The 116,471-nt window shown below is 43.2% G+C and overlaps 2 protein-coding genes across 2 annotated transcripts; one reads left to right on the top strand and one right to left on the bottom strand.

The window, feature by feature from the left end:
- The first annotated feature begins 7,319 nt into the window (after positions 1-7,319).
- Positions 7,320-35,652, top strand: FRRS1 (ferric chelate reductase 1). Its single transcript, XM_033151589.1, has 16 exons — positions 7,320-7,573; positions 16,939-17,137; positions 18,485-18,621; positions 20,316-20,410; positions 22,093-22,240; positions 23,777-23,959; positions 24,656-24,757; positions 26,242-26,389; positions 27,529-27,645; positions 28,187-28,302; positions 28,576-28,662; positions 30,480-30,577; positions 30,865-30,923; positions 31,740-31,883; positions 32,909-32,970; positions 33,999-35,652. Exons 2-16 carry the CDS (start codon positions 16,939-16,941, stop codon positions 34,089-34,091), a joined length of 1,788 nt encoding a protein of 595 aa, XP_033007480.1. The 5' UTR covers positions 7,320-7,573; the 3' UTR covers positions 34,092-35,652.
- A 1,731-nt stretch (positions 35,653-37,383) lies between these two features.
- Positions 37,384-62,306, bottom strand: PALMD (palmdelphin). Its single transcript, XM_033151588.1, has 8 exons — positions 61,979-62,306; positions 57,772-57,852; positions 49,429-49,559; positions 46,129-46,243; positions 44,830-44,863; positions 44,623-44,736; positions 41,155-42,258; positions 37,384-37,693 (listed from the first exon to the last, which is right to left on the bottom strand). The coding sequence occupies exons 1-8, from the start codon at positions 62,021-62,023 to the stop codon at positions 37,650-37,652; spliced, it is 1,668 nt and encodes a 555-aa protein (XP_033007479.1). The 5' UTR covers positions 62,024-62,306; the 3' UTR covers positions 37,384-37,649.
- Between the last annotated feature and the right edge of the window lie 54,165 nt (positions 62,307-116,471).

Genomic DNA, 116,471 nt, shown 5'->3' with positions numbered 1-116,471 from the left:
GGTCTATTGGAAGACTGCCTGGACAGTGATTAAGTAGCACTGTGGCTACCCAAACAAGTTGAACAAGCTGGAGCAGGCAGTTGTCTGAATTGGGTATGATGGAGATATGTCGTTGCTACATGCTCAGCCTAGGTGAGATGAGAAAAACCCCAAACTCCGAAAACAGCAAAATGGCAGAAAAAGAAGAAGAAGAAGAAGAAAAAAACACAGCTGTGGTCCAGTGCCCATGGAAACACTGCCAAACAGGCACTGTTGTGGCAACGATGCTCACATGGAGGGAGTCAATGGAAGCTCGCCAACAGGAACAGAACCCCAGGACATCTTCAATAACAAAGGGCACCCACACTCCACGAAATCCTATCGCATAGGCAACAATGACCCTCTTGTCCTACTATAAGCCCCTAGGCATCCTTCCAGTTCTCTAATGCTAGGGGTGAGAAACCGAAGGGCCACATTCCTCACCTGGGCAACTTTTCAGGGGCCTCATGCCAGAGGTGAGGAGGGCCAGTGGCAAAAGCAAGTGGAGCACTGAATGCAAATATTACCTCTGCGTGGTAGGCTGGTTTCTACATGCACTCGCACACCCCTCTCTATTCTCCATCCAGGCAAGAAAGTGGCACTCTCAAGATAAGTTCAAGGGCAAATTCCAGCCAGGCAAAAACCATCAAGGAGGAGAGGCAAAAGAGAGCTGGTGAGGATGTGGCCTGGGAAAAGGGTGTGTGGCCGAGGAGGGCGAGTAGCCTGGGAAAAGGGATAGGTAGAGGCTTGAAGGGTTGCAGGACCCCTGACTTCTGACCTACCTTGCTCGGTAGCACTGTTTTGGAGCACGGAGAGGCTACTAGTTCTGCTACTAGGTCTCCTGTGGCAGCCACCTCAAGCAGCTGATGCTGGGGTTATATGTTTCACAGGGGCCTGCCCTTTATCCCCAAAGCTACCCTGCTGTCTTCAAGGGCGACAGAGGTCTCTGTCCCAATGCCAACATTAAAATAAGATTCCAGCTGCAAGTCCAGTCAGTTTCTATGTACATGGAATGGGGGATGGAGCAACCTCTTGTCCTTTGACTCGGGCAGTTGAATGCCTTATTAGTTTGGCCAAGGAGAGGCCACACAATATATCATCCGCAGAGTTCCCGGGGCATCCATTTAGTCAGCATGCAGTTCAGTTCCCGTCGCCTCTAATTAAAACAGGTCATTCGCGAGTTTCAAAACTGTGCTGTGACAGAATTTATTAAACTCGGAAAAACAGTGGCACTTTGTGCTGTAATGAGTGGAGATGCGCTCCAAAATTTCTTTCTCACTGAGTGCTTGCTGCACAGAAACCCCACCCCCGGCATTATTCTGAAACTATGCGCACAGAAGGATTTGCACAAGAGCGCTATATATTTACTGCAAAGAAGTAGGTGGTTTGCATTTCATGAAAACAGGTTTATTTTTTGCTCAGGCAACATTTCAACTTAGAGGGCTTTGACACTAAGGATGAAAGTTCAGCTGTAAGCCTATGTGAAAGGGGGAGGGGGAAATGCCAGCTGGAGAATTCAGGTACAGTATAGTGCTTATATTAATTTGTACATTATACCAGTCAAGCATGTGGAAATAGTAAAATGGATGATACTACCTTAATTATTATTATTATTATTATTATTATTATTATTATTATTATTATTATTTAAAAAAGGACAAAAAGTTATGCTGGGTCCTTTTTCAGTCCTTTAGCTTTGTGACACTCATACTGTGCAAGGCACCTCCACTGCCTTGCGGGCAACTCCTTCCAGCAACTCCTGCAGCCAAGCTGTTGCCAAACGTATTGCTCTGCTTCTTTTGGACCACATCAGCGAGGCTCAGGGGCCCCGTCTTGTCATCTGTGTAGCCCAGGACCTCCATTCACATTGCCCAGGCTTGCACCCTGGAGAGGTCACTTCAGTGCTGATAATACAGCGGTTTGACTTCACCCCTAGAGGTGCACGCCATTGTCTCTCGAGGCAGACAGCAACAACAGCAATGACAACAGCTTTCTCTTTTTTTAAAAAAAGGCTGCATTATGCTTATTTACAACATCTACACCCCACTTTCCCTCCTTTCCCCCTCTGTTTTATTGTCACAACAACCATGTGAGGTAGGTTAGGCTAAGTCTGCATCTACACAGCTATAAAAAAGCGCTCTGAAAATGCTCTGGGGGAAAACCGTTGTAAAGCTCACAATGGAAAATTTCATAGCGTTCAGCTCTACAGCGCCATCTGGTGTCACAGTGTTATAACGCTTTTATTTTATTTTTTTAACTAATGTAGCTTAGTCCTAAGAGTCAAGGTCACCCAGTGAGCTTCATGGCCAAGTGGGGATTTGGCCTCCAGTGTCCTAGATTGATACTTGAGTAACCACTACTAGACCCCATTGGCTCTAGTTCTCGTTCTATCAGAGGCATACCTAGGGTCCCTTGCATGCTTGGCAAAGAGCTGTATCGGTGCCCCCCATCGCTTCGCCTGCGTTCGATCTTGCTGCAATAGTAGTGTTTAATGGAGCAATCTGCTTAGCGCTATGCTGAATTCCTCCTTAGGTTATTGTAAGTGCAACTAACTGCTCATGTGACTGGCTCCCCTCACATGAACAGTACAGCAGGAAGATCACAGCTCTTTTCCAGGATCAGAAAAACAACAGCAGCAATTGCTTTTGTATGCAACAGCGATGCCATGGCTTTGAACAGGATATTTGCAAACCATGCTTTCCCCCAATAAGGACATTAGAAAAGCCTTCTGTAACAGGCCGAAAGTTTATTCTAGTTCCAAATGTGCTTGATTTCCTATGTTATCCTCATCTTGCATCTATTCGCTTCTTCCTTTTTTATTTCTGTTGACTGACTTCATTGAAACACAAAGACTTGTTTTTTATTGCATTTTGGTACATGTTATATGCATGCAGCTGCTAGGGTCTTAAAGGTTCATAAATAAAATGAGCTTGAGCAGATTTAACAATCTGAAATTGTTTGGGATTTGTGGTATACATATTTTCCAGTACCTACATAATGAGGTAGGTCATTGCAGAGCATAATTACAGTTCTGGGTACTGCTAAAATTCTAGGCTTCTACGAGATATAATTAAAAAGAAGACTGGATAGAAATTACACAGTATCTGATTTGCATTCTCAATATCTATACCCCATTCATTGTAAAAGGTAAAGGTAAATGACCTCTGGACAGTTAAGTCCAGTCAAAGGCGGCTATGGGGTGCGGCACTATTCTCGATTTTCAGGCCGAGGGAACTGGCGTTTGTCTGCAGACAGCTTTCTGGGTCATGTGACCAGCATGACTAAACCGCTTCTGGCGCAGCAGAACACCATTAGTTAAAATGGACAAGGTTCTTCGCAAGTTGTTAAGCGCAACAACGTGCTTTGCAAATATGCCAGGTGATTTGCTTAACTTAAATGTTTTGAGTGTCCCTGTGTTATAGCTCTCAGGAAAGTAACAAAATCAGAATGGAATCATTTTTTCTAATGATGCCTTTGTGCCCCACAAAATATTACATTACCTAGTCTGCCTCCTCCACCATCTATAACCCTGAAATGTAAGCTTTGAGTTTTACCTACATGCTGGGATGAACGTAATCTAGCTCACAACTTCAGCGCTTGCTGAAGTTTTATGGAGATCAATAGGCCTCTGCTGCACAGGGACGTAATTCCTATTGATCACTTTGCCAGGTGCAAAGGATGGAAGTTACAAGCAGCTGGAGAAATATTAACGGACTGGAGCGCACATTATAGATGCCACAACGATGCTCTCCATTCTGTGTGACGCCTGCCATGGCTAGGAACAATAAAATGAGTTCCTGAATGGATAGCTTACCAACATTGTGAGTTTCTACAAGAAACAATGCAAAGATGTGGATTCTCGGAGCAAATTAACAGGTACTCCTTTTCCTTTGAATTTACAGGAAGGGCCCCGGACCGTAGTCCAGCTTCAACTCCTTCATTTGGTTCAGGGATTTTATTTTTCATGTAAACTGACTCCATTTCTGCACCTACACCCAAATCCCCACACACCACTTTTAATACTTCTCTGGGATATGGAGGGGAGGAAAAAGGAAAACCGGGACAAAATCAGAAACTGGGATGGCTTCTGTAATTCTGGGACTGTGTCAGGAAAATCGGGACACTTGGAGGGCAATGAAGTGGGAATTAAAGAGATTGAGCCAAATGTGTGGTTTGGTTTGAATTGGGCAATCAAAGCCCAGTATCCTTACAAAGGATGCCTCCAGGTGGAGCTGAAAACTGATAAAACTGGTTTTGTTGGCTGTATTTTGAAATGTTTTAATTACCACCAGGAATCCCTTCCCTGTCTGCTGATTATACTTTTACTGTAAATGTCACTACAAGTGCTCCAGCTAATGCAGAAGAGGACATTAACTTATTTGGCTACTCAAAGCTGGCTCAATAAACTCGGCTGAAACTAGATTTGGATGCAGACCTCGAGGTATCCTTCTATCTGACCTCACAGCCATTTACTTCACCACCATCCCTGTGCTCCAGTAAGACTGAAAGTAGTACTTGGCACACCACACATGCTGGTGCACACACAGTGTTGAAGGAAACCCAAAGGGACAGGAAAATTCTTTACATCCCTGAAACAGGACTTCCAGGAGACAATGAAAGAAATCAGAAGGTACTGGTGAAACTGGCATGGATTTCCTCATTTTCGCCAGAGAGGAGAGATTTTTTTGGGGGGTGGGGGAATTGTGATCAGCCTAAGTGACAAGAAGAAGGCAGCTTTTTCATTGCGATTTTTTGTTCCTGATGATATCAATATATTTATAAGCAATTCTGCTTTCAGTACTGCTTGCATCTGCAATGGTTTTGGTGCAGACATACTGCTCCATTTCTTATTGGTACATAGTTATCATGCTCACCATCATTACACTATTATTATTATTATTATTATTATTATTATTATTATTATTATTATCACCACCACCACCATCATTATTAATTAAATCTGTTTAATGCCCTTCATCTGAAGATCACAGAGCAGTTCACAATAGAAAAACACAAAAATTATACCACAATAACTAACGAAAACAACAGCACCTCCCCCTTTAAAAGGCCATATATTGTTTTAATATATAAATATTACTTTGGCCCCCTCATGAGAAGAGAAGACTCCCTAGAAAAGACCCTGATGTTGGGAAAGATGGAGGGCACAAGGAGAAGGGGACGACAGAGGATGAGATGGTTGGACAGTGTTCTCAAAGCTACTAACATGAGTTTGGCCAAACTGTGAGAGGCAGTGAAGGATAGGCGTGCCTGGCGTGCTCTGGTCCATGGGGTCATGAAGAGTCGGACACGACTGAACGACTGAACAACAACAATATTGTTTAATTAGCCAAAGTCCTGGGAGAATAAGAAAGACTTTGCCTGGCGCCTAAAGATATGTAATGAAGGCGCCAGGAGAGACTCCCTTGGGAGAGCATACTGGTACCACAAACGGGGAGCCTCTGCAAAAAAGGCCTGTTCTTGTGTTGCCACGCTCTGGACCTCTCATGGGGAAAGCACACAAAAAGGAGCCTCAGATGATGATCACAGGGTCTAGGTTGGTGATTTGCTTTAAGCCGCTCTCTGTCCTTTCTGTTCAGGGGGAGGTTGAAGCAATAACTGCCACCAGCCATAACAAGATGAGCAGATAAGCAGCACATTGAGAATTACCAAGATTTTCCAAGCACTCTCTTCTCCCAAGCAGTCTGTTCTCCCGTCATCTCAGCTGACAGCTACTCATTATGAGGTAAAACTAATAACATTAATGCGGGTGAGAGGATTTGAAGGGCAGGAGGGGTCTTAGCTTTTCCCTTGCCCACTATGTCCCCTCCATATCCCGTTCTCTGACCCCTTCTGCTCGGTTCATCCAATGAGAGTTAACAATAGTCTTAAAGGGATACTAGCAGGCAGGACAAAGATAAACCACCATCCTTTGATTTTTTTCCCCTAGCAAATGCCCACCTTCCTCCACCCAGTAGTGCTAACATTAACTCTGATAAAAACATGCAGTCTGCCAAGGCATAATTTCAGAGAGATGCTTTCTCACTCTCCTGTTTGAGACCCATAGAAATGCAGTTTTTGCAACAGAGAAACGCAGCTGATTCGCGGGAAGTCTTATAACCTCCATCGCCACAAAATCAGAACAAATGCTCAATAAATAGGGCTCATTAACCTCTGGGGAAACTTTGTGCAAGCAAATAGCTAAAGGAACAGGTCAGCCAATGGAGGAAAGAGGCAATATCAGGACTTTGCTCCCTGATCCTGAGCAGAGGTAAATAGAACTTGGAAACAGAAATATTTGCAGCTGTTCTGAGGACTCCAAATGAGTGTTTGAGGGGTTAAAGGGAAGAATGCTAGCGAAATGGGTTGTCTCTGCTGCCCTTGCTCTGTAAATACTTAATAAACATGTCGTGTGTACAGCTCCACACACATATTTTTTTTGCTGTTAAAAAAAGATTCTGAACTTTATGAATGTATTGAACATTGACCAATTTATGAAATTGCTCTGTTTTTTCTCTCTCTTGGGAGGGTTTTAAGGTATTGTGAGGTGGAGAGGAGGGAGTTGAAGTGGCGGCAAGGCAAGGAACTGATCCTAAGTCAAATGTGCTTAAGGATGTCTAGTTGATTTCAAATGACTTTTAGCAGTAAGTGAGTGCAGGATCAGGGCCTCTTCATTATTTGGTTAAAAGGCAGGTGTAAAACTGGGTGATTATTCTTAGCAGGATTCATACTTTCCAACATTTCTCTGATAAAATAGGAATGCCCTATTAAATAAATAAATAAATAAAATATCCTACCCATCTGTTTGGGTTGCCCCAGCCACTCTGGGTAGCTTCCAATGTATATACAAACATAATAAAACATTAAACATTACAAAACTTCCCTATACAGGGCTGCCTTCAGATGTCTTCTAAAGGTTGTATAGTTACTTATCTCCTTGGCTGCGGGGGTCACATAACTCCACACCCTCCAACGTTTCTCTGATGAAAATGGGGGTGTCCTAAGGAAAAGTGAGACATTCTGAGATCAAATCAGAAACTGGAAGGGTTTCTGTAAAACCCTGGAAAATAGGGACGCTTGGAGGATCTTCAGGAGGGACTAAAGTTCAGTTACTTCTTGGAAGTGGACCCCACAAGCTTCGATGGGTTTTGCTCCTGATAGGACTGCAGCTCAGTCCTACAGATGGTTTTTGTGTCCCTTGGGGGTCCACTCCCAGATGCATCTATGAAAGGAGCCTATGCATTCTTGCTTGATCTGAAAAAGTAAGTCCCCCAGAGCTGCTTCAAGGACGAGTTTGCTTTCTCCTTAACTTTGCTTGGCTCCACCCACGTCTGAGAGATGCGATACAGCTTGTCAGAAAGCAGGAAGAGCCTCCGTGCAAGATAAGAGCGGGTTTCTTCACTGCAGCCTCCATGCTCACAGCAGTGAGTCGGAACGACTTGCTTGCCAGAGAAATGCCCACCCTTTAAAAAGAAAAAGAGAAAAAAAAATCCTGTTTGGGTAAAAGGGGAAAGTCTAGCAGCTGCGTTCATGCCACACGAGCAGCGTGTTCCTTAAGGTAAGAAACAGGTGTCTTATGAATTCCTTTCTTAAGAGGGTGTGTGTGTGCATCTTGGGTGTCTATGCTGTGTTTAAGGCACTGTGTTCAGTGTGACGCTTATAAGAGGGGACTTTGTGGCTGGCTGTGTGTTGGATGGCTTTGCCAAACCTGTGCCTTCTCTCACCTCCTCCTTCTCCTTAAAAAATAAAATAAAAATCCCAATATATATTGCAGAGATAGGTTATGTTAATTAAGGAAAAGTTGATGGAGCTCTTAAATATAAAAGTTCTTACTTGATCGGATTCTGTGTCTATAAACGTGGTTGCCTTTGTTTCAGTGCCGTGTGCTAATGTAACCAAATATTCAAAGTTGTGGGTGGGTATATTTGATGTTGTGAGTTTGTGGGAGGGGGCAGACTCTCCACAGTCTCTACTAGTGTTCCTATTTTCTAGGGACAATCCCAGATTTACAGAAGCCATCCCAGTTTCTGATTTGATCCCAGAATGTCCTGCTTTTCCGTAGGGCATCCCTATTTTCAGTGGAGAAATGTTGGAGGGTATGGAGTTATGCGACCCCTGGACCTTTAGAAGACATCTGAAGGCAGCCCTATACAAGGAAGTTTTTAAAAAATGTTTTGTTATGCTTTTATATATGTTGGAAGCCACCTGGAATGACTGGGGCAACCCAGTCAGATGGGTGGCGTATAAATAATAACATTATTATCGTTATCGTTATTGAATAGGACGTCCCTATTTTCATGGGAGCAATGTTGGAGGGCTTGTCTCCATAATCAGTAAAGAGCTAGAATTTGAGCCAACTCGCAAATTCATGAAGCGCACAAAGTTTAGTTAATTAAAACTAAGCCAGGCACTGTTGCGTTCAGTTAGGATCACAAGTCCAGGCATCTGCATATAGCTAGCAATGGATAAGCCAAGTCTATAATGTGACAGTTAAAGCTATGGTTTTCCCAGTAGTAATGTATGGAAGTGAGAGCTGGACCATCAAGAAGGCTGATCGCCGAAGAATTGATGCTTTTGAATTATGGTGCTGGAGGAGACTCTTGAGAGTCCCATGGACTGCAAGAAGATCAAACCTATCCATTCTCAAAGAAATCAGCCCTGAGTGCTCACTAGAAGGACAGATCCTGAAGTTGAGGCTCCAGTACTTTGGCCACCTCATGAGAAGAGAAGACTCCCTAGAAAAGACCCTGATGTTGGGAAAGATGGAGGGCACAAGGAGAAGGGGACGACAGAGGATGAGATGGTTGGACAGTGTTCTCGAAGCTACTAACATGAGTTTGGCCAAACTGCGGGAGGCAGTGAAGGATAGGCGTGCCTGGCGTGCTCTGGTCCATGGGGTCACGAAGAGTCGGACACGACTGAACGACTGAACAACAACATAATGTGACAAAAGGTGTTGATGGCCCATGTTGAGGAGGAATCTTTGGGCCTTGGCAGAGGTTGCCAAGGTGGTGGGGTGTGGATGCTAGGTGACAGGAAAAGAGTGGGCTTGGGTCTTAGCAAGGTGTGCCGGGAACAAGAAGGGAGAACAAAGACAGTTTCTGACTGTAGAGGCTGCAACACAGAGACTGGGGAGCCTGGCTGGCTGCTCTGGACTTAAGCTTGCTGAAGCTATGAGAAGAACAAGGAGTGACACACTGGAGATGCAATACAATGCTGTGAACTCTATTCGTACCCATGTAGATCCAGGTGTAAAATGAACCAGATATCTTAAAAAGCTACAGCCTCTCAACGGAGTATTTGGAACTTCCTAGAATCTTGCTGCTGCTCAGCAGAGACTGGAGTGGTGTGTAACAATATAGGGCTTGCCAATCGGAAGGTCGGCAGTTTGAATCCCCACGATGGGGTGAGCTCCTGTTGTTTGGTCCCAGCTCCTGTCCACCTAGCAGTTCGAAAGCATATCAAGTGCAAGTAGATAAATAGGTACACCTCCGGCGGGAAGGTAAACGGCGTTTCTGTGTGCTGCTCTGGTTCGCCAGAAGCAGCTTAGTCATGCTGGCCACATGACCTAGAAACTGTCTGCAGACAAATGCCGGCTCTCTCAGCCTACAGAGTGAGATGAGCGCGCAACCCCAGAGTCGTCTGCGACTGGTCAGGGGTACTTTTACCTTTATGAGAGGGCACTTGACAGTGGGAAGAAAACGTGTGTTCACTAGAGCCATGGTTTTCAAACTCTGCACCTTCAGGGAGTCCTTTCTGCACCAGCAGGTAAATCAAGGAACTCCAGAGCTCCAAGGAGGATTCTAGATCCTGTGTGTTGTTGGGTTTGCGCTTGGGTTAGGCAAGACATTGGTTGGCCTGTCAGGCTGCTCCATTTGTGTAAAATGAGGGTGAACCTTGGAGCACACCCCAACATTTCCCTGCAGTTGTTTGTCACAAGGCAAGATTAGGAGTGGGGAACAAACCTTGTGGGGACGTTTGTTTTCCATTTACAGATCATCTTATTATTATCTGAGGGTTTCCTGGAATGTAGTGTGACAACGACAGGGTCAGGGAAATATGAACTTGCATCCTCTTTCAATAGAAATCAACATGTTAACAAGATATCATGGCTTCTGGGAAGTTATGTATCAATATGGAAAATGGCTAAAATTCCATTTATTGTGAAACAAGAAAGAGTAATGGTGTATGGATCAAGGCAACATGGATTAAATTGTTTGCTATTGTGTTCATTATTAAGATAGTATATGATACATAGTAATATGCTGGATACTTTTGGCGATTTTCTTGTGACTTATTGTAACAAAACCAGTGGTTACAATTATTAACATTCTTACACACATATATATTTAAACACATGTAAAGTATTTGCATGAAACACACCATGAAATTTTGCGCGGTCAGGCGGAGTCCCCCAAAGTTGATGGGTGCACTTGAGCATTGAGAAGCATTAAATAGAGGTACAACTGAACTGGGGAGATTATCTTGGCCAGATACGTAGAAGTCAAACAGTGTGGTGGCAATTTCAAACCTTTCTAAAAACAGCCACCAAAATGTAGGAAGTTTCTTAAGCAGAAGTTCCTGGAGAAGGCCATAGGAAAGATGAATCATGATGGAAGTGGTTACTGAAAGAATCTGCTTCTCAAACTGGCAAATCAAAGCTGTCTATATTTCACAACATGGTGAGATTCTCCCCAATTCTTCACTGTAGTTGGATGGGTGGGGACAGGGGTTTTTTCCAGCCAGAACTCAGTTCTGGGACCTCTTAGGTGGGCACCATTGTCATTATAAGAGAATGAGGGAGCCATTCATGGTGAGTTGTGGCACTGGGTGAGGAGAAAACATGTGCACCATATGTAGGACCTGTCAAAATGTCCTACTGTGAGGACCTCAAGGGACTGTTCACAGACACAGGCAGATAAAGCCCATTGATGGCAAGGGACCAAAGATCAAACAGGTGACCTGGTGAAAGTCTGGAATGAAAACACAAATAAAAGAAATCACATCTCTGTGCTTCACCAAACATCTTTCCAAAACCTTTGTAGAATGTGCTACTCCTTTAGTCATTCAATTCAGTTCATTCACAGTGTGACTCTGTGCATATTTACTCAGAAGGAAGTTCCACTGAGTTCAGTGGGATTTACTCTGAGGCAAGTGTGCTTAGTACTGCAGCTGTATAGCTGGAAAATCTCATGGTGAGCACTTTCTGGGTTGCAAATGCTTTCTAAATCTTTCCTGTCCTAGGTGTCACATGTGGATAGACTAGGTAACTGCTAATACTTAGCTTTCCCCCAGCTATTTATTTATTGAGCTGATCTTATTAATGGCTTTTAATCTAGCTTGTTGGACAATATTCCACTGGAAACTCTGGGTTTTTGATGCATTTTTCAAACCACAGACATCTTTTATAAAGTGGTTTTGTTGCACTCAGGCACTGGAACACAAAAGCTGTGCAAACCTGTGGTTCTGGTATGCAATTATATCTATCCTGCAAAATACTGACAATCTGGAGGCACCCATACACAGCACTCAGGTAGACATATGAATGCGGTGGATGGATAAATGAAACACGAGACATCTACTAACAGCCTTGCATTTCATAGTCACTGTGATTTAATGGCCATGAATGTTTGGGTCTCAGTAAATCATAACTTGGAAGGCTGAATCTGAACACAAACTGATGCACTTCTTGTGGGGGTGTGTGTGTGTACCTCTGTACAATAATTTTCTGGTCAACTTTCAGCTAGTTCCAAGTTTCTAAAAGGCTCAACTAGTACTGTCTCCTGTTAGTTTCTACACAGGCTTATCAGGTGTCAAACTTCGCTGTGGCTTAGCCTTGAGTATGGAGCTTAGTTTGCAAAGTCTAAACCGGTCATCTTGGTGTTGCAATAACTGAATAATCTGGATTTGTTGGTAGCAAACAAATGACAGCATTATTTAACATTCTTAATGTGTTACCATTCATTCATAGCACACTTTTGCTTAGTCTTCCTTACAATTTTGCCAGTATTTTTTCTTCTTCTGTAGTAGAACTAATAGGTTTATTCTAAAGGCAGTTCTCCTTTAATTAAGCATTTAATGCTGGCACATTCAGGGCATTCAAGCAAAAATCTAGCATAGATGGGAGAACCAAGATAGGTATGGGATTTCCTCTTGCAAATGTCATCAATGAACTCAAGAGACTATACATTTTTTTTTTGTCAAAGCAGGTCCCTAGGATTCTGCCAAGATTTAAATTACTACTTAGATGATGGGAAAGGACCTTGTTGTTGAAACCCATGCCAAGGTCCTTGCTGCAGTTCTGTAGAGATATGTGAATATGTGCAGTTATTAGACTATCACACGGTAATTTTTAAAGTGATAGTTAAACTTCTGTTCTTGTTCATTCCTTCTAAGGATGTGGTCAGTTTACTTAAGAGTTCCCTAGCTGTCCACATCGACATGACTTTCTGGCAGTGTACACACACACCAGAAGGTGTTGACATGATGGGGATATCTTTACCCTATGCAAAGAGGTTCACACCCCAGCTATAGGTGAATTAGGAAAAGCTTTAGCTAGAGTTTCCCAACCTTAGGTCTCCAGTTGTTTTTTGGACTACAGCTCCCATCATCCCTAGCTAGCATGACCAGTGATCAGGGATGATGGGAATTGTAGTCCAAAAGCAGCTGGCGACCTATGTTTGGGAAACCCTGGCTTAAGGACTCCAAAAAGTGCAAAGCTGTTTTGAGAAACAATGCACGAAACTGTAGCACCTTATAACAAAGTACAGGATGCATATGCATGTTAGATTGTGTCATGTGAAAATGGATTAAAAACTCAGCATGTGAGTGTGCTGTTGATGGGAATGTGGACACAGCCTTGGATATCATGCATTGTCTTTCTACCTCCAAGTTGATATTCTTATCTAAGACAGTGTGGGGTTGCATTCAACTAACTTTTACTCAGGGTAGACCCATTGAAATTAATGTCCATGACTAAGTTGGGTCCATTCATTTCAATGGATCTACCTTGAGTAAAGCTTAGTTCAGGCATTCCCAAACTTGGCCCTCCAGATGTTTTGGGACTACGGTTCCCATCATTCCTGACCACTGGTCCTGTTAGCTAGGGATGATGGGAGTTGTAGTCCCAAAACATCTGGAGGGCTGAGTTTGGGGATGCCTGGGTTAGTTGAATGCAACCCATAGCTTCTCTTGATTGCTTCTTCAGGACTAGTTGTAAGTGGTTTGCTTCCTTGCTGACTCTCTTCCCCGCATGGGGAATTCCCAAGCATTGTCTCCCGAGTGACTTTGTTTTTCCACCCTGATGATTTATGTGACACATAGTTTTTCCACATTAATGGCTGTCTTTTGCCACGAAAAAATGTGAGTCCATTCATCTTTTCACAAATCCTTTGGAAAGATTAAATGTGAAACTAAGCTTGACTGTTTGTATCTGTATTTTGAACAAGAGTGTCTCTGTGTAAGGGAGAAAAAATAATTAGCTGATGGCTATCAACCAGTGATGCAGCTCGGTAACTTTAGACCACGGACTTAACGGTTTGTGTGTATTTTAGATGGCCATGTCTGTTTGTGTGTATTTTAGACAGCACATTAACACTCCCCTTTTACCCACTGTCCATGCTTTTGCAACTGGTTCTACATCCCTGAGATACCAGAGGAAAACAAAAGTTTGCTAGTCCTGATAAAAAAAGAAAAGAAAAAAGGAATATCCCTGAGCGTGTGCAGTTTTGGATTTTAAACTTGTGTGAATTATATCACTACTACGGGGGTGGGGGGATGAGTTTGCTCCTGCTGTTCAGATCCGAAATATACTTACTTGGGAATAAGTACCATTCTGTCGTATAATTTTTTTAAAAAAGCAAAATAACAATAATTATAAAACAAGCATTCCTAATGCACCTGACCTATACTTTAAAGCACTATTATGCTATGTTAAACACTTTTGGCTTCCCTCAAAGAATCCTGGGACTGTTGTTTAGGGTTCTGCTACCCACAAAGATACGATTTACAGAGTTCCCACGAAGAGGGATTGATTGTTAAATGCCCCTGTGAATTATAGTTCTGTGAATAGGGGGAGTCTCCTAACAACTCTCAGCACCCTTAACAAACTACAGCTCCCAGGATTCTTTTTTTTGGGGGGGGGGGGAAGCCAAGGCTGTTTAAATAATGCTTCAAATGTCCAGTGCAGCTGAGGCCTAACTGGCTGTTTCCTGACTGTAAAGTTGTCCTTAAAAATGCGAGGGAAGGATGTGAGGGCAATCTGGCTGCGACATCTGTCACCCCATTGATCGCCAGGGTTGATTCGGCTGATCTGGCTGGCTAGGCGGGTGTCCCCTTCCTCCCTCACGGCTCCATGTGCGTCCCTCCCGAAGCTGCGCGCTCGGTGGAAGAGGACGACCATCCCAGATAGAAGGAGTGTACCGTTCTTCGGTCAAGGGTATACGATAGCTGCACTCCCCTGCTAGAACCTCCAAACAAAAATGCGAGGGAAGAGTGGCTGCTGTGGTGACCAGGGATGATCGTGGTGGGTCATGTGGCCATTCTGGCCCAGGTGCTTATACTGAGGCTTTTCACTGATTCCTCCCACCATCAGCTGCTGTCTGGGGTCATTTCCCCCCCCCCCCTCCCCACAGGGCTCAAGGATCCTGTCCTTGGCTTTGAGGTCCAGCCTTAGCTGCATCACAGCCAATGATAACCAAGGTCAAGTGCAGTTTATGAAGCCTGCACATCAAATTCAGCCCATCTATGTTTCATTAATTTGTGACAATTTCAGCTATAGGACCGAATGGAAATCCCATGTTGGTGTCTGTGGTAGTCACAGACCATGTCACCTTTCCCTTCCTAGCGTATGTTAAGAGATGAATTGCTCAACAAGGAGTGTGAAACAATTGCTAACATTAGAAGGCTGGATGCTTACAAAGCTTCCAATTCCTGGTGTATCACTGATGCTGCAAGACACTGTGAGATTAGCTTTCATTTTGGTTCTCGCAAGGTAAGTTTGGATACGGTTTGCCTGTCAGCCAGTTGTTTGCTGTTATCATGAATGCCATATGCCTGCTTGGGAGGAGCAATCGCTAGGGCAGGACTCAGGAGTCTGATCTTCAAAGCTAAGAAGCATTGACTCTGGTGGACCCAGCTCCTCTCCATATTACATTTATGTCTCGACTCCATCGGACTAAGTATCCTGACTGATGATGTCTTTGTTTCCTCAGGTATGAGTTTTGTACTTCTAAATTGTTCTGAAATTGTTCTCCGCAGTCCTTGAGCTTAGGGCTGCGGACCAGCCAATTGGAACTTGAACGAAGGCAAAGACACTGTCGCATTTACTTTTCTAAGTGGAATAACCTTTTTGCTCTATTCCAGAGTGAAATATACTCGGAGTCAAGTGTGGATTTCATGCTCTTTATTCAGCTCATTGTAGCGAGGAATGCAGTTCCCCCAAAACATGATTGGCTAATTCCGGGATACTCCTGTATGCCAATCGGGTTGCGGATTCACTTCCACCTGGAGCTGGATTGGGTGACTCCTGCGGACTAATCAGACTGCTGCATTCTGGATCCTATTGTTCTAGGACCTATCAGACTGCTGCATTCTGGATCCTATTGTTCTAGGACCAATCAGACTGCTGCATTCTGAATCCTATTCAACTCGGTACATAGCACAGAAGTTCGGAGTGCGCAAATTACTGCACTAATTACTGGTGCAGTAATAGAATTGTGAGTGCACAACAGCAGTTTGGAAGCCCCTCTGTTTCTCAGCCCACCGCCCAGGGCATCTTAGCTCCTTGTTTTTAGTTTCCTCTGATATTTTCCTCACCCTGCTCTGTTTACCTGTTTAGTATCCTTTCCTGCCAAAATATTATTATAATTATTATATATTTATTTATACTCTGCCTTTCCCCACTGACAGGGACTCAAGGCAGCTTACAGATAAAATAAGAACAGTTAAAAAAAACCCGCTTCCCATTCCTGCGTTATGTGTAAGCCTTTTTCTGTCCAAAAGTTCATGTCCCTGATACTCTTGCTCAGCAGTTGAAATGTGTGTGAACATTCCATGCCATTGCATTACCTCTGAAAGGGCTTGGAGATAAGGATTTATAGGAGACACTTTTAGTCTGTTCAGTCTATGTGCTGTATAACATAATTATCAGTAGTGGGAGTGGAGAAAAAATAGTGCTTAATGGTTGCATCCGGATTGTCTCTATTTTGTGGATGAGATTCCGTCACATACCAGCATTTTCAAGTTGTACAAATTCAGGATTTGTTGCTCTTGTGCAACAAACCTGCTTCCAACTCCCCCCCCCCCAGTAAACAATAGTTGGTTAAAAAATTATCCATGTTCTGAAATATAAATTTCAGTAATTGTGGCATCACTCACTGGAATAGATTCACATGAAATTTGGGTTCCGATGCGCTGGCTTAGTTTCTGAATATTTGGAAGAATAATGGATTGTCTTTCAAAATTAAATTAAAATGGAAATGAGACCAGATCTTCCTTTGGAGTATAGCTAATAGACAGAGGAGATAATGCAATTCAAAATTATTAAAGAAAACAGCCACTTTAGGTCTCTAAATCTTGAAAGTTTTGGAGGGTGGTGGGCAAAGGAATTGAAGAGCCAGTGTAGTGTAGTTTCTAGAGTAACTCTGGAGACCTGGGTTCAAATCCCAGCTCTGCCATGAAGCTCTCCATCTTTGGCCCAACCTACCTCGCAGAGTTTTTGTGAAGATATATAAAGATGCAGAAACAGTCTATAGAAAAAGATCTGGTAATGTAGCTGGGCGGAGCTCCTTCCTTTAAAGAGGTATGGGGGGGGTGCAGCAATGGCCTGTTTCTCCCAGTCATGGCTTTAAAAAATAAATCTGCTGCTTTCGGAAATGTTTATGGGGGACTAAAACTTTGATATGCATTCTTCCTTTCCTGTAGATGGAGTCTCCTGGAGTAGCTTTGATGCTGTGGGTCTTCGCCTGCCTTTCTGGCCCATCAGCCGGCTTCCCAAATGGCAAAGTAACAGAGGCTTGCGAGACTATGATGCCCCTACATGGACACTCTTTGCCTCAGCACTTCCCAAAGCACACCATTGAAGTAAACGTGACGGAGTTCAAGCCAGGGGACCGTGTGAAAGGTACTGTGATCTTCTTGTTTCGCTACCATCTGCGGCAAGAAGGACGTAACACTCGCTGCTTCCACCTTCTTCAGATACTTGGGTGCGGTGCTCCAAGTTTTGGGGGCTCTTTGGTGAAGTGCCCACCCTTGACAGTGTCATTCTTACCCATTTGATTTCCTTCTTTGTCAGGGCCTACTCCACACCACTCCTTAGGCGGAGAGAGCAAAATGTATAGGACGTGGGTGGCGCTGTGGTCTAAACCACCGAGCCTTTTGGGCTTGTCAATCGGAAGGTTGGCGGTTCGAATCCATGTGACGGGGTGAGCTCCTGTTGCTCTGTCCCAGCTCCTGCCAACATAGCAGTTTGAAAACACGCCAGTGCAAGTAGATAAATAGGTACCGCTGCAGCGGGAAGGTAAATGACGTTTCCGTGCGCTCTGGTTTCTGTCACAGTGTTCCATTGCACCAGAAGTGGTTTAGTCATACTGACCACATGACCCGGAAAGCTGTCTGTGGACAAACACCGTCTCCATCGGCCTGAAAGTGAGATGAGCACCACAACCCCATAGTTGCCTTTGACTGGACGTAACTGTCCAGGGGTCCTTTACCTTTTTACTTGTTTTAGAGGCTGCAGCTGCTTGTTCCCCTTGCATTTTGCCCTGCTCATAGTGGGGAGAGGAGACAGAGGAGACATTAGGAGACAGAGCCACTCAGGAGGAACAGAGGCAGGGACAGAGGACCGGTATTGATGTGGGCCTCAGGAGGCACCCAGCCCTACTCACCTGTTGACACCAACCCTTCATGAGTGTGGCCTGGCTGTCGTTTTCCATAATTATTATATTTCTCACCAGAAGGTGTCACTAGTGGCCCCAAGAATATCTCACGAGCCGTCCTTGCCCTGGAAACTGCCTTCAGCGGCAGAACTACCAGCACGGCTCCCTCAGTTGATCCCTGCACTGGTACTATAGAGAAGGAGGCAAGCTTTCATATATTTGGAGGCCAAGTCATTTAGGGCTTTGAATGCTAATGCGAACAGCTTGATTTGGGCTCTGAAGGCACTAGGCAAGCTGTGCAGCTGCTTCTGAATGGGCATTGTATGGCCCCGCCAACAAACCTGGCTTCTGCATCAGTTGCAGTTCCAAGGGAAGCCCCATGTAGAGTGCATTGCAGTAGTCTAGTCCGGAGGTTACAAGAACATGAGGTACTGAAACGCTGACAAGGAATCTTAGACCAGCAGCTTACAGGTAGGGAAAAAGGTACGCCCAGCTGCTCAGTTTCCTGGGAACGTAGTTAGAGGCAGGTAGGTGCTGGTGACATAACTAGAGCTTATTAATAGCCATCTCTTCCCTCGTTCTCCTGGTTTCAGTTAGTTTGTCCGGACCCGTGTTTGAAGGATTTTTTCTACAAGCCCGCAATGCTGAGAACCTGGAGGGGCCTGCCATTGGCTCCTTTGCCTTAGCTGACAGGAGAAGATCTCAGGTCCTCACATGTGGGCGTGTCAAGGTAAGAGTCCCTGCATCTTCCAGGTGGCTTTGGCAAGCAGGTTCAAGTTCTAGTACTAGTTCAAGTACTAGTTCCAAGTGGATTAGACCCCCCCCCCCCAGCAGCAGAATATGCTGTTGCTACATTTTCCTGCCTGCATCTGCTTGGCATGTAACCATGGCATAGGAGAAATAAATTGTATGAGTATGAAAACACCCCTTTCTTTTAAGATTTGTAAATTAAACTGGCGGAAGTTTGGGATGAATGTTCTCCTTTACTGGCAACAATTAAATGTTAGGGCTCCCCCTACTGGGGTATCCACGTGAGAGCGTCTTAATTGTTGCTGCTAGACTGCAATTTCTAAACTTAGCTTTTAGTTTGTCTTTCCCATAGCATATGTAACTAGAGTACCTTAGTGGAGCTCAGACCAAAGTCACTTCTCCTTTGTAGTATACATAGCACAGCAGTTCATCTTGTTACAAATGTATTAAAAAACCAAAACAACAAATTTCTAGGCCTCCTTTTTCAGAAGCTTTTCCAGAAACTGCTTCCAAAATTGTTTCCAAACACTTTTTTCTAACTTGGAGCTTCGTTGGGTAACTGGCACATGCCTTGACCACTAAGTAATAATTATAATAATCATTATTTTCACATGGGAGGATAGCCATGACTGTACACAAAAACAAAAATCTCAAAGTCTACAAATGAAATAATAATAATAATAATAATAATAATAATAATAATAATAATGATTACTTATACCTCACCCATCTATCTATAATCTATAACCACAAACCATTATGGAGGTGATCCAAATGATATAGTATATATCTCATATATATCTTATCTAAATCCTACATTATGATTCAAAGTGTACCCTAATCAGTTGTCCATAGTCAATGACGACTTGACCAGAGCCACACTCTTCTTAGCACCTCTGGTAATGCCTCGTATTCTCCAATGTCCACTGTACACTAAATTGTACACTAAAATCCCATGGCTGTGCTTTTTCTTGTATCAAACATGTGGAGAAAGTAATTCTCTCCCCCCCCTAATATTGCTATACCATATGTCTCCATACTAAGTCTTCAAAGACACGTTGCGCAGGTTTCCCCCCCACGTTGTACTATTGTTTTTCTAGCTGCCACCAATAAATGCACTATGAAATCCTTAGAACTTATCTTCTTGTTAGATCCTGTAAATATTGATACATTATACTCCAGAGTTGTTTATTCTATCTGTGCTTTTGTGATTTTTTTTTCTTCTCGATTCAACATGAACCTATTTTTTTTTGTTTAAAGTGCTTCTCAAGATTTTGTGTCACCTTGGTGAAACACGTCTGCAGATCAACCCCAAGCCTGAACTGAACTGAGCTTATGTGATGTACTATGAATTAAAATTCACGTGACTCTACTCTGATGTCATGGCTAGATGTGGGGAAACTTTGTTCAAATCTTGCTTGGATTATAAAGATCCCCAGGTGGTCACATCTATATTTTTCTCCTGCCATTGGTAGCAGTTAGTGTTGGCAGAGAAATATTTTTCTTCTAATGCATACTGAGCTTCAGTATGTGATGTCAATAAGCCTATGATACAAGCCAGTTATTAAAATGCAACTTGTGGTAGACTGCTTTAACCATTTAGATGATTCATGAACGGAGTAGTTTGCATAATCACACTGCCTAATGCTTAAATGGGGCATTTGTATCTTACAGAATTCAGCTGTCAGCCATACAAGTAAATCTAAGAAAAGCCATCTAGATGCTTATTGGATTGCTCCTAGAGATGCACCAAAGAGAATACAATTTCTGTAAGTACGCATAATAAAGACAAATTCAGCTATAGCTGGAATCTCCTGACCGAGTGTTCTTGGGTTAGTCTCCTTTCAAAACTTATATAATAAAACAGCAATACTGCTATGAAGAAGATGTGGCTCAGTGGGAGAGCATCTCCTTTGTACGTAGCAGGTCCTTGGTTCAATTCTTCTTCTTCTTCTTCTTCCGCTTCTTCTTCCTCTTCTAATTTCTGGAGCACCCTTCGTCTGAAGAGCACAGGGTGCTTTACAATATAAAAAATCCCCAGGTAGGGCTAAGAGAGAAACCTGTCTGAAATCTTAAGCGAGCTGTTGTCAGCCAACATAGACAACAATGAGCTGACTCTGTATATAGAAACGGGTGGCGCTATGGTCTAAACCACGGAGCCTCTTGGGCTTGCCAATCAGAAGGTTGGCAGTTCGAATCCTCACAACAGGGTGAGCTCCCGTTGCTCTATCCCAGCTCCTGCCAACCTAGCAGTTTGAAAGCACGCCAGTGCAAGTAGATAAACAGGTACCACTGTGGCGGGAAGGTAAATGGCATTTCTGTGCACTCTGGTTTCCGACACGGTGTCCCGGTGCACCAGAAGCGGTTTAGTCATGCTGGCCACATGACCCAGAAAGCTGTCTGTGGACAAACACCGGCTCCCTTGGCCTATAGAGCGAGATAAGCGCTGTAACCCCAGAGTTGTCCGTGACTGGACCTATTGGTCAGGGGTCCCTTTACCTTTACCTTTTATATTCCTATAAGTCTTGAACGTATTTCTGTTCTGAGTACAGGGCTTCCCTCTTTTAAAAGCCTGCTTCTGATAGTCTATAAAAGAAAACCAATATAAATATGACTTTAAAAAATAACATCACTGTTGTATCACCAAAACCACTGTTGCATCTATATTCCTGTGGCTTTCAAAATATTTATTTTAGACTTCTCTTTTCTGAAAGCTGTCATATTTCAGATGGTAAGTGATGACTCACCTCTGTTTTTTATTTGCTTTTGCAGAGGACTAAGCCCATTGGCGATGGGCTTCTCTGCCTGTGTGGCAAGGCTAGTTAAAACCTCCGCATGACAAGCTTGTGGCCTTGTTTTGATTTTCTGCAGCAGCCTTCACCAACCTGGTGTTGTCTAGATGCTTTGAACTATAGTTCCCTAAAGCCCAGGCAGCAGGACTACAATGGTTGGGTCTGATGGGAGCTGTAGTCTAAAGTATTTGGATGGTGAAGGCTGTTTGACACACAGAGCTTGCCACTATTTGCAGGGAAATGTACCAACCAAGTCTTCAGTGTGCACATCTTTCTCCATTGTCCAACTAAACACCTGCTATCATCTCCACCAATTTGAAACTCCAAGTGACAGGCCCACGCCACCATGACTGGTGGCAACCATGACTCTCTTGCAATGGTATAAGGTCAGAGATTATTTCCTGGTAACTTAACACCTGAATAAATATGTAGCAGTCTTCCCTAACTTGGGGGGCACTGCAGACAACTGCTACCATCCCTGACCATTGGCCATGCTGTCTGGGACTGATGGAAATGGACCCCCTAACAACACCTTGTGGGCATCAGGTTAAAGAAAGCTGGTCCAAAACATCTGTTTTGGGTTTCAGGAAGGACTTGTTCTATGTGGAAGAGAACAGTACACAATTTTGGTTCAAATCTCGCTTTTGTCTTGTTTTCAGAGTCACTGTTGTAGAAAAATTTAGAGTATTTTGGGTAAAAATTCCAGGTCCTACAATCTCCCAGCCCAACACACCAACCTTGGCAACAGCTGTGGTGACTGAGGTGACTGTTGGAACTTCTCTGCCTGTTTCTCATCTAACCCAACCAGTAAGTAGCGCTGAGCTCATGAACAGAGCTGTTTGGATTTTAGTAAAATGTGACTTCATCAAGGAAGATTGCAGCCTGGGGAAAAAAAGAGTTGAGGCATCCAGTCACACACTCCCCTCTCACTGAGCATAAGTGCCTAGGGTTGCCATATTTCCAAAAGTAAAAACCAGAATACCCCAAAAGCTTTTTTGGGGGGGGGAACCCAAAAGTTGTCGGAAATGCAAAACCCCTGCGATTTCTCGGTTTACTTGCCAAAGATCCAGGACAAGCCACTGCCTTCTGGAAATTCCCCCCGGACGTCACTTCCGCCTTGGAAATCCCAGTAATGTCCAGGAAATCCCAGATGTATGGCAGCCCTATAAGTGCCCCTTTGACCCATGCTGAAGGACAGCCCTAACTGCACTTTGCATCAGCCTTCATGGTTGACTGTTTGGTGTGTGCTAAGGAATGCATGGATTGGCTCCAAACCATCATAGCCAGATGACTTTTATACTTCCAGATACCTACCTGCATCTTGGTGCATAGTGCCAGAATGCACCATAACTCCTCACTAGATGTGCTTCCAGGGCTATAATTTTGTTCAAACTGCATGCCCCTCCGGGTGGGGGACATGTGCCACTGGAAGGAGTGTGCAATATGACTGGGCCTTATCACATCTTGGTCACACAAATTATATATTGGCTGATAAGATTTCTTGTGTTAAGAATCTTCATGACAAATGGGGCTCAAGGTGATCTGAAGTCTTTTGCTCAAGGCTCAGCGTTTTTCCCTGTTCAATGCCTAATCCTTGGCTCAAACACAAGTGCAGAAATAGATGCCAGCCTTCACACAGATTTCCAAACAATGAAACCACACTTTTAATCCTCTTCATGAATCAATTGCATCAGTCATCTGGTTTACATTGAATCTTGTTCACCTTTTTGGGTAGCAGCTATAGATTAGATTTCCTTTCGGTCTTCTTGTCTCTTGTCAAGTACTGTATTAAATATCATTCCTGCCATTTCGGAAACTTAGATGAATCTTGTTGCCTCCAATACTGAACTTTAGGGTAAGCTTTTTAAATGATTATTGGCTGTAGCATGGTTGGTTGTTTTTGTTTTTGTTTTGCATTTGGCCTCCTGCAAAATGAACAGACAGTATTTCATTCTTTCTCCTCATTAAAATCCATAGGGACCTCCTTTTTAATCTTTACAGAGCTTGTGTAATTATCTGGAGCAGTTTGGTATGTTTCAGAAAGCCTTTAATTATACTCCTGCTAATGCAAAGTTTCGAACAATTAACAGAGCTGCCTGACTAAGACAAGAGTGGGATTGTAGTGTGCACCCAAAATTACAGAGTTTGAACGATGTCGATTTGAGGCTTGCAGCTTAATAATGGCCAGAGAAACTAACTGTAATTGCTGGGTAGAAATCTGAGGTTGTGGGAAACGGTTCCCCTTAAAATCCTGCAACGGTGCGAGTGCATTTTCCAGGACGTCAGCCATTTCTCAAGTAGGGATATATTAGGTAATGTAATATGGCTTCTTGTCTCCCTTAGTTCAGTGCATCGGACTGTGGCAGCAACAAATTCTGTGTGAGAAACCCTTCTGACTGCGATCCTGGAGCCCGCGACTGCTTCTTTCTGTCTTTCAGACGAGACCATGTTGATTTGATTGTGGTGGAAATGAGCGGTCCTAGTGATGGCTATGTTGCATTTGCACTGTCACATGACCAGTGGATGGTTCGTAAACGTTATTTTCCAGTCGGATCCTACTGCCAATCTGGGGAATTTGCATAGTCTTCTGGGCTTAATCCTAAAACTAGAAATAAGAATGAACAAATAAAATAAAATAAAATAAAAAATAAAGCCAGAATATACTTGAGCATGGGAGCTGCAATTAGCTAGAAGTTCCCTTCCATGAGTATTGAGGGCCAACACGCATTTCCAACTGCAAGACTGCTTGCACCAGTATTGAATAAGTATGAGATGTACAAGGCACATTTCATTGATAACATACTTTATCAAATCGATTTTGTTTTGTATAGCACCCAGGGATTTGCTTGAATGAAGGGTGTTTTACAAGAGTGGCAAATAAGGTCTTCCGACGTGCTATTCTTTGTATTGGTGGTAGTACAGATCCTGAGAGCTCATTTTTGTATGTGCTCCCAAACTCCTAGGACCTAGGGGGGCTTGCATCATGTTGCTACCAGAGTTTGCAGCCTCTTACTACCTGTGCAAGTTAAAGCTGAATTGACTCTAGTCCTGGGGTTGTTAAAATAGGAACTTCAGTGAATGTGTCCTTAAATGGTGAGCCAATGCTCTATTGGCTTTCGCAAACCTCCGTTTGTCTTGGCTGTGTAGCCAGGGCCCACGCAGACATGGAAAGCTGCCTGCCCTGGAAATGCCATTTAAGAATCTCTTTGACATTATTTGCAGGGTGGTGGTGACGATGCCTATCTCTGCATTAGTGACAGCCACCACGTTGACATCAAGACAGCTTCTTTAACTGGACGTGCTTATCCAGAGTTTGATTCAGAGGTATTTGTGTTTTTAGATAGATATATATATATTTATTAAATTTTCTGTTTTGCAATTTAAAAATACTCATTTTACATCCTTAAGATATCAGTGACTTCCCTTCTTCTCTTTCCATGGTTCATTTTACATATCATAAATCCCTGCACATTTTACAAAAATTATACCACTCATTATTCCATTATTGCATCCATCAAAACTTGTTTACACTGTTGTTTACACATATGTTCTTCTTCTCTTATTCTATATGTTAAGTCTGTGAGTTGTGAGGTAATATTTCTGGGTTAGCGCAGTCTGTAACCTGAAGCGTCTGTAACCCGAGGTACCACTGTATAGTAACTTCATCTTAGGAGGCTGAGGTAAAAATGGCAAAGAGACAAACCGGAGAGAGATCAATGCAAGGCTGCTGGTTGCTTCTGGCTATGTATATCAGCCAACATACACACATGCACAAACTCATTTCTCCCTCTGGTGAGAAAGTGTGTGTGGGGGGAATGAGTCATGCCAGAATCCTGCAGCCTCAAGCTGTTTCAGAAGGCCCATCACAGCTGGCATCCTAACCCTGAACAGAAATCAGACCCAGGGGAAGAGCAACTCAAGAGACAGACCTAAGCACAGTTAATGCAATTAACACCAATATTTAAAGCTTCTTTGGGTTAAGTCATGTGCTTTCAATATATGTTATATACACAGCCTGAGGCACCTTTGCGGATGGTGTGGTAGTCATGTGAAACTGGCACATGGATCCAGCTTTTATTCGTGTCTGATCTCCATTGCTTGGCAAAGAGTTCCTCTCTTTTTTTTGGAATAATTTTTCATTAGATTTTATAAAGAGAGATACAAAGATTATTATGAAATATCTTTTCTGTCCAAGCTGAAACGTTAATCTAAGTAAAATAAAAACATTGATGCAGAGTAGAAGGAAGGAAGGAAGGGAAAGAAAGAAAGAAAGAAAGAAAGAAAGGTTAAGAAACGAAGGAACTTCCGATTCTTCATCTGAATAAACATTTTTCAACTCATCCACTACAATATAACGGCACAGACGCATGGGTATGGTGGACTCAGAGCTTTCAAAAATGACTCTGTTCCCCATGGCTCTTGATAGGGTGATGTTGAGAAATCACTGTGTAGGTACACCAAATTTAGAACTGGTTGTCTCAAACACACTGTGGTTGCTTCCTAAAAGCCAGCCAATTTGGATCAGGAACATGGGCCATAGCCAAGGAGGAGGCAGGGAGGGGCAGCTGCTCCCCCAATCAATAAAAATACATAGCAAACTGAGGTTCTGCCCCTCCCCCGTGACAAAAATCCTGGCTATGCCCATGATCAGGAATGTTTTTTTCTGATAAACTTTGGGTCGCCTATAAGCTTTTGATGGCAGCACTAGGCATGTAAAAAAAAAAAAAAAAAAGCAAGCTATATTTGTGGTCATTCAGCTTTGGAGGCAGAAATGCTAAATTGGCATTTATTTATTTATTTATTTCCAGCCTGTTCTGGATGAAATGTCATGGAGGCTGGCTGACGGCCTTATTCAGTGTTCTTTCAGAAGGAGAATTCACCTTCCTGCTGCTCAAGGGAGGTTTAATCTTGATGGAAACTACTATATATTTATGTCAGATGGGGAAGTCAGTGAAGGTAAGTTTGGAACTGAAAGAAAAGTGACAAAAATTCTTAAGGTTCCTTTACTGGTTATGGACTGTGGTTAGGTAATGGAGCCCTCCTGGAGTGATCTGGATTCAAATCCGTGTGTGTGTGAAATTTTTATTAAGTTTTCTATTTTACAATTTAAAATACTCATTTAACAACCTTAAAATATCAATGACTTCCCTTCTTCTATTTCCATTGTTCAGTCTGCATATCATAAATCCCTGCATATTTTACATAAACTAAACCATTCAGTATTCCATTCATACATCCAGCAAGACTTGTTTACACTGCTGAAATTATCTTAATGCTGCCAATGTTTTCAAGTGTACACAGTTTCCACCATATATGCAGCAAATATTTTCCAATCTTCTTTAAACGTATGTTCTTCTTGTTCTCTTATTCTGTATGTTAGACCCACAAGCTGTGTATATTCCATCAGTTTGAGTTGCCATTCTTCTTTAGATGGGAGCTCTCTCGTTTTCCATTTTGGGGCTAACAAAACACAGGACGCAGTAGTGGCGTATATAAATAGCCTTTCTTGACACCTGGGAATTTCCATCTGAATTATCCCCAACAAAAAGGACTCTGTTTTTTTTTTTTTTTTAGAAAAGTACTTTCAAACATTTTTTTCAGTACCTTATAAATTACAGTATTTCCCAATGCTCTTTTTACCCTTTTACAGGTCCACCAACTTGGATTCAAATCCTTACTTTGCTGCAGAGCTCATTGGGTGATCTTGAGCCAATCACTAACCTCTTAGAGAGCCAGTGTGGTGTAGTGGTTAAGAGCAGTGGACTCGTAATCTGGTGAACTGTGTTCACGTCCCCGTTCCTCCACATGCAGCTGCTGGGTGACCTTGGGCTAGTCACACTTCTCTGAAGTCTCTCAGCCCCACTCACCTCACAGAGTGTTTGTTGTGGTGGAGGAAGGGAAAGGAGAATGTTAGCCGCTTTGAGACTCCTTCGGGTAGTGATAAAGCGGGATATCAAATCCAAACTCCTCCTCCTCCTCCTCCTCTTCTCTTAGCCAAACCTACCTCACAGTCCCTGTTCCTTGCAGGATGCAGATAATTCTCCCCACCCTTCCTTTGCCATTAACATGTCATCTATTCTTCATCTCTTGCGCAGGAGGTATGATCCATAAACACTACAGGCAGCCTCTGATCTCAGATGGAAAGTTTAACGTTACAGGACCGGGAAAGGACATTGGAGGATCCCGCTCCCCGCTTCTCATCAAGATTCATGGCAAGCTAATGTTCCGTTTCATGTGCATGGATGGGATAGGTCTCCTGTGGTCCAATGACTTATAGCTGGGGTGGCGGGGTCTTCTTGCAGCATCTGTAACAGGTGAACTTTCAAAGTCTTGCTGTTCTGTATGGGAAGCTAAGGGGAGACGACGGAATGCACTGGATGGGACCTCTTACAGACAACACCCTTTGTTTTCTACACAAAAGCTTCTCAGAGGAAGAAGGTGTGCAAACTTTCATACCATCTTTGTAGGAATCAGTGCAAGAACAGCTTCTGATATTTCAGGCTGGGGATGAAAGAAACCATAATGGCTCGAGAAGCGCTCTTTGAATGTCTGAAGCCATACCAAGAGCAAACTCAGTTGGTCTCTAAGGTGCTACTGGAAAGAATTTTTGATTTTGTTTTGACTATGGCAGACCAACACGGCTACCCACCTGTAACTGAAGCCATAAAAGCGAACATTGATTTTATTTTAAAATCGTGGCTACTTTGCAACTTACAGCTCTTTGCAAGAACCTTTTGTGTCTTCCTTTTTCAGGCGCATTAATGTTCGTTGCATGGATGACCACCGTTAGCATTGGTGTGATCATTGCCCGATTCTTCAAGCCTGTCTGGCCTAATTCTTTGCTGTTTGGAGAAGAGATCTGGTTTCAGGTGCGAGGAAAAGCCAGAAGATGGCAATTGTCTCTATTCAAGTGATGTGCTAGGAATCATAATAGTTGGAAGGTCCTGCAATTCAACCCTCTGTGAGATTTCCCTCAAATCCTTTTGTGTATTCCTTAAGAGCACAGGCTCCAGTTTCATTCTAAATGGATTGCTTTTCTGCCACCATGTTGCTTGTTACTAGAATTTTGCATAAGAACGAGTCTCTGGCTTCTATGGAACTAAAGCTGCTTTCTTTAAAATACCTGACCTTTTCATCGATAGGTCCACCGTGCCCTAATGGTGATGACAGTGCTGCTTACAAGTGCATCTTTCATTCTTCCATTTTTATACCGGGGAGGCTGGAGCGATGTAAGTGACATTACATAAGCTTGTTGCTTTTATTCAACAATGTAACTCCCCATGTGTGGCTATGTTAAATTTTTTGTGTTCTGACCCTTTTCTTTCCCGTTACCTATAAAAGAGCCACAAAGTTCAGAACCGAGAGCTAAGTTTGTTATATAAGACACCTGATGAGGATGACCCAAGTGAAAAATGTACCTGTATTTGCTGTCTGGTCTTGACAGACTTGTGACAAAGTTGCGAGATTTGCAGTCGCTGCCCCAAAGTCGAGGAGAATGTTCAATGAGGATAACATGGTGGGAAGTAAAGATTGAATTGGGAATGAAACATAAATTGTGTTTTAATGTTGTATCTATGTATATATAGTGGTACCTTGGGTTATGAACTTAATTCGTTCCAGAAGTACGTTCTTAACCCGAAGTGTTCTTAACCCGAGGCGTGCATTCCCTGCATAGGCCTCCTGTGGCCCTGGAAGCGGATTGCGTTCATATCCCGGGGCAAAGTTCGCAACCCGGGGACACCTACTTCCAGGTTTGTGGAGTTCCTAAGCAGGACTGTTCATAACCCGAGGTACCACTGTATTTTATAGGATGTATGTTCCCTTTTTTTGGTGGTTGATATGGCTGTGATGGTTGAAACAAACAAACAAACAAACAAACAGTTCAGTGCCAGAAGTCTTGGGGCGGCTGGGATGCTTGGATATATATATGTCTGGGAGTCATTATCTTGTTTGCTAATATTCATGGCTACCTTGAGAGAGGAGAAAGCTAATGATTGATGGTACATGGACACTTACAGCTCAATATGTGACAATTTTGGGAAACAATTAACAATTCAAAAATCTGGGGACTTGTCCGTTATTGTGTCTAATATGCTTTAAGTCCGATGCCCTGGGAATTGGTGGAGCAGGATGGAGAAGCGAAGCCACAACCATAATAGCAGCCCCATTGCTGGGGTGGAAGGTGTGTGTGTGTGTTTAGGAGGTAAATTGCTGCACCAGCCTTCATCCACCCCTCCCCAAAACCTGGTCCAAAGAAGGTTAGGAATGCACCCTAATACAATAGCATAATTATCTTCTGAATTTGTTCCACAATGAGAGAATTATTATGCCATCTCCTAGTAGCTTTGGGGCCTTTTCTTTGTTCCGGAGTCTTTGTGCATATGTGTGCTTCTATTTGATACTTGGTAAATTAAGGTAATTCTTTTTAAAAAATAAAATAAAAGTGTTCTCCCCAAGTCTGGCTTTCTAAGCACGGGAAACGGTCCCTTAAGTACAGTGGCACCTTGGTTCTCAAACTTAATCTGTTCTGAAAGTCCGTTCCAAAACCAAGGTGCGCTTTCCCATAGAAAGTAATGCAAAATGGATCAATCTGTTTTACTATCTAACGAGGCCATAGCTCCATAAAATGAAAGTAATAAACAATGTACTGCAGTAACACAATCAGTAGCTGAACTGGGTTCCACACAGTCACAAAAACAAAAAGAAAGAGCGGCAAAAAATAATAATATGCAAAATAAATAGCAAAAACAGATAGACCTCAGCATAACACTCAAAACGGAAATGTGGCACTCACTTTAAAACATTCAAAACTGAGCACTTTTGGCTTCCGAAAAAGTTCTCAAACCGGAACACTTACTTCTGGGTTTGCAGTATTTGGGTTCTAAGCTATTTGAGTACCAAGGCATTTGAGAACCAGCGTACCACTGTATTCAAGAACTTGGATAGCATATCCATGCAATGACTATATCCTGCTGTGAAGTGTGGTCTTTGCAAAAAAAAAGCATTGTTGGAGGGTTGTGCATAACCAAAACCATCTTTTATACAGCAAGCAGGCTTCCATCCATATCTTGGCTGTACGCTGATGGCACTGGCAATCTTTCAGCCCCTTATGGCAGGCTTCAGACCTCCACCTCAAGCACCAAGGTATTATTGCATGCTGAAGTTACGTAAATTTATTCCAATGAGAGTGCGAGGAAATTACCAGTCGGGTCAATAATTTTAAAGAGCAATGATCCTGTGGTCAGTGGGTAGGGAAACCCCAGACCTGCTGCCCCCTCTTCCAGAAATTTGCAATCCCCCAAGTTTGCAAACTTCAGTTACCCTAATGAGTGTGTGCTGATGTAATCACCCTCTTTCTCTTTTCACACCCCGGGCACTGATGGTGTTTGGAATCATGCACTGACTTTCCTTTCCTTTTTCTTTGGGAACAGAAGAGAAATCTTCAACTGGTTACACTGGAGCACGGGCACAACTGCTAGAATATTAGCAGGTGAGTGAATAATTCATTGTAGCCTTATCTAAAATGTTGACTTTGTAAGATGGCTAGGAACAATGGGTATCAATTATGCTTTTCTTAAGTTAATTTGTGTGGCTTTCTACAAGTGGTAGTCCAATGCTTGCAGATCTTGCATTTTGCCGAAAGTGGGAATGTCACTCTTGTATCCTGCTGACTACTTGAAATTGCTTTCGGATTCACATGCAATATCAAATAAATGCATGTTGTTCCGTGACCACAATCTGACCATCACTGGGAGTGCATAGACTAAAACTGCTAAACATTGTGTCTGAAGGCTTAAAGCTCCTCTAGGTAGCCTGTTTGTTGGGCATTCATCCCGATTTGCTTGTCCAAAGTTTACCTATGTCTGGTCTTTATTGGACACTTGTTCTGATTTTCTTACATCTTCCCATTAGTCATTTGTTCATCCGACATTTGTCAGTGCATTTCCTTGTCATTTCCAAACTGCAAAGAGTCAATTAAAAAAAAAAGATGTGTTGGTATAAATCCACAATGCTTTAAATGCACAAATATAAAATTCAGTAGTCCCTTGAATGACTCCTACAAAATGCTGATGTTCTGGAGGAAGCCTTAGTGCCTGTGCATTGGAAACCACAGAGAGTATGGAATCTCTTGCTTTATACAAGTGAGCAGGTAGCCTGTAATTATGTGGGACTCTGGGCTGTACTTTTATCATGTATTTTGTTGCTAACCACACTGCAGCAACAAGCTGCCGTAGAGTACTGCTGGTTGAAATTACTTGAACTAATTTTGCTTACTCTGTTTTGTAAACCTGGCCCTGTCCTTTAGTGGTGGTAATATTCCTTGGAATGGACTTACCAGCTCTCAACCTTCCAGATCCATGGGATACATATACGATGATGGGATTTGTAGCTTGGCATGTTGGCACTGATGTTCTCCTGGAGATACATGGCTACTGCCTCATTCACAAAGGTACTATGACCAATCTCTACTTTAGCTTGCATTGAACACAATGCTGTTGCAACAAGAGGCAGATCTGCTGGTTCATGAAAGAGATTGCTTTTCACTGTCTAAAGACCTGTTTGCATTATCCATATCTGCTGCTCCCCCCCAGTTCTCACAGTTGCTGTGAAAGCCCCAGGTACATATTTGAGTGGAGAAATGTAACATGATATACCCAATAAAGTAATTTTTATTCAGGAGCAATAATGTGGCAGAAGTGGCTGGAGGGATGCGTATCGAAACTAGCCCATCACACACCGCCTTTGCTTATCAGTTTGAAGAGACATGGGTTTGAAGGGCAAAGAACTGCTGATTGATTTACTTTATGGATCAGGTTCTGAGGCTGAGATGGTAAATGCTTCTGACACCAGGGGAGCCTATGGATAAGTAGGCATTTGAGCTCTGTTCTCCTGGGACCAAATGGAAATCTCTGTCCACACTTCTCTCCCCTGCCCTCTTGGGTCTTTCATTGAACAGCCTTTCCCAGCTTGTGGCCTTCCAGCTATTGTTGGACTCCCAACTCCCATCAATTTCAGCCAGCATGGCCAATGGAGTGTCAAAGCTTCCACACACCTGCTGTAGAGTGCCTTGTACTAGAATAAGTAAAGTGTGTTCCAGAATGGAAGTATGTCAAGGACAGCATCCCCACTTCTCCATCAGAATATGCTCATCTCAAACAGTGTCTTCCTCTCAAATGAACAAGTGGTGCCCCCTTTATTGGGAACTGGTGGATGAAGCTCAAGAGGCACAATCTAAAACAGGGGTGCTTAAGGATCTAGCATTGTGTCCACTGGATTGTGTCTGGTGTCTTTTAAGATAGCCTGGTAAATGACCAGAAACATAAAGGGTAGAGTGTAGCTCTAATCTAGATCTGTAGGCATGGTTTTAATTTCAGAATTTGCATTTGGGGGGGGGGATTGTATATTTTTATCTTCCACACTGCTTTGATGGCTTCAGGCTAAATAAAAATTAACCGTGAAACTTCTATTTTGCAGTTCAAGTGCTGGAAGATGACAGGATACAGATTCTGCAGTCCATTACAACAGCAGAGGCACAGGTAAGCATAGAATGCACGTGAGAGGATAAATATATGCATATATATATTTTTCTGAGCATGGAGCTGCCTACTAAGAACTATACTACTTTCAGGGTGTAAGGCTAGCTCATTTGAATGCTCCCATATGCTTTTAAGCGAAAAGCAAACTAATGCAAAAGGAGACTAGCCTTGTGCACAAGCTTCCTTCTTCCATTCCCAGCTCCTTGATGTATCATGTGGAGGAATTTCCTCTTTCAATGGGGAAGCGTTTGGAATGTTGTCTTTCCCCCATTTGTATCCTATGGTGGTACATTCCAGAGCAGCCTTTCCCAACCTGTGGCCTTTCAGATGTTGCCAGACCACAATTCCCATTATTCCTGAGTTAGGAATGAAGGGGAAATTAAATTCAGTTCACATTTAAAGCCGAATCTGTCCAGTTCACACTTTCCAAAGCAGTGTGCGAACCAAAATGCAGTTTTCCTTTGAAATTCACATTTATCCAAATTTTGTGATGTAGTTCCCCAACCAAACAATGTTTTACAGAAATACATAGACTGGGGGAAAGTGTGTATAAAAATGGATATGTTAGTGAAATAACAAAGAAAAAGATACAATATTAAGGGAAATTGCTTGCAAAAATGTGTAAGTTAGTCAAACCTTCATATTAAAATGTGTTTATTAGGAGAAATTCATACTAAGATTTTGATAAATTTTCATGAGGGGTTTTTCTTAAAATCAAAATCAAAATCAAATTGCTGCCAAATGGGGACAATTTTAGAGTGGAAAAATGAGAAACCGAGACAACTGGAAATGTTGTCTACCCCTACTCCTGACCATTGGCTTTGCTGGCTAGGGCTGATGGAAGTTGGCTTCTGATGGGCCAGAGTGTTCACATACCTGCTGTATATCCTCTCCAATCCTTATTTTTGCTAGGGCACCATGCTGGGGAAGGCTACTCTAGACTGGTAGACCCATGCCTTTTTTTCTGAACTGACTCAGCATTTTCACAAACAGTTGCATTTCCAGTGTTTCCCTTTCTCTCTTTACAGGGGCATACATTTAAAAAGACAGTGCTGTTCATCTACATTGGTGGCAATGTGGCATTTCTCATCACCTTCCTGACTGCAATTGTAAAAGTATGATAAGGAAGAAGCCTTTAACACTCTGAAGAGCTTGCAATAGGACTGTTGGAGACGTGTCTTGCTGAAGTTCATAGCAGAAGGACGATCTGTAACGAAAACACTGCCAATTCAGGATTTAAGAAACCTCATATAAACCTGGTCCTCGTTATACAGCCGTTGCAGGGCAGAATTAGACCTTTCTCGGCAAATATGTTGTCCCAACCTGGTCAGAACTGCCTTGGTCTCCAGCATAACTAAACGCTTCCCTTCAACATTTGTCTGTCTGGATTCTGTAGATTCATCGGTCACTTCAAGGCTCAAGGGAGAGCTTCCATTTGAGAAGTTGGCCTTTCTTGTTCCAGGCTTGCCATTGATTTGAACTGGACTGCCTGCCATTGCACTTGATCAGCTGTCTGTCTGTCCAACTAATAGGTCAACATGTTCATGTCACTCCTAGCTAGTCTCTACCTGCAACCACCACCATAATGACATAGGAGCTCCTTATGCTCATGGCCTATAGTCTAGAAGATGGTTAAAGGTCTACACATCCCTCTCCCCAGCCTGCCTCTAACCTGAGCATGGATGCAGATAGTCATTGTCTCAATGTGATGAAGAATAATGGCTACCACAAAAGGCCTTTGTGGCTGGATTTCAGACTGTAAGGCACTAGTTTTTAAGGATGCCTCGTCCATAGGGATTTCAGCAGTTATATTTGGAAACAAATTTGTGAGTCGAGAGGGAATGAGAATGGAAGCCAGTTAGGGGCCAGATATCATTTGGAACAACTTATTTCAGGCATTGGAGATCCCAAGGATTGTATTTGACACAAACGTCTTGGATTTGTAGCTCTGTTGGAAGACTATATGGTGTTAAGGTTGGGGGGGAAACAGCTCTGGTGGAGATCTAACTGCCCATTCTGCTTTGAAGCAACCAGTGTTCTTGTAGATTACATCTCTCTCCTCACTCTGAGTTTCTTTAACAGGTAACTAGCAGCTGTACCAGAAAGCTCTCTAGAACTAGTGCCAACATTTGTTTAAAGAATGATTGGCATGTGTGTGTGTGTGTGTGTGTGTGTGTGTGTGTAAGAAACTGTCAACCTGCAGTCTCTGGGTGAAATCCAATTATCCATTGGATGTCACTGCAAACAGCAGAGGCAGGTGGGTGATTTTTGACAATGCATCCCTTTCCTGCTCTAGATGGTGTGGGTCCCTCAAGAATAGCATGGAAGATGCTGCCGTTGGGAGGTGGAAGTGCAGAATGAGCAAAAATAATCTGTCCTCATCCATTTGCAAAGGCTGCTGCTAGATGAAAAACTCTTCCCACGGGCAAAAGGATGCAATTGGATTCCACCCTTTGTGGTTCTTGTTGTCTTCCACACTGGATTGAAATAACTGGATTTCATACTCCCTGTCCCCTTGACCCTTTCCTTGCTTTCCCTACTTGCTACACCCTGCACAAATCAAGTGTGAGACCATCTGCACTGATTTTATAGTTGTGCATTACATTCCAGTGCTTCATTTTTTTTTATCCCATTATGAGAGTGTGAATTGCATAAATTAAAAGAGCTGCTTTGTGTACTCTACGTACTTTTTTCTCGATACTTATATGAAGAAGCTATCTCAGTTTGTCCAGAAGCAAGTGCCATCCACACATGGACTTGTATTTTCAGGTGTCCCTGAATCACTGTCTGAAAGTTAATGAAATGGGCAATTAAAGAGAACCCCTGGCCTTTCGCCGTAACTATATGTATTACTTATGCATTCCAGCAGACTAATCTGCTTGCCAAATCTCTCTCTCTCTCTGTCTCTGTGTCTCTCTCGTTGTCTTTGACCCGTTTGTAGGGAAGATGCAGTCTTGCTGCACTTGGCATTTTCATATAAAACTCTTGGATGCACAGCTGAGCCACTGGGACTGTCACTTCTACTGCTGAGACACTGTGGGGTGCTCTTGCTCAGAGTTTAATCATGGTTATGTTTAAACGATTGGCAACTCAAGGAAATGAAACAGCCCACAAGCACAAATCTAAATGTTTATCAGAATAGAAATCTGCTTTGAAAGCACAATGCCCAAACAAAATTTCAACTATTTTTAATAGTTTTTTTGTACACATACTTCATGTTTATGATGCAGCCTGTTGTCTCCAGAAATTCTCTAAATCAGCAAGTCTTGCCCATTCTGTTCTCTGTCCTGTTTGTGGCCCAGGCTGAGTTCTTGTGCAGCAGGTAGCTATGACCTGAAGCAGAGAACTTTCCTTCTAGAAAATCCTTATGCTGGAGCACAATTTGTTGTGATTTTTATTTTTCTTAACTTCTTGAGAACTTTGGCCATGTAGACCTCTACCCGTCTGAAAATGTGTTTAGCAGAGGTGCTGGAGAAAAAATGACCACCGTGGGGCAGAGAAGCGCTGTCTAATCTGAAGTGGCTAACGGCACAATCCTAACCATGACTACGCAGCAGTAAATCCTATTGAATTCAATGGGGCTTATTCCTAGGTCAGTGGGAGTCTGTAACTATGGAGTGGGAAAGTGACAGATGGACATAAGCATAAGATGGTGGAAAGAAACGCCTAAACCCTGCTTGTCGGTCTCTTTCCCACCCACCCCATAACAGACTTTTGACACACACACCCCGCGCCCCAATTCTGAATGGGGAAATGCAATGGGGTTTACACAATGAAGGATGCATTGTGTATGAGTGCATTAGCAAAGAGTGGCAGTGCTTTCCATCTCTAGTAGGTGTTTTACATATGGATGATGCCTTCACTTTTGAAGCTGCAAACACACTTGGGCAAGTACTTTCTTTCTGAAGTCTCTGCTCTTTCCATTTCCGTGGTCCACAGCTGGCAGGCTGGTGACAGTGGGGCCAGGTGGGATTGTACATAGCTCAAGGCTATTAGTAGTTCAGAGAACTGGCCTTGCTGCTGTCAGAAGAAAAATCTATCTTCCGGCACCCCTAGTCGCCCTGTGGGAGATGAATGAGGGCTGACAAAAGCGGTTGATTAGAGTATGAACCCCACCAGGAGTTTCCTTAACAAGAACCAAAAGAACACATGGAGATAACCTCTAGGGAAGATAGTGGGTTTGGGTAGTAGTAAACATCCTGAAGTGTCATAGTCCCACTTCAGATCCCGTGATTTATGGGAATGTACAAATCATGACCTGTGGCACTCCATCCACAATTGGTAAGAATAGCAAGATATATTCTTGCTTGTGTGGTTGCGCTTAGAGAATGATCCGAATAGGAAACAGCCATCCCTCACTCAATAAATGGGACTCTTATGGGTGCAGCCTTGTTAAAGATACTGGCTCTTAGCTTCCAATTACATAGTCATAGCATTTATTAGAAATGTCCCATTTGTTATCAGAAATTTTTTGAAGGCACTTGAAGTTAAATTCATATGGATTGGGTTGAATAGCTGGAAGCACAACTTGCTGTCCATTCACTTTCCTGCAGGGTGTCATTATTCTTATGTATGCTTCTTTCAAATAGGCGAAAGACCGTCAAAGTCCGAAATGTAGAAAGCTCTTCTTCTGCTTCACATCACACCAGCAGATACTTAGTATTATACCACTGCAGCTCCTAAATGACTTTTTTGCCCAGTTTTGCCATTCTCATTCTCAGAGCTGCAACATAAATAAAAAAGTCAAAAATTCCATGCGATATCCCACTTCTAAATCTAACTTTTAAAGAGAATTGCACTTACTTCAAATGGTTAGGTCCAAGAGAGCATTGTTTTAGTAGAGTTAAAAACCAGAAGTTATTAATGTGCAGAGTGACAACAGCATAGGTGGCAGGTGAAGGAAGGTAAAGGTAAAGGGACTGCTGACCATTAAGTCCAGTCACGGATGACTCTGGGGTTGTGGCGCTCATCTCACTTTACTGGCCAAGGGAGCCTGTGTACAGCTTCTGGGTCATGTGGCCAGCATGACTAAGCTGCTTCTGGCGAACCATAGCAGTGAATGGAAACGCCATTTACCTTCCTGCCGGAGCGGTACCTATTTATCTACTTGCACTTGATGTGCTTTTGAACTGCTAGGTGGGCAGGAGCTGGGTCTGAACAATGGGAGCTCACCCCATTGCGGGGATTCAAACCGCCGACCTTCTGATCGGCAAGCCCTAGGCTCTGTGGTTTAACCCACAGCGCCACCCGCGTCTCATAGGTGAAGGAAAAATGGGCACTAAAACATCTTGCACGGCTGTCAAAGTGGTCATTGATCTGCCCTCTAACCTGCTGGACACTTGACAGTAAACAATATGCCTTTTAATTTCTCAGTTGAGAATTCTGTTCACTCTGAATGCAGTGTGCTCCCACCACTGGTTTGGGAAGTGATGCATGCACAATGCTGGATTCATATGTATCTTGCCATTTTTTTATGCAATACTGCATTTTAAGGCATTTGCCCACCAAGCCATCTTCATTCCAAGTCAAGAGAAATAGTGACCTTGCTGTGTTTTTTAAGCCAGGAAGTGTTTCAAACTGCCTTTCTTCACTAACTACAGGTTGGGCCTTGTAGGATCTACTTTAATAAAAAAAATAATCAAAACTCCACAGTCTAGGACCAAAATCAGGTGCAAGGAGTTGGGAGGGGGGGTTGAAAATGTTTGAAGGCTAGAAACGTCATGGACTGAACTGCAGGAGGTGTCACCATTCTGGCCTGTTGACACTTGTGCCTCTTTTCTTTCCTTGGTAGGAAACTCTTATTCCCCCCCCCCCATACACACACATGGTTACAAAGGCTGCCCTTTTGTTGCTTAGATTTTTAAGTGCTCTCCTCCTCCAATGCGAAAGGCATCCAGGAATGTTTCTCTAGACTACTGGACCTTCCCCTGACATGGCACGGTGGCACTGACTTCAGGGCTTCTCATAAAATGGGTTTTGACAAGGAACAAGTAAATAAACTAGATCTGAGAACGCCTCTATTCCCTCTCACAAGCAGCTCTTTGTTGGTTTGCTACCTTGCCCTACAGCTGGTCTTCCTGGCTTTGTTTTCTTTGGGGGGCAAGCAGGATAATTAGGAGACTGTTTGGGAAAATTACTCATTTCCTAGCATTCTCCGCTTACTCCGTATGTGGCGAGGCACAGTAACAATGCATGGGAAGCAGCAAGAAGAACTACTTGGCTTCAACTGGGGGGGGGGGGACAGGTTTTGCAGTCAGGGAACAGTGTGCTCCAGGCTAGCTTAGATTAATGTGAATTCCATTATTCTACTATGGAACTCATATTTGGAGAGGTACTATTGGCAGGTGGTAGCCGCCTGAGCTGAATGTGCTGCAATGCGTTCCAAAATTTTAACACAAAGAGATATATCACGAAAAGCTGGCTCCGTAAATGCCATTGAAGCTGGAAGACATAAAACAGGCAGGACTCATGACCCCACAACACAACACAATGTCATGTCTGGTGGCTCATCTGTGGCTTGATTAATGTTCTGGTTTTGTCAACTGCCTTGAAAACAAAGATGGAGCGAAGAGGAGAGAGTTTGTAAAACAGACCGGCAGGCTTCAATACATGTGCAGGCCTGCCTATGCTCAAAGCCCATTGAAATAAATCTGTTTGGTGCTATATCCAATTACAGTGGTACCTTGGGTTACAGACACTTCAGGTTACAGATGCTTCAGGTTACAGACTCCGCTAACCCAGAAATAGTACCTCAGGTTCAGAACTTTACCTCAGGATGAGAACAGAAATCGCGTGGTGGCAGCGGGAGGCCCCATTAGCTAAAGTGGTACCTCAGGTTAAGAACAGTTTCAGGTTAAGAACAGACCTCCAGAACGAATTAAGTTCTTAACCCAAGGTACCACTGTATACTGAAGTATTCTTTGCTGATTTTTGTTAGTGGGATCTCCTCCTGTGCAAGTACATGCATATTCACAGTATTAGTCCTAAATTAAGTCAATACAGTGGTACCTCGGGTTAAGAACTTAATTCGTTCTGGAGGTCCATTCTTAACCTGAAACTGTTCTTAACCTGAAGCACCACTTTAGCTAATGGGGCCTCCCACTGCCCCTCGCCGCCAGAGCACAATTTCTGTTCTTATCCTGAAGCAAAGTTCTTAACCTGAAGTGTTATTTCTGGGTTAGCGGAGTCTGTAACCTGAAGCGTATGTAACTTGAGGTACCACTGTAGCTGTAAACTGTTACAAATCCAAATAATTCAGCTTCACTTTTTTGGGAGATCAGGACTATATGTTGTAGTTCACATTGGGTGAACCCAGTGCTTTATTCCCCCAACAGAACTATTACCAGAAGTTTGAAGTACTTGGATTAGAGGCTGTTGTGTTCTAAGAAGCATACAGAATACCTGTACAAAAAGTTTCTAGGAAGAAGAAGAGTGAAAGCAGAGTGAAAGTAATCATGCAAACAGGTTAGAAAATGCAACACCTTTTTATTTTAAGGAACAGACAGACCGACAGACAGACAGAGGTTAGACAAAAGAGTTGGATTTTAGTCATACTTACTATTTAAAAAAAACACAACAACAAACCCACAGACACCCAAATCAAGTAGGATGAGGAAAGATATCAAAAACTTGCATAAAGACATTTCAAGTGAAGTGGCCAATGTTAAGTCAAGGTTAAAGTAAATAAAACCTGTTCAACCAGCCTTTCTGTGTTAAGGTGCAAGGTACATTATACAGTACAAAGTCAGGAGAACAGAGAGAGGCATGACTGAGCTCCAGAAACGGAGACGCAGAATAGGAAGAAAGCCTATTATTTACTACCAAAACGCAACCATTTTTCTCACATGCCGTAGGACCAAGGAGATAACATTTTAATCAGTGTTTCCAAGTTGCACTTGAAGTACAAAATCTGTATCTGATTTATACCAGCCCTAACTGGAGCTTTTAATTCCCCTCCGCCCCCCGGCATTGTACACTTAGGTCCTTCAGTATAGCACGGTTAACATTGTTAACATTTGAATGAAAGTGTTAGAACATGGGAGAAATGGGTTAGATAGTTCTGTATTAGTCAGCTCTGAGGTGTAGAGATGCCAAGAGGAAGCAAGGAAGGAACGAGGGAGAAAGAGAAGTAGCCGGTCTGTTACATGAGAGCGCAACAGTGTCGTGACTTTCCCTTTTTTTTACCTGTTAAGGAGGGATCCTCTGTTCCATCACCTGATAACCGGCCATCGATCTGACCGTTGTAGGTAGAACAGCTTAGACTTTCTTCTTGCTCCTTGAGCGATATGGAATTTTTATAAGGCGACACATTTACACCATCACTGGCGGTTTTGCTGGGGTTTGTCTGTGGAATTGCACTTGTTTGGCTGGGGGTCTGGTAGACCTGGCTAAAAGGACCAACTGGATGATACAAAGGCTTTCCAGCTCGACTCTCCTCCTTGCTGTCCTCTTCTTCACCGTCATCGTCAATGACGACGAGTTCTGCATGGATAATTCCATCATACCCACAGACAGTTTTATTCAGTTCTTCATCGTCCACATGCTGGTAACCCATGAAAATCATTGTAACGGGTTCGGTATCATCCACGTAACACGGCACAGCTTGGACCACACTGTAACTAGAACCTTCATCGCTTTCCAGCGTTCCTGAAGGAGGCCTTTCATGGGTACTTACAGAGTTTCTGGATTTCATACCTTGTTGGTTCTCTCCCATTTTCTGATAAGGTTCAACAGCCTCTTGTAGAACTTCTCTTTGATCGTTAGTGGCCATCTTGTTTTGGGGGCTAATCTGTGGTGGGCTTCGTGTTCGCTGAAGGACCGGAGAGTGAGAATTGTGCCGATAGCTCTTGGAAGAATCTAGACCATTTTCTTTAAATGGTTGCTCTTTTTTATAGACAGGTTCCTTATAAAAGCAGTCCAGGCTGTTTGTCTTGTTTTGAAGAGCTCCTTTTTGGCTATTTGGTCCCTGGACTAACTTATCATTCTGGGGAGTTGTGGACCTGCAAAACTGGTTTGCATATACTGGTTCATGATATTCAGTTGGAGACTTGGATTGTTTCTCCGTTGCCTGCCTCAAGAGGTCCTCCACTTCAACAGGCGCAAGGTCATCTACTTCCTTGTTTGTGACATTTCCATTGGAACACACTGCATGGACCGACTTTCTGCCGTCATCGTACACTTTCACTCCTGCGCCCTTAAATTCATCTGACGGTAGTGGTATTGTCGACAAAACTGTGCTTTCTCCAGTCTTCAGGTCTTTTTCAACTTTAATTTCCATAGCAAACAATGCTGCATTGGAAGAAATAAGAGTCCTTTATAAAGCAAAACAACGCAAGTGCTAAAGATATATACAAATGTCAATAATACAATAAATCAGGGCTCTTTGAAGACAACCTAATGGTCAAATACCTGACCCCATAAACACAGCAACCTCCCTAATCAGAGAACTCAACACATTTGCAATGGTGTTGGGCCTACAGGTAAACTTTGCAAAGTCTGAGGCTATGTGCTTCAACACTCCCCACCCAAAAAGAATTCGCCAACATCACCAAGATAAAACTTTGCCGCACCAAGTTCAGATACCTAGGGGTACAAATAAGCAGAAACCTCAACAAATTAAACCTCCACAATGACAACCCCTTGTGGCGACAAATCAACAAAGACCTGAAGAGATGGAATAACACCAACTTCACTCTCTCAGACAAATGTTACTACTACTACTACTACTACTACTACTACTACTACTACTACTATGCTAGGTCACAAGAACTTGCACATGAAAGCAGCAGGCAGTTGTGTTAGAAAATGGGGGCACCAGCATCGAATAATTTCAAGCAATGCATATATGGTGTGATAGATTCTTCCCCAGCTGCTACTTTCCTTACTTGTAACGCTCTCCCTGCAACTGTTTTTCTCTTGATGGAGCTCAAAGACTGGAGGCAAGCCCCGCTGCTCTTAAAAGCACCTGGGAAGTGTGTTTTTGAGTAGGGAAAGTGCAGGCAGGAAGATTGAGCACATCTTTTCTATCCCTTATATTGTTTCTTGTCTGGTTTCAATCACCCTGAGCCTACCTTATGTAAGTCCGGCACAACCCACGCTCCAGGAAATGGCTTTTGCCACTGTCACATGTAGTTAGCCTCTATGATAACTGGGGTCACAGATGGTTGGAGAAAGACATCAGATATCTTACGATCTACTGGCAGAATGCACTGCTACTCGGGAGGAGATTTTGAGCCCAACGGAGGAAAGGATTGGAGGCACTCAGGAGGAGTTCATGAGGAATACGGAGAGCTTTCCCTCTCCCTTTTCCAGCCCCCTCCCTATCTTTTCCTTGCTGGTTTGAGCTATATGTCACCTGTCCTTTAAAGACTAGAGGGGCAGCCCTTGGTCTTAACTGTTCGGCTACCTGCAACCTTTTAAAGCCAGGATAGGGGTGTGGGACAGAGGTCCACACAAATAGCTGCTGTAATACCGTGCTATCATTTCCCTCTCTGCGAAAAGCCAGAACAGGTTGGTGGGTTATCAGTGTTCTGGTGGCCATAGGGCTGAGCTTGTAAGTCAGCGTTACAAATAAATTCAAGACAGGAAGTCATTCTACCAGCCAATCTGAGCACACGTGCACCTCTAAGGCATTGGTGGTGCATCAACTGCCTGAAAAACAGAAAGCACCAATTCCACAGGTAGGACCAAAGCTCAAGGGGGTAGAGGCTGTGCTTTGTATCCCCTAGATCCTTGGTTCAATCCCTGGCATCTCCAGGTTAGGGCAGGAAAAGACCAAAATGCTATTGGCAGTAGTGGAGATAATGCTGAACTAGATGGATCAATAGTCTGACTTGGTTTAAGGCAGCTGGGCTAGATGGGCCTCTGGCTTGATTCAGCAAGACTCTTATTTTTTTAAGCAGTGCTGCTGAGGAACAAGAGCCTTCCACACCCATGGCAACGGGTAAGCAGAGCTGAGACAACAATTTCCATTCCTGCTACTGGGATAATGCGCAAGTTTGATACAGCACAATAAAGTTAAGGTAGACAATGACACTCATTGGACCTCATGTTCTTCTGCCAACTTGCAAGGTTTGAGGAAACAAAAGAAGCGATTAAGGGAACATCTTCCAGCTTGTCATTTTGGCTCTCGCTAAAGATCAGCCATGGGGTCGAGCTTGAATTTCTGTGTCGGTATCTGGAAGTCACTGGTTTGCGTTCAGTCTTTGCCAATGCTCCAGTGCAAGCTCTGGGTGTTTCAAAATGTTTGCTAATTAAAAACCTGCCCACTCTCTCCTTTCAGCATTTGAGATATTTGGGAACATGGAACAGATATAGCTAGCAGTATTCTCGAAACAAGGTGTCTTTGACAAGGAAGGATAGTGTGCTCACCATCGCACTCTTTACTTGGCAAACGAAGCACATGCAAAACTCATGCAAAACAAAATAGAACAAACAAAACAAAATTGTGTGTAGCTAGTGCCACACACCCTCAAATATATATATCTTGTGAGAAAAGTCTGTTTAGAAGTTTAGCCAAATGCATAAAACCCTGGAGAGAACTACAGGTCAAAGTAGACAATACTGAGCTATAAATTCCTAAATCTGGAATCATTTTAGATGTACCGCATTATAAGTCTACACCCTTTCTTCAACTGCATTGCTGAATTTTACCTCTTCGCTTTTCTTCATCGTCCTCTGTTTCTAGATGCCTTGTCCTTTTAAGTGCGGAAGGCCTGAAAGATTTTGGAAGGTCTGGTATGTTGGCATAAATGTAGTTGGGTGTCTCTGTGAAAAGAGAGAATGGTTAATACACAACTATTTTTACCTCTAACGTTAGGCACAAATAATGTAAAATTCTAGGCTTCTGAGTGAACATACCTTCTTTAGTCTCTACTTTCTCCACCTTCACAGACTAAGAAAAAGAAGAAGAAGCAAGTATTGTGAATAACCACCAGTAGGGTTGAAAGTGTCGCTGCTTGTCAACCACACAGCTACAGAACATGTAGCGGCAGTGGAATATATGTCTGTGTATATGTCTATTTCTGTAAATCGCTACACCATATCCTCCATATATATATATAAAACATTTCCTCAGGGACCACCTCTCTCCGTATGAACCTACATGGACCCTGATATCATCTTCTGAAGCCCTTCTTCATGTGCCTCCTCCACAAAAGGTCCAGAGTGTGGCAACACAAAACTTGGCCTTTTCTGCAGTGGCCCCCCGACTGTGGAAGTCTCTCCCCTGGGAGGCTTGCCTGGCCCCTTTGTCACATATCTTTAGGTCCCAGGCAAAAACGTTCTTCTTTAACCAGGCCTTTGGCTAACTGACAACTAATGCCCTTTTATAATGTGTTGGGGAGGGGGGGATAATTGGGTTGTTTTTGCCTTTATTTTTATTATTTATTTTTGTGATTTTATCTTGTGAACCACCCTGAGACCTGTGGTGATAGGACTGTATACAAATTTAATAAACGTCAAAAATAAAAATAATTTTGTTGGGTTATTAAATAGATGTTTTACCTTCCTATGAGGCATATGCAATTGGTCAACATATTTGTCATTCCTGGGTTTGATGACAACTGTTCTTGCAAGATAACTTTTCGTCTGTGACTTTCTCTGTCTTGCTACATCTTCAATTAGACCACTCTGGGGCAATGGATGGCAGTAGCTTCTCTCTACAAAAGCGATTGCATAATACCCCTTTGGGCCTATTTGACTTTCAGGACCCATTGGCAAGCTTGCGTGTTTGTTCAGTCTTTGACTGAAGGGTGAATAAACACAGAGAGCATTTTTCTCTCTCTGAGTTTAGGCTCCCCCCCTCCCTCCATATGTTCTTGATACTCTGCCAACATATAGTTAACAGTTAACCCTGGGCTATCTTTAATGCTAAAATAATGCTGTAGTTCAGAGCACAAAGTGCAAATATTCCAATACTAGGATTAGGGTATAAATGTGATGCAACATTCCTGTGGCAATCTCGGCATAACGTATCTCGACAAATCTGCATGTTTTAGACCACTGTAAGTTTTAGTCGCCCCTATTCCCCCCTGCTGAACTTCACATTGGAGTTCTGTGACATTTCCTTGCTTTCATTCCTGCATCCCCCTCAATTGATTATTTTTGCAAAGCGACAGAGATTACATCAGTAGCAGGACTTTAAAATTAGACTCTGACCTTTATAATATCTTCTGTGGTTCTTTCTACCGATTTAAGCTTCTTCAGTATGGCCTTTTCTTTGGCTGAGACGGCCAGTTCTTCTTTCTCAAGGTCCTCAATTTCTTTTTCAAGTCTGCATTATGTACAAATATTTGGAGAAGCAATGGTTAATGGTGCCAACTGCAATAAAGAGAAAACACACTACGTACCACCTAAAATCCGACAGTGCAACAGTGGTTTTATTTAGAGCCCATCATTTCCCCTATTTCTGATGTTCAGGCACAAGAGCGAGGTCTCAGAAGGTCTGAGGGAATCCAAGGTTTTGTAAAGTTACGCGAAAAATCTCCAAAAATATCCCCACGAGGACTGAGCATGCTCAGTGACCATGGAATACTACAGAAAACTATGTGGGAGGAGGAATGAAATGAAGTATCCTGGAGAATGGCACTAAATAAGGAACATGACGCTGCTACATTTTGTTGCGGGTCGCATCAGCTTGGTTAGATTAGTGACCCTCTAAGTGATGGATGCCAGAAAATTCTGAGGAAAATAGAAAAGGAAGCAGAAATTGCTGCAATTCACATGATTAGTCTGTGGAAACCAGGAACAGAAACCAGTCAAATGAATATGATCAGCATTCAAGCATGTTGTTGTTTAATCCCGCAAACAATACCGGTATATAATAAATGGCTTTTTGAACATTGTTTTGTTGCTTCCTTTACATTGAAATGAATGAAAGTTTCATTAGTTACCTAAATAGTTACACAACTTATGTAAAATAGCGGGACAGTGAGACAGATAACATAGTATTTGACAGAAACCAAACTGCAGTGGAAGGGAAACAGTGCTGTATGTTACGAACACAGTTTAGAAAGGAATTTGCTGCCTTCTTTCATCCCTACTCAAAATGTGAGGTGGGATGACTTCCGGCGAGGACGCCATGCTGGGCTGTCGTGGGTCGTTTCGGTAGCGAGACGACCCAGGCCAGCTCAGGGGTAGGAGCCCCGCTACTGCACAGCGGGGCTCCGCCGAACCACGGGTCGAGCATCCCGCGGCACGGGCTCTCCAGCGAGCCCACTATGGCACCGAACCCTTCTCCCGTTCCCCTTGTAAAAGGGGCGTGGGGGTGAAGGGACCACGGAGCCGGGCTGTGGAGGTAATGCCCCAACCGAGCAGGCGATGCGGCGGCTGCCGCCTGCATGAGCGTGTCGTTCTTCTGTAATTTGAAGGAAAGAAAAAGAACCGTAAGTATGCCGTAAGTACGGAGCAATTGGACCTAAAATGACAATTGGCACCCGGGAGGAATGTAAAAAGGAAGCCCGTTCCTCCCTTTGCTGAAAGGAGAAGATAACATTGTTTTCAGCTGCGGCTGCATTTGCGGATACAATGTTGCTTAGAAGCCTTTTGACAGGCGAGACTGACTGAATCCCTGTGAGGGGAATTAAGATATTGGAAATATCTCTTCTTAGAAGCTATTGGATTGTAATCTTTTCACCCTGATTCGGGGGAAAATGGCGCTGGAAAACTTGCGGCTAAAGATGGAAAAGTACTGAAACTTGATACCCTTTGTCTGCTTCTACCATGTTTGCTTTCGCTTTTAAACTGGTCTTAGATCCGGGCATGACCCATGATCAAAGGATAACTCTTTTAAAACTCGAACTATTAAATCGGAAATTAGAATTATTGAAGCAGAATGTGGAAGAAAAGTTTTATGCAACAGGAAAGACTTTTGTAAATATGTACACGTAAGAAAGGCAACACATGCTCACAACAGGTACACATCTTCTCTTGTTCGTATCATCTACCGGCCACAAATTCCTGCCATGTACACACACAGGACTGAAAATGCATTGTGGGGAGCAATTCCAAATCCCACCAGCGCCGGCCAGTGTTGTTTTCAGCTCTGCCTACTGTTAATGTACTGAGCCTTGGATAGGATTTGAGGTTTCTAAGGTGTTGGCTTCTAAAGAATTCCTTTCTAAAGAATTTGCAGAGAAAGTTCTAATAAGACCACAGAGGATCTGAACAGGTGCTGCTGCTGTGCGCTCCTTGGTAACATTACAGGGGTTTCTTTTGATGCTAATCCCACGCTCCAAAATCCTTCCTACTCACAGCATGGTTTCCATGGTTGCTGAGAGACCTGCGTTGATTGTGAGGTGATTAGGGCACCTCAGGAAGAGAGGCACATTTCAGGCACATAGACCAGGTAGTGCACTCAGGGCCGTAGGAAGGGGGGGAGTGCGGGGATGCGGATCACCCCGGGTGTCATCCTTGAGGTTATTTTTTTTTGACAAAATGGCACAATGTGGGGGGCGGCACTTACCGCGGGGGCTGGCCTGCAGCGCCCCCGAGCCACATGTCTCTCCTGGGAGTGATGCAGTGGCTCGGGGCCCAGCACTGCTTGAAACGGCAACACGGGGCTTGCGTCCACTAGGTGGACTCCGTGGCCAGCTTGCCGCGCCGCCCCCTGGGCGGATCGCTGCGCTGCCCCCCTTGGCAGATTGCTGTGGTGCCCCCGTGTGGCACCCCCATGCGCGAATCGCTGTAGCGCCCCCGTGGGCAGTTCACCCCGCCCCTGCCGCTTCGGGTGCCGGAGCAGCTAGCTATGCCCCTGAGTGCACTTTAAAGTTGACTGAATGGAATATGGGAAATAACAACTTTTGCTGAATTTGAAATTAACCACATTCTGTAGAAGAATTTTTTTTTTAAAAAAACCCATTTCAAATTCTTAACTTTCAGCTCTACTCCACCAATTTGAATGTCAACACTTCCCAGTACCAGCATTCAGTAGGGTGTTGCAACAGAGGGAATGCAAATATGCCAAAGCAGTTTTGGAAACTTTGATTCCTTGTTTTATTATTGTTTGTTGAACATTAGAATTTTTAAAATTCTGTCCTATTCAAAATGTCACAGGAACATGGGAAGCTGCCTTATATTGAGTCAGAGATTGGCCTATGCAACCCAGCATTCTCTACAATGACTAGGCATGGTTCTACAGGATTTTAAGGAGTTGTTCTCAGTCCTACCTGAAGATACCAGGGACTGAAGTGTCATTTTAAATGTTAAAATGCTCAGTTGCTGCCAATTTTAAGTAATGATTTTAAAAAAAACATGGTGAAATCTCACCCATTTGCAGCATATCCAGAACCTGATATTTTAAAACAAGGTGTTTTTTGGGGGGAATTTTGGCTGTATTATTGAAACAGCAGAAGGCAAATAGCTGGCCCCAGAGACATCAATCCCCATTAAGAATAGAAAAGTGATCTGATCACATAGCTTTTAATAACTGAGCAATAAAAAGAAGAATTTGTGCTGTACCTGAGGATATTTTGTTCCAGCTCATTCATCCGTTGTTGATCCTCCCGATTCTGGTTTTGCATTTCTTCTTGTTCTTTTGGAGTAAGAGTATTTAATCCATCCCAGAGCCATTTCTCACGCAGAGCTTTTTTCTACAGATATTAACATATTTTAAAAGAATCTCATTACCAGTTTCCTTCAACTGCCACACATCTGGCACAAATTCCCATATCAAGCATGCATTGGCTCCACCTCAATGAACAGCCACATTGTTTTACCAAAGGCCAGATATGCATCTGCAAGGCTAAAGAAGCAGTGGTCACTCAGTGGTGACATCCAGAATTTTCATGTCTCGGCTTAACAAGCCTTTTGGCTATGCATACAACCCATTGGAGCAAGCGAAAAAGCCAGGAAGCCTTCCATTAACTAATAGATTCCTGTTTCATTCATTTCCACTGGGGAACTGTGGTCAACAGTATGGAACAAGCAAGGATATTAACCCATGGTTTGAAGGTGGCTCAATATCCTATTCTGAAGCCATAGTTTCCTGGTTTGGATGAAATGGGAAACTATGGTTAGAGACTTCCTGGTTTGATTGCCACCTCAAGTGAAGGAAGGTTTGAAAGGGCTATGTACATGGCCAAAAGGCTCATACCTTGGCTTCTTAAGCAGATCATATGAATGATTATATTTAATATTAATTCTTGCTCCATGACAAACAATCTGATTTCTGCCATCCTCCTCTTTCCTCCTCCCATTTCCAACGTGAGGCTACTTGTACAGATATAGTCTTAACCATGAGCTGCTTATGTAGGAATTTCTTCCTGTCCCTTGGGTGGCCCTCAAACCAGGAATCTAGGAGAACTTGTTATAAAAAGGAGGTTCAAAAAGAGAGGATGTCTCTCATATGGAGTGGCTTCTTAAGGTGCTGCAACTGCTTGCAGTATATTATGCCAAACAGAGGCTACTAACACAGTGTGATGGGCCATTCTCAGAATGGCCTCAATGATGGCATGCTACATTTGTCTAGCGTGGTTCGCATTCCACCATATTATTGGCACCGAGGCATTAGATAGCATGAACCTCTGCCATCAGGCTCCAGGCATGCCTGGAAGCAAAGACTTCCCACAATACAGTACTTACACAGAAGCAGAGTCATAGTTGGAAAGGACCCTGAGGATCATCTAGTCCAAACCCTTGCAGTGCAGGAATATGCACTTGTCCCATACAGGGATTGAACCTGCAACCTTGGCATTATCGGCACCACGCTCTAACCAACTGAGCTATCAGGAGCCAACCGTTTCATGATGCGAAGTAAATGTTTTTTTTTTTTATAAGATTTTTATTATTTTCCAGTAAAACAAGAGAAAAACATAACATAACATAAACACCAACATTAACACAATAAAAAACACATTACATAGACACAATCAACGAAAAGAACAATTAAAACAAAACCAAAACCAATACATACCTAAACTGGAACACCAATCTATCTCTTACTACTTAACAAAATCTAGTTTCTGATCTTCTAAAGGGACCTCCCCCGCTTTCCCTCCTCTGCCTTCAATACTAATATACTTTGGTAACATCCATTTTTAACATTACAATTCATTATCCAACCTTTTGTACTATCATAAAAACTTAACATCTTATAGTATCATAAAATAATTCTTAAATCAATCTTATACTTCTTTTCACTTAAACTGCTGCTATTAGTCAGTTACATATCTCTTCACTAATTCAAAATTCCCAAAATCGTAACATCAAAGTCTTAAAACTTAACATCAAAATCCTAAAGTCTTAACACGCTATCTTCAGGGTACCATAAATCCGTCCTAATTCAATTTTTATCATTTTCACCCTATTCCCCTTCTTACCATTTTTCTGCTCTCTCCCATGCCCCCCCACCATTCATCTTTACATTCCCCTCTGTTGTCCTTGTTCAGTGTCATCTTATAGTTTATAAATCTCCTCCTTGGGAGCCTCAAGAGGCACCAACTCTCCTCTCCCAGCAACTCCATTTCGCAATTTTGATTTTCTTCCACTTGTGTCTTCAGAAATCTTCTCACCTTCATCTCTGGACTCCCACTCCAGAGACAGGATCTTGTAGCTCCAGTCAAAACAACAGCCCTGTGTCTCTCACTACGCCAGGGCCGTCCATTTACCTGGGGTTGCTGAATCAATTCGTCCCATTTCTCCAGCACCTCCCCCAGCTCCCTGGAGAAGTCTGCTTCCAAGTTATCAAAATTCTCCCAAATCTGGCTGGTTTCTCTTGCTCCATAACAAATTTCTTTGAAATTACGCCCTATCCAAGCCATTTTCCGATTCACAAGCTCCAATTGCAGAAGGATTGTTCTTTGTTCCTGGGTAATACCCGGATCTAGAATCAGTTTAAAAGCGAAAGCAAGCATGGTTGGAGAAGACAAAGGGTGTCAAATGTCAGTAATTTTCCATCTTGCGTACTAGTTTTCCAGCGCCATTTTCCCTGAGACAGGGTGCCAAAAACAATTCCAAAAGCCACAGAAGAGATATTTCCAAAATCTTCAATCCCCTCACAGGGATTTAATCCATCTTCTCTGTCAAAGTGCTTCGTAACAACATTGTATCTAGTGATGCAGCTGCAGCCACTTGAAACTTAATTACCTCCTCTGCACAACAAAGGAGAGGGACGGGCTTCCTTTTAACATCCCTCCCGGTTGCCAATTATTCAAATGTAAATCCAATTAGTCCCGTACTTACAGCAGCCGGGGTTCTTCTTTTTTCTTTGAAGTTAGCAGGAAATGCTTGGTGCTCAGGTCTGGCAGAATCGCTGCTTTGATCTCCTGGGGGGGTGCATCCGCCTCTTCAGTCCCGTGTCGGAGCTCCGCTCGCTTGATTTCCCCCCCTTACGAGGGTCAATCAAGAGCAGAGACGGCACATCTGGGACCCACGAGGCCGCGGTCCACGGGACGCTCTTCCCGTGGCTTTAAGGGGCCCTTGGCGCAGACAAGGAGACCCCTAAAACCCCCCGGGAGCCGGAGCTCTTCAGCTCCGCTCCGCCATTATCCGGCACCAAACCGGAAGCCCATGATGCGAAGTAAATGTTGATTGAGGTTTCACATATCTCCACAGTGCTTTAAGAGGTAAAGATCTAAAAGGTTCCTTTTTAAGGCTCTAGACAGATTTTTCTGCCCCAGCACCAATTTCTTAAAAGGGTCAAATGCATTCCTTTTATGAGCTGGAACTCAATGAGAACACTTTACCCATTAGTTAGGATAAAGGACACAACAAATGAAGAGGACTTGTAAAATATACTGCAAGACCCTCCTGTTTGTCATTAAAATGGATATAGCATTCCTAAGGCCTGTTTCCCCCCACCTCCTTCCAGGGTTATGCCACCTGGGCTTTGCCTGCCATGATAATCACAGATAATCACTTCTGTTTTTTGTTTGTTTGTTTTTGTTTTCCCTTGCAGCATTGTTCTCTTTTACTAGTGATGCCAACCTGTTCCTGCCAGAGTTTCAGTCCTGGCACAGTTCTCATTTATTTTTAGCAAGCACATATAGGCATAGCTGTCAAGCTTCGGTTTTGAAAATAAGGGATCAGCAGTCTCACCTATCCCGGGGACAGTCACATGTCAGTGGTGGGCGGAGCCAGAAGCAAAAGTGGGTGGAGCAGCAATGTAAACTCCAAGCAGGCTCGGGCTCGGAACGGAGCAAAGAGGAGGGCAGCCATGTGCTCCGTGCAATGGAGCCCCATCGTCTTCTTGTCTGATCCCATCAAAACAGGACAGGAAGCAGCAGCTGCTCAAAGGTAGCCAGGCTCCGCCCACCAGCTAACCCTATTGGCCGGCTGAGGGGCTCGGCGGCAATGGATAGGGGCTGATGCAGGGGGAGGAATACACCCCCCCGGAAGCACAGGAAACGGCTCCCACTTGCTTTGAGGGCTGAGGCTTTTCTCTCCAAGTAGTCGAGGTCTTCCCACCCAGTCCCTGGCCAGCAGGGGAGGAGCTGCTTCCATTAAAAACGGAAATTTAAGGGAAATAAAAAATAAGGGAGAGCAGCAGGAAACTGCTTGAAATAAGGGAGAATCCCGGGGAAAACGGGATATTTGACAGCACTGCATATAGGGTTTGCTGGGCAACCAAAGGACATGGTCTCTAAGCATCTCTGAGCTGCCCTGAAGGAGTTAAGGAATGCATTCCAATAGTTGCATAGCAACTGCAATTCCAGCTCTCTCCACTCCCAAACTGGGGAAAGATAGCCATGGGGTCTTAATGTAACATTTAGCTGCCTAAGAGAGCCATGGCGGTCAACCAACAACTGGTCTGGTAATAATGTTCATCGTTGCCTTCTCATATCCCTAAAATTCATAGATAAACAGCTTTGATTGATTGATTGTTCAGTTATATTTCTTTTGTGATTCCAAAGTGGGTAACTACATTAAAAAGAAACCGCAGCATAACACAACTAAAACAACCTACAATAAAACACAATGTGAAGCAGCAGCTGACAGAAGAAGAAGAGTTTGGATTTGATATCCCGCTTTATCACTACTCGAAGGAGTCTCAAAGCGGCTAACATTCTCCTTTCCCTTCCTCCCCCACAACAAACACTCTGTGAGGTGAGTGGGGCTGAGAGACTTCAAAGAAGTGTGGCTAGCCCAAGGTCACCCAGCAGCTGCATGTGGAGGAGCGGGAAAGTGAACCCGGTTCACCAGATTATGAGTCTACTGCTCTTCACCACTACACCACACTGGCTCTCAGCAATTATCAAAGCCCATTCCCATCAAAATATTGCAGCGAATGTCAAAGCCTTCCCTGACATCGTAACAGCACAGTCCCATCAGTTCCCACTAGAAGTCTGAGAGAATAAAAAAACCTTTTAAATTGTCATGGAAATATGGCCAAAGATGATGCCAATTCCATTTCAACTGCCCTCATTTACACATTTACACACTGGGTAACCCTCCTTTACAAACTATATACAGTTGAAGAAACTTGGTTGAACTAACGCCTTGCAACTCAAACGTTTTTGGCTCCCGAATGCTGCAGACCCGGAAGCGAGTGTTCCGGTTTGCGAATGTTCTTTGGAACCTGAACGTCCGATGCAGGAACTTCCTGCAGCCAATCGAAAGCCGCACCTTGGCTTCTGAACATTTTGGAAGTCAAACGGACTTCTGGAATGGATTCCGTTCAACTTCCGAGGTACCATTGTATATGCGAAAAGACTCCAAGAGCAAAAGGCAAGCAATGCCCTCTCCATTGTCCTTCTCCTGCCATCTTTTTGTTCCTTTCACAGAGGTTGTGTTGGGACTATGAGCACTAGCAATCGATTATGAACTCCTCCTCTCCTCTTGCTCAGCAACTGACCGTTCCCAACAGCTAACCATATTCTATACCCACTGCAGAGTTTTTCTAGTTCCAGCGATGACACTCCCCTGTGGCTGCAAAGCATCCAAGGAACGTAATTTGCCATTAAAGGAAGCTGAGATGTATCTCACACCCATTTAAATGAGTGCTGCAGTCATTAAGGGTGTTATGTGAATTATTCCACAAAAGCGAGCATGTTTTCGTGTGCTTGGAGACTTCACATGGGAACCTAGCCATGAGATGTGCACTAATGTCGGTGGGAGATTCCTTGTTTCCAGCTTTGCAACCTGTAGGCAAGTAGTTGTGCCCTTTCTTTAGTACAGAGAGTAGCGTGCTCACGAAAACCCTTGTTCCTACAGCGATTTATTACTTTCTAATTACGCCTCTCTCAAGCTTATTTAATTATATTTTCTCAAAATACTGTAATGCAATCTAAATCCCTGTATAATAATTTGCTCAATCATACTTATTAGCAATAACACTATTAAAATTCTCTGTTGGATGGGGGTAAAACAGGAAAGCACGGGAGTGACAGCAATGAGAACCTCATTTAAGAGTGAGAATATATTAAAATTATGTAATTCTGTCTACTACAAAACACAGTCTGGGCCATTAACAGTGGAAGTAAAAAATGATGAAGCAAGCTTATACGATGGGTATGTTAATTAAACAAGAAGCCGTCCAAAAAGAAGTAGTGTACCAATTTGATGGGATGTGCTTCCTCGTTTTTAGAGCTCCAGTGCTCCATGCACCCCTTCTCACTGGTTAAAGACAATGCAGATTCTCAATGGCTTAAGAAAAAGATTCATCATTGCTCATTTGCACATGCAACTTAAGGGCTCCCAAACAATCATTCTGCAGCTGGTGTGCCACAGCTATATTAAACCATATCCTGGACCTCTGAGTAGAGGAAGAACAGCTGATCCTTTTGTCCTTGGCAGGACACAACTTCTCTGCTATAAGCACCCATGAATAAAGGGAGGGTAGTGGGTGCTGGATGGTTGTCATAACTGAAAACACAAAGAAGTCCTTTTCAGGTGTTATGCTGTCATTCTTCTACTCTAGGGATGGGCAACTTCTGGCCCTCAACAGGTCCAGAGCCAGTGTGGTGTAGTGGTTAAGAGTGGTAGACTCGTTATCTGGGGAACCGGGTTCGTGTCTCCACTCCTCCACATGCAGCTGCTTGGTGACCTTGGGCTAGTCACACTTCTCTGAAGTCTCTCAGCCCCACTCACCTCACAGAGTGTTTCTTGTGGGGGAGGAAGGGAAAGGAGAATGTTAGCCGCTTTGAGACTCCTTCGGGTAGTGAAAAAGCGGGATCAAATCCAAACTCTTCTTCCTCTTCTTCTTCTTCTTCTTCTTCTTCTTCTTCTTCTTCTTCTTCTTCTTCTTCTTCTTCTTCCACCAAGCATTGTCAAAAGTCAGGGGTAATGGGAACTGTAGTTAAGCAATGTCTGGAGGACACATGTTACCCACTCCTATCCCTTCTAATCCGTGCACTGAAATTCCCTGTGCGGTGAACATGTGTGGATAGGGAGCAGCAGGTTCCATCTTTTTCAATCCACCCATGTTTACTGAATATCTGGATAGGCTCCTTGCATGTACACCTGAATGAGCAGAGCGCTCTGTCTTTGCAGTTGAGATCCCTCCACAGCCAGGGTTCTAGATTGTCTGCAGAGATGCTTCTGGGCATACAGTTGTATGCGGGACCCTTGCTCAGGCATTCAATGTATATGTGTGATGCTGCATACACTCAATGCGCCCAGCCATGACAGCCACAGCGGCATCAACCTTTTCACTGCTAACTGATGGAGAACCTGAAGATCACTTTTGTGACTTCTGCAGTTCTTGCACTTTCTAACTGACCTCGACAACCAAGTCCTACTACTGAGCCTCTAGTCAATTTGTGCCAAGGTTTTTTATGACACAGTTTTGACTAATGTCAACAAATGAGCACTGTGAGTTTTTATTTTTTATTTTTTCGTTCTTAATATGACAAGCAATGTCAAGCTGTCCTCGAAAAGCTCAGCTTTTCATATGAGGCTGGACGTTTGATCCACCAGTAATTGGGATTTTGTACCAAGGAACTTGGCAAGTTTGACATCTGTAGGTGCTTCTGTAGTGCGTGGGAAGCAGGGTCAGACCATTAAGTTAATTGACTAAACATTTGGCAGATACACTAAGTTACTGCCTGAGGATTTTAGCAGAATCTTTTATTTAATGCTTTGGTGAATCCCATTGTTATGGAGTCTATAGTCAATACTAAATTGAAAATGCTTTGTCTGAAAAAAGTGCGGCTGTACTTTTATTAAATAGTTATTTCTGGCCATCCCTAAACCATCACTAAACAACTCAAGTCTATTAAGAAATGCCCAGTGTTGCTATTTATTTATTAAAATTATATATTGCCTTTCCTCTTAAAGGAGCCTAGGTTGACAATTATTAACTAATGCACTCTATGGTTTTCTAGCTAGTAAAACTCAAAATTCACCCAAGTAAATATGAAATTCAAACTGCAAAAATTAAAGAAATGTTTAGATTTGTGAAGGAAATAATGTATGTAACTGGACCTGTATTGATTAGATAGGACACTTGTGTCAGACTGGTTCACACATACATATTTGTCAAGTGATTACTTACATGTATGAATGGGCCAATATAGATGTAACATCACAGATCAACATACTCCAACCTGGTGTCCTCCAGATATTTTGAACTACAAATCTCATCATCCCTGACCATTGGCCATATTGTCTGGGGCTGATGGGAATTGTAGTCATGTGTGTAGGTGTGGGGGTGTGTTTGTACACCTGCTTGGGGGAAGGCTGCTTTTCAATCAACTCAGGTCAAATATTGAGCTAACAGACACCCAGCATAGAGAAACCAAGGGATGTACACACCTGTATAAGCCAATTGTTGATACTCTTATAATGGTTTCTTACATTTTTATACAGTGGATTTCCAAAAAAGAAAAGAAGAAAATTATTAGAGTCTCCTCACGGGCAGGTTACCTTCAAGTGCTGATGTTTTAGTTTTTCTTCCTCGACTTTAAGGCGTTTCTGAGTGATTTCTTCTTGAAGTTTCCTCTTGTCCTGCGAATTACAACAATGGTAGAAAACAAAAGAGAATAAAATGTACAGTATATCTTGGAATATGAAAACTTTGTGCAGTAAGAAATGAGGTCTTAGATTTTAGAAGCCATTTGAAGTGCTTGAGATGAGGATGTGGGAGTTGTCTGCCTTTTTCTGCTTTCATTTGACAAGAAAAAGGAAAGGAAGTCACTATCCATACTACAAACACACAGTGTTTTTAGCCCACTTCAATGGTTGTGGATTCCCTCAAGAGCCCTGGGCATGGCGGTTTAGTGAGAATTTAGAAAATGCCACCTCACAGAACTGCAACTTCCTGGTTTCCCTAGGAAGAGGAAAGGATTGCTAAAATAGCTTTTAAATCCATCTCTCTCTTCTGAGAACAAATCTCAGGGTTCTTCTTCAACATATCATTTTCTTTTTAGTACACACCAGCTGTGTCTAGCATTAAAGGTTTAGGCATGCAAAACTATTAAACGATTGTTTCCCTTCATTTATCAATCACTAGGGAAACAAATTCAAATTTCAGGAGGCCATTCTTTCAAGTCCCCAAATATGCCTCTGTTTACATATTTACAAGCGAGAGACAGCAAGGGTGGTGTTAACTGAGGTTAGGGCACTAGAAGGTAATTTCAGTTACAGAAAATTTAGCAACCAGGTTGGGCTCTGTTCCCATTATTGTCTAGAGACTTGGAATAATCTTCATTGCAGATAGGAGTTATTTCTGGCACACATCCCATAATGCAACTATAAACAGCATTTGGGATGTAAATAGTTTGCTAGCCTGTATTTACATGTATCCTTATAACGTTTATACTTTTAGCAGGGCCTCCTGCCTCTACTTCCGTATCTTGCTGAGAGAAAACAGCTGAACATATCTGAGAGAAGAATGATAGCTGGGGTTGTCGTTCCATTTTTAAACTTTGTTTACTAAGGTACGCCCCCAGTAGCAGTTTTGAACGGTTCAGTTAATCCAGATTTCAAGAACATCCTGCTGCCAGTCTCTGAACTTCACGCCTTCCTTTCTTCTGAATGCCACTATATTAAGGGCCTTGAAATAATTTGGCCATGAATGGTGCAGCAGGTCAACAAAATGACTTTGTAGATTAAAAGCAAACTCCCAAAGAGAGTTCTTTTTCCTAACTCAGAGCATACATCCAGATATACCTACGCAGTATGCTGCCAAAGGATCTCAGATCCACCCCCCCCCCCACTTCGCTCGAGAAATGAACGGCACATTCTTGGCTCCAAATCCAGGGACAATTTAATTTTTCTCTTTGCTCATTCTCCTGACTCCAGGAAGGCTGGACTTCCCTTCAATGGAAATTTGGGGTACAGTGGTACCTAGGGTTAAGAACTTAATCCGTTCTTAACCTGAAACTGTTCTTAACCCGAGGTACCACTTTAGCTAATGGGGCCTCCTGCTGCCGCTGCGCCACCGCTGCACGATTTATGTTCTCATCCCGAAGCAAAGTTCTTAACCCAAGCGGAGTCTGTAACCTGAAGAGTCTGTAACCTGAAGCGTCTGTAACCTGAGGTACCACTGTATTTGGTGAGGGGGTGTGGGGGAAGATCACTATGAGGCCCATTTGGGGTACCACTGCTGGGAATGGTATGAATGTGTGCATTGGAGCGAAACAGGAAAATTATATGTAAAAGGTCTTTGACAGTGCAGTGAGAGGAAAGGAAATGAGCTTCTTCCAGCAACGAAAGAATTATTGTTCAGCTATAAGTTCCACTAATGCATCAGCCTTAATTCCATCCCCTTTCAATATACCGTATGTCAGATGATACATTTTTAAAGCTTAAAAGCTGTTGCATTTCTTAGCAGATTTTTTAAAAATAAAAAAATTCATTCATTTCCAGCAAGAAACCTATGTTTTTAATTGAACCACTTTCTATATTAGTGATAATAAATGCAAGTTAATATAGAAAGTGGTTTGAAAGATTTGTGCTTATATATTTTCCTTCTGCAGCTGCCATATAAGCACAAATCTTTCAAAAGCGGCAAGCTAAATAAGGGCACCAGCACATAGCCAATGTTGAGACTAATAGCTTAGAAAATGTAACAATTTAAGGACCAGCCAGAATCAACTTCTCATCTCCAGTGGATTGTGGATGAAGATGAAGATGCCTGGTCATGCTTCTTGTAGTGAGGTTCCTTAGTTACTTCTAGGGTGCCTGAAAAAGCTCCCTCTCTTTACCCCACCAGCTTACCTCCCCTAAAAAAAACCCATACCATCTGGAGGCCCCCTCTCTTTCTTCAAACCCCTTCTTAACATATCTAGCTTTCCCATGAAGCCTTTGGCACAACGTCAAGCGCCCGCATCCTATTGTAACCAAGTCTAAATACATGTTATGGAAACAAACATGCATTTTCCCTCAGTATACCCCTGCCTCCCTTTCCTATACTTGTCCCCTATTGTCTCCTCCATATTGAATTTTGGACTGCAAGCTTTCTAAGGCAGGGACCTGTCCTCCTGTATCGTGTCAAGCAGCCATGCGTATTGATGGCACTGAATCAACAGCGATTGACCAACTCAGTTGTCTAGTGTTGCCCTACTGCTATAGGCTCAAAGCAGGAAGCAACATTTCTCCTTTACATTCCTATGGATGTGGGAGGAAATCCTCCATGTTTCTTGTGAACAACCTTGCAAACAAGCCCATAAAAGTTACTAGCCTGCAAATACTTGCGCATTGTGAATTAAGTCACTTGTGGTCTGAAAAGGGGAATGGAGAAGGTTTGATTCTCTTCCATCTTAAAAAAAAGAGGAAAAAAATATTTCCGCAACAGATCTCTTTATTCATGGGCTACAAAGTGAGTAGCCCGCATCCAGTGCCTTTTCACAGCTGGGTTGGGAAGCAGTGGATGCATGACATTAGCCACCATCCTTTATCTATCCTGTCATTCCCTATGAAATACTGTGTTTTGATGCATTTTCGCCCCAAACCAGCTTTGATTTGAATTGAGAAAAAAGAACGACCAAGTTGTGTTGTAAGCTGGTAATGGGTTTGCTGCCAGCAGCTGCATTTACAAGCCTGACTATAGAGTGGTTTGATAGTGATGCCAGTTCACCAGTGAGAAGTCTCACTATTTGTGGAGAAACAAAATAAGAGTTTGAACCAAGGGTTGTGAAATAAACAGCTCCTGGAAGTGAAAGAACAGCTGAATCTACTTATTCCATTCTTTAACCATCAGCTCTTTAGTTGTGTAAGCAAGGGAAGCCCTGGGAGCAACGGGAACATGCATGAAACAAAAATGTCAGAAAGAACTTTCTCATTTTCCAAAAGCATGTTGCGTCTAGCTTTAGTAGAGCTCCGAAGGAACATGATCATTATTGTGCTATGATGCCACCCACAGCCAATCATAGATCTGTCTTTAAAGAATAGCCAGTGAACCAATCTACCGGCCCAAACCTGTCATGAGATGAGAGCCACGAGGGTTAGATCAGATCAATAGGGAGCTAGACATCAATGCTATTAGTTGTCATTCTTCCTCTTAAGAAAAGCACAGTTCTGAGACAACTTTCTGCAAGTACTGGGTTCTTTATGAATAAAATATCTCCACCATAGTGTGAACTGAACTGAATTTCCCATATCATACTCCTTTAAAACACACACACACACACAGAATGTTGGTGTTCCTATGAACTACCAACAAATACTCATTTAATTAAGCAGAAGATTAATTGCCCAGCGTACTTCTTTAAGCTATGGAATTTCCTAGTTTCTGTTCATTCTTAGCTTTCTGACCTGGTGTCCTTCAAATTAATGCACAGATGCACACTCACTGAGCCACTTGGTCTTAATGACAGCATCACGTATGCCTGATATAAAACACTGCCTGACTCCTACACCTCTGGCATTCAGCGCCTGGGAGCTAATGGTCAAATTTATGTGCCTGCCGTAAATGCAAGTCATACGCAGAATTCTGCTGACTGCCCAAAGTTTGTAGTCTACAAGACGGAACGAAATAAGGACAGAAACGAAGGATTTCATACAGGACAGGGAGATGTTCCAACCACCTAGTAACCTCTAAGCAGCTTTGATAGTGATTTTCTAAAACATATATTACAACACAGACACACAAACACAGACGCACAGATTTATATATAGAAGAATCACTTACGGTTATGGCCTGAAATCTTTCCTTCAGCAGTTCAGCTTCTTCCATTCTAGAAATCAAACAAACACACAGGTTTTGAAATCTACAAAGAAACACTACATAGGCACAGAGGTTTCCCGTAAGGAAGAGGAGGAGGAGGGCGACGACGAGGCAAATGCCTCTGAAGGGTTATGATCTAATTCCCACAGAGGAGGGAGAATTCCCGACTTATGTGGTGTGTCTCTGAACAGATGAGCAAGTCGGCTCAGACAGACACATGTAATGAGGGTGTGCTAGGGAGGCAGACATCCAGAATACTGGCATGAGTTGACTGACAAGTTAGAACGGCAGAACACAAGCCCTTTTCCTTCTGCAGCTGCCAATTCTTTGTCGTAATCATATGCACACTTGGCATGCCATAGATTAACCGTTAACTGCCCACCCCCCCAAAAGCAAATCATATTTGCTGGCGTTCTTTAATGCGCAATGGTAGCAGTTATTTTTAAAGAGGTGAATTGTAAATCCCTGACATCTATAAGCCATACCCCTCATTAATGTTCATTGAGATGCTGTCATAAGAATAATTAGCGGTTTTGTAGCATTTGAAGCTTTTCCTTTGTAACCCGTACAGCTGCCCCTGTAAAGGGGAAGAGTTTATAACTTGTACCCATAATACAGATGAGGGCTCGAGGCTGGGAAGAATAAGCTGGCCTGAGGTCACTATCCTAGATCACAACCTAAATCATAACAGAGCTCTCTCTTGCTGGGTTCAAACCTTTCTTCAACATCCTTATCTGCTAGATTATATTAGATGTTAGCTTAATTAACCACAAACCCTGAAATTTCGGATACTCAGTTGGGGGGCATGCATTGCAAAACGTGTTTTCTTTGTTATGAAACCCTGCAAAAAAATTGTCAGCGGTTTGGAGGGGGATCCCAAATTTTGGGCTCTGTAGTAAATGAAGCTCCAAATGCTGGCATCCCACAATGTTGTCTCTGTGTGGTAATTTAAAGGTAAAGGAAAAGGGACCCCTGACCCCATTAGGTCCAGTCGCGGACGACTCTGGGGTTGCGGCGCTCATCTCACTTTACTGGCTGAGGGAGCCGGCGTACAGCTTCCGGGTCATGTGGCCAGCATGACTAAGCTGCTTCTGGTGAACCTGAGCACTGCACGGAAATGCTGTTTACCTTCCTGCTGGAGTGTTACCTATTTATCTACTTGCACTTTGACATGCTTTCAAACTGCTAGGTTGGCAGCAGCAGGGACTGAGCAATGGGAGCTCATCCTGTCGCGGGGATTTGAACCACTGACCTTCTGATCAACAAGCCCTGGGCTCTGTGGTTTAACCCACAGCGCCACCCGTGGTGGAAATCCCTATGTGGTAATTTAGGATCGCGGAATTAAGTTGGAAAGGATGCTGAGGAACATCTCGTCCAACCCCCCTGCAATGCTGGAATATGCAGCTGTCCCGTATGGGGATTGAACCTGCAACCTTGCCGTTATCAGCACTATGCTCTAACCAACTGATCTATCCAGTGTGTCGCGGAAAATGGTTCTCTAGGTCACCAATATGGCAATGCTTGGAGCTGACAATTTGAAATCTGGTGTAAGAATCACTGGTACTCACCTGACATTAGCCACATATATGGACCCTAAAGTTTCGAAGTCCCCCAGTGGTGCAACAATTAAAAAGAAAAACTGCCAGCACATTTGCAAAGCTAAGTAGGGTCTGCTATGGTTTCAAATTGAATGGGGGAACCATGTGTAGAGAATCCTGCATTGCAGGGGGTTGGGCTATAGATGACCCTCAGAAGTTCCTTCCAACTCTATGGTTTCAATAAGTTGCATTTTGTATATGGGACCATAACCTACTCATAGTGTCCAGGTTGTCTTTTCTAAGGCGACCTGGGAGTTTTTAGCATACACTGAAGGGCAGGATATAAATTAAAATGTTCAGAAGAGAAGAGAAGAAAGTGTTAATTCAGAATTATTAAGGACCTGATCTTTTATATACATAGAAAATTAATGTTCCCCCCTTTCATTATAGGGGAGTTTCCATACTCTGAAAGTAAAGCTGAGCTTTTTTTCAACAACTGAGAAGCTGAATGTGATTTTATACGGCTGAGAACATTGAGCAAGTTCTTTATCTTCCAAGTTAAAAGGGCAAGCATTCTAAAAATACACACAAAACTTGCAAAACAGGTAGAATGATGAAAAATAATATCTGCTCGTTGCAAAAAGACTGACAAATCTCTTCAAAGTGTAATCTGAGTTGGTTTGAAATTGTTCCGTGCCTTTGGTATCATGTAACTGTAACTTCACAATCTCTTCAAATATAGATGAACATGGGAATCAGTATATGCCTTTTCTTTTCGTTTTTGAAAAATATGCAATGAAGCTGTGCCAGACCCTCCAAGTGCCCCTATTTTGCAGGGCCAGTCCCGAATTTACAGAAGCTGTCCTGGTTTCTGATTTGATCCCTGAATGTCCCACTATCCCTTAAAGGTATATGGACCCCTGACCATTAGGTCCAGTCGTGTCTGACTCTGGGGTTGCGGTGCTCATCTCGCTTTACTGGCCGAGGGAGCCGGCGTACAGCTTCTGGGTCATGTGGCCAGCATGACTAAGCCGCTTCTGGCGAACCAGAGCAGCGCACGGAAACGCCGTTTACCTTCCCGCTGGAGCAGCACCTATTTATCTACTTGCACTTTGACATGCTTTCGAACTGCTAGGTGGGCAGGAGCTGGGACCGAGTAACTGGAGCTCACCCTGTCGGGGGGATTCGAACCGCCAGCCTTCTGATCAGCAAGCCCTAGGCTCTGTGGTTTAACCCACAGCGCCACCCGCATCCCATCACTATTCCTTAGGATGTCCCTATTTTCATTGGAGAAATGTTGGAGGGGATGGAGTTTTGTGACCCCCAAGCCAAGGAGATAAGTAACTATGCAACCTTTAGAAGACATCTGAATACAGCCCTGTATAGAGAAGATCTTTAAGGTTTCATGTTTTATTACTGTATGTTTTTATATATGTTCAGACCCTCCAAGTGTCCCTATTTTCCAGGGAGAGTTCCAGATTTACAGAAGCCATCTCAGTTTCTGATTTGATCCTGGAATGTTCCTCTTTTCCTTAGGATGTCCCTATTTTCATTGGAGAAATGTTGAAGGGAATGCAGTGCCACTTGTCCATAGCACATAGATTCTGTGCCTTTATTATCTGAATTACAAGGAGGAATGAACAGGTGAAACTTTCCATATCACTGTATCTCAGCTTTCCTCAACCTGGTGCCATAGATTTGCAGCACTGTTATACCACTTTAACAGTCATGTCTCCCCCTCGCAAAGGACCATGGGAACTGTAGTTTGTTAAGAGTGCTGACGGCTGTTAGGAGACCTCCATTCACCTCCTGCAGAACTACAATTCCCAGAGTGGTTTAACAGTAACTCCTTCTTCACAGGAAACTCTGGGAATTGTAGCTTGGGAAGTGGGAGGGGTGGAATTAGGGCCACCTCACAACCCTTAGCAGATCACAGTTCCCAGGATTCTCTGGGGCAAACTGTGAAATTAGCACAACAGGGCTTGAAATGTACCGTGTGAACGTGGCCTCTGTTTACAAAAAAGTGACATTCTACATTATTCATCTCAAAGCACTGTGCTGTACACCTGATATCTTTTCCACAAAGCTGAAATTATTCAGATTGATTACCAGAAAGGAAAGATAAGGCAATTTACTACATTATTATTGTTGTGTTTTATTTTTATGTGTTTAATATTAAAGAGCTGATCAGAAGATGAAATCAAGTTCTAATATTCTAATGTTTTGTCAGTGGCTGAACAATTATTTCTAAAGAAGGCAGAGGGCCTTCTCGGTAGTGGCGCCTGCCCTGTGGAATGCCCTCCCATTCAGATGTCAAGGAGGAAACAAACAACTATCTGACTTTTAGAAGACATCTGAAGGCAGTCCTGTTTAGGGAAGTTTTCAATGTTTGAGGTTTATTCTGTTTTTAGTCCTCTGTTGGGAGCCACCCAGAGTGGCTGGGGAAACCTAACCAGATGGGCAGGGTATAAATAAAATAAAATAAAATAAAATAAAAATAGATAATAGATAATACCTTACTTGGAAAGGAAGCCTAAAGAGACTTAAAAGGTGGTATCTAGCACAGAGCAGACCCACTGAAGTCAATAAGCAATGCGTCTACCATGAATTTATGAATTGATTTATTATGGACACAGACCAGAAATAAAGACATATGCAATAATAAAAGCATATAAATAAGTTAAAATTAAACTCTATAAGCTCTAGAACACAGTAAATCATACAGATATGAGTATGACTTAGTCTGCCATGAGTATGACTTAGTCGGATACTCAAAATAAATAAAATGAAGTAGAAACGATTGTTTTCCAGCAATCAGTTTTACTTTTTTACCTAGGTCACACACAAAGAATTTCCAAATAATTGGCCACACTTGTCCTCCCTGTAACCTGATGCCCAGGCTTTTGGCCTATCCATCCTTGGTCATACTGAACAGCTGGTTTTTTATCTTATAAAAGAACTTTTTAAGTATTTGAAGACTCCTGCTTTATCCTCCCTCTAGGGTCTCTGGCTCTGCCAAAGTTAAGTAGCAGAATAGTTTCAGACCTAGCCAGTGTTTTTCTTTTTAAAAAAAACACAACAACAACAACAACACCCAGCTGTTAAAAGACACAATAACCAGAGGAATTAATATGGTTTGGTATTGCCCTTGTAAAAGGAGTATGTGAATTGCTCACTTTTATAAGGTGTTCCAGTTGCTACATGTTGCTTGCAAAATTTCTGTTTTGACTCCATAGTTGATTATATAGCAAATGAATTGCATAGTGGTGCTAAATCACAGACTATCTGCTTGGCCCTCCTTTTGGATAATTCTAAATCTTCAGTGAACAAGTCAGCATCTTTTCTTTCCACATTTTTTGCATTCTTTCCCCTATTTGCATTTCTTTTAAACCAAGTGTGGCTGTAAGTGTTAGCAAAGTCTTTTAAATAATTCAGACAGGCTCCAGAGAGAAAATAAATCTGATAACACTTGACTGCAGAAACAAAGAAAGAAAAACGCCTGGTGTATAATTTGTGGAGAAAGAAGCAAAGCCTTTCTTATGTTAGGCCTCGCACATAGCAGTGAGGCACTGAACCAAACATGCAGAAGAAAGAACTCACTTAGAACTACCTAGCCAATCGGGGCACGTTCTACCTCTCCAAACACCATACCACTCTGCCAGGTGCTATAGAAGGGATATTTCAGTCCTCACCCATACTTAGGAGGGAGGAGGATCTGTTTTACTGTCAGGTATACATGAGCAAGGGATGTGGTTGGCACTGTGGTCTAAACCACTGAGCCTTGGGCTTGCCAATCAAAAGGTTGGCGGTTCAAACCCCTGCGACGGGGTGAGCTCCCATTGCTTGGTCCCTGTTCCTGCCAACCTAGCAGTTAGAAAGCACGCCAAAAAGTGCAAGTAGATAAATAGGTACCGCTCCGGTGGGAAGGTAAACGGCGTTTCTGTGCGCTGCTCTGGTTTTTGTGTTCCGTTGCACCACATGACCCGGAAAAACAAAACTGTCTGCGGAGCAGACAAATGCTGGCTCCCTCGGCCTCTAAAGCGAGATGAGCACCGCAACCCCAGAGTCGTTCGCGACTGGACTTAACTGTCAGGGGTCCCTTTACCCTTTACCTTATACACGAGGAAATATAGACTGAGCACAAAGTTTGCTTTATAGTTTCAGTAGGTCTTATGCTCAGATTAGTTTGCATAGATATCATTGCAGACTAAGAATAATGTCACTGTTTTTCAAGTGAGTCCTGCTGCAAGAGTTCCTTCAATATTTTCCTCACTTGTTGCTCGGTGGACTCCCCCCCCCTTTTCAATCAATACCTTATTTTCCCACCATTTACTTTAATCCAATTCTGAATTGGATTTGCATGGCAAAAGGGAGAAATGGGCCAGCTGTCGTTTTTGTCTGGCCTTAAGCCCACTTTGTCTATGATGGTGCCATAACCAAGATATCGCACACGGATAGCTCATAAACTTTAACAGGCACGGTCTTTGTAAGATTCCTGGAAGAGAGTTTGTGAGATTTGTGACAATTAAAATAGTTTCCTTTACAGCTATTTTTACCAAGCCTGTTGTCCAAATTGGGAAGCACGATCTACTGAAAACTGTTTCCAACCTTCGTTTCTCTGTAGCAGATACTGAGCAAATGTTTCTTTTGACCTAACGGGTGTTGACTTATGAATGCAACATTTGTAGTCAATTTGATCTGGCATGCTGATTGCATTCTTTTGGGGGGTCCACCCCTCACTGCATGCTTTATGTATTCAGTTCTATTTCATAATGGATTATTTTTACCACAGGGGTCTGCTTTCATGAAATCTCGAAACAACTGTATTAGGAAGTGGGTGGGGATCTTGAAGACTAGATAATATTTATTATTGTTGTTATTTTTTTTTTTTAAAAAAAAACCCATAGGGGATTTTCATGGCAACACCAGCGGCTGGACATGAATATGGATATTTTTATCCTAAAGGCAATTTTAAATAACTGCACAGACTGGTACCACTACATCAGAATTGCACCTGATATCCCTCCACCCACAGCTTTTAACATCTTCTAAAACTGCTTCCCACAATTATGCAAGCCTGATATAAAACATTATTATTGTTGTATTTTATTTTTACGTTTTAATTTTCAAGAACTGATCAGGAGATGAAATCACTTTCTTTTTTGAATGGAAATTGGAGGCATGGTTTTTTTTTAATTTGTTGCAAGAATTCATATCCTGCCTTTCGGGATATAAATCCTTCCAAGGCGGCGTACAAGAAACACTGAGCTGCATTTAAAATACATAAACACACGCGAACATACACCAGGGCTCAGCCTCCGTGTTTCTTCATGAATCACTGTTCTGAGAAAGCCTCCTGGCTTGAGTGGGAGAAAAGAAGCCCAAAGCATGTAGACTCGTGTAGAAATAGCAGAGTGAGCCACCTCTGAGGGCAGATCCTTCTGCTGCATCTCCACACCCTCTCCAAGCAGAATGCAAGGCCAGGGCAATGAGTCAAGGAGAGATGGAGTGATACACGGTCTCTTCTGAGGGGTGTGTGTACTTTGATTATTTCTAGTGGCATATAGTCATCAGTTGTCTTGTGGCCCAACCCCCTTGAATTCAGCAGGGCTTACCTCTGAGTAGACATATTTAGGACTACATTATCAGCCAGGGAGCTCACTAGTGGCCCATTCACTTTCTCCCAGTCTAACATCCCAGGACTCTTGAGATGATGGAACTGTGAGGTTCCTTGTGAGATCCTTGGAGGAAAATCAGGGTATAAATGTAATAAACAATAAACTGAGGTCCACACGATTGGAAACGGGACTGCATTTAATGTGCTGGAGAAGGCAAAGGTGAGCAGTTGTAGAAATACGTATGTCTTAAGCAGGGATATGAGGACCATCCTAGCTGACGATTGACCATGCTGGAGCCTTTTCGTTGAAAGGAGGTCTCAGGCCTCAGGAAACAGGAAGCCTGTTGCCTGAGCTCCAAGACCTTCTTATGATGGTACTGAACCAGAGGGAGGAGAGGAGTCTTTGCAACGTACCCTCCAGCACGTCGAGGCAAAAAACTGCACCACGTATCTTCCAGAGAGGCGTTCCCACACAAGTCATGTGACCTGCATGAGATCCTGGTCCTGAAAGACACGCTTTTTGGGAGGCGAGATTGTGGCACCCAAAATGGGCACCATGCTCTCACATGAAAATAAAAATGGGACATTCCAGTTTTACTGTGATATTTGAGGAGTATGTAAACAGAGGCAGAGACACTTGATTTTGGGAGGGCTGGTGGGCCAGGGACGGACTTGGGTAATCTTTGGTAACATGACGCCCTGTGCAAGGCCAAAATTTGGTGTCCCCAAATGGATCTTCTCAATTTTGCACCAACACTGTTCTAAATCTGGCGCTGGTTGGGCCCTCCATAGCAGGAATGCTACAGCACAACAAGAAGGGTGAACTACAGCAATACACTTGATTCATGTATTTAATGAGAAAACACCTTAACTTTCATTGTGCCGTGTCTGATTAAAAATGGGTGTATTGGGAGAAAAGCACACTAACATGTTGACACGTCTTTTGACGACTCTTTTTTTTTAATGGCAAGTTTTAACACACTTAAAACTGAAAAAATGAGGAGTGAAATTCACAGATTCTTCCAGCCGTAGTTGTTTTGATGTCTTGGCCAGAGAAATGATTTTAAAACCTTGCACTAGGTGATTATAGCTCCCTCTGCCTAGTGGGAACATCTCTCTTGACGTTGTCCTGGGACATTTGGTGAGATAACCCTACACCGTAGCAAGTGGCACATGTTGTTTGTCTTTCTCCCTCGCACAAGAAGTTCCACGCCCTGAACCTCTGCAAGAAAGCTTTCCGTGACTCTGTTCCTCTCTAGGTGGAACACCCTTCCTATTTCTATTCATAACCACCCTGTTAAACCTTTTAAGTTGAAGAAAAAGGCCTCTTTAGCAGCGTTCTGGTCTGTAAACTGTCCTGGTCTCTGTAAATGGTGACTGGCATGTACCAGTCCCATGATGGTCACATGTTTGTTTTGTGGCAGACTTGTTCCCCTCCTGTCTTTTAAATATAGGATCTTTAATATGTAGCCTTCTTTCTTTCTTTCTTTCTTTCTTTCTTTCTTTCTTTCTTTCTTTCTTTCTTTCTTTCTTTGTAAACTCATTCTCATACAGAAATAAAACAGCAATCTTGAAAATATGATATTTTATCAGGCTTTCTGAGGTTGATCTCTAGGGAGGACAACATGTGAAGGATGCAGCAGTCATGTGCCATTTGATTCCAGCCCCTCAGGGGAGAGGCCGCGTTTGAAGGGTGCATGGCGTCCTTCTCATGCCACCCTCCCTGAGCCGTTTTGCGAAGCTGGGATCAGATCCCAGCCTGGCAAAGGGGCTCAGGGCTGGCTCGGGGAGGAAAAAGCTCCTGGGGCAATTGCTCCAGCAATCAAATAGTATTTCATCAGCAAAAAGGCACCACTTAGATAAACCCTTGCATGTTAAACACGTACATTTATTGAATTAGTAATCTATTTCCTTGAATCTAATTACCCTTAGAATTTTACAAGGAAAATATTTGACGGCATCTGTGTTCAGCTGGTTTACAATTTGGCATGTCCAGCAAAGCATAACTTAAATGTTTTGTATTATGATTCTGATACCTGACAACCCAAAATCTAACTGGAAGCTTTTTTTTGCAGTTCCCCCAGATATGTATTGGAAATATTCTACTCACGGATGGGGTGACACTTTCTTGGAAATTATCATTGCAGGGAAATGACCAGCGTAATGAATGGGCACAGGTCCCAAGAATCACTTTGTATCTGTATATACACATTTCCCCCCCCGAAAAACAATCTGATCTGTTTTTGAGTCACACTCTATTCTTTCTGCTTCAGTTTGTGCTCTTGATTCCAAGCCTACCCTATACAAAATGGGTGCCCCGTTCCCTGCAATGGGAATTCTAAAAATGCATTGTTCCCCACTTTTGGCCAAAATGAAAGAAATTTTTACAGGCACAGAAGCCCCTCCAGAGTGGATTAAGCCTGCCAAATTGTGGGCAAATAAATCCAGGGCTTTTCATTTAGGGCACCTTTCAACTCTGATTAAAAAAACAACAACCAAGGACAAGCCTATAACACTTTGATTTTTTATTTTCTTTGCCAGAATGGCATACAATTTGCAGGCATTGTGAGCTCTTCTGAGGGGATGAAGCATGCCAAATTTCAGAATGGTGGCTGTAATGGTTCTCTCATAAAGGCAAACATTTTGCTGTGTGTATGTGTGTGGGGGGTTGTTGGGTTTCCAATAAGAGCCATAGGGGTCAGGGCTTTGGAAGAAAAAGCCTAAATGCCTAGAAGATACTGGAGTAGGGGGAAGCTAGTATACAAGCTCGGCCCCCACTGGCTGAAGTTCTCCAGCCTTTCAATTCTGCAAAAAGTTCACAAGTGGCTTTACAATATTGAAATAATGGAATAAAAGTTACAAAACCATCAAAAATGTGAACTATCAATATAAAAGAAGAAACATAAACAAGAAACAAAAGCAGCATTAACGTCACCATGCAGGCAAATAATAATGTTATCTAAAAACATTCTCTTTGGCCTTGCATCTTTTATTGACTTTCTTTTGTTAAGGCCGATAGGAAATGCCGGGTGCTGGTGAATATTAAATGACAAAAACAAAATGGTTGTGTCTACAACTTTCATTTTAATCTGTCTCCCAGTGCTGATATGACCTTAATCTTAGCCTTCTGGACGATGCCCTACATTTCTGCATGGAAGGACAAAAATCTCAGCATATTGCAATGATTTCCAGCGCCATTGGCATCCCTTAATTGCCGTGGTCACCAAAAGTAGGCCATTCTGACAGAGCGTATATCATTTGCTCATGTAAACAACACTTCTCAGCACTCTGACCCTTGAATGCCACCCTGTCATTTCACAACTGCTTGTAACATATTTCTGCATTTTTGCTCACGTGCTCCTTTGAAAGGATTCTTGCAGCTTTCTTGGTGTTCCCTGGAGTCTTAAATGTCAATTTCTCTGCTTAATGAGACATCCCTCCTCTCCCCTCCCTTGCAGCCTTAGATGGAGGAAACAGCTGTCTAGGGGCTGACATCCACACACAGTGTTTTTGTGATAAAGAACTGGCAGCTTCTGAAACCAGATTTAATTAAGACTAGCCTTTCTCCTGCAGTCTCATCGGAATAGCACACTCCCCCTTGGAATGTCATTACCTTTCCTAACTACCTCAGGAAATAGTATTAGAAGATTATTAATTAAGGGGGAAATGTACAGAGCTCATTATAGATGGCTACCAGGAAAAGTCAAATACTGTGATTATCTGGGGCCTTTGTGATATGTTTCTGTTGAGACTGTGATCATGAAAAAACCCCGAAACACTTCTGCTGTATTTTACCCTCCCATCCACACAGAAGACGCCCTTATGGGGGAGGCTTAACACTGAAACCTCTTCCACTTATAACTTAATAGCAGCTTCTGCCAGGAAAATGAAACCAGCAATCAGGTTTTGGGTTTCTCATGTCAGTTTCCTGTTCTGCCTTAGCCAAAGCCCTGGCTGTTACTTCTGGTGTGGGTGGAGGGGATGTTTGTTCCAGTTCTGGCACATCAGCTGGACATTGGCTGCTCCATATCCGTCATGAAATTCTTGATGTTGTTTCGAAGTGTTTAAGCTCTCCCTCGCAGTGTCCAAATGTAAACAGTGCTGTGGTGTTCTGCACTTAGCCTACGGTTCCATGACGCCCACCATTCTCTACTTGTCGTAGAGATCCCCTTACATATTTGAAACAGAAACACACCCCTGGCTCTCTCAGGCTTCTGCCTCACTGTTCCTCTCTGCTCTGTTTAAATTATGCACACCAGCATGGTGTAGTGGTTAAGAGTGATAGACCTATAATCTGGTGAACCGGGTTCGTGTCTCCGCTCCTCCACATGCAGCTGCTGGGTGACCTTGGGCTAGTCACACTTCTTTGAAGTCTCTCAGCCTCACTCACCTCACAGAGTGTTTGTTGTGGGGGAGGAAGGGAAAGGTGATTGTTAGCTGCTTTGAGACTCCTTAAGGGGAGTGAAAGGTGGGATATCAAGTCTAAACTCCTCCTCCTCCTCTTCCTCCTCCTCTGCAGAATAATACACCAAAGTACTGTGCAAAGACCAGCCAGTGTCAAACTATGCTTAGAGTGCTGGACTAGGACCAGAGAGGCCAGAGTTAAAAACCACACTAAGCCATGATGCTTCCTGTGTTACTTTGGACCTATCACTGTGTCCCAGCCATAGGAGCCAAAACTGTGTGCAACCCCCAGCTTCATAAACTAACATCTTTCCCTCCCTCCCTCTGTGAGACCATGCATGTACCCAGTGCTTTCCCCCATAGACAAATAGGTGCTGGTACTCACCATGAAGTTGTTACAGTAAGTGCCACACTTTTTAACAACAAAAAAGAGGTGCTGGTACCATGTATCCTTGAGTAAGGTAAAGGTAAAGGGACCCCTGACCGTTAGGTCCAGTCGCAGACGACTCTGAGGTTGTGGCTTTCATCACGCTTTATTCGCCGAGAGAGCTGGCATACAGCTTCCGGGTCATGTGGCCAGCATGACTAAGCCGCTTCTGGTGAACCAGAGCAGCGCACGGAAATGTTGTTTACCTTCCCGCCGGAGAGGTACCTATTTATCTACTTGCACTTTGACATGCTTTCAAACTGCTAGGTGGGCAGGAGCAGGGACCGAGCAATGGGAGCTTACCCCGTTGTGGGGATTTGAACAGCCAACCTTCTGATCAGCTCTGCTGTTCCCTTGAGTGCCCCCTGAAAAAAAGCACTGCATGTACCTATGGATTTCTGGTTAGTATCTTGCTCCATGTTTTACTGATTTTTCCCAAGACCAACAGCAGTTTTTTCCTGTGGTGAATGGTTCCCATTATTCTGAGTTTTGAGGTGTCAATTTATAGTGAATGCTGTAGGTGAGAAGTCATCTAGAATTACTAGGTTATATAAGAATGGGACCTGCAACAACATGTGGCAGTGTAGATTGCTCCTGATCCAGAGTTCCAGGATCCTCAGTTCCATCCCCCTTCTCCAGTTTATGCCTCTTGAAAGCTTTGGGTTCCCTGAAGCATGTTGATGCCTCTTTCTTGTGCATGGATGGCACTGTTTTGGCTACATAAGGATTGGCACTGAAGTATATGAGACAGAACTCCTGGGCTTGCTGAAGGTTCAAATGGAGTTATGTAAAGTTATAAATACTTTTTTTATCCACTTGCAGAGTACTGTGCAAATGAAGTAAAATTCAGGAATCCAGCTTAGTTAAATTTTAGATGTGTACTTCTTGAACAGAGGTTTCCTAGAGATGGGGTGTCACGTCTCGGTAGGATGAGATGATTTGGCCAATACGTACCTCACATCACATTCTGATGATGCCATAGAATCCTGCCCAGCAAAGCAACCCCATTGTGTTCTTTATTCCACTAAGGCCTTCTGCGTTAAATTTGAGATAGTTTAGATGAAGGTGAAGGAAGGCCTTTGATGTACAACATGTGTTCCAGACCTTATTGCCCGGAACAAACTAAACATGGACCTGAGGCTTTGTATTAGGAGAAGCCTTTCGCAGACAACACAATCGTCTTCTGATGTATTTGGAAAACATTCTTTTGCATTCAGCAAAAGACCAAAACAAGCTAGTTGGACACAATTAAACACCAAAGCCCCTGTTGTCTTCTTATTAAGTGGGTGATGTGTTTTCATACCATCTTCTGTCTTCTAATGCATGCTTAACATGAAATAACGGGACATTGCTCAGTGCCACTGCTTGATGGAGACATGCCCTTAGAAGGGCAAGTTAGTAACATACGTACCTATTTAATAAACCAGTTCTAAGTATTCTGTCACGTTGTAGTGTGACCATGACAAACAAGGCTTTGGATTTGTATCCAACACGAGTGGTGCTCCTCTCATGTAATGGGACTTCCTCTCCTCTACGTACACATCCCTGGATGGTTTCAGGTAAAAAGATTCAAGAACTGTGGGGTGGGGATAAATTTGTCAGTAGCAAGCACCCATGATGACAGCTGAATGGACCCATTGTGTTTGGATGCAGTGTTCCTCTGAGCATCTGATTCCAAGTGGAATAGAAAGGGAGGGCCTGTTACCATCACACCTTGCTTGTAAATTTCCCAGGATTTTCTGGGTGGCTGCCATTTCTATAGGATTCTGAACTAGATGGACATTTCCCCCTAATCCAAGCAGGGTTCTTCATCGGAAACAAAAGGAAGGGGGGACTGCTATCTCTTTTGAATGGCACTCCTGTCAAGTTCAGCCATAGCAAGTTCATAACCTCAGCCCAGATATAGTTGCTGCAGAACTTAAAACGAAGAAAGTTGTGATCCTGAAACCATAGCCCAGAGAAACCAACACATAGTCCTAATCATAATTTACTTGAATAGAGGTCCACATTGCTTTTAGTGACCATACCAAGGTAAAAAAGTAATACAGTAAGCCAACAGAATGGTAAATGTATTTGGGAGTCTGGATCTGTCTGGATCTCTGGTACTATCTATTGAAAATGAGTCAAAAGGCAACATTAGCAGTGACAGATGTGACCTTGGAAATAAGTCCAACTAAGAAACGATGCTGAAGAGAGGTGTGTGTGTGTGTGGGGGGGGAGAGCCCCAGTTAATAAGAGACTGGCTAAGAGTTGTAAAAGAGGAACCTCCTGGGGAAGAACAAGGTACCGTACATAGCCATGCATTTCTTCATTCTTTACCCACAAATCACTGTATTGGCTCCCCTGGCAGCCTGCATAGATGAGCTTCGTCCTCTGACAAATAAAGTGAATTGCTGGGCAGGCAATAAATTGGAGAAACTGAGATATGAAAGCTAGGAGCTAAATGACACCTTAAACCGAGGTTATGGGTGCAACAATGGAATGTCTAGGTGCACTTTTTTATAACAAGAATATACAAAACTGCAGCTAAAATATTATGTTCATTTTTCACATGGTCTAGTCCTCCCCCTGCCCAAACCCCTAATATTCTTAAGAGGGTCTCTTCTCCAGTCTTCAGAGAGTAGCTGGAAGTAGAGAGGCAGAAAAAGGTCCTCCTTTCCTTCCACTCTGCAGTTTAAATCTGAAATCTTAGGCTCAGTACAGCGGCCAGGGCTTAGAAACTGCTCACACAAATGACATTCCCTGTCGCAAAATGCACCAAGAACAATGGGCGTTTTGAACACTGCTGTCCTCCAAATCTTGTTGCCATAGCCATTGCATCTTCCACTTATATCTCATCCCTCTGAATTGACAGCAGTGGATTCAGCTAGTTCATCTTAGGGAAACAGATTTGGGACAAGGGCTTCCAATTATCTATCCTTGGGTAAATCACCACAGTATGTGTATACAGGCATGCAGAAAAGTACATGCATGTTGCCCACACTTCCCTATCAAATGACCTACATGTTGACCCTACCCCCCATGAAAAAGCATCTCACTTCATAACATGTGAAGTAGCCCTGTTCAGTTCTGTGTCACTATCTTGTAGAAATAAGAGACTAATGCCTGAGCACAAATTACTCCATGTAGGTAGGTATGTAAACATTAAAACCATAGTCTGGCCAGATAATTAAAAATGATTTTTTAAGATCCTCTTGCAAATTAGATTTTTAGAGGCTTGTCTTATTTATTTAGAACATTTGGCAGCTGCCTTCTCTTCCCAAAGGTATTCGGTACAACATAATGGCATCTAGGTGTTTGCCCCAAACCAAAACTCAACAGCAAGTTGCCAGTCAAACAGCAGCCCACATCATTTTGACAGTGGAAAAAGCATTCCAGCATAGAAATGTTTTTTTTTTTTTCAGCTAAGAAAAACAAACCAGGGAGGAGGAGTTCTGGTGGATTTACCTTGGAAGTTGGTTTCAGAAAGTGGGTTTGACAAGGGATGGGAACAGCCCTACTGTTAGGCAGAAGGGAGGCAGCTCCTGAGGGACAGAGGGGAGAGCAAGATTTTGGATAATAGAGCTGTGTGTGACTTGTGATCTGCCCTGTGCCCCCTAAGCCAACCTGCTGCCCTCAGGTGCAGTGGAAGACACTGCCCCATGACAGTTGACCCAAGATTGAATTAGTGGTCTGGTCAGCTTTTGTACATGCAATGCGAGAGGAGCCATCTTTGCCTCAGGCAGCAAAATGTCTTGGACTGGTTCCTAACGAGAGGAAAGGAGATTCTATATTAGAGATTCTATTGGAGCATTGGCTAACAGGCTAAAGTAAAAATAAAACATAATCTCATGAGTAAAAATGCTGAGAATCACAAGAGACTTTCAATGATTTCTGATATTGAGGGCTTTAAAAAAAAACATACGTTGGTCTGTTATTTAGCATGAGTCATACTAAGGTCTGTACGTTTGATGAATGTGTTTATGTGACATTCTGTCCCTTTCTCTGTAATGCAGAACAATATAAATCAGGGGCAGCCAAGTCAGTGGTTTGTTTAAACAATGACTATACTATTTCATTATTATTTTTTTAAAAAAGAGAAAGGCCATTTTGGATATATGTGATGTTATCAGCAATTTATTATTGTATTCACAGAAGTGTCAGATGTCATGCCAACCTTTACTTGTTACTGCAATTGCAAGGCATCTTGCTTTTATTTTTGGGAAGGAACTGAACGTATAAATTCCAGGCACAAAGTGCAGTCTCCATTGCCGTAAACTCCCCTAAGATTTCATTGACATCACTGGTTTCAGTATTTTGCCATGCAGCCTATTGAGCTAAGGAAGACTTGTTGTCAGTGCACTGGAAGATTGACTCAATATCCAAAGGTCATTGGCTGCATCTAAAGCACAGTCAGACTTTACGATAGAGGTTTATTGGGCAAAGGAAGCAGCTATCTTCCTAACATGCATGCACGCAGGACCTGATTTTCAGTATCAGCTTTTAAGACTTTGTACTGACACATAGGCCTGGAAGCCCTATTATAAAACTGTATTCTATAATTTTCCTTCGGAAGTAGTTTTTTTTTTTTTTGCTTGTTTGTCTGTCTGTTTTTAAAACTAATTTTTATTGCTTCCAATAAACACTATAATAAAACACTACCAAGCAATGTACATCCAACTTGTGATTGCACACAACATATATAGCACTGTTATGTCTGTGAGGTAATGCAGGTACTGTAGGACACTGCCCCTGCTCCCAACTAAGATGTTTGCTGGCCGAAGACAAAAGATTGAAAATGTCCATGAGAAGTGGGTGGTGGCCTGATCTATGGTCCTGTAGATGTTGTTCTCAGTGGTTCCTGTTACAGGTAGGTAGCCGTGTTGGTCTGCCATAGTCAAAAAAAAATAAAAAATAAAAAAAATCCTTCCAGTAGCACCTTAGAGACCAACTAAGTTAGTTCTTCGTATGAGCTTTCATGTGCCATCAAGACCGATGGTCCAAGATGATGGGACTTGTAGTTTATCAACATTTGGAGAGCTATAAGTTGGAACTCTCCTCCTCAGAGCAAGAGAACGTGTGTTCTTTTAGTCGACTGGCGTTGTACGTATCATGCAGGTTTGTTTTTCAGATAATGCTCTTTCCCCTTTCTTCATCTTTATAAATACTCAGGCTAAGAATGTGCACGTATCATTATTAAACACAAAATACTTTTTCTCATCTCCTTTTTCCCCTCTGTTGGAACTGGGCTTTCTCAGATTTGAGCAAGGAAAGCCCTTGTCTCTCTCTTCCCATTTTGGTTCAGAATTTGGTGTTATTCATAGAATAGATGTCGACATATTTCGCCGAGTATAAGAAAATTAAAATGCAATAATAATAATAATAATAATAATAATAATAATAATAATAATAATAATTTATTATTTCTACCCCACCCATCTGGCTGGATTTTCCCAGCCACTCTGGGTGGCTTTCAACAAAATATTAAAATACAATAGTCTATTAAACATTAAAAGCTTTCCTAAACAGGGCTGCCTTAAGATGTATTCTAAAAGTCTGGTAGTTGTTTTTCTCTTTGACATCTGGTGGGAGGGCATTCTACAGGGCGGGTGCCACTACCGAGAAGGCCCTCTGCCTGGTTCCCTGTAACTTGGCTTCTCACAGTGAGGGAACTGCCAGAAGGCCCTCGGCGCTGGACCTCAGTGTCTGGGCAGAACAATGGTGGTGGAGACGCTCCTTCAGCAATGAATTTTAAATGGGAATCCCAAGTGTTCTGGAAATTATGAGGAGAATAGCAATGGATAACTCAGAGATGTAGCTGGCAATAAGCCAAAAGGAAATGTTTTAGAATAAATCTACAGCAAACACAATAGGCTCTTTTGAACGGTGAAAGGGAAATTAAGTCTTTTCATATTAGACTTCTCAGTCCAGCTGGCTGAGGAGGAGGAGGAGGAGGAGAAGAAGAAGAAGAAGAAGGAGAAGAAGAAGGAGAAGGAGAAATGAGTCTTGTAATCTTGTGTGGATCCTTCTTCAGAAGGCATTCCACATTCTGAGTTGAGTCAATAAGCATCTTAAACTTCTGCTAGAAGTCCACTTTTCTTTACAGCCAGATCAGTATATTTCACTGGCAAGTCACAAGATTGCTAGACAACAAGTTGAACTCCCTCCCCATGCCTGTCCTAGCTTCCCCCCCCTTTGCCATTCAGCATGCCCAGACATGTGCGCCTGCTGCTAAGAAGAAAGTGAGAGCACTTTATTCTTTTTCTGTATATTGTGGGCCAATGCCTCTTTTGGTCCTACATCAAATCATTACACACCTTTAATTCATTTGTATAGAGACCTGCTTTGTAGAAACATGGTTAGTCAGCAGATGCATTAGTCTCACCAGTTCCTTTCCTCCTACAGGTTGTGATAAACCTGCGTACTGCTTTAATCTCAGTGATCTGATGGGATCTTCCCCTTTGGCTGAGCAGAATGTACTCGATAAAGAAAACTAATTCATGTGCACATAGATCAGTCCCGATTCATACAGGACTCTGGTTTTGTAGAAAACCCTTAATCAGCCAAGAAGGTGTGCCTTTCTATGTTTAAATGCACTTTCTACATGCGCTGTCCCATCTGCGTATAACATTAGTTTGCCAGCAGTTCATCTTCCAAAATACAACCTCTATGAGTAGGTTATGGTCCCATATACACCATGGAAGTTCATAGAACCATAGAATAATAGAATTGTAGAGTTGGAAGGGATCCTGAGTCCAACCCCCTGCAATGCACGTATCTCAACATGCAGTCCCTCATCCAGCTTGAAACCATACCAGGCCCTGCTTAGCTTTGCAAATGTGCCAACAGTTTTATTGCTGTACCACCAGGAGGGGCCGAACATGCATTTGGGCCATAATAGGTACATTGCACGGAATATAACAGGCTGTGCATGGATCCTTTCATCTGTTTCCTGTATAAATTGGACTTCCCTGGAGCTGTATAAGTCCCAGATGTCCTTCAGTCTTTCCTCATGCCTGCTTGAGGTCTGCTTTGAAGAAGGATGGGTGGCTGGCCATTTTTACATCTGTGGGTCCTTAAGTGAAATTCCAGCATGATCTCATTAGCTGTGCATGCTTCTTTAGTCCAACTTGAGCTCAGGCAGCTTATAGGCCAGGCGAGTTGCACATGCAAGCCAAATGCATGGCATTCCATTGATGTGGTGTGCAAATATTTATCGGCAAACACAGAACGAGCTACCAAGCAGCCCTCACACCTGATATCCAGTTGATGTGCAAACCCCCCCATCCTCCGAGATTGACAGGAACACACTCAGTGACTCTTTCCACGACTCTCTGCCTTACGTAACAATTGCTGCTATATATTCTGACTCACTGTTTCCTTGGCCCTGACGGCTGACTTTATCTGTTCACGCCCTAATGGAAAGCTTTCTGCTGAATGGAGGCTCTTGTGCTGCCAGTCTGCTCTATGGAAAACACACATAATTACATTCTTCATAGAAAATGAACACAAAGGCTCACCATGAATACAGCCAGCTCTCAAAATTAGGACAGCGTCGATTCCCTACAATTGCTGGGAGCTCACAGAACATCCAGGGCATTTGCATGTGAATGAGCAACACACACATATTTCTGGGAGGGAATTATCTCTGGCTTTGCTTCTGTGAGCTCCTCACCACCCAGTAGGCATGAGGCCCTCAGGGGATTTTCCCATGTCCCTGCTGGATGCTAGCACCAACCAGCTGGCTTTAGCTAAAACATGCCAGGAAAGCAGGAGGTGAGCATTCTGCCCATGAGAGCCTTACTACCATTTATCACTAGTTAAGGCTTAACTACAGTCCCTTTTGGTGGTCTCTAAGAAGTCACCGGAACTGTGCTATTTTTAATCTGTCAAAAGACAGGGATTTAAACATTGGTACGTGTTTTCACCTAAATTCCAAGTCCTAAAAGAATAAATAGTTAAAAAGAGTGTGCCAGATATGTGAGCTGGATGGGATTGACTGTGTTAATATATGACACAACAGCTGATTAGATCTTGGTGGGATTGTTGGGAACAGCACAGTGTAGGAATAGCCAACATGAACTCCCATCAGCACCAACAGGCATGGCAAATAGTCAGGGATGATGGGAGTCATAGTCCAAAAACATCTGGAGGGAACTACATTGACTACCCCGGCATATATAGTGGTGGGCACCTATGGGTGGAGATGATACTGTATGGCCTATTTCCAGTCCACATCACTTCTGCCTAAGTCTGTCCCATTTCTTTTCTATCTTGCATTTTCTTTCTTTCTTTCTTTCTTTCTTTCTTTCTTTCTTTCTTTCTTTCTTTCTTTCTTTCTTTCTTTCTTTCTTTCTCTCTCTCTCTCTCTCTCTCTCTCTCTCTCTCTCTCTCTCTCTCTCTTTCTTTTTTTTTTTTAAAGTGGTATGGTACCCTGACCCTGACCTGTGGGGCCAATTAGGCCCCATAGGGATCCTAATTTGGCCTATCAGGTCATTTCCCCCAAGCTGCACCCACCTGCTCCATACCTGACATCATAAGGTAAAGGTAAAGGCACCCCTGACCATCAGGTCCAGTCGTGTCCGACTCTGGGGTTGCGGCGCTCATCTCGCTCTATAGGCCGAGGGAGCTTGTCCGCAGACAGCTTCTGGGTCATGTCAGTGGCCAGCATGACAAAGCCGCTTCTGGCGAACCAGAGCAGTGCACGGAAACGCCGTTTACCTTCCTGCTGGAGTGGTCCCTATTTATCTACTTGCACTTCGACGTTCTTTCAAACTGCTAGGTGGGCAGGAGCTGGGACCGAGCAACGGGAGCTCACCCCATGGCAGGGATTCGAACCACTGACCTTCTGATCAGCAAGCCCTAGACTCTGTGGTTTAACCCACAGCACCACCTGGGTCCCATACCTGACATCATACATGATGCTATATCCCAATTCTCATATTTCAACAAATCCCAGTTGTTCCTGGGCAAGCAGGGTTTGTAGTCAGGGTCTTTAAAAGTTTTTCACACCCAATGCAAGCCCTGCTGGGATTGGCTCCACTCAAGAGCTCCCCGAGTGAGCATGCAGCAAACCATGCTTCCTTTGCCCAAGAAGCTTGATTTCAAAACCGACAGGCAAATGAACATTTTCCCTTTGTGCACTGACTTGAATTGAAGCTGGTCTGCAAAGGGAAACAATTTGGCTGACATCATGGGGATGTCAGGTGATTGACAGGCTCTGCCCACCTGTCAAAGTGGCCCACATAGATGTGTGTGTGTGTGTGTGTGTGTGTGTATTAGGATTTGGCCCACTGGCTGATACTCATTTCCCATCCCTACTTTCAAATCTGAACAAACTGGATTGGAACACTCTTGTTGTTCCTATCTGTGTCATCTACTACTGGCATATTGCTGTTTTTGATTTTTGAATTTGATAGTTTGCTGAAATTATCATATATATTTTTATGTTGTGAACTGCTCTGAGATCTGTGGGTGAAGGGTTGTATACTAATTTAATAAATAATAAAATAAATAATAATAATCAGTGTTATTTTTCTAGAAAAAGAGGTGTTGGAACTCTCCATGAACACCTCCCTTGTTCTCTTATAATGGCAATGGCACCCACCTGACTTCTTTTGAGTACCGGCTGATTTGACTGTTTTCTGACAGGCCCTGCATCTTGTATAGTTTTCCTGCTTGCATTCCATAGCAGTAGCATTTCACAAATGCTTTTGTTAGTGTGTGAATGTTCAAAATAGCCATGAATGGAAATACCAGAAAGCACATGGATGGTTCCATACAGCAAAAATGCAGAGTAGCTCAGGAATCACCCCCCTTTTGTTTCACCCATTTGTTTTTATAAGAACATCAGCCTAGACATCAGATGTTGGCTGTGCCAAAGATCCTTCAGAGAGCCTGTAGCATTTGGAGAACACATGCAGAATTCCCCCCAATATGCTTTTTCAGAGATTCATCTGTTTCTGGTGACTTGAAATGCCTGGATCTATCCAACACTTTGTGTTGAAACTGAGAAAAAAATGTGCTCCCCCTCCCCCAATAAATTTGTGCAGTAGGAATGAACCATTTGGTCTTGAATCCCACTAGATCTGTGAGCTACGGAGGCAGCATACAAGAGGCTACTGCTAATAGGCATACTGTTGACAGCAGCTTTACTCATCTTTGTACTGGTGGAGCAGGACCCTTCACACTAGCGGAGCTGGGCAGAGAGACACCTCTCCTTCATCAAAGCCACCTCTAGCATGGTAGATCATGGGGTTGGATTGTTTTGCCCATCAATTGAAATTATCAGCAATTTAAGTGTGGAACTTCCAAATGCAGCGAGACTAAATGCAGTCAATAATGTTCCCATCATTGGCAATGGATATGTCAGGCTTCAGGGAATCGGCTTCCTCCCTGCTTTGGCAGTAGATAAGCAGAACAAAGTGAAAGGAGTCTTCTTACCAGTTAGAAACTTTAATGATCACAGCGAGGGAACAAAGAATCCATTTCCTAGGAATGAAGGTGCACCCACTTCCTCCCTAGTCACCCACGTCACTACCGCATCTTGTAACCTGATCTTGCAGCCACTGTGCTTTCCTGTGCTGCCACCTTATCTGCTCTTCTTGACCTTGGGCTGATTGGATGGACACTTTCCAGAGACAGTGTGTCTGTTAACTCTCTCTCTCCCTCTCCCCCAGTGCTTCTCCTCCTAGCTGTTTCCCCTCCAGTACTTCCCAGCTTCTGCCTTCTGAACTATGTCCTTCTGCAAACCACTCTTCCAAATCTATATTCTCCTCCTGCTCCTGGGAAGATTCAGGATCCTGATCAGGAGCAGGGGGAGGGGGAGGCTCCCACCATTCCTCCTCAGTACAGCCCTCCTCAGCACGGTCCCTGACAGATACCACTTATGGTGGAGGGTATCTCACATATAGTATCAAATGTACATCCAACTCCCATCCAAGCCACCACCCATGTGGTGCTCGTAACTGAAGCTCAGGCCATTCCATTTATGGTCAGAAGCCTATATAAGGCAATGCTGTTGGATAGGGAGAGCTCCGTTGGTAGAGTTTGAGATTTTTAATCTCGGGGTCATGGGTTCAAGTCCCACATTGGGCAAAAAGATTCATGCACTGCAGGGGATGACCTTTGTGGTCCCTTCCAACTCTACAGTTCTATGATTTTATGATTCTAGGAGGGAAAGCGTATTAAATGGCACCCAAGGGTGTACAATAAAATGAGTGTCTAAACTTACTGTGTTCATACTCCATTAACATATCTGAATAATGTAAATCATATTAGAGGATGTTCCTTTATTCCTTCCCCAGTAATCGTTATAGATTTGAGTGCGAAACTAATGTACTTCAAAATAATAATAAAGAACCGGAGCAAGGAAGGATAAAAGAAGGGAAACACAAGAATCCTAAATATAATCCCATGCCCATCTGATACAACAGATTTATTCTAAACCACTCTGAATTTTTTAATTGAAAGTTAAAATTAAAACGTTTTAAGCTAATAAATAAGTAATAAAATAGAGGCCTGCTAAACAGACACAAGTAAAATGGATATTTCTGAGACATATATATCATGGTTTAATTTAAATTGCAAAGCAGTTAAATAATCCTTGCCGCAAATGTATTTCATTTCAGTGACTTCACCCCACCTAGAGAAAAAGAGCCCATTAAAGTTCACCATAAATTATGCAGACTCAATTTCAGGTTCTTCTAAGATTGGTTTTCAATTTAACCTGTCCTTTCAGGGCCTTCGTCTTTGTTGAGATTATGCTGTGCAGTCTTCCACAACCTGGTGTCTCTCAGCTGTTGCTGGATTCCAATTCCCATCAGACTCAGCCAGGATGGCCAGTGGGCAGGGATGATGAGAGCTGTGGTCCAAAAATATCTGGAGGGCATCAGGTTGAGGAAAGCTTGTGTGATATGTCTTTCAGGTTGCTCCTTCCCTTCCTGTTAACACACAGTGCTCTTGATAGCAGCAGCGATCCCTCCATTGTAAAGCTTTAGGCACTAGATTTCTACATCCCAGCTTCCAGGTGACATTGAGTCACTGTCCACTTCCCCTTGGTTCGTCAAAAGAAAACACAGCAAAATTCAGCAGCAGATGCCATATTCTTGTTGCAAGGTGGTTAGGGGAAGTATGCATGTGCTTCCTTTTGATGGATGGCGTCTTTTGATCAATGGATGGATGGCACGCCAACTCTTGCAACCCATGAACAGATCACTTTCAGATGGAAATTATATATGGACAAATGTAATGATATTTGGAATGTATTTGTCGAAACCATAGTGGCCCATGAATCAGTGTACTTACTTTTTATTTACCTATGTGTATTTATCTCACAGACATACTGTAGGAGCCAACTCCTAGGGGCTGAGATCCCTTTGCTCCCCCCATAAAATATTTGAGGGGGCCAGCCCCCTCCCCCAGTTGATGGGTATTGCCATTCAAATGGTGTGTGTGTGCCTGCGTCATGTGATCAATTATGTGGGGTGGGGTTTACCTGTCCCCCCATATTTTATTCAAGTTGGCACATGATATGTATGACACCTTGTTTGTATATCCTGGGTGCATCATCACAAATATAGCTCGATGTTCCTGTATCAGGGATAGGGAACCTGTGGTCCTCCAGCTGTTGTTGGACTCCATCTCCCATCATTCCTGACCATCAGCCCCATGCCGGCTGGAGCTGATGAGAGATGGAATCCAACAATGTCTGGAAGATCACAGGTTCCTGATTTCTGCCCTATTATCATTTGCATTAAAAGATTGAGAACTCTCACACTCTTATGTAACAGGGGCAGCAGGAAAGCTTGGGTAGATCCCTGCTTTGGATGCTTTTTTCTTCCCAGGAAGTATCCAGAGCAGTGCTGTCAAGTATCCCGTTTTCCCCGGGAATCTCCCTTATTTCAAGCAGTTTCCGCTGCTATCCCTTATATCCCTTTAATTATTTTATATCCCTTTAATTTCCCATTTTTTCAAAGGAAGCAGCTCCTCTCCCTCCCCCTGCTGGCCAGGGACTGGGAAGACCTCACCTCCTTGCAGCCTCAAAGCAAGCGGGAGCCATTTCCTGCGCTTACAGGCATCGTAGCCCACGGGCAGCGTTTCCAAAATACAGTAAGCCTACTGCGTGCGTTCACACCAGTGCCGCCCACTTTTGCTTCTGGCTCCGCCCACCACTGCCATGTGACTGTCCCCAGGGTAGGTGAGGCTGCTGATCCCTTATTTTCAAATCCAAAACTTGACAGCTATGATCCAGAGTAGGGGGTCTACCAAAGATTTTCTCTTTGAATGGGCTGTCACAGGTGTGTATGGTGATGACTGCAGAGGCAGCCTATGAGAACTGGAGAAAAGTCTTGATGAGTTGGGTACATCCCGCTGGTTTTGCACTACCCAACCACAACAGAAATGAGAAAACCCCCCCTCCCCTAAAGAGTCATACAGTAGAATTCTCTAGGCAAAAACCTTCTCCATACATCTGTTTCTCTTTTTGCAAATAGTACGAAACACCCCATCTCTTACCTTTGTGACTTCGCAGGGCAGTGATTAATCCAAGGAATTGCCTCGTACTGCTGCAGCAGTTATCGGTGCCACACTGCAAATGGCATCGGGTCAGAGTGTATGTAGGGAAGTTCGAATCTGTAATAATGAAGACTACCGTCTGACTGCTATTGGGCTTTGTTGACGTAAGTATCTAATTTACGGGAGAGGCACCTGCTGGCATAGCAAGCATAATATCACCAATCTGTTATTGATTTCAACATGACAGCTGCACACTAAACCAGATTAGTAAATATTTAACCTCGGTAAATTTAGGGTTTGAATGCAATCATGAACTGACAGGAATGTATGCCTGGCCAAATCTTGAGTCAAGGCTGGTGAACAGCAGGCGAGATGACCCAGGAAAGAAGGGAAGGTTAACATGTTGCTTTTGATGTGCAGAAAGTTCTGGCCCATTGCCAAAACAGAAATAACAATGACTCATGGATTTTGAATTTGAGTAGCCTAGTCACTTTTAACCCCAGAGATATCCAGCTGCAGCACTGCCAGTTAAGATGCAGCTAAAATCATACCCAACAAATCTGTGACACATGTTTTCAGATGTTTCTTTGGGGAAACTAATGAAGTCACATCAAAAGCCCTGTAATTGATACATTCAAAATTCTGGTTTTGCTTCCATAGAAAAATCACTGAAGTTTCATTTTAAACGAACGACTCCTATCCAGTGAGGTGAAGTCTCCCCCTTGTGGAAAGTGAAAGCTTTCCATGGTGTTCATTCTCTTCAATTGCAGCAGACAAGATTGAGTGCTACGACTTTTGCTGTTGCTGCCTAACCATTAATTCCCCCTTTGCAATAATTGTATTGCTTCACCTTCGTTATAAGAATTCTAAGGTCTCAAATATAAATTAAACGTTCATAAATGTGCAAGGCAAACACATAGATAAGTAAATGTGAAACACGTGTCTGAAATAGCATGGGGAGAGCAACGCTGAAGCCATTTTGACTCTCCCAATGACCTCAAATATTCCTCTGCAGTAAGGGATGCAAATGGGGAAAACCTTCCCATTGTCTTTTTGCTTGCAAACCCTGTCTTAAGGGCATATTTGTGTATGAATAGGGTGAGCCTGTGACCTGGACTCAGGAACTAAAGTATTAACCATCACAAAAGAATGGCCAAACTGCCCAGGTAAAGCAATCAGTGACCATTATCAGGTATCCTGGCAAACAGGATTTCTGCTGTGGACCTGACTCCTTCTGTGGTGCATGTATGATGTTTCTGCGGGTGGTCTTGAGCTACAGGGTGGGCAATTTCAAAAGTCTATATGAGGGCTTGCACACCATTGTTCGGGGTTCTCCTCCCTCTTGTGGGGGGGGGGTGAGCGGGGACCCTGTTCCAACAGTTCCTTGAATAAAGATCAGGCTTACTAGCTGTTTTGCTTCTCTCTCTCTCTCTCTCTCTCTCTCTCTCTCTCTCTCTCCATATATATATATATATATATAGGTTGCTGTTAATAGCTCAGGTTGATCAGCTGGTGTTTCTTCAATAGGAACTTGCGGTTAGCAGATGGTCTCCAGATGAACTATGGATTTCACCAGTGCTATTTTTCAAGGAAAAGAGGTGCCGGAACTCACCATGAACACCTCCCTTGTTCTCTCATAATGACAATGGCGCCAAACTGAGAGGGCCCCGAACTGAGTTCTGGCTGAAAAAACACCCTGGATTTCACTTCCCTAAGTTGTAGTGATGGTCATCAACTCTGATGACTTTAAAAGAAGATTTGAGGATGGGTTATCAATAGCTACTACAGTATAATGGCTATGTTTTCCCTCCGCTCTCAGAAGCAAAGTGCATGTGGCTGCCAGTTGCTGGGAATCACAGCTGGGCTGTTGCACTCGAGTCCTGCTTGCAGCCTTCCGACAGGCATCTGGTTGGCTGCTGGGAAAACTGGGTAGTTTGAGCTGATGGAGGAGGGCTGTTCTTGTGTTCTTTTCTTCTAATGATACTTAGGAATCTTTAAGTTTTTTGAAAGATCTATCTTCTCTCAGAGCTTTCTCTGATGGTTAACACCACTGGTGCAGCAATAAAAATGCTAGCACATTTCCCAAGCTGAGAAGGGTCCGGTCTGGTTTCAAAGTGGATGCGGGACAGTGTGTTGAGGTTCCTGCATTGCAGGGGGTTGGACTAGATGATCCCCAGGACCCCTTACAGTTATATGATTCTAAAGCTGAGCCACAATTTCCCACCATATATTTTTTCTGAGGGTTCTTTCTTTTTCTTACTCATCAAAGAAAGAGAGAGAGAGAGAGAGAGAGAGAGAGAGAGAGAGAGAGAGAGAAGGCCACCCTACAGAATTTTCTTTGAATATTCTCCACTGTTTTTGGATTTTTTGGGGGGGGGGGCAGCAGTTGCCATTTCCCCTCCTCAGTGCCCTGGAACAATGCTACATCTAGAACATGATTGAGAATCTAGCACAATTGCTGTCATCACTGCAGCAAACACTCTCTCTCTCTCTCTCTCTCTCTCTTAGGAAAGAAGAGTGGCCAAGATGGTGGTGCAGGCATTGCAGTATTTGAGGCAATGTGGGCATTGCAACACTGCTCACCTGACTTCCTAAGGCTGTGCATCACTGCTGGTTACCTAGAGGGAGAGGGGAAGGAGCAAACAAGGCAGAGAGACGAAGAAGAAGAAGAAGAAGAAGAAGAAGAAGAAGAAGAAGAGGAGGAGGAGTTTGGATTTGATATCCCACTTTATCACTACCCAAAGGAGTCTCAAAGTGGCTAACATTCCCCTTTCCCTTCCTCCCCCACAACAAACACTCTGTGAGGTGAGTGGGGCTGAGAGACTTCAGAGAAGTGTGACTAGCCCAAGGTCACCCAGCAGCTGCACGTGGAGGAGCGGAGATGCGAACCCAGTTCACCAGATTATAGGTCCACTGCTCTTAACCACTACACCACACTGGCTCAGGGCTGTGCAGATGCAGCAGGGGAGCCCACCCCATGTCCCACCAACTGCTACCTCCATGAACGGTGAGCGGCAATCTTGAAAAATGGTCGCAGAAATTCTCCTGCTTTTGGAGGAATTCAGCAAAATGCTGCTCCCAATTTCTCCTACCCACAAACAGGATAGAGAGATGTGAGAGGCCATCTCTTTTTATTTATTTATTTGCAGAACATATAGCCCACTCTTCATTGGCAAGGGATTCCAAAGCAGGCCACAAATATTACACACACACACCAGTGCTTTTCCCCCCTACTCACAATGAAATTGTTACAGTAAGTGTCACACTTTTGACATTTTTGGAGGGGGGAGTGCCAGTACTGTGTAGCCTTGAATACCCCCAGAAAAAAAGAATTGCTCGTAAATGCATTGTAAAATAAAAAAGAACCTTAAAAAGAACATGAAATATGGTAATACAATTCATTTCACCTGTTCCTTACCAAGACAAACCAGGCTGTTTTGGATAATTATATGCATCATCTGCCACCCCTATCCTCTCTGTAACCTTCTAACCTTCTCCCAACCCTCTAACCCATCTCCTCTTTCTGGCACCCCCCTCAATCTGCTCCAGAGGGAACTCCCCAGAACAGATTTTGGGGTGGAGGTGCACAAGGAGAGTCCCATTGTGCAGGCAGAAGTTCTTGTACTAAGAGGACAACTTTGTTGGATCAAATCTTCTCACACTGATGGATCCTGATAGCCAGCTGATGTTCCTAGATGACAGACTGAAATGATCTTGTCAGAGCTCTGTGTGTGAGTGTGTAGCAAGAGAGGGTAAAAGAGGCAGTTTGAACCTGGGTGGAGAAAAATTCACACACACACACACACACACACACACACACACACGAGGCTGGAGAGCAGGAACCTTTCCTGGCAAGGATAGTGTGAATTGTTCCCGAGAGCAGAACAACAATGAGCTATTGAAACCTGACTAGAATGGTGCTAAACCAAAATTTGATTTTCAGCAATAACCATTCCTTGGATTTAAAAGAAGATGAATAGAATAGCAGCCTGCAGAATCTTTCTATTAATAGAATGAGCCTGATCAAATTAGAACTGGAAGCAGATTGTTGACAGAGATGGCAATATGAGAGCTACCATGGAAACGTAGAGGTCAGTATTACATCAACAGCTGACGGAAGCTTTTCAGCTACATTAGGAACTTGAGCTGTGAAGAACTAAATAAAGCAAGAGTTTGTCAAGCTGGTTATGTCAGTAAATTAGGGCTGCAATGCTCTACACACTTACCTGGGAGTAAGTGCTATTGGACCGAGTGGAGCTTACTTCTGAGTAGATGTGTTTTGGTTTGCACTGTCAGTTGTTGATCTCTCTCTCAGCTTTTTGTTAGTAAATGATAGCTGATTAGTTGCTTCACCTTTACCCAATCAACTCCCCTTTAATTAGCGGATCTTGTTGATTAAATTTAAATGTGCATTTTAGTGATACTGAATGATCAGTTGGGCCTGATTTAGGCTGCAATCCTTTAGCCATTTACTTGGAGGTAAGCCCTGATTCTTCAATGCCTGTGTTGGTTTTGCTACTACGTACCTCCAACTTGCTGACATTAAAAAATTGGGTCAATATGCCAACCCCTGAAATTTGCTTGTAATTCTAAAACAGTTTGAATTGGTCTTGTTCAAACCTAGTACAAGTGCACATTCCCTGGCTAGCTCAAATGGCCAAAATCAGTTTCTTCAGAACGGTCATATCTCATCATTTAAATCCTGCTTTTCCAGTCCCAAGGTTACCTCTCATGGAAGTAAACATAACTGAAGGATGTGTAGGAGAGGTTGAGAAAACTGGAACTGAGCAGGAAGAGGAAACCGTCTCCCATTCATTGTAGAAATTTGATAAGATAGTTACTGACACCTTTTTGTGGTGTTCGCAAGCACTGTATCGGCAATTCCTGAACTACTATGTGATGACCAGTTTAAAGTCATTAGACCTGCCTGAAGCTGATAAATGATCATGGTTCCTCGTCATCTTGGGAAAAAGTGACAAATGGGGTGGCACAGGGTTCTGTCCTGGGCCCATTGTTGTCCAATGTCTTTAGAAATGACTTGGGTGAAGAAATTTGCAGATGACGCCAAAATGGGAGCTAAAGACAACAGAATCAAGATTCAATAAGACTGACTTTAACAGATTGAAGGATTGGGCCAAAACAAACAAAATTAATTTCAATAGGGACAAACATAAGGTTCTATACTTAGGCAGGAAGAATCAGCTGCAGAAATTTAAGATGGGGGACACCTGGCTCTTACCAGTAGTATATGTGGAAAGGATTTAGAGGTTTTCGTAGACCACAAGCTAGAGACAACAGTGTGATGCAGCCGCAAAAAAAAGCTAATGCTATTTCAGGCTGCATCAACAGAAGCACAGTGTCCTGCTCAAAGGTTCTGCTCTATTCCGCCTTGGTTAGACCACACCTGAAGGGTATTGAGAAGCTGGAATGTGTGCAGAGGAGGGTGCCCAAGATGACCAAGGTCTGGAAACCATGCCTTATGAGGATCGGTTGAGGGAGTTGGATATGTTTAGCCTGGAAAAGAGGAGACTGAGAGGAGACATAATAGTTCTTTAGATAGTGGAAGATGGCTATCACACAGAAGATGGAGTAAGCTTGTTCTTTCCTGGTCCAGAGACTAGGACACAAACCCGTGGATTCAAGTTTCAAGAAAGGAGATTCTGACTAAATATCAGGAATAGCTTTCCGACAGCAAGAGCTGTTGGAGAGTAGAACAGACTCCCTTGGGAAGTGACAGATTCTCCTTCACTGGAGGTTTTCATGCAGAAGTTGGATAACCATCTGTCATGGATGCTTTAGTTGAGATTCCTGCATTGCAGGACCCACAAGATCCCTTCCAGCTCTACATTTCCGTGATTTCTGCCCCTTGATTCTGCCATGCATAGGAACAAAATAGAAGTGTTTCTTTGATTGCAAAAGTGGAAATCTCCTATAAGCTTGGAAGAATTTGGGAGAAAGCTAAACAGTTTAAACTGAACTTTATTAATATTATTAAAGGAACTGTATTAGGCAAATAGATATTTCAGAATTATGCTCCATTAAGAAAGAGCCACTGTGAATATAAGTGACCCAAAATTATAAATCTCATGCTGCTTGTTGCAGACCAACAAAGAATTTCCAGTTGAGATTCATTAGTTATAACTGTTCTGCTGCCTTCGTCAACCTGCCCAAGATGTGGGCTAGCTAAGAGGTCAATTTCTTCCATTATAAATTAAATAGTGGGGTGAAATTAGCTGCCAAGACATCATGTGAAGGTATGTAAGGTGCAAATAGAAACCATTCTTCTTTCTGTTAAGTTAATGCTAGGCTTCCCTGCCTTGCTTCTATATAGTACGAGAATAATATCTAAGAGAATTGCTTCCTTAGAGAACAAATGCTACAATCATATGATCGGAGCCCATTCTCATCTTGCAAAAGCAGTTCCTTGTCTGTCTTGCCAGAATTCATTGGTATTCATACACTGCCAGTGGAGTGATGAAATGGACAGTTAGGCCTCCTATGTAGCAGCATGCAGTGTTGCTCCTACATGGCTGAGCTTCTGATGCTTTTATCATGAATCTTACAAGGAATGAAGGGCATGTTGGTGTCAGTGTTGAGCACTGAATGGATATTGAAGAAGACTTATACTCCATAAAATCTGTCACACAGTTTTTAGACCACATGTTGTAGAATAGTTTCCTTGCCTTCCGTGAGGCTACCCACGTAAGACAAGGGAGGCTGAAAAATATATTTCTCTACAATGACTTCCCCTCTGTTTCCATCTGGGTATGCTTTTTGATGATTATAGGGTGCGGGAGAAATTTGATCACATTTATAAGGCAAATAAATAATTTGCCTACAAGTGGGCATTTTATGAGTAGAAATTGCTTTGCAAAGATGTGTGCATTAGGGGAATTTGCATATTGTTGGACTACAACTCCCATCATCCCTGACCATTTACCACGATGGATGGGGCTGTTGGGAGCCCAACAACATTGGAGGGGCCACAGGCTCCCCACATCCCTGTTGTAACCTAAGGGAACATTGCCAATTTCTTGAAGCAGTCTGACTCTCTTGATCACCTTTGCAGATGGCTTGATATACTGTACAGGGAACTGAGTTTCCTCTGCAATGTAATTGTCCTTCTGCCTGCTCTCTTTCTGCACTAGTTTTGTCCCGAGTCTGCCAGCTTTGTAGACGGTTGACCATATCATGAATTACAAGTGATTCCTTCTGTAGTGGCTTTGTGGGTGGGGCCTTGATGACATCTGTTTTGCTAGCACCCTTAAACTGCTTGTATAGTAACACAATGGAACATTTGGCATGCCTGTTATAAAAACCAAACTATTCTTAGTCTGCCCTAATTGTTATTTTATTTTATTTTTATTTTTTGCATTTAGTAGTCAGTCAAAGCAACATTTAATTTTGATGAAACTGCTTCTAGGCCTCAGATGCAGAAATAGCACCTGGCATTTCTGTGAAATGCACAGATTGACAAGAGGACAAGGGGGAAATAAATGCCGGTGTTGGGAAATAGCACATTTATAAAAGAGCTATTCACTTCTTTCATGAGCTTGGGATTGGTTTCAGGTGTGCTACAGTGGAGCCATGGACATATGGGAAGCCTTTACAATCCCACAGAATTTCGTTGTTTTCTTTTAGGTAACCCAAGGATTTAGGAAATGCACATATTTGGCAAAGGCCAGACGGTGGCAGTATAGAATGTACTAGACAGCTTGGCAAGCGTTCATTTGACAGAGGTAAAAATAGATCTCAAATAGACAGAAAAAAAAACGGCATTAAGAATCATCCATTTCATCATCTGTACTGACTCGTTCCCCCTCCTTGAAAAGCAAGCAAGCAAGGATAGGTATCTTTGACATATCCAGTCTTGGTGTTATGTAGTGCCAAGGCTGCAGTTCTGTGCTCACTTAGGGATGGGTGAGAAATCCCTGAATGTCATCCTACCCTAATCTGCATGACGCAATGCATGAAGTGAAACACACCCTTTTCACAAAGTTTGAGATGCAGTTCTCCAGCCAAAAAAGTAATGAAGTGTGCATATGTCTGTGTGAGTGAAAATAACGTCCAGTATAAACATGCCTTACATTAGGGAAACTTCCTCGCTGAAATGTGTGTCTTGAGCAAAATCTGCGCACACAAAATTGCATCTGTAAGGAGAAATGCACACTAAAAATGTTGATGGATTTTCATGAGTAGTTTCAAAAATGGAGAAATCAAACTGAAGTGGAAATGTGGTGATCTAGAGTTAAGCCTGGAACGATGAGAAATGGAGGGAAACCAAAATGGGTGGGTTCTTCAGACCTTAACTGGAGGTAACCATCACTGAACACAGTGGAATTCCATTCTGAGTAAACGTGAGGGCTAGTTACAGACTTTTTGGGTTTTTTTTGCCTGTGTTGAAGGACAATATGGTGCCCCCTCAATAACCATTCCACATACAGAAGCTAGCTGGGCTACTTCAACATCTGAGGCACAACAGTGTCCCTCTACCACACCTGAGGCCAGGAGGCCAGCTTAGGAGATCCAGGGCATGTCCCATGGTAAAGGCATTTTGGGGCTGGGTGGCGTCTGCCTGCTCACTGGGTCAGGGGCCTTTGCCTTTGGCACAATGGCTACTAGCCATAGTGGCTCCAGTCTAGCTCCATCCTAGAGACAGCATGGCTCTGAGTTGCAGTTGCTGGGAATCCCAGGCAGGGAGGGTGCTGTTGTGCTCAGGTCCACCTTGGGGACTTCCTATGGGCACCTGGTTCACCACTCCGAGAAGTGGACTAGATGGGCCTTTGGCCTGATCCAGTTCTCATCTGTGAAGGTTGTGATGGCAAGACCAGGCCCATCGGCAAGCAAACATGGCCGTCATTGGAGCACCAGCCCATTGCTGATGTTTAGGCTGTAAGTGCCAATGCTTAGGTGGCTAGAACTGTGCAGGCCCACACATGGACAAGAGGGGGGTGAAAGCAGGCTAGGGGAACCATGACAATTTACAAAAATACAGAAAAATACTTAGAAAAGAAAAGACCTCCCTCCCTCAAATAGGCAAGTGAGTGTGGTCAAGGGCTACGGAATGCTAAGCAGGATACATTCCACACTGCAACACTGCGTTGGAAGCCCTCTTGTGTTTTTCTGCCTAGTGAATTTTTGACAAGAACATACCTTATGGGTTTTTTTTTTTAATAAAGAATTTATTGGTATTTCCACACCAAACAACAAATAAAAACACACATACAAAATACAAACACACTACAAAATACAAATAACAATCAAATAAAACAGATACATACCTATCACCCCACAGGAACACAGGAACACACCAATATAGTCATTTTGCCCTTATTTCCAATTCTTACTTAGGGGACTTCCTCACGTTCTCTCTTCTGCGTTCAGTTCGAATTTACTTTAGTAACTTTGTAACTATTTTAACACTCATTCACCATTATTCTTAATCTTAAACTAACATCTTATCTTATCTCTATCAACTTATTCTTAACCATAACATCTAATATAAAAAACACAATCTTAACTTCTTATATACTATTTTAACCTAACATTGTATAGCTATCACCTATTATATTCACTGATTTCACTTCAAATATCCAACTTTTCACGTTGTTTCAAATAGTCTTCGAATTTCTTCCACTCTTCTTGCACCTTCTCCCCCCTCTGGTCTCAAGAGTTTCGCGGTCAGTTCTGCGAGTTCCATATAGTCAATTAACTTCATCTGCCAATCTTCTTGTGTTTTTCTGCCTAGTGAATTTTTGACAAGAACATACCTTATGGTTTTTAATTTGGTGATAGGTAGGTGTGGGAAAAACGAATACAGCATGCTTCACTTGCTACAGTATAGTAGTAGAAAGAGGCACAGGGCTAATATGCTTAGCACGATAATGTAGGTTTTACAACCATGTCTCTGTTTTTGCAGCACTGATCGCCATTTTCTGCTTATGTGCTAGACTTAAAGTACCACTTTTCTCTCTCCTTGCCCTTTTGCGGGTGCTAGTTTGCCGCATCATGCGCTGAAGCTGAATTCATGTCTATGTTAAAACTCAAGCATCGGCATGGAACCCAGTCCTTCAAAAAAGGCAGGGAGAAATTCTGTATGGATGAAGGTACGTTAAAAGGAGCTCTCATCAGAGGCTGCTTTAGCAGAGCTAAAAACTGACTTGGCCATAGAGGTGAGCTCTTTGTTAGAAAGATGCTGCTTACATGCACTCAGGGATTTGATTCAAGTCTATGACAGCAGTAGTGTGCTGGCTGCTCACTCATCCTCCACAGGGGAGGTTTTTTTTTTAATGGTCACTCCTTGCACCAAGGGGCGAGACACAAAGCTGTAAGATACTGCTACACTCAGCACTGAAAGACTCTAATCTCACCAGTTGGAATGGCTAATGGTCTGATGGCCGTGACTCAGAATAAAATGTCTTCAAAGGGCAGACTTAATGCTTATGAGCATGCTTTAGAGCTGTTGCTTGGTGTGATGGAAAGCTCAGAGGACACACTAGTCAGGAAGCAGGGCATGTATTTGATTGTCTCTTTCAAGAACAGAAAAGCAATAGAAAACTCCTGAGTCCATCATAATGCAACCAAGTCCTGTGTCACCTAGTGACCATACCCAACCAATAACAATAACAATAACAATAACAATAACAATAACAATAACAATAACAATAACAATAACAATAACAATAACAACAACAACAACAACTCATTCATTCATTCATTCATTTGTTCCCTACCCATCTTACTGGGTTGCCCCAGCCACTCTGGGTGGCTTCCAACATACATAAAAACATAATAAAACATTTAAAAAGCTTCCCTTAAGATGTCTTCTGAAGGTTGTATAGTTACTTATCACCTCAGCCCCCAAATTTCTCTGATGAAAATAGGGATGTCCTCATGAAAAGTGGAACATTCCAGAATCAAATCAGAAACTGGAATGGCTTCTGTAAATCTGGGACTGTCCCTGGAAAATAGGGAAACTGGGAGGGTTTGCTAGTGCCAAAACTATATAGTGCCCACAGAGTCATCATGGATCTTGGGTAGTGGGTCTTTGGGTACTCAAGGGTACTTGGTACAGGCACCCTTTTTTCTAGCAGAGAAATCCTGGGATTAAGACTCTCGTGAGCAGCATTTTAAGGATTTAAGCCACAAATTTCACCCACTTTCATTGTTTGTGAAAATTATTTGGAAAAGGTGCCCTGAATAGTTGATTTAAATATATGTATATTGCATATATGCAGCCAAGATATGCATAATGTAGCCAATATATGCAAAATCCTCAATACCTGTTGGGTATTGTGCATGTTGACCAGGAAATGTGCACAGTTCCCTCTCCATGGATGCATTCTCCATGAGGTCTGCTGAATGCACATGGTGACTGGTTGTGTACGTTAACTGCTCAACTTCTTTTGGCCCTAACATTCTGCTCCATTTATAAACTCTGATCTTAGTGCCCATGCCTACAGTTCTCCTCTGGATTGCTAAATGGTACCTCTTTTCACCAATTCAAGAGGCAATTTTCTCAGCAAGTCTTTTATTACAATAAAAAAACTTCACAATTCAATCCCATCGTCTCCCCTACAGACTGCATTTCTTTGTTTACCTTTCCATTCGAAACATCAGCCGAAACAGTGACTTCATAGCCCAAAAGGAAATGAGATGACAGCAGCAAAAATACTTTTGAATAAAATCTCTGCCAAATTATATTAGCTTGTGGCACTCAGATGTGCTGAGGGGAAGAAGATCCCAAGGCATGAGGTTTATGATAAACAAAGAGAAATAAACAATGTGTGCAACAGGTCTTTTAGCTGTCGATTTCTGGCAGGTCTTTTAGCTGTCAATTTCTGGTCACTGAACTGAGCCCGAGCAACTCTCCTGGGCATCACTTTTGGTGTTTCCTTTTTCTAAAGCCAGTGTGATATTTAATTAACTGTGCTGTATATCTATTAGGGATCACAATATTTTAAATTTGTTTTACACAGCAGGCTGCAGACTCATGTAAATGCATCCCTTGAAATACAGCTCTGCTTTCCCAACAGATGTTTTAAAAATACGATGAACTAAAGGGATTGGACTGAACACACACACACACACACACACACACACACACACACACACACACACACACGTTCATGAATATGAAGGCTTTTTAGGAAGATAGGGACCTATGTTCTACAGGATTATTTGTCTGTCTTGCCCAATGTTATCAGCTCCAGGACTGGGGAACCTGTAAGACCCTCCAAATGGACTGCAGCTCCCATCATCCCATGTTCCCTGACTGGCCAGGCTCTTTGGGGAGTCCAACAACATCCAAAAGACCACAGACTCCCACCCCGGTCTACTCCGACTGGCGGCAGCCCTACAGGATCTCAGGCAGGCAGGGTTCTTTCCTATCACAGGACCCCGGGCTGCTCCAAGAGGGCAAATGGGGCACTGGCTGACCAATCTCAATCTGCCTTCGTCCAGGACCCCCCCTCCCACCTATCTTCTTTCTTACAGCCAGTCCAGGCACCACAGCCTGTCAGCTTTCTCCTCCTCCTCGATTGCCCTTCTAGCAGGGAGGAAGATGGGGGCAAAACTGGAATTTGTTGGTTTTGTCTGTCATTGGCTCTGGCTCCGCCTACTGTTTGGGCCCCACCAGTCACAGCAGGTGTGCGGAACCTCAGACACAAGTCAGGGTTTCCAAAATTACAATAAATACGTACCCTTTTTGAGAGTTTTGTAGCGTACATGTTTGTTGAGAGTCTTAGTGGCATAAGTGTACCACACTTTGGTAGACACAGGCCTAGGGGATGAATGTGGCCTTCTGGGCCTCTCTGTCTGGAGCTTGGGACTCTCTCCAAACCACCCCGCTTTCCCCAGTCATCCCTTCTCCCAGGTCACAGGGCTCACTAGCCCTGTGTCAGACCCTCCCTGAGTCATGGAATTGTAGAACTGCACAATGGAACCCAGGCATTCTGAATGGAATATTTCATTGCCTTCCTGGAGGCAGCCCTTGTGAGATGTGGGATCTGAGGCTCTGCAACTCACCCTCAGCCTTCCTGATTAGGGTGATGGAGGCCTTACAGGTGTATCTAGTCTGATGGCAGGTAGAAATTCAAATGAGGGCAGGAGAGAATGAATGACCAAGTATGGTTTTAATGTAAATTTGAATCACAACAAATCTGCACTTCCCAAAGATGGTGTTTGGATGCACAAGATTTTGAAAATAATGGATCTGTTGTGTGCTTAGCTCCGGAATCAGGATAACAGGAAGACCGTCCTGGCCAGGCCTGTGAAGGGTCATCCAGTCCAACTCCCTGCAATGGAGGAATCTCAGCTAAAGCATCCATGACAGATGGCCATCCAACCTCTGCTTAAAAGCCTCCAAGGAAGGAGAGTCCACAACCTCCTGAGGGAGACCATTCCACTGTGAAACAGCTCCTGCCATCAGAAATATCTTCCTGATGTTCAGTTGAAATCTCCTTTCTTGTAACTTGGAGCCATTGATTCAAAGTCCTACCCTCTGGAGGAGCAAGCAAGCTTTCTCCATTTTCCAAGTGACAGACCTTGAGATGTTTGAAGATGGCTATCATATCTCCTCTTTCCCAGGCTAAACATACCCAGTTCCTTCAACCGTTCTTCTAAGGCTTAGTATCCACACCCTTGACACCATTTTGCCTTGCTGGAATGTGTCATTAAACGATGGCCGTGCTTTTCACTTGCCTGTGCAAAGAAACAAGTCTACTGAAAAGCAAAGTTTAAATTTGTTTCTCTTCTCACTTTTGCTTTGGATCTCTCCTTCCATGGGGTCCTGAAGAAGGCTGCTCAGAAGGGAACGCAGACCTTGGGCGTCACCCACCTCTGTTGTATGGTATCCAGAGGATGCCAAGGATGACAAATCTCTTGTGTCTTTAATAGTTCTGTCGGAAAAAAAAGATTTCACCAGGCACAGCCGGGCTCTGAGTGGCTAGCTACACCTGTAGAACATCTGCCTTCTATACAGCTATGAAAGGTGCAGAAGACCTGACCTCATTCACATCTAGTTATCCCAATGGGTTCTCTTGTAGGGAGTTCTAATAAATCCTAACAGATTAAAGATCTGAAGTGTCTTATTATTTCAACAATAAATATATATATATATATATACTTGCTCTAATTTGCTGATTTATTATTATTTTTAAAGCCCTGCTCCCACCAATGACAACATGAATTCAATCGTTAGAGGGAAAACCCGAGCAGATTTTCAAAGCATTTACAGAATCCTGGGCCCCCTTAGCTTGAGGACTAAATTACCCTTTATGTCACCACACACATGCCTTATCTGTATTTGTCTTTTCTTCGCTGGGAAGGATAATTTTAGATACGAGGAGAACAACTGTTCTCTCAGAACTGCCAGAAGAGACGATGTGTGTGCGCAAAAGGCAATGCCCAACATGCATCTCTTTCTGCAACATGCTAATTAATCAGGGGTGCTCTCTAGATTGTCCTCTGTGTTTTTGGGCATATTATCTTAAGCGCCTTTTCCTTCTCAGTTAAAGATGGAGCCAGATATCATGTTGATTCTCCATGCACGGTGCCAACCCCACTGAACCCTGGTTCAGCAGCTGTCAGCTTCAGGAACATTGGCCACATCCGCATTGCCAAAAAGGAGGAAATGTCTCATTATAAAAGGAGTCAGAACATAAAGTTGCCGTATTTCAAGAAGTAAAAATCTGGAAAACCGATCAACCTTTTTTTTTGGGGGGGGGGGGAGAATTCACCAAATAGAAGAAGATTATTTATTTCACTTACTCCTCCTCCTGAACTGATTTTTAAGCTGCGGATGTAATGTATTGGATATTTTTAGTTGGTTCGTGACTGCATTCCCCCCACGCATTTCTTTCTGAAACCAATGAATTATAAGCAAAAGTCACATATCCCCACCAGGGGGCAGAATCAGCCAAATATTTAGTGAAAGTGGTGCTTGGCAAAAACTTGGGAAAGTATAAAGCATTGTCCAGAATCTGTGCAGGTGGCTGGACTCAGTAGGGTCAATGAGGATCTTTGACCCGGCTCGTTTCATCTGCTGATTAAAAATGAACAGTTCTCTGTGGCTGATGTAATTTTTACCCATCCCTTCTTAAGATACCAATACAGTTTTGTTAAGACAGTTAAAGCACAGTGATGAATATATTACTTTTGTGTATTAACTCTGGATCCATCTTGGCTATAAATGCTGCCATCTCTTGGCTTGCCAAACCAGCATCAAAATAATAATAATAATAATAATAATAATAATAATAATAATAATAATAATAATATATTTATAACCTGCCCATCTGGCTGGGTTTCCCCAGCCACTCTGGGTGGCTCCCAACAGATTAAAAACAGTATAAAACATCAAACATTAAAAACTTCCTTAAACAAGGCTGCCTTCAGATGTCTTCTAAAAGCCAGATAGTTGTTTACTTCCTTGACATCTGATGGGAGGGCATTCCACAGGGCAGGTGCCACCACCGAGAAGGTCCTCTGCCTGGTTCTCTGTAACCTCACATCTCACAGGGAGGTAACTGCCAGAAGGCCCTTGGAGCTGTATCCGGGCAGAACAATGGGGGTTAAAAAGTTTTTCTTGATATTAAGTTGGGTTTTGTGCTTGCAGTGACCTGTTTCAGGACTGGGGTGCCTCAGGTCTAGGCACTCTCCACAGGCCATGGCCCTCACTGGTCTCTGCCTTGCATCCTGATAGAAATTTCAACATGAAAATTCAACATAAAAATTTCAGCGTCAGAGAAGGAAACCACATTGCTACTGAAAATATACAACATATAAAAAAAATTAAAAGCCCTGGAATATGAGCAGGTCTTCATCATTGTGCTGATAGGACCACCCAAAAAAGGTGCCAGGCAAGCCTCTCTGGGGAGATCATTCCATAGATGAGGGGCCACCACTGAGAAGACCATCTGTTGCATCTCACTTGATTGAAAAGGGCCTTAATCTCAGGGTCGAGGTAGATAAACACATAAGAAGTATTGTGCTGGATCAGACCAAAGACCCAAAGGTGTACAACAAGAGGAGACAATTGTCCAGGGTGCCTAGCCCTAAGGCACTCATGGCTTCGGATCTTAAAACCATCGCTTTGAATTTAGCCCAGAAACAGACTGAAAGTCAGTGCAGATGTCAAAAATACTGGTGAAAAGTGTTCTGTCATCGTCAAATTGTCCTGGATATGTCCTACTGAAGAGCAGCCGAAGTTTATAAACAATATTTTGTGGCAGTCCAATGTGAAACACATTGCAGTAATCTAAAAATGGGCGGGGGGGGGGGCTATGATGGCATGGATGACTTGAAGCAATGCTTTCTGCATCCCAGATAGAGAGCCACAGCTGCCATTGCCCTGATCTAGCAAGCTTTTTTATGTTCCTAAAATACATGGCATGCTGGCAGCCTGAAAGGAGATTGTGTGTATATAGGTTGTTGTTGTTTTTTTAAATATATATATTAAAAAATGTTTCTTTGCTTGATTGCCTGGAGGTGGTTCTTGCTCACCAGAGGTGACTAGGCTAATGTCTATTTACATGCCAGCACTTTAAACTAGCTCACTGCAAACTTGGAAAACTTCAAAGATATCACAGGTGATTACTACTTGTAATACCACACACTTCAAAAGGATGTTTTCCTTTGATAATGGGTAGGTTTTTCTAATAGGGTGAAATAGCCTGGCCGCAGTGATCTACCCTCCTTTAGACTTTTGAAACACAAGGCTGTATGCGGCTCTGCCTTTGAAGATGGTACGGAAATTGCAGATAGTGGAAGACGCAGGAGCACATTTTTTTGAGTGGGCCCTGCCATGTGGAGCACATGATTTTAAGTGCTGGTGTATGGCATTTTTCAATATGAGCAGGAAAATGAGAGTATCCCTAAACATTTTTGGGGGGACAAGAGCGAGGTGTGAAAGCATGCCGGATTGTTGCACCCAAAATAGCCGCCACAATCTCGAGCAAAACAACGGGATGTCCCATATTTTCCGAGGCGTTTGGTAGGTATGTAGAGGTAGGTGGTGATGGGAGACAGGGCCTTCTCAGTTGTGGCACCCCACACTGCTTTCCAACAAAGGCAGTAATACTCCCTATACCAGTTGCTGGGGAGCTTTAGTGAGGAGGATGCGGCTGGCCTCATGTTTTGTCTGCTAACTGGTTGGCCAATGTGAGAACAGGGTGTTGGGTTAAATGGGCCTCTGGCCTAATCCAGCAGGGCTTTTCCTATGTTTTTACGAGAGGTTCTCCAGGCACTGTCTCTATCATGGATGCTTTAGTTTAGATTCCTGCATCGCAAGGCGGTTGGGATTAGATGACCCTTGGGGTCCCTTCCAACTCTGTAGTTCTATGGTGATTCTTTTTCTGATGCAAGGTGAAAACCTTTGCATTCTCCCACAGTTTGTATTTTGATTTTGTGCTGGACTTTTTAATTTACCGTTCCCGCAATTTGTCACTGTTGTTTTATTTATAGCATTTCTTGTATATTATATCATAGGCCATGCACAGTTCCAAGAGCCAAGGCTGGAAAGCAGTTAGTAAATGTTACAATAAATCAATAACCAGTACCTGATTTAACACCATGCACGCATGCCAGATCAGGGCAATGTTTACGTTGCTCCACAAACACATTGTGCAAGTCGCCAGGATCTCTTTGCAACGAACGTTTTGCAAGACTGCATGCATCGTATGTTCATTGATTGTTAAGTTTTTTTGGGGGGGTTGACAGCAAAAGGGTTAATCAGACAAGAACAGTTTAAAAACATTCCTTGGTAGCCTCACATCAAAGGTACCAGACACATCCTTTTCTTAGAAAACTACAGGCGAATGTGTTTCCATGGGAACTAATTGTTAGACGTCTTCCTTAAGAGTTCTGGATGGAGCAAAAGCATAGCGCTCTCTCTCCAGCTCCCAGCTGATGATGATGTAATCCATGTGTCTCTGTGTAAGGAGAAACAACAGACTGTGGTTTGTTAAGTTTGGGGAAAAAAATGAGACCTCTGCATGTCTGCTCAGAAGTCAGTCACACTGAGTTCAGTGGAGATCTCGCAATTAAGCAGATAGAAGATTGAAGCCAAAGAAAGATACAGAGATAAGCCCTGTTTGGGGATTTGTACTCACACGCTGTCTATTATGTGGCTTTATCCACCTATCACTTCCCTCTGTGTCTTCTTGACTGCTGGAAACAATTATTGGTCCCATCCACTCAATCTACCAGAGCCTGTCTTTGCATGCAGGGGAAGTCCATAAGTCACCAAAGGTTTAAGACCCATTGAATACCCTCACCTGGTTTAGCTCTCCAGTTTGTTGTAAGCAAAAAATGGCTTATCTCCTGAGTTTATGCCAATAAAAATCCAGAAACTTGAGGAGTTTATTGGATATCAATAGGTTGCAGTTGGATAGTTCCGCAAAACAGCAACCCCGCCCAATGGTTCAGGCAGTGGTATTTATAAAGTTTCAAACAAAGCACTTCAAATTTTCACCATCATTAACTCATTTCATATTTAATACACATGCGCAATAAGCACTGCCAATTTTGCTGATTCAGTGTGGATTCCCACCGTGATCTGTTGCATTGTGTTAAAACAGGCATACCTCATGTTGCATCCACTTCAGGTTACGTGTTTTCGTGTTGCGTCCCATGGCAACCCGGAAGTACCAGAATGGGTTACTTCTGGGTTCCGCCTCTCGAGCATGCGCAGAAGCGCTAAATCGCACCGTGCACATGTGCAGCACTTCAGCTTGCATCAGTTCCGTGTTACTGACAGGCCTCCGGAATGGATCCCGGCCGTAACACGAGGTTCCACTGTATGCATGTTGGGAACCTGTGTTAACGTGTAACCATTAGCACCATGTAGCAACTTATGTTCTAGCTTTGAGCTGCATCTTTGTGATTCACATATTAGCTGTACTCCTGCCCCAATTTTGGGGGACGGGGGACGGGACGACGACTTGCAAATCATCAGTTTCATAAAGCAACAGGTTACCATAACTTCTCTATTAGAAGCATACTCAAGGTTTTCCAGGGGTACACATTATCACATTTATTGTGGCCCTTTGGGCTACCACCACATCCCCCCCTTTTAAGCTTAAAGGTACGAGATTACTTGTACCAATCAGATTGACCCTTAGGTAACTCATCTGGATGCAGGCCTGGCCAGGACAGTCTTCCTGTTATATACTCTGGGTTTTACGAGGCTTTACAAGGCACATGACCCTCATCTGAGTCTACTCCACTGGAGGCATCACACACCTACTTCCCAAGCTACTGAGCCCTACCTGGGCTATTTCACTATTCAGGTCATCTTTATAAGGTTACATTTTCTTTCATCTCACCAAACCTTTTTTTGGCAGGTCTGCTATCATCCTGATTCCAGAGCTAAGCACACAATTACATCCCCACCCCCCAACAGATCCATCACTTTCAAAAGCTTGTGCATACAAAACACCAGCTTTGTGAAGTGCTGATTTGTTGTGATTCAAATTTACATTAGAACCATGCTTGGTCATTCATTCTCTCCTGCCCTCAGTTGAATTTCTGCCTACCATCACCTGTAAGGCCTCCATCACCCTAATCAGGAAGGCTGAGGGTGAGTTGCAGATCCCACATCACACAAGGGCTGCCTCCAGGAAGGCAATGAAATTTTCCATTCAGAATGCCCGGATTCACTTTAACTGGGGGAAAGAAAGAACTCTGTACATGCTCAGAGATGCGAAAGCCCCAGGTGCTTGGAATCTAGTAAACAAATGTCACAAGGGTGGGAAATTGACAAAAGTCCCTTATATCCTCTTTGGATCACGAGTGGCATGAATGGGACCATTTCAGCACATAACGATGAATGAAATTCAGGTCTGCGCTGCCTATTTCCTGGGCACAAATAGTTGTCTAGAGTGTTCTTTTGAAAGCAGCGCTCCCTGCATGCTTTATATTCAGCACAGAGAAATATAGAGTGGCATAGCAACTGCTTTCCTAGCTTCGCTGGGAACGGGAGATGAAGGGGATAGACTCCACTCGCCTCCGAATCCCCAATCCCAGAGCCCTGGTGTAAAGTTATGTACGAATGTGTAACATGGTATATATAATGAGTCCATCCGTTCTCCGAGACTCAAGGTGCAGCACCCGAGTGGCGACTTAATCTGCGTGAGCTATTCATTCTTCATTCCTTCCCCTCGGTAGCTTTAACCCCCATTTGTGCCATGATTTTAGAAAAATAAACACATTTACTATCAGTTTACTGAAGGAAAATGAATAAATTGAGAGGGCAGAAGTCAGATGGAGAGCGCCATAGAGATCTCTCCTGGGTTTGCGGCAATTCTCCTCAGCCCCGTTTCCATGGAAATTATTTATAATGCCTGGAGGGAGTGGACGTTATGGATACATGGAACTACAACATGCTCTCAGCCTATTTAAGTCAAAGCTGACAGCAGCACATGAGGAAGTCTGTGAATGGAGCGGCCCTGCATTTTTAGGGCAAGGATCTCGAAAGTGGGGGGGAGGGAGTCATTTAAATACATGAAATTGCTTAATGAGGTTAGTTTTGGCGGGAAACGGCAGTGTTGATTTCTTCTGATTTATCTGTTTAAAACCTATTTAACCTCTCTGGTGGTAATGAATTTTTTTACTCACAGATTCACGGAGGATGTATCTGCCAAAATACCTGTCAGACATGTACGTAGAACCTCCAGGTTCAGAGACAGTGTCCTCCAGAGTACCAGATATTAGGGCATAGAGCTGAGCCAAAATTTATTGGAAGACATTTTTATAGAGCACATTTATTATTTTTCTTTTCTTTTTTTCACCATTCCAACAAAGAGGAAGGCCACTTTGGCAGAATTGTGTCCTTCTCCTCCTCCTCCTCCTCCCCCCTCAGCAGTGCACTGGGGAGGGGGAGAAGCTCGCCAGCCCACTCCTCGTTCGGAAGGGCTCTGCTCTCCCCGGACTCCAACTCTCCTTCCCGGACACTCAGCTTGGCACCCTCCAACTCTCCTTCCCGGACACTCAGCTTGGCACCCTTCAGACCTTGGCGCTCTGGTTCCCTGCACCACTTGCGGCACAGGGTAGAGATGGGTGTGTGGGTGTGTGTGAGAGAGAGAGAGAGAGAGAGAGAGACTATAGGTTCTTGCTAATTGTCTTGCTACACTTTTGATTTCTTCTCAATATATTGCAATGTGAAGAATGTATACGCCAAAGAATCTCATGTGCGCTATGATTTTGGCAGGCTGCGATGTTTCATGGCTCTTCCAATGACATATTTTATGCATTCCGTCTCTTTTAGCACATTCTCTCAGCTGCGGTTATTTCCCGAGGGGCAAATGTATTGTTGGAGCCTCCCCTCCTATTTCATTTCCAAGTTTTGCAGGATTTCATAAAAAGAAAATAGCTTGATGGGGCTTTGTTTTCGCATGACTTGCAGAGGGGAAAAGTTAACTGCGGGCAACAGATGATTAAAAGGAAGGGTTAATCTTGTGATTTTAAATATTTACATGAAGAACATTAATATTTCTGATTCTGTCGGCCTGCTAGTGGGCTTAGTGCTTTTCGGAGACGATACTCTTTGCTGCATTCGCTCGTTATCATGAAAAATGTAGACGCAGGGTAAATAACAGGAGCTGTCCATAAAAGTTTAATCATCCGTCATGCTCCTATAACTAAATGCAGGAGCTTCTAAATACAAATACTGTATGTACACCCTGCTAGCAATGGGCACAGCATAGTGAAATTCCCCTTTGATTTTAATCGGTGTTTAAGTGCTTACCTTTGGTGAGATAGCACCCAAGGCTTAGCTTGGTGGGTTCCAACATCTCCTCAAATTCAACACCATTGGGCATGTTCCAGCACTTATCCAGGGTAATTCATACATTCATCAATGACTTCCGGTTCATGTTATGCTAATTCTGTACCAGTTGCAAAGGCTGCCATTATGTTTCTGGACTCAGTTCAACTGGTGTCAACCTTGAAAGCTTTAAATCGGGGTTTCCAAGACTTGGGTCTCCCATTGTTTTTGGACTGCTAGTCATCCCTAGCTAGCAGGCCCAGTGGTCAGGGATGATGGGAATTGTAGTCCAAAAACAGCTGGAAACCCAAGTTTGGGAAGCCCTGCTTTAAATGGTTTGGGATCAGATTACCTTGGGGATTGGCTGTAGGTTAAGTTCTATGATACAGGCCCTGTTGGGATGTCTGTCAGTAAAATAGATTTCGCTAGCTGGTAAAATAAGCAGGGCCTTCTCTGCATTGACCCACTCCTCATGAAATTTGATCCTGGGGGAATTAGGCCAGTGCCCACTCTGACTTTCTTTAAGCAAGATTTGAAAATAGATCTTAATAGAATAGCTTTTGGAGTTTAAACGGGAGCTATTGTGCTGGTTTTAGTCAGTTTGATTGTTAAATGGAACAGGTTTTTATTGCTGCGTTTCGCTGATTTTTATGGATTCAACCTAAAAAGAAGTGTTCTGAATAAATAAACTAATTCAAACACCTGTTGGTTGCAGTGGGAGAGTTTCACGCACCTTTTTTCTTCTTAAAGCAAGGATATAGCCGGAAAGTCATAAGGGTGATGCTTCTAAATTTCTCCTTCAAAATGGAGGGGAAATTGTTTCTCAGAATAGCAAAGGTACTTCCAGGCTACCCAAGAAACTGGAAATTGACCCATATATAGTTCAACACACACTGTCTGCCAGAAAGATATTTAAAGAGGACTTTAAGTGTAAAAATATGAGGCTGCCATCCCATCACAGAGGTAGCCAATGTAATGGAATATTGGTATGTGGAGGTGGGGAGGAGGGGAGGAACTTTGACAAGATCATTGGGATTTTATTGGCTTAAAACACAGTTGAGTCACTACCCCCAAGCCCTGTTTCAAATCTCATCTGCATGTTGTTGTATAGCTGGATGCAGTGGTATTTTATTATTGATTGATTGGTTGATTGAATTTATATACTACCCTATATCGAGAGGTCTCAGGATGGTTCACAGAAAAGATCACATTATATAAAATTAAAATAAAAACAATAACCCAATAACACCCCCCCCCCAAAGAGCCATATTTTAAAAGGGTATAGGACAGGGGTCAGCAAACTTTTTCAGCATGGGGCCAGTCCACTGTCCCTCAGACCTTGTGGGGGGCCGGACTATATTTTGAAAATAATAATAATGTACAAATACCTATGCCCCACAAATAACCCAGAGATGCATTTTAAATAAAAGCACACATTCTACTCATGTAAAAACACACTGATTCCCGGACCGTCCATGGGCTGGATTTAGAAGGCGATTGGGCCGCATCCGGCCCCCGGGTCTTAATTTGGGGACCACTGGTATAGGATGTCCATCAGGTCTAAAGGCCAACTTCCCTGGGGAGAGCGTTCCACAGATGGGGGGGGCACTGCAGAGGAGGCCCGTTCTCGTGTTGCCACCCTCTGGACCTCTTGAGGAGGAGGCACATGAAGAAGGGCTTCAGATGATGATTTCAGGGTCTTGGGTGGTTCATATGGAAAGAGATGGCCCTTGAGGTATTGTGCTCCTGAGCCATTTAAGGCTTTATAGGTCAAACCAGCACTTTGAAACTATTTGGTAGCCAGTGCAGTCCCACCAGGATCAGTGTAATATGCTCAAACCGTCTTGCTCTGGTGAGCAACCTATCTAGAAAAAGAGGTGGCAGAACTCGCCATGAACACCTCCCTTGTTCTCTTATAATGGCAATGGTGCTCACCTGAGAGGCTGCAAAAGCTGGGCAATGGTGCCCAACTTCTGGTTGCAAAAAAACAGTGGTTCTAAGTTGTGTGACGTCTGTGCACACCAGTGGGTGGAGAGAGGGCTTGGAGGTCTTTCTACTGGCTGACGTTTTCAAAGCTACTTCAGGGCGAAACGCATCACAATGCAGTTTTTCTCAAGTGACGGCAATATTGATGTGGATTGTGGCTTATGACGTATGTGTGTCTGGCTTCAAAAAGGAGAGCACTAGATGCGAGTGTGTACGCAGCCTGGGATATGCATTTGCAACATTATCTCTTTCGCCTAACCATAGATGCACTCTCAGCTTTTAAAATGGAGCAGGGAATGAAGAGTTCGGCAGATGGAGCACGGAAACAGCCTTTAGCAATGTGCTGTGGAGGTGAGGCCTGGGGAGCAATCCTTGGCATGAGAACAGACGTGCCACTAGTTTGTCCTCATTCTCATTGGTGAAACGCTAGAGGGTGACCACAGGCCACCCTCTTCCAGCTGTATCTATGGATGGAGGAATTTGGGGATTTATCCGAAATGCCAGGGAAGCTGGCGTCAGAAGGAACCATGGCCAAACGGCCATGTTTCTTTAAAGGCACCAGGCTATGAAACATTTCCATAAAGGAAGTAGGTCTGGATGAGCTAGTGTCCCCACAAGAGAGGAGACAGGTTCTCGATTGAGTGTCAGGCTTCAGGGAATCCTATCCCTCCCACGGTGGCAGCCAAGGAACAGATAAACAAGAGGAGTTCTTACCAAGTAGTTTATTCAATATTCACAGAGCGAGATGAAGGAATGCGCTCTCTCTTAGATAATAGCATTGCTCCAAGCAACGTCTCACCCCCTCAGTCTCTCCTATTCTACATCATCCCTGCACCAGCTGATCTGTGCTTTCTGCCTCTGAACTTTCTGTTCTCCTACTTTCAATGCCCGCTGGGTTCTGGGAGACTGGAGTTCTGGCAGGGGCGTAGCAAGGTAAATTGGTACCCGGGGGCAAAAAAATTTTTGTCCCCCCCCCCAGGCATGGGAAGGTCAGGTGGTACCCGGTGCAGAAAAATTCTTGTCAACCCCACATTGACAACCCCCCCCCCCGCAAAAATGGTTTTACATTATTTCATATTTTCTTACAAAGGAATAATAACAAGTAATAATTTTTTTAAAAACTTTTATTTATATCCCACCCTCCCCAGCCAAAGTCGGGCTCAGGGTGGCTAACATCAGATACATAACATTGGTATAAAATCAAACAATAATTAAATTACCTCCTAAAAACATCTCAAAATCAAATTAAAGTCTAATTAGATGGCTTTCCACAGGGTTAGGGTTGGGAACAGTAAGTGTTCTCTGAACTGAAATTTCAGCCTTCATGACATAGGAAAACAGCCAAGTGAACAGCTATTTTGGTGGAGGAGGGTCAAGATATTAACCGATATGCATGAAATTTCATATATAGCTATATAATCCCTAGTATAGTAAGATAAGACCTTCAGAGCAGGCATTTAAAAAAAAATTCAAAAAAAATTTCTTGCTAATTTGTCACCCCCTCCATTATGGAACCCGGGGCGGACCACCCCCCTCGCCCCCCTTGCTATGTTCCTGGTAGCCATATATAGCATTATATGGTAGGGACAGGGAACCTATGGGCTTCTAGATAACACTGGACTTCAACTCCCAGGAACCCCACCCAGTATAGTCAACACGGATTCCAATCCAACAAAATGTTCAGTGCATGCTGAACAGTGCAGTACAATCTTTCAGAACATTTGTGGGGTTGTTGCGAAGACACGGACCGCATTGTGTGGTTCTTTTATCTGCAAGCGTTGAGATAAAAAATCCCCATTATCTTTCTTCACAAGCTTGCGAAAAGGAGTTTTGGCATTAGAAACATGTTCTAGGTCTCAGTCCTAATTGCTTCTGGCTCAATTAAATTTTATTACATGTCACCGCCTTTTTTAAAAGATTTTTTTTAAAAAAAAAACCAGCCACCCAGGCATAGTACGGTACAGAGCGGTGCATCGCTCCACACCTATCTTTCTAGGCAGTGAAGCAGAAATGAAGCTCTGGAAATATAAAACACATGCTCTGCTCCATATGGATTTAGCATGCACACTGCAAACTTGTTAAAAGCCCCCAAAAGCGGCATTCTTACTTAAACGTTCAAGGATGGCTTAGCAATTTGTATGTACTCTGTTTGCTGTAGTGAAATATATTTTTTTCCTAGAGACGGCGGGCAGGTGGGGGGGGGGGTGGGGAGAGGGAGAGAGAGAATGTGCGTGTGTGAGAGAGAGCACAGACAGGGCTTCATGGGAAGTGGTCAGGCTAGAACCACCCCCTGAAGAATTAATGCTCATCCTGGTGTAGGGCGGTGACATATGCATGGTAAAAGAGAACACAGATCTAAACAAAATGTGTAGATATATATTCACTTACATGTATAGGTGCAATTTCAGAGGTGATCGCTGAAGTTTAAATTGCAGTGTTGCACATCTCACTGTAGGGTGGAGGACTGTGGTCAGGAGACTGATGTTCAAGTGCTATCTGCTGATGGGCCCTGCTCTCCATTTTGTATGGCTCTTTAAACTGGATGCAGACTAATTTGTCCTTCAGAGTGAGGACTTTCATCTCTAAAGTAGGACACATGACCCCTCTCGCTGCTGGAGAGTGTAGGAACACCTTCCTTTCCTAGTCACCTGAGCACTCCGATGCTTGACTCCTAAACACTGGACAATTAGAAGGGAAACAAGGACTAGAAAGCTGGCGGAGCTTAGCTAAGGTCAAGAACATCATTGATTGACACTGAACTAGATTGGACTTACACACACACACAAACACACCATATTGATGTAGGAAATTGGGAGCAGATCCATCACAGATGTTCGTGTTTGTGTATGAAACAGGTAGACCTGATTGAAGAAGAAGAAGAAGAGGAGTTTGGATTTGATATCCCGCTTTTCACTACCCAAAGGAGTCTCAAAGCAGCTAACATTCTCCTTTCCCTTCCTCCCCCACAACAAACACTCTGTGAGGTGAGTGGGGCTGAGACACTTCAAAGAAATGTGACTAGCCCAAGGTCACCCAGCAGCTGCATGTGGAGGAGCGGAGACACGAACCCGGTTCCCCAGATAACGAGTCTACCACTCTTAACCACTACACCACACTGGCTCTCATTGACAGATGAACAGGAGGACACATGCAAGAGAGAATCCACATGGTATTTGTGTGTGTGTCTCTGGTGAAGTGCACCATACAGAGAAATTACGTGTGTGGGGGGTGGGGTGGGGGGTGGGCATTCCTACATTTGCAATGACTGCCTTTTGTCTTTGCCAAGCACACCATGTGCATGATGAGACATTCTGTTTTTCACAGCGGAGGAGGACAAGAGGTGTCAGAAAGTGGCCAGGGAAGAAGCATTTAAGCATGGATTTGCCAGGTTGTGGAGCTTCCTGTTGTAGCTGTGAAAATATCAAGGAATCAGCAGACTGAGGCTTTTGCTTCTTGAGCCTATTCCTTTTGTCTGCCTTGTTCCCCTCCCCTCCTAAGAATACGAGAGCACTGCTGGATCATACTAAAAACCCATACTAGACCCATCTTAGTCTGGGCTTTTTCACACCTCTCCTCCTTCACCTTTTGCTTGCAGTATTCGCCTGCCTACTCTCCATCTCTTTGTACAGCCTGCACGGCCTCTTTGCCTAAATTTAATCTAATGCTGTGTCTATATAGGTCTCTGAATAGCTGTGGGGGATATTATCTGCAGAGCGTGAAGGGGGGGAAGGAGAACACTGGGCTATAATAAAGAGGATTTTAAAATGGTTGGTGGGGCAGCTGAAAGGATCAAGAATGCCATCAGCCCTGTTTGAGATTAAAGGATGCCACTTACCAGCAGACGTGTCTCCTAGATTTCCACTCTATAACAATAGCTCAGATGTGTGTGCCTTTGAAAAAGCCTTCTACCAAACACACTGTATTTGGAAGTGAAATTTCCTTGCCAATCGCTATATACTGTATTTAGATTGCCCATCATTATCCCTGCCGGCCTTTCTCCGGTGATTCTGCATTTTACACACCCACAAAAGAGAAACCAGTTAGATTTCTTCTTTCTGCTTCAAAAGCACCTTGCAAAATACAGTGTAATTGGTGGGGGAAAGGCCACTTCCTCAATCTGGATGCAAGATTGGTGGAAGATACCAGCTGAAACTAGCATGCTGAGCACCTCATACAGAGGAACTAATTCAAACAGCTAAAACTCATTCAGCTAGGACCCATGTCACCTGCTGGCAACATGAAACTTTATAAAACATTTTTTTATTATTCATGGTAATTCCCTCCCTCACTGTGTGGAGCTATTGCATTTGTTCCACCAAATGCAAGATTATAGATTTTGTGTTCAAATTTAGTGGTTCAGCAGCAGGCTAAAACAAAAATTAGCAAAACGCCAAATCATGATTTGGTATCCCAGTGTAATCATGAATGGGCATTTTTAAAAATAAAGGTGGCTCTTAGCTGCTCTATTAACCTCATAAGGAGGCCAGGTTCCTTATCTCTGGATTAAGGCAAAAGATTTATATACGATCTGAGGAGAAACCTGAGAAACCGGCTTTTATCCCTTTCCTTTTTAAGTCTTATATGGTTTCTTTTGTTCGCATGTTTTTATCTTATGCTGGTCTGCGACCGTAATAAAGTTTGATGATGATGATGATGATGTGAATAAGGCACACTAGAGGGAACCTAAGCCTAGATTGAAAGTTGGTGGATTACTGAGCAGATGTAAATATAGGCACCAGAAGACTCAGGCTTTGTGTGACACATGGACCAAAATAAGGCTGTGCAAGTAGCTGAGAGTAAAAAGTATTTTCATGTTCTCTCCCTCCTATCAGGAATAATTTCTGGTTCACCAGGTAGCAGCAGAGTGATTTCATGAAAGATTCCTTTGATTTCCATGGAAAAGAGACGGCTCCTTTGCAATGAAGCAAGTGTTGTCTCAAGAGACTCCCTGCTTTGAAATATCAAAATGTGAAACATCTCCAGACAGACTAAGGAAGGGTTTTCTTTTAAACTGTATTATTTACGAGACCTTGCTGATTTACACCAGGACCGTAGCTTGCAATTTGCAGGTATGGGGTGGAAAAAACACAAAATCTGAACAGGATTAAAAACCAAGAGTTTCCATGGCTTGGAACTTGTCATTCTGATGACTTCAAATTATAAAGCATTTGATGTTCCTTTGCATCCGAGTGACGCTAAAGGTGATATGGAAGGTGAATGTTGATTAG

The sequence above is a fragment of the Lacerta agilis genome, chromosome 6, assembly GCF_009819535.1.
Source record: "Lacerta agilis isolate rLacAgi1 chromosome 6, rLacAgi1.pri, whole genome shotgun sequence".
Classification (NCBI taxonomy): domain Eukaryota; kingdom Metazoa; phylum Chordata; class Lepidosauria; order Squamata; family Lacertidae; genus Lacerta; species Lacerta agilis.
The sequence above is the reverse complement of the archived record's forward strand: the minus strand, read 5'-3'. Positions and strand labels throughout refer to the sequence as shown.

Bases quoted from the DNA above. Each gene is read 5' to 3' on its own strand.
- FRRS1 (XM_033151589.1), top strand. From the start codon at position 16,939: ATGGAGTCTCCTGGAGTAGCTTTGATGCTGTGGGTCTTCGCCTGCCTT. The intron at 23,960-24,655 runs GTTCGTAAACGT...CATTATTTGCAG, and splicing joins TGTCACATGACCAGTGGATG to GGTGGTGGTGACGATGCCTA. The intron at 32,971-33,998 runs GTAAGCATAGAA...CTCTCTTTACAG, and splicing joins TTACAACAGCAGAGGCACAG to GGGCATACATTTAAAAAGAC.
- PALMD (XM_033151588.1), bottom strand. From the start codon at position 62,023: ATGGAAGAAGCTGAACTGCTGAAGGAAAGATTTCAGGCCATAACC. The intron at 57,853-61,978 runs GTAAGTGATTCT...TGTAATTCGCAG, and splicing joins AAAGATTTCAGGCCATAACC to GACAAGAGGAAACTTCAAGA. The intron at 42,259-44,622 runs GTAAAATTCAGC...CTTCCAATGCAG, and splicing joins CGATGAAGAAAAGCGAAGAG to CATTGTTTGCTATGGAAATT.